Source organism: Chamaea fasciata, unplaced genomic scaffold (assembly GCF_029207755.1).
Source record: "Chamaea fasciata isolate MVZ Bird 193981 ecotype frontalis unplaced genomic scaffold, bChaFas1.0.hap1 SCAF_31, whole genome shotgun sequence".
Classification (NCBI taxonomy): Eukaryota; Metazoa; Chordata; class Aves; order Passeriformes; family Sylviidae; genus Chamaea; species Chamaea fasciata.
In genome coordinates, this window is record NW_027094116.1 from 1,605,609 (window position 1) to 1,727,504 (window position 121,896).

At 54.2% G+C, this 121,896-nt stretch overlaps 8 protein-coding genes across 8 annotated transcripts; 7 read left to right on the forward strand and 1 right to left on the reverse strand.

Annotated features, from left to right (window-relative positions):
* The first annotated feature begins 13,157 nt into the window (after nt 1-13,157).
* LMNA (lamin A/C) lies at nt 13,158-36,527 on the forward strand. Its single transcript, XM_066206768.1, has 13 exons — nt 13,158-13,360; nt 14,061-14,582; nt 30,156-30,312; nt 30,497-30,622; nt 30,731-30,901; nt 31,002-31,127; nt 31,232-31,452; nt 31,544-31,748; nt 31,881-31,988; nt 32,154-32,273; nt 32,358-32,453; nt 34,227-34,478; nt 35,141-36,527. The coding sequence occupies exons 2-13, from the start codon at nt 14,233-14,235 to the stop codon at nt 35,171-35,173; spliced, it is 1,965 nt and encodes a 654-aa protein (XP_066062865.1). The 5' UTR covers nt 13,158-13,360; nt 14,061-14,232; the 3' UTR covers nt 35,174-36,527.
* Nucleotides 36,528-41,407: 4,880 nt separating this feature from the next.
* Nucleotides 41,408-42,112, forward strand: LOC136302925 (uncharacterized). Its single transcript, XM_066206505.1, is given in 6 exon segments — nt 41,408-41,443; nt 41,446-41,619; nt 41,621-41,812; nt 41,815-41,862; nt 41,865-42,012; nt 42,099-42,112. Coding segments are annotated over 6 exon segments (612 nt in total).
* Nucleotides 42,113-42,498: 386 nt separating this feature from the next.
* On the forward strand, nt 42,499-48,331 carry SEMA4A (semaphorin 4A). Its single transcript, XM_066206765.1, has 14 exons — nt 42,499-42,680; nt 43,657-43,817; nt 43,935-43,997; nt 44,079-44,177; nt 44,677-44,785; nt 44,897-45,013; nt 45,112-45,242; nt 45,488-45,657; nt 45,734-45,884; nt 46,125-46,314; nt 46,403-46,518; nt 46,615-46,778; nt 46,851-46,963; nt 47,054-48,331. The coding sequence occupies exons 1-14, from the start codon at nt 42,545-42,547 to the stop codon at nt 47,674-47,676; spliced, it is 2,343 nt and encodes a 780-aa protein (XP_066062862.1). The 5' UTR covers nt 42,499-42,544; the 3' UTR covers nt 47,677-48,331.
* A 410-nt stretch (nt 48,332-48,741) lies between these two features.
* SLC25A44 (solute carrier family 25 member 44) lies at nt 48,742-58,466 on the forward strand. The gene is made up of 5 exons (XM_066206847.1): nt 48,742-48,873; nt 52,680-52,790; nt 53,121-53,848; nt 55,773-55,900; nt 56,289-58,466. The coding sequence occupies exons 3-5, from the start codon at nt 53,227-53,229 to the stop codon at nt 56,478-56,480; spliced, it is 942 nt and encodes a 313-aa protein (XP_066062944.1). The 5' UTR covers nt 48,742-48,873; nt 52,680-52,790; nt 53,121-53,226; the 3' UTR covers nt 56,481-58,466.
* A 588-nt stretch (nt 58,467-59,054) lies between these two features.
* PMF1 (polyamine modulated factor 1) lies at nt 59,055-63,682 on the forward strand. Its single transcript, XM_066206506.1, has 5 exons — nt 59,055-59,212; nt 60,425-60,530; nt 61,216-61,316; nt 62,000-62,195; nt 62,529-63,682. Exons 1-5 carry the CDS (start codon nt 59,055-59,057, stop codon nt 62,580-62,582), a joined length of 615 nt encoding a protein of 204 aa, XP_066062603.1. The 3' UTR covers nt 62,583-63,682.
* Nucleotides 63,683-64,365: 683 nt separating this feature from the next.
* Nucleotides 64,366-65,362, forward strand: BGLAP (bone gamma-carboxyglutamate protein). The gene is given in 5 exon segments (XM_066206868.1): nt 64,366-64,402; nt 64,405-64,545; nt 64,812-64,856; nt 64,939-65,005; nt 65,136-65,362. Coding segments are annotated over 5 exon segments (423 nt in total). The 3' UTR covers nt 65,269-65,362.
* A 4,939-nt stretch (nt 65,363-70,301) lies between these two features.
* Nucleotides 70,302-101,157, reverse strand: SMG5 (SMG5 nonsense mediated mRNA decay factor). Its single transcript, XM_066206748.1, has 22 exons — nt 100,980-101,157; nt 94,849-94,947; nt 94,112-94,235; nt 93,325-93,481; nt 90,416-90,505; nt 89,068-89,157; nt 88,097-88,175; nt 87,393-87,518; nt 86,873-86,941; nt 84,729-84,937; nt 84,456-84,593; nt 82,723-83,424; nt 79,611-79,780; nt 79,269-79,344; nt 78,250-78,425; nt 77,718-77,876; nt 77,433-77,492; nt 76,515-76,674; nt 76,052-76,142; nt 75,391-75,465; nt 74,961-75,099; nt 70,302-74,594 (listed from the first exon to the last, which is right to left on the reverse strand). The coding sequence occupies exons 1-22, from the start codon at nt 101,054-101,056 to the stop codon at nt 74,511-74,513; spliced, it is 3,150 nt and encodes a 1,049-aa protein (XP_066062845.1). The 5' UTR covers nt 101,057-101,157; the 3' UTR covers nt 70,302-74,510.
* A 1,747-nt stretch (nt 101,158-102,904) lies between these two features.
* Nucleotides 102,905-105,785, forward strand: TMEM79 (transmembrane protein 79). The gene is made up of 4 exons (XM_066206835.1): nt 102,905-102,994; nt 103,808-104,638; nt 104,841-105,054; nt 105,274-105,785. Exons 2-4 carry the CDS (start codon nt 103,918-103,920, stop codon nt 105,476-105,478), a joined length of 1,140 nt encoding a protein of 379 aa, XP_066062932.1. The 5' UTR covers nt 102,905-102,994; nt 103,808-103,917; the 3' UTR covers nt 105,479-105,785.
* The last annotated feature ends 16,111 nt before the right edge of the window (nt 105,786-121,896 follow it).

Here is a 121,896-nt window from a genome sequence, read left to right on the forward strand (position 1 = left end):
ACCAGGAGCAGACACACATCCCCACACGGGCTGGGTGCCCTGCCTCTGCCTCCTGCTGGCAGGTCATCACCAATTCATTTGCCCACTGCTTTCTGTATTGTCAGGGCAGTGGAAATCCTTTGTATTCATGAAGGTTCCAGCCAAAGCCTCCAGCAGCAGATCTCCAGATCCACCGGCTCCTCAACGGGGCTTTGGAAGCTGCAGCCTTAAGGAACACCAGCAGTGACACCCAGGCAAGCAGCAGTACTCAAGGCACTTGCTGTAAAGCTAAAAACACTTGCTCCACAGTGGCACATCCCACGTCATTCCAGTTCACTCTGCTCTCCTGGGGTGGTGGGTTCTGTGGGGCTGGGAGAGGGGATTACCCTGCTCAGCCCCGCAAGTCCTTGAGGAGACCAGCTCCTGGCAGCGTTCTGGCTGCTTGGGGTCAAAAATGGAGTTGGCAGGTGGCTGGGACAAAGCCTCATGTCACTGTCACCCCCCCCCACGCCAACTGTGGCATTCCCAGGGTTCGGGGGTTCTGACTGCCCTGATGTGGGTCGGTGGGGTGCAGGTATGTCCAGATGGAACCCACCGGGAGCACGGTGGCACCGCGGTCCTGCGGGGACACCCGTGCAGGAAGCTCCGCGATGCACAAAAGCTGCCGGACGCGCCCGCGCCTCCCCCTGATCCTCGAGAAGTAGAGAAACAAAAAGAGAGGCAGGAGGGCTGGGAGCGATGGGAGAGAGGGAGGGAGGGAGAATCCCCCATGCCCGGAGCTAAGCCCAGCTCCTCTAGGAGAGGGATCTCGAATAACAACCGTCCGTGGTGGAGGCCAGATGGATTTGATTTAATAACAAAGCAGGGGAGCTCGGGATCATTTCGGAGCCTGCCAAAGGGCCGGGTCCTCGGCAAGCAGCAATGGGCCATCCAAGCAGCGTAAATCCAAGCGTGAGCTGCAGACTGCTTGCATGCTTCCCAAAATGCCGGGATTGCCTTGGCTGTGGGAACATCTGCTTCTCGGGAGCTCCCCGAGTCCCGGCCACCCGTGGGACACAGGGCAGGCACAGCCCCATGGCGCCAAATGCACGGGGGCTCTGGGTTTCTCACGTGGTCACAGCCAGGAGGGAAAGGGGAAGGGGGCTGGGGGACAGTTCCTGAGCCTGCCACAGCCCCAGCTGTGGTGTCTCACCACTCAGCACTGCTGTGGGCTCAGACCCCTCTATTTGCTTTTGCAAATCCAGGAGACTCCCACTGCACCCCCACAGTGGCTGAAGCCTCCCACTCCTTAGTTTCAGCATCTTGGAGGCAGGGAGGTGGCTCGGGACAGGTTACCCTGTCCCTGTGCCATGCCAAAGGAGGAGGCTGTGCGTTAGGACAGGTGGTAGCATGCAGGGCAGCAACGTTGATCCCAGGTTTTACCCTGCTCCTGCCTCAAATTCCATCTTGGGTTTGCCTTGGAGAGGATGGGTAAGTGCAGAGAGGAGTTTCCTGCACGTGGCAAGAATTCAGCATTTGGGCAAAGACCACACCCCAGCTGTCTGAGGCCCCTCCCACTCTTCCAGGACACTTGGGGCCCTGTTCCTGACCCCGTTGTCGGGAGACGCAGTGGGCACCTTGGGCCATGCCTGGCCTGTTCCCTTCCTTGGAGCAGCCACAGAGCCAGTACCAGCAGGCAGATGCTGAGGACCAGCTGGCTCAAGCAACACCAAAATCCCCGTGTTCATTCCTGTCCCCCATGGCCCTTTGGGATGCTCAGAAGGCGACAGTCCTGTGGCAGGCAGGTCGCGGCGCAGCAGAGCAGCACCTTGCTGCCAGGCCCTCCCCACCAACCTGCTTGCCACGTCTGCCAGTTGGTGCTTGGGCCAGCAGCCTCCCTGGAGATCTTGTTTCTGGAAACTGGAGCAGCCTTGGCGCTGCCCCGCCAGCTCCCCAAGCAGTGGGAGGTGCTGCCGTCAGCCCAACACCTGCAGCTCAGCCTGCGACTGTTCCCATCCAGATCGCTTGGCGCTCTGCCTTGGGAGCAATGAGATCCTGGCGCCAGTGATGTGCCGGCAAGAGCAAGAGGGGTGTTTTCTGCTTGGGGGACGATGCCAGGGCCATGCAACTGGGCTGGAAGGGCACCGGGAGGCAGGAAGGACTGTGGGTCCATCCCAGAAGCAGAGAGCCAGGAGCCTGGCTGTGTGTCCGGCATGTTCTGTGCAGAGAGGCTGGGATGCAGGAATTATCGCTTGCATCCCACATCTCCCTCCAATGGGCTGTGTGTCCTGCTCCAGTGGTCTCCTGCTCAGGGAGCTTTGCTCATCTCCATCCCTGTCCCACCTGCTCTGGCACCACGTTCGCTTGCTCGTGCGGGAGCTGCTGCTGGTTTCTGATTCCTGCTTCCGCCCAGCAATGCCGTTGGCAGCATGTCCCGTCTCCTGGCTGGCTCACCGGGACTATCTGCTGACCGGGAACCTTTTCCCCTTCTCTCTGTTGGCGAAAAGCCTGGAGGGAGAACCGGGTCAGCGTGGGGTGGTTGGGGGAGGCATAGGCTGTGCTGCCACTGCTCTTCCACTGCTGGATTAGGACATGGTTGTTCCTCTCCACACCAGCGTCAAGGGGATGTTCCCGCTACGCTGGGTGTTCGGTGCCTCAGGGACAAGTACTTGGGGACAGTGTAGACCCCGCAACGGATGGCTTCTCTCCTCATCCCCTTGGGAAGACGCCAGCCTGGTACGGGAGCTCAGGACCATTTACTCCCAGCTCTGCTTCCCTAATGAGAAGGAGTCTCTCAGCCTTGGCCCCGTGCCTGTAAAAATGAATCTGTGCTTGTGCTTTCGGTGCCACGTGCTCTGCGGCCAGAGCAGGGGGTCTGTGGAGAGGGGTGGCACGGGACAGCGAGGGGGTGGCATCCCCTGGGCTGCTGGGAGCTTGAGGGCTCCGGATGGCAGCCGGACAACCCCCCCGCCGCTCCGAGTCTGCTGGCTGGGACGTCGCAGAGCTTAGCGACACCTCCGTCCCGAGTCGCAGCCTCCTTCAGGAGCCACAGGGTGAGGCTGGCCGTGGGTTAGGCAGCCCCCCGAGCCCACCCGCCGCGGCCCGGGACAAGGAGCCGCCGTGTCCAGCGCTGTCCTGGGCTGGGCTCCGCGCTCTGTACTGCGGGCGTCAGACACGAGATGGAGCTGCCGATCCCTCCTGTACCCTGCCAGGACTCGGGCTGTGCTCAGCTGAGCCTTGGCCCCCGGCCTGCCGGGCCACTCGGCTGCAGAGCACAGGCGGAATGACCTTGGTGTCACCTCCGGGGGCTGGAAGCTCCCCTTGGCCGCGCGTCTAGGGGTGCGGGCAGGCGGGGGCAGGGTCTTGGGGTGCGGTTCCGTGGTCAGAGAGGGTTTGGTGCTGTGTCTTTGCTGATGTAGTCCCCTGGGGACTGCCCCTGGGCTGGCCTCTCACTGCCCAGGGCAGGGGAACCAGGATGGGCTCAGCTGTGTGTCACAGCAAAACCACACGACTGGTCAGACCCTGGGGGTTACAGAATCACAGAATGGTTGGGGCTGGAAGAGACTTTAAAGCCCATCTTTCACCATGCTACCATGGGGAGGGACACCTTCCACTATCCCAGGTCACTCCAAGCCCTATCCAACCTGGCCTTGAACAATTCCAGGGATGGGCCGTCCACAGTTTCTCTCAGCAGCCTGTGCCAGGACCTCATCACCCTCCTCTTATATCTTTTGACAGAGCAGAGGATTGTGCAGAGCCTGCAGTGTGGATGATGCTGTATAAACATTAATAACACATGACTTTATTTGCATTATGGTAATTTCCAGCATCCTCATATGAGAGCAGGGCTTGGCTTTGCAAGGGGCCATGTATGGAAATCCTGCAGAGATGATATATCATGGGAGCCATTGATCACCAATACGAGTTCATCAGCGACATCAAGATTGGAGGCAGCCTGGATTGCAGTGACCACGCACCAGTGGAGTTCACAGCCCTGAGAGATGTGGGACAGGCAAAGATTCAGGTTAGGACTGGACTCTGAATTTTAGGAAAGCAAACTGCCCGCTGTTCAAGGAGTTGGTCAATGGGACCCCTGAGAAACTGTCCTTAAGGACAAGGGGACAGAACAGAGTTAGCAGGTCTTAAGGACTCTTTCCATAGAGTGCAAGAACTCTCAATCCACGAGTAAGAAATTAGGAAAGGAAGACAAGAGACTGGCATGGCTGAGTGGAGACCTGCTGGTGAACTGGAAGGGCAAGAAGGAAATGGACAGGCAGTGGGAGCGGGGATCATGGAAAGAGGACAAATGGCAACAACTTTAAACTTTAAAAGAGTAGGTTTAGATTAGATATTAGGAAGAAATTCTTTCCCAAGAGGGTGGTGAGGCACCAGGACAGGTTGCCCAGAGAAGCTGTGGCTGCCCCATCCCTGGAAGTGTTCAAGCTTGGACAGGGCTTGGAGCAACCTGGTCTAGTGGAAGGTGTCACTGGCCATGGCAGGGGGGTGGAAGGAGAAGGACTTTAAGGTTCCTGCTACCCCATTCAGTCTGTGATTCTGAGATTCTATATGCTGGAAGAGACAATCTCTATGCAGACAAACCCCCAGGTGTTGAGACAGTAATGGAAAAATAATGGAAAAATGGAAAAATGGAAGAATGTGCTGAGCCCAGCCTGGGAAATGGAGAAACCGAGGCATGGACCTCTGCATCCTTGACAGATGAGCTCTGAAGACCCCAAACCTCACAGGAGGATGGAGGGGATGTTTTAGCACTTGAGCTGAGCACTGCAGACCAGGCAGATCTGAGCATCCAGTGAGTAGGGCCAGGCTCTGCACAGAGAAGGGCAAAAGATAGAAGTGGAGGCAGTGGAAAGAACTCACCTCCAGCATGAAACAGGAGGGCAGTTTGGTGCTCTCTGTCGTTGTCGTTGAAGCCAAGGGTGTTTTCTGATTGTCCATGAGTCATTCCCAGTAGGATCTGTCCTCCAGCCCCCCTTGTGTAATTGTTCTTGGGGCTGGTGTGTCACAGCACCCTCTGCTTCTGCTGCCACCGGCCCCCACAGCCTCCATCCTACTGCTCTCTGCAGCAGTTGAGGTCTCCAGCCAGCACAGTCCCCTTTCCTGGTACCACAGCTCCATCCTGCCCAGTCCAACTCCACCCTATGGTCTCAGCTCTGCCCTCAGATCACAGCAGGGATCCCCCAGCTTCCCCATCCAAAACCCTCTTGTAAGAGTGGCTGAACCACAGGCCTCCCAGATCCCAACCAGCAGCCACAGGGCCCTTGGCAACAGGCAAACAAACAGCCTGTCGCTGGCTCCGTCACCGGTGTGATTCATGGTGAGGCTGGGAGCGCCTGTTTGGCCATGTGGCCTCTCTTGCCTGGGACAAGCTGGGATGAAGCACTTTTTTATCATATTTTTCCTTTGATGTTAATCTGCTTATCTCCAGCCTCTATGCCAAACCCCATTAAGAAAACTCGCACTTCTCCTCAGCCCATTTGCCTGGGGAAGCTGCTGAGCAGCTCCAGTGGGCAGCACAGGTGAACCTCGGCCATGGAGCTCCTCTGGCTTTGTCCTGTGCTGCCAGCCCTGGATTCCCCCTGCAAACCACAACTCATTGTCTTCCTGAGGACATTTTGGCCCTTCCCTGGAGTCAACATCCAGAGCTTTCCCCACAGGGTAGATTTGTTCACCCTGCTTTGGGAAAAGACTTCTACCTCTCAGCTTGGATGAGAGCAGCCTCAGGGCTGTTCTACCTGTGCAGGGGTGATAATGAGTCCCACACCCCGCTCTGCACCATGCTCTGACTCCGGCTCTAATTTCTACAACTGGACCCATTTTCGTTTTCTCCTTTAATCTGAGGGACTCTCCCAGTCCTTGGGTTTTGTAATATTTTGAGTGCAATTTTTTTTAAAATTCAGCTTTTTGGATCACTAGATATGGTAAAGCCAACCAGCTGCATCATGCTGCCCTCCATCCCTGTGGCAACACTGAGGGGACTAGGAGGGAGAAGTGTAGTGAATAGCAGGGAAACAGCCCTGTGGCAAAAAGCACTGTGGACGGAAATGAATGGAAGTGGCTGTGGACACACCTGTCAGGGCTGGCAGGGTTTGCCCTGTGCAGCTCTTCCTGCTGATGGAATACGGGCAGTGATGGTTCATCTCCAGGAAATACAGAGTGTGGAGAGGGGGAAGGGTGCTCAGCAACCTCCATGGCCCGTGCCCTGGGCTGGTGTCCATCAGTGCCTGGCAGTGCAGGTTCCCTCCCCAGAGGCTGCAGCCCCAGTGCTGAGATCTGGCTGCTCTGAGCAGCTCTTCTGCCGCGGAGGAGCCAGGGGGTCCTCAACATGCTGAGTGCATAGGGAGCATGAGCCTTGGGACAGGGAGAGAATTGCCTGAGGGAATGGCTGGAACTGTGCTAGGGAAGGGTCAGGCTGGACATCAGGAAAAGGCTCTTTCCCCAGAGGGTGGTCAGGCACTGCCCAGGCTCCCCAGGGAATGGTTGCAGCCCCAAGGCTGCCAGAGCTCCAGGAGCATTTGGACAATGCTATCAGGCACAGGGTGGGATTGTTGGGGTGTCTGTACAGGGCCGGGTGTTGGACTCATGATCCTTCTGGGTCCCTTCCAACTCAGGATATTCCATAATTCTATGGTTTTTCCCATGGAATCCTGTTCTCTGAGCTTGTTAATATTGCTCGGAGTTGCCTCTGCAGCAGCAAAGGAGGCAGATTTGGAAGGAAAGAATGGAAGAATGGAGACTTCCATGTCCCTGACATTCTGACCTGAAATAAACTAACACCGTATTTTATTTGAGAAAATGTCTGGGATGTTTCTGGCAGGATGTGCTGACACTGAGGTGTTCATTGCTGTTGGATCCAGGGTGGCCAAAGGACAAACAGGGATAAGATGCTGGGTTTGGAGGAGCAGTGAGTTTATAAAGCATCTCTGGCATAAGAAGACCTCAAGATGCTGATAGCTGGATTTGCTGGGGCTTGATTTTGCCAGTGTGGAATGGTCCATCCGCTCTGCTCCCAGCTGGTCACAGACAAGTGCAGACATGGCCCCTTCCCTGAGGAGCTGCCAAGGATGGAGGAGGTGGCACCACCTGAGGAACAGGAACAGCATGAAGACTGCTGGGGAGATGGGAGGCTGTTTGGAAACACGGAGTGTTGTCTGCTCTGTCTCCTCTGCACCAAGGATCCCAGGAGGAATATGCCAAGGCCTCTCCCCATTTCTACCTTTTAAAGGCAGTGAAAAGGGATGTGAATATCTGCATAGCCAGTGTGGGGATCCAGGTGTTTGTCCCAGCTCATGTGCCTTGTCCCTGTCCCCATCCCTTCCGCAGGGCAGCAAGAATGAGGGAGCCAGGCCTGGGGGCTACTCTCTACTACAGCCCCAAGTCAAAGGTGAGCTTTAATTCCTGCAGCTGGAGCAGAGAGGCAGAGCTGGACATTGTTCATATGGGCAAAGTGTAGCAGACGAAGATGTCACCGCAGTAGAGGTGGGAATAGTTCATCCTGAAGCTGTTCCTGGAGATTATTTCACTTGTGGGATCCTTAAAGCCCCAAGCAGTGGAGACCCTTGAGCACAAGGATGTTTTACTGCAGGAGCAGCAGCAGCCCCAGGCTGCAGTTTCTTATATCAGAAGACACCCATCCTGGGGCTTCCCCTGGGGTAGAGTGGAGGTGCTGGGAGCCCTGCCAACCCAGACACTTAGGCCCTCAGTCCAGATTTGGGGCTGGACTGGCATCCTGGAGGATGCTGGGCAAGTTCAGCAGGGCTGTGGTAAGCTCTGGAGGCAGGATGGCTTTTATCACCTTCAGTGTGGCAATGGGGAGGGTTAAGCCCTTTCAGTGGCCTGGATCCTCTCCAGCTCTATTTTACACAAACATCCCCTTGGCACCCCCACTGCCCCGTAAGGAAACTGGTGTGCAGCCACCCTGCTGACAGCCAGGGATTCCTCTGGCCTGGGATGAGGGCAGGCAGGTCCACATCCTGTCCATGGTGCTGGCTGCCAGACCTGCTGGGGCTCAGCGGCTCCGGTGTTCTGCATGCCAGGGTGAGCTGGCACAGACTGCAGGAGGAAAACCTCCACGCCCCTGCAAACCACGTCCCTTTCCCGGCATCCCTGGCTGTGCCAAAGGCTGGAGAGGCAATGCCAAGGGCCTGGCTGGGGGGCTCCAGAGGTGTTCCCAGCCCCTGCATTGACCAGCTCATGCCTACCTGGGAGTATCCCAAGGGACATCCCATTCCTTCCTGGCAATCTCCTAAGAGACATCCCTGCTTTACACCTTTTCTAGCACAAATGATGAGAGTGGGCAAGAATTACTGCAGGCAGCTCTGCGGGGTTATTTGTGAAGCCCCCCGGTCCCTGCTCTGACTCGAGGCACCATGTGCCCACAGAGAGCACCATCTGCTGCAGATCCCCTGCTCTCTCCATGGCTGAGTTGGCTCTGCTGCTGCAACGTGGGAAGCAAAGACTAATTTCCAGCTGTGCTGAGGTTCCCCTAATTTGTCCCAAGTGTCTGGATTTTTTAACTCCTTTGAGTCACCCCTCAGGATTGATGGGGGTGACCCAGGGTCCCACCAGTCACTGCGGGTTTGGGGGCTGTTCCATGGTGGCATTTAATGGGGCACATCCCGGGCTGGTGTCTGTGTGTGAGCCCCTATCCCTCTGCCCCACGCTGGCCTGGTCTTATGCCAGCCCATTGTCTTTTGGCTTTTCCTGCAGGCGCCAAGCTCACTGCTTTGGGAAAACTGGTCACGAGAATGTGAGCGTGACCCCCAACCCCACAACGGTGGGGGCTATGGGGAGCAGGAAACTGGCTTGTTTGAGATCTTATATTCAGAAACACTTCTTTCAGTGAAATGGGATATTTTGAGCAAATGTTTGTGTGGTCTACTGACTTTATGGAAAATAGGCTGATCCTGCTTGATAGAAGGATCAGCAAAGCTGGAAAAGGGGTAGGAGGTTACAGCATCTCACCCGTCATCCGCCATGTCCTTAACCCAAGAACTGAATAATGGAGCCACAAAGCAACACGGCACCAGAGCACCTTTTCCTTTAAAGCCCTCTGCTTGGGAGGGCTCATGGGAAGCCATGAGACACGTTTTCCATTGGGTCACCACTTGCCACTTGGCAGTCTGACCGCAGCACCCGTGCTTGAGGTTTGGGAGGGTCTGGGAGACCTTGGAGCAAGCTGCACACCCCAGAGTACACTCCCCTCTGCCTGGCAGTGTGGATGGGCTTCCATCTCTGCTACTGCAACCACAGGTCCCTGGACCCATGGGTCCCTGCTGTCTTCTAAAGAGGGATTCAGATGCTGGATTATGGGGATGGTTTTTCTCCTGAAAGTGAAGCAGGGGAATGGGGGGGGACACAGACATCTTCATAGCCGCTGCTGTGGGCAGACATCTGCCCCAGCACATGCAGACAGAGCTGTTCCCATCTCAGGATCTCCAGCAGAGCAGAGGTGACTTGTTCCAGTGTCCCCAAGGGACATGACAGGGACACCGTGAGCCTGAGCCTGCACCTACAGAGCCTCATATTCCCATTTTCCTGTCTGTCCATCTGCTCTGCTTGGCTGCTGGTCATGGGGCAGTCTGCTGGTGCTGATGGTTCTCAGATTGTCCTGGGTGAAGGGGCAGGATCCATGCCGGAGTGGCTTGGTGCTTGCTCTCCTTCCCACTATTGCATATCAGAGCAGAACCACCAGTGCTGCCCTGGCTGCTGCACACTGCCAGTCGCAGCTCCTCAATAAATACAACTGGTAAATCTATTAATTTTACAGCTCTAATTGATGTATTGCTGTAATTACCTTTTATAACAAGGCAATTAAACCCTATTAAGGATTATTAGCTAATTAAAACTCCACTGTGCACACACCCTAACCCCCTTATGTGTACAGATTGTTGGATGGGGGAACTGGAAGCCCATTGCAGCTGGGTCTTGAGGTCAACATGATGCATGGCATGATGTGATGGGTCAGGACGCTGGATGGGGAGGTCATGGAATCACAGGGTCCTTTGGATTGAAAGAAACCTTAAAACCCATCTCATTCCACCCCTTGGCATGGGCAGGGACACCTTCCACTTTCTCAGGTTGTTCCAAGCCCTGTCCAACCTGGTCTTGAACACTTCCAGGGATGGGGCAGCCACAGCTCCTCTGAGTAGCTTCTGCTGATGCCTCATCACACTCACAGGGAACAATTTCTTCCCATCTCCTCTAAACCATCTCTTTTCCAGTTTAAAGCCATTCACCCTTCTCCATGTTCCATTCCTGCATGTACCACCATCTGTCTCTTCATACTTGGGTGTGTCACTTAGCCAGGGCTATAAGGGATCTGGACTGCTGCATGCATCTAACCCAGCAATTTTCAGCTTTCTGGGAACAGATAGGAAGAAATTTTGAGGCTGGGATCTTCTCCCCTTGGTCGTGAGGTGGATGGAGGTGTAGGGCTATGGATAGGCCCTCGGCCAGAAGAATGGGTTTAAAGGGGGAAAGCCCCACCTAGAGATGGGGTGTGTATGCCCTGGAAAGGAGAAATGGCCCTGTACTCGAAGCAGGATTGAGGGGACTACATAGGCTGGGGAGAGAACTTGGAAGGTGTCTGGGAGACAGGGGTGGCTCAGCGCTCGGTTGCTCTGCAGCTGTGAAAGCAGGTGCCAAAAGCCGTGCAGTCTAGGAAGTGAACCCCAGGGTCCTTGTGAAGAGCCTGAAAGACCTGAAAAGCCATCAGAAAATGGTCCCCCCAGGGATGCTGCCTGACTCCATGGCTCATGCCCTTCCTACGCCCCTCCATGTGGAGCAGCCAGGGAGTGGGGGTCCCTGGAGCTGCAGTTCCTCCTGTTGCTCCCAAACCGAGCTTCATCACTGCCCACATGTCATTTGTATCACAAAGTTGTATCAATTACAGACCCCCGAACTGGGCTTTTTTTGGAGGCTAAAGAGCTGGAAGTGTGTTGAAATTCCAGGGATGTGGCTGCTTTCTGCCTTCTGAGTCATGTAAGATACAGCCTCTGCTGAGACCCTCTCCTCAAGCCCCAGACTCCTGTCCTTGCCTTGTCCCTCAACTGTCCATTACTCTGCTGCAGCGTTCTGCACCTCGAGTTCCCTCGGTGCCCACAGAACCTGGAAAAATCCATGTTAGTGGGTTGAAGCACAGTGCCATGCCTGTGCCAGAGCCGTGGAGCGCAGCCAGACCTCCTGGCTCATCTGGTTTGATGTCCTCCTGCCTTGCACAAGTGCCAAGCGTCTCTTTGCCAGACCCAGTGACCAGCTCAGGGCTGTGCCAGCGGTGGGCTCCCTGTCCCCGTTTTGGGTTGGGATGCTCCTGCCGCTGGGGGCTGGTGGGGAAGCAGAGCAGCATGGAGCTGTCCGTACCCAGGAGATCGGGTTTGCAGAGGAGCAGGGTGGGGTCAACACTGTCCACCCCGTTCCGGGGGAGCTGTATGTGGAGCAACTACTGCAAAGGAGCTGAAGTCTGACACTCTAGGATGCCAACAACTCCTGCAGACTCCAGAGCAAGCAGGGTCCCCCAGGTCCCCCGTCTTGTCCTGCTTGCCCAGCCCGAGGAAGTCCTCAGGTTTGATCCCGCGGGCAGTGAAGCGTGGGATACTGAGCCGCGGTCCCGTTCACAGCAGGAGCTTTGCGGGGAGCGTGAGGAGCCAGGAGGTGCCAGGAGTGCCAGATCCACGACAGGCTGTGCCAGTGACCCTTAGCTGTGATTTCCAGCTGTTGCCCAAGCCGGTCCCTCCCTGCCTTTACCCTGGATGCCGTTTCCCATATTAAGGCAAGGAAGCTTTAGCCCCGCCGTTCGTGACCCTGGAAACGCTCGAGCCTGTGCCCCCGCGGATGCCCTGGACCCTGGCAGGCACCTCCCGCTGAGGGAGCACCCTCGGGCGAAACGGCCGGCCGCTTTCCCTCCCCCCCGGGGGTTACTGTTTGAAACAAAACAAAGCAGAGGCGCGCAGGGGCGGGCGGCTCCGCGCGTCCCACAGTGCTGCGCGCCTTGGCAGCCGGCGAGCGCCGCCGCGCCCGCCCTGCGCGGCCGCGCTGTGCCTTCGGCGGCCTGTCGCCAGCATCCCGGACTGCTCCCTGCCTGCTCCCTGCCTCATGGCCCCGTCACAGGGGCCTGGCCTGCTCTGCCTGCCTTGGTGTGTGACACGCACGGGGGTTCCCAGGACTGCGGTGTCCCCCCTGCCAGGGAAGGGCTATGGGCATGGGAGGAGGAAGGAAAGGTGTGGGGGAGGGAACACGGTCCGGGACAGGCAAGGAGGCAGGAAAGGAGGAATTTGTGTGGAACTGAACAAAGGAGTGGGATGAAGAAGCGCAGACCCCCCGGAGACGCAGGCTGACCAGTGCTGGGTGGGTGGTGGCACAGTAACCCGCTGCCTACAGCACTCATGGGCGCTTCTCCGTGCGGACAGGGCTACCCTGCGAGCTGGGGTGGGGAAGGGGCTATAGCGAGGCCGGCGGGGTTGGGGGAGAAGGAGGGGGAATCCCAACCCCTCAGCTTGGCAGTGCCAGGAGGGCTGTGCCCAGCTGACACCCTCCTCACCCCTCCACTTTCCCCCCTCTCTCCCTTCCTGTCTTTGACGTGGCGCTGGGGCGTATTCCCGGCATCTAACTGTTGTTTTCTGAAAGTTCGACCCTAGATTGTTGCCGGGGTCCCTTCCCTACCCCGCTACCATGCACCGGCAGCCGGGCCTGAGCAGCTGCCAGCGGGTTAATCATTGTCGGAGAGGGCGCGCACACGTGTGTCCTGTGTGTGCTCTTCGTGTTTGCGTGCGTTGCTGTGTGAGTCATTCTCAGCCTGCCCGGGGCTCCGCTGCGCTCCCTGAGCTGAGAAGCAAACTGAGCTTGGATTGCAGCACGGACAGGGGGAGCCGGGCGGCGGTGGCTCGGGAGGCGGCTCGGGTTGGCTTTGCCCTTGACCTTGGACCCCTCTGTTCGCAGGGAATGGTTGGGGGAGGTTGTGCTCTAGGGTGCTCCGGCTCTCGCCAGTGTCCCCAGCTGCGAGGTGCAGCTGCCTTCCCAGCTTTCCTTGCCGCAGAGCCAAGCTGTCCAAGCAGGAGTTCACAAGGAGGAAGCTGGACCCCCCAGGACCCCGCACACCCCTCCTTTCTAGGGTGTAAAAGGGTTGCTTTTCAGTTCCCATTGTAATTTTATTCCCATTTCTCACACACAGGAGGATTTGGCTCCACAGCACAGCGCAGGGAGGGGGAAGAAGTCCAAGGAGGGGACACCCTCTCTGTGGTAGTACTGGGAGGGCCTGGAAGCATTTGGCACATCTGGAAATCACGAGCTGCCCGAGTCTCGGCAGCACTTCGAGGGAGACAGAGCACCCCGCACCCACTGGGAGGACTGGGAATCACCCCTGCTGGGAGCTGTCGATACTGGAAAGGTGGTTGAGTGGTACTGGAGAGGGCTGGGAGACAGGAGAACAGGAAACAGTGTAGGGAATTGGAGTGGGGGCTCAACTGGTGCTCAGAATTTGGGGAGTTACAAACTGGCACCGCTGGCACCGAGGAGAGCTGGGAAATGGGGACAACCAGTGCCGAGAGAACTGGGCAAAACTAGTGCAGGGAAGTGGGTAGGTGGGTGGGGGCATTCTTTGGTTCCCCAGAGCTCTTTGTGTGGGATGCCTCAGGATTCAGGGGAACCCCGACCTGGGACTATATTTGGGTCCCTGGACCCAGAGTTTCAGGTACCCCCGGGTCCTGTGCAGCCTGTGGTTCCTCCATTCAGGGTGTGCCAGGACCCCCCCCCCCCCCCCACACACACCCCCTGGTGTCAGCTGCTGAGATGCTGCCTGCCCTGTCCTGTGGGACAGCAATGTCCTGGAGCTGCTCAGTTCAAGGGTCCCGGGGGTGCCTGGCTGCGCCCCCTCATTGCAGCCCCTCTCGGGGTGCCCTTTTCCCTGGCCAAGCCCCCCAGTCTGCAATCCAGCCTCTGTCGGGGGAATCGCCCTAGAAAAGGGTGTGGAAGGGGAATACTCCGGACTGCGACCGCAGAGACACCCTCCCAAGGCCCCTTTACCCAGAGAGATTTTCCCAGCCTTTCCTAAGGAAGGGCTGGAACTGATGCGAGTTGTCTCCACCCAGGGTTTGGATAACTCCACCCGCCGCCGCCTCGCAGCTCCTCCTCCCAGTGAACAGCCCAGCTGGGATATAAGCAAGTCACTCAGACGCCAGGGGCTGCCGCGACAGCTGGGCGGGTGGCGTGGGACTTCACGCCGTGACCTGAGCCGTGCCCTTCGCCTCGACGCCGGACCCCATGGCGACGCCTTCGCAGAAACGGAGCACCCGCAGCGGGGCTTCGGGGACCCCCTTGTCGCCTACACGCATCACCCGCCTGCAGGAGAAGGAGGACCTGCAGGAGCTCAATGACCGCTTGGCCGTCTACATCGACAAGGTGCGCTCGCTGGAGCTGGAGAACGCCGGCCTGCGGCTCCGCATCACCGAGTCCGAGGAGGTGGTGAGCCGCGAGGTCTCGGGCATCAAGGCTGCCTACGAGTCGGAGCTGGCGGATGCCCGCAAGACCTTGGATTCGGTGGCCAAGGAGAGAGCTCGGCTGCAGCTGGAGCTCAGTAAAGTCCGGGAGGAGCACAAGGAGCTGAAAGCCCGGTGAGTGCCCTGGGGACGGGGGGGACTGCAGCGGGATGGGTGCTGTCGTCATGCTTGGCAGTGAGCCGGGAGGGAGGAAGGAGCGACCTGGAGGAGGCAGGGAGAGAGAGGAAAAATCCGTGGCCTGGCCGGGGCTGGAATGTCTGTGGTGAGGAGCGAAAGAAGAGAGAAGCTCTCTCGTCATTCCTACTCTCCTTCCAAGCGCCATCTTTGGCCGGGATGCCCTTGGAACGGGGATTTGGGAGCAGAGCTGGGGACGCTTGGGGCTGGGGCTGAGCAGACATGCCCTGGGCCCCCGGCAGGGTCTGTGCTATGCGGGCCGCAAGCGCCGGGCTGGCGGCCCCTCTACCTTCGTCATGCTGGAGCTATTCCTAAACACGCTCTGGCACAGCCCGGGGAGCCGTGCCAGCCAGCTGGCTCTGTCCTGCCTACAGATTTTCCCTGCTCGTCCTATTTTCCTTTGCTGTCTTTGGCACCGGTTAAAGAACCTGCTCGAGGTTTTGTGTGCCTTAACCCTCCCTGTGCCAAGCTGCTCCCACTGTGTGGGGTCCCTGGCTTTGGGGGAAGCAGTGTGCAGGCAGCACTCGTGTCCCCCTCCCACCAGCTGTCTCTGGGTGATGTGCTCCCAGTCCGCTCTGAGGCACGAATTCCTCTGGCCGCTTCCCATAGGATTCGTTTCTTTCCCCCTCTGCCTTCAGAAATGCCCCCCTCATGGACCCCTCCCTGCTGCCGCTGGGTACCTCTGCCCTCCTCAGGGCTGTCACCCGTTAGCAGCACAGATCCCCTGAGGACACGGGGCTCCCTGGCCGATGTCACTGCTGGCCAAGCAGGGGCTGGCACTGGGCTTCCCCCGGGCTCTGCCAGCCCGTGCAGCGTCGGGACGTGTCCCTGTAGCGCTCAGTTCCCCGAATCCTGCTCCACGGAAGAAGCCAGCGGATCCCTTTCCGTCATCAGCTTTGGCTCACAGCCGGATCCGGGCTGGGCAGTGGCGGGACAGCCCCCTCTTACTCCGTTTGATCTTTTGGCTCTTATTCTGGACGCCTCGTTTTGAGCCTGTACCAAATGCGGCTAAAATTAACTTCCTTAGTAGATGCCATAAATATTCTACCTGGGAGGGAGGGACTGTGCTGCCTGTTACAGCCATCTCCGAAAGCCATGTGGGGTTATATTTAGCTTTGTATTTCCCGTGCGCTGCTGCAGCTTCGTCCTCGGATAAGGCGGTTTGCTGCTCGCCAGATCCCTGCTCCCGGATCCGAAGGATCCAGATGCTGGTGAGAGGAGGAGCTGAGCTGTCTAAAGGCTTTTTCTGCCTTATGCAAACCCAGAACTATCTTGGCCACGATCTTTCGAGGGCCGGAAAAAATGCCCGGCCCGCAGCAGTGGCTGGAGGGGAGCTGGCTGCGCCGTGGAGCCGGCCGTGTGGAAAACGGATGTGGAATTTTTCCCTGCGATGGGCTGCGCTCCGGGAGCTTCTGTGCTTGTTCCCGGGCGCTAACCAATCTCCTGGAAAAGTGCCGTGTCTCCAAAGAACAGCTTGTGCTTCAGAGACGGGGTTCGGTGGGTTTTGGAGAGCAGTTGGTGCGCGGGGCTCTGGGGGAGATAGGGGTGTTTCCGTGTTGAGTCATCTCTGAGTCACGGTCGGTGAGATGGAAGAGCGGAGATGCGGGGGAAGTCGTTGCTGTTCATTCTTGCCTCTGGCTTGTCCCCTCTTCCTAGGGCGCGGTGTGAGGACTGCTCTCTAGCCCCCCAAACCCTTTCAAAGAGGCTGCAGCTCATCTTGTTTCCCTGGGGACCCGCTCGATGTGGCAGGGCTGCTCAGAGAGCAGCACCATCGGCTGCTGAGCTGCGATTCTGCTCCTTTGGCTCAGTTTGACTGAGGTGTCCCGAATCTTTGGGGCATGAGGGAATGGGGCAGCCACGAGTCCAACCCTGCGGATAGGTCAGAACTGTTGGCGGGATTAGGAGAGCCCTGTTCAGACACTGTTCTGCTCCCTGCCATCCAGTTGTGCAGGGATGTGCCTGCTCTGCCGGCTCTCCCCGCCCACCCTGAGCCCTTGGGTCAGCACCTGGTCTGGGGCCACTACATTGTCCTTGGCACAGTGAGACTTTGACTAATGAGTAACTGGCAGCCCTCTGCACCCCTCGCTGTGCCTGTCAGCCCTAGGGAAGTGCCGGGTATCTCCCGCAGGGCAGGCGCCCGGGGCCACGTTATCAGCACCCACAGCATCGCCACTGCCCCATGCAGGGGTTGTCTCGTCAGGACAGAGGAAGGGTGGGGGGCCGGGATGCCAGGGCATGATGTGTCTGGATGTGACACGGCCCCGGGTGCTGGGTGCTCTCTCTGGCATGGGGAAAGAGGTGCTGACTGGAGGGGGACATGGTGTGCAAACAGGAGACCAGTCTAACCAGTACCAGCTAATGAATGCAAGAGCTGCATGGGTGGAGGAGGGTCTGAGAAGGGCTGGGCTGCCTGCCCTCTGCCTCCTGCCACCCCTCTGTTCCTGGCCAGCTTCTCTTCTCTTGGGGAGGTTCCCAGTGGGATCTTCCCACTGCCTGTTTGGTTGCTTCCAGTGGTGATCCGGGAGGGGTTTCCCAAAGTGCCCACCTGGCTCCTTGCATGGGGACCCTCAGCCCTGTGCAGCCTGATATTGATTGTGCCCCAGGACAAGGGATCCCTCTGGGCAATCCGGCCTGTCCTGGTGCCACATGTGTCCCAAGCTCTGGATGGCCTCTGGCTATGCTGTAGCCATGCTTCAGGCAAGGCAGAGGGTGGGGTGAGAGTGGCTGGTGACTCAGAGGTGCTGGCAACACCAGCATCATCCCCTCCCAGGCCATGGGTAGAGACAGGACTAGTCTGAAATGCCCCTGTCCTTAGTGTCCTCAAGCTTCTGTCTCCCTCCTTGGAGGACACCTGGATTTCAGCATGGCACCAGAGGTTGGAGAGATGCTCTGTGCTTGGTCCTGCCCATTGTCCCCTTTCCTTAAGCTGGCTTCAGACTCACAGGGTGAACAGAGCCACAGCCCTTGCCTTGCTCCATGAGAGCTCATCCCATCCCACAAGTGGGAGACATTTGTTAGTGCAAGCCCCAGTCTGGGGATGCAGGGGTGTAGAATACAGCCCTTGAGCACCTTCAGTCCCAGGAGAGGCCCCCTGAGGAATTCAGTGCCCACTCCGTGGGCAAGGAGTGGCCATGTGGTGGCCATACAGTGACCAGCTCCCTTCTCCAAGGCAGGAACCAGTCCTTGTTAGTACCGTAGCTGATGAGTAATGCCTTCCTGAATTGCAGCCCCTAACCTGATTAAGCCAGTGCCTTGGCAGCGCCTCTTCCTCCTGGGGCCCAGATCTCATCCCTGGCCCTAATGAGGACAAATCTTCTATTTCCCAAATGTTGTGGAGGAAGGAAGCTCATCCAAGGGCAGAGCAAGGGAGGCAGCAGTGGGTTGCCAGGAGGTGAACTCCACAACCCTTCCCCAGCCCAAGGGGCTTTTGCCCTATGCTTTGTTCAGCAATGACCTTCCAGGCAGGAGCAGGTAAATGAAACCTGTTTAGTTGAAAAACAGGGAGAAAAAAGAATTAGGACTCAGTGCTGCCAGGGCAGGGGGGGGTGCATATTTCCTTCAGCAGTGATGAGCTTGTGCTGGAACATTTTGCGTGGGGCGAAACCTCAGACTCCTGGGTTTCTCCCCCGTCTGCCTCATGGAATCTCTGCCAGGGAGGGAATGCTTTGGCTGGGAGGAGGCTTTGCCCTTTCAGAGCAAACAAAGAGCAGCTTGTGCAGCTGGGGATACTTTGGGGGAGTCATGAACACAGAGCTGGGCTGATCCAGACCTCCGTGGCCCTCTGGGACCCTCTTAAACATGCCACCCTGAATCTCCAGCCCTGTGGACACATTGGTTGTCCCTGGACATCTGGAGCCAGCAGCTCGGGACGGCTGGGCATGCTGGCCCTCCTGGCACGCTGCAGGGCTGGAGGGGTCTGTGGCAAAACGTTTCTTCGATGTCAAGGTTTTCATTAGCTGTTCCCACTGGAGAGGAATTCTCGCCTGTGCAAACATCCAGCCCCTCTTTTTCCAAGAAAAATTGTGGCAGTGAAACATGCTCCAGCACTTTTGGTTTGTGGCCTTGCTCCCATTGCTGTGTTTGCAAGTGTCTTCCAGCCATGGTTCGTCCCCTCACTTTTCCCAGGGATGAGGGGAGTGAGAGGAAATCCTGTTGTCTTATATATATTTAGGATGATAGGATCCACTCTGGTAAATTAAGGACTTTATCCTTGGAGCTGGGGATTAAAGAGAAGCAATTGCAAAGAGAATCAGGGCTGCATTTGGTGTGGGAGGGGATCCATCCCTGACAGCCCGTCCCAGCCTGCCCCGATCCCACGTGCTGCCACAAGTGTTTCTCAGCCTTGCACGTGTCACTTCACTTGTCTGAATCCCATCAACACTCAAACTCCAGAGCCCAGAGGACAGGGGGTTGTTCCCAGTGTGCTGCTCAGGGATGCAGACAGAGAGGGTGGCACAGCCAGGGTGGGACATGTTGGGTGGCTGCCAGCTCCATATTCTGCTGAATTCATGCCCTTTGGGAGGTGTAGTTTCCTTTTGTGCTGCTGGCAAGCAGGAAAGGAGGAAGTCACCAGAGTTCTTCTCTGGTCCTGGACAAAATTAGGGCTGTCATGGAGGATTCCCCACAAAGCGTCAGCCCAGTGGGTTCAGGATGAGCTGGGAATCACCTTCCGCTGTCCCGCCACTGGCTGCATTACCTGTTTTGCCATCCTGCTCTTTGCGAGGTTGTTTGCTGAGCTTGTTCCTTTGTGACCAGCTCAGCATGTTCCCAAACAGCTGAGGCCAGTGCCATGTAAAACCTTTCTCTGCTGACAGCTGCCATCAGACAGCATGGTGTCAGGGCTGGGTGCCCACCTGCCTCTACTACCTTCCCCTCCCTGCCCAGGGTTGAATATCCCCAGTGTGAAGCTGAACAACTGTGGGGGCTGGCATAGTCCCCCAGCCCTGTTTGGTGCAGTGGCAGCTGCAGCCCTGACTGCAGAGACATCTGTGTGACAGCCAGGCTCTTGGCTACCCAGGAGAAGCCCTGTCCTTCCAGGGAAAGGGCAGCCACAGCTTCTCTGAGCAAGCTATGCCAGGGCCTCACCACTTTCACAGGGAAGAGTTTATTCCTAATAGCTTGTCTAAATCTGCCCTCTCACTTTAAAGCTATTCTGCTTTGCCCAGTCATTCCATGTCCTTGATAAGAGTATAATAAAATTTACGCATTTTTCCTTGTTCCTGTACCTGCAGGATGTCGCAGCATGTCCCTGAACCACGGTGTGATCCAGGGCTGTGGGTGTTGGGGAAAACCAAAGGGTGTGGAAGTTGGTTAATGAAGTGCATTGAACTCAGCCCACAGAAACACCACAAAACCCAGCTGGGGTTGGGACACCTCTGTTCCTTGCGAGGATGAGTCAACATCTCACGTTCTCTGTCATAAACCAATTACCTTTTCCCAGTGAAGGTGAAGGTGCCCTTGGCTTGGGCTGTCCTCCAAGCTGTAGCCAGTGCTGTATTTCTGCCTTCCATGGTTAGTAGAGGTAGGAATTGCAACAGCAGCAGGGCCAAAGTTCCCCAGCACACAGGGTGCAAGGTGGGTGCTGCCCTGCCTGTATTGTACCTTCCTTAATTATGGGGTTGCAACCCAACCATTGCAGGCACTGGCGCCATGTCCCTGCGGAGACGTGGTGGAGCCAGGGTAGAAACAAACATGGGCTCTCCTGAAGCTGTTGAATTTTTGTGTCGGGGCTGTGAGTGGCTCAGAAGCACCTCTGTAGGAGCAAGGTTCTGATAACAGAGGTCTCTCCTTCCCTCTTGCACAAAAGCCATCTCCAGGCACTTGCTCTGGCTGGTGCTTTCCACACACACGTCCTCCTGCCATCCAGTCCAGTGCCACTGTCCTGGTCAGGCAGAGCTTGGCGTCTCCACGCTGCAATGCTCAACTGGAGCTCAGAACTTTCAGTTTGTTGGTGCTTTTATTTATTAACAGCTTAAGGACAGTGTTTCTCCTTAAAACCCTATCTGAGTTACGTGAGCCCAAAGAAACATCCAAGCTCTTGGTGTGGATGTGTAATGTGGTCTTCGAAGGAGAGTTGGCCCCAGTTCCCATTGGCACTGAGGGGTGGCCAGCTGCCCCACTGCAGCTCCCAGTCCCCGCTGTGAAGAGCTGTGTGTCCCCCTCTCCTTGCAGTGCGGTGGGCTCGCCGTGGCTGTGGAAGGGCTCTGGATCATTCCTGGCGGAGCAGGGAGATGACTCATGCTCAGCCATGTGTCTCTGGGCTGGAGCAGGGTGCGGCACCACGGGGCCGCGCTTCGGGGGGGCCCCCCCCAGTCCAGCAGTCACGCTCTGTCCCTTCCTTCCTGGCATGATGGCAGATAACCTGGCAGCATTTGTGGGCTGTGAGGATGCTCCTCTGCAGGGCACCAGGCTACATTGGGAGAAACTGGGGGAGTTTTCCAAGTTGATCCTCCACGCCGTGGGCTTTAGCAGGGAAGGGGAGCGCTGAGGAGAGCAGCCTCACCCCTGGGCATCGTGCTTTGCTGTTTGGGTGGCTGCCAGGCCCCCCTGTCAGAGCAGAGACACTGCTTTGTGCAACCCAGCCGCAGTTCTGCAGTTCCAGTGCAAAAAGCCACCGGATTGGGGTTTGCCTGGGGGTGAATGTGTTGTGGGTGTGTGAGGTTGAGCAGGAGGGAGCTGGGGGGGAGGCTGGACCGTCTCCTGGTGGTCCTGTTCACAGGCAGTTCTGTGCAAGCAGCAACTGGGGCTAAATTGTGCTTTCTAGGGATGCCACATTTGCAGCTTTCGCTCTGGGGAAGTGCTTTATTTCCTTCCCACGTGCCAAGCAGGTCTGGGCTCCATCCCGGCACAGTGCAGGCTGGCAGGGAAAGTGGGCAGAGGTGTGCTGGCAGCTCTGCACATGGCACAGTGCAGCAAAACGTAGGTATTCACCTTGCTCATCCCTGTGCTGAGCTGCATTTTCCCGACGGCATTCTCTCCATGCCCATTCCCATAGCCACCCCAAGAGCAGCTGGAGCTCCTGGTGCCGGCAGTGACTCAACTTCGGTGGCCCCAGCACAAGCCGCACCAGCCTCGCTGCCACCGCCACGCGCAAACAGACCTTGTGGCAATGTAAACACCGTGTCTGCCTTTATCTGCGCTGCTGGAGCTGGGATAGCAAACCCTTTTGTTTCCAGGAATATGTGCGGCATCTGGATCTAACAATCCCCCGCTTTGTTTCTTAAGCAAATGTTGCTGGCCGGAAGCTTTGCATACCCAATTTATGAAAAATGGGATGAGCTACTGCTGGTTCTGAAGAGAAGAAGGAGGCCTTGATCTGTCTCATTTTGCCTCTTTTGGCTCCTTTCTGCCTTGTCCCACCTTGCACAGGGACCTGGTTTCCATTGTGGATCAGGATGCAGCAGGTACAGAGTGACCTCCTCATCCCTTCCCCTCACCCCTTTGTGCTCAGGAACTGCACGTGTGAGCAGAGGAAGGGGGAGTTACAGCCACATCTGCACAGTGGCAGCATATTTCCTTGTACAGCCACATCTGCACAGTGGCAGCATGCTTGCTTGCTCCTAGGGCTGGGATTGCATCCCTGCTCCACATCCTGGCTGTGCCACCAGTTCCTAGCCAAACATGAGCTTCCAGCCATTTCCCCCAGTGCTCCTGGTCCTGAAGACATGACAAATACAAGTGACTCAGCTCCCTGTTTTTAACTCCCTTTGTAAGTCTCCCGTCATACCCAATCTCCCAGGGAAACACCGGGAATCTCTGCTTTGTCTTCATCCTTTGAGATGGTGGTTTACGGGCTTAGTGTTTCTTGTTCATCCGGAGAAGGATGTATTGAAGTGGAATGTTCTGGGGTTTCCATGGAGGAGCAACACTCAGAGCTGTTCTGGGTGGAAAAAACAAAAAACAAAACAAAACAAAACAAAACAAAAAAAAACAAAAAAAAAAAAACCAAAAAAAAAAAAAAAAAAACCAAAAAAAAAAAAAAAACACAAAAAACCACAACTTTCCCATTAAGTTTTAGCCCAGTTATTCAAAAACTGGCTTTTGCTGTGTTGGAGTAAGATAGTCAAGGCTGGGCAAAACTCTTTAATTTTATCCAGTCCAAAGCTTAATTTTTAATTTGTCATTACTTTACATATAATTTAACTATATTAATGATACAAAACTAACTTGTGAAAATGGTGAGTGTTCAGAGTAGTGCCATGAAGACTTGGAATTTCCTTCTTCCTTCCTCTTCCCAAAGGCTTTGGCTTTAGTCAGCAATAGACAACACTGCAAACTGTTCGCAAATTCTGGATTGGGGAAACAAGCTGACAATGCCTTCAAACATGTGGTGGGATTTTTGGGGCTGTCCCGTGCAGGAGTTGAAATCAGTGATCCTTGTGGGTCCCTTCCAACTCAGGATATTCCATGATCTCAAAGCTCTTTGCTCGTGTCTCTCTTACTGAAATCTTGCCCTCAGAAGATGGAATTGAGCGAAGTGGAAGGTGGTGTATTGACGTATTTGAGTTTGTCTAAAAAAATTCTCTTTCCAGCTCAATTCCAAGCTTTTTTTAGCAAGTTTCTTTTTCTTGAAAAAGGTTATTATTGCTTTAATCTATAATTACTATCATTAACTGCTTTACGATAGTTCAATTTCCAGCCATCAAGTGTCTTCTAGATAACCTAATTCAAGATTTCATGGGAAGCCAGGAAGAGACAGGCTGGCATGTTCAGAATGGATGGGTTTGGGTTGTGCCGAGCCTGGGCTGCGCGTGGGGTTGACCAGTGTTTGATCATGGTGTTCTGAGCAATTGAGATGTTCAGGTTTATAAAGAGATAGAATCACATAATAGTTTGGGTTGGAAAAACCCTCCAAGATCATCAAGTTCCCCCAGCCCTGCCAAGGCCACCACTAAACCGTGTCCCCAGTTGCCACATCTTCCCCATCTGTTAAATCTCTCCAGGAAATGGGCAACTCCACCACTGCCCTGGGCAGCCTGTTCAAGTGTTTGGTGACTTTTTGCAATGGAAAATGCAGTTTTATCAAGCAAGAAACTGACCTCGCTCTGGAAATACCGGGCTCAGCCCATCCCCTCAGGACCTGCAGAGACGCTGGCCAGGTTTTCCCAGTGCCATGCAGACAATTCCTAAGCTCTTCAGGATCAGCTCTGGTAATAGAGCTGGGACTGGGCCAGGTTTGCTAAATCAAGTTTCAACTGGTAGCACTTTGCATGTCACCCCAGCCTGGGGGCTTGTTCCAGGTAACCCAGGGTTTGGTGATAGACATTCCCCATAGGGAAATCCTGCCCTTGTTTTGCTGGGCTCCCTGTGCTCCCAGCACTGGAGACTCCAGTGGCTGATCCTCCTTGGACTTTGCATCCTCTTTGCATCTGTCTCCTGGGGCTTGCTGCACCCTGGAAAAGCTTTTCCCAGGCAGCCGGTAAAAGGAATTCTGTCAGTAATAGGGGGTCCTACAGGCAAGAAATGGGGTCCCACGGGTGGCAGGGGGGTCTCCCAGGCAGCCAGGCGCTGGCAGACCTGCTGGAGTGTTACGATGCATACTCCAAGCTGGGACACTTGTCCATGGAGGATAAGCCTTGCCCTTTGTCTCTGCAGACACACAGATTTATGCCTGATACAAACCTCCCCCAAAAACACAATGTGGGCTGTGAAAAACCAAGTCCTTCCCATTCCGCGATGACTGCCAAATGACAAAAGGGCAAAACCCCCTCTTCCAGCTCTGAAACCCCTCTGGTAATGCCATCCACCCTCCAAAACCACAGACTCTCCTGTTACTATGGGGGACTCAGCCCAAACAGCAGCGTCAGTTGGTGACTTGGGATTTCCATTCCAAGCTGCTGGTGGAGGCTGGAATGAGTCACCAGCGGGCGTGACAGCCTGGACAGGGAGTGAGCAGCCCTGGGGCTCCCCCGGCAGCCCTGGGCTGCAACATGGCTAATTCTAAACAATTAATATGCTATCTATTCTCAGAAATGTGCTTTTTAAAATAAGCTCTTAATGCGTGGCTGTTGGTTGTGATGCTGCTGAAGCTCAAGTGCATCTCCCATTGTGAGAGGAGAGGCCAAATGGTAACAGGTCTTTGCTCTGGTGCATCCAGGAGAAGAAAAGCTTCAAACCTTCAGAGGGGAGGTGTGTGGCTGATTCCTGGCAGTGTCAGTATCAGTATGGTCAGGTTCCATCCCACTCGAGTTTGTGTGCACCCACAGCTCCCAGCAGTATTCCTGGTGATGGGAGCTGTGGAGGGATAGGAACATCTTGGATTTGGGGAATCCTAGACAGGCAGTCCATTTGCCTCCCCATGAAAGGCTTTTTCCTGGTTCCCAACAAAGCGGCAGTTTTGGTTCATTTTAAGGGTGCAAGGAGAGGCCAGATCCCAGTTCCAGAAGGGGAAGCCCAGCTCTTGGGAGATGCCAGTGAGCTGTTTTTGCTCCACTGGGGGGGGCCTCATGGAGCTGGACAAGCCCCTCAGCCCCATGGATGAGCACGTTGTGAGTGTATCAGGAGCGTGTGGCAGGGCCAGCGCTCACCCTGGCACCAGGAATGTCAGAGGTGGAAGCTGTTTCCATGCATCTGTGAACACAACTGGTGCTGGCATCCCCAGCTGCCTCTGGCAGGAGTCTGGTGCCCAACAGGATGCCGGCTCCCTGCAGACGTTGTCCTCGCTATACATCATGCTGGCTATTTCCAGCTCCCCTGCTAGGAGACCAGCCCGTGTTTATCCTGGTGATTTGGCAGAGGTGCTGCGGCACAGATGAGTCAGAAGCTGGGAGAAGCCGCTTTGCCACATTCCCATCACCCCACTGCAGAAGTTTTCCAGATCCGCCTCTTCTCATGCTGTCCCTGCTGCTTGTCCTGTGGGGCTCTGGTCCCTGGGATGGGGGAACCCTTGATGGAGAAACTGTCCCTGGGACTGGGAAATAATCCCTGCAATGGGGTGATGATCCCTGGGATAGAAGAGTGATCCCTGGGATATGTGTGGTGATCCTGGGACAGATCCCTGGCACTGGAGGCAGCGCCATGGAGAGCAGCCTGTCCAAGGTGGGGCAGAGCAGGTTTCCTGGGTCCTCCCAGGAATCAGAGACTTCCATGGGCACGCACTGACACTCCTGCCTCGGGTTCCCAAGCTGTAAACATGTCAAAGCCTTTTCTGGGATGGCATTCTCAGCCTACATGGCCAGGAGCAGGCAGCTGTGGCCCCTGGCAGCCAGGTGGGAACTGAGACCTGCAGTCTTGGGGGATTTGCAGATGTCCATAAAGATTTATGGATGGGGCAGGAGCCACAAGTTCCCTGAGCTGGCACCTTTTCCAGGGTGGGGCAACTGCAATTTAGAGGCAGGGAAGGAGGGGAATGCCTGCACCTCTACGAGCTCCATCCCACTCATTGGTCCTGTTCCAGTGTATGAAGCCCAGTGCTGCCCAAGCTTCAGGAACACTTGTGGGGATTAATAGTGGAGAGGGAAACCAAAGAGTGTTTCCTAAAAATGCACTGAGTGGGCTCTGGCATCTCAGAGAGGGTTGGCATCTTTCCACCAGCATGAGCTGGTGGGTGCATGCCTGGAGCTGTTCCAACAAGCTCTGATGACTTTGTCCTGTCTTGACTTTTCCAGAGGGAGCGCCCAGACCTGCCGGGTTTCCTGGCTGGGATTTTGGGGCAGAGTGGGGGGAGCAGTAGCAGATGCTGCTCTTCGGGACTGTCCCTGAGCCCTTTCTGAATCCATCATGTCGAGTTTGCAGCCTCGTGTCTGTCTGTGTTGAGCAGAGGCAGAGCAGATCCAACTTTCCATTAACATTTGGATTTTCTGGCAGCTCAGCTGCAATATTCAATCTTTTTTTTTTTTCCCTTCTTCCTGCTTTTAAAAGCTAAAAATAAAACGTCTTGAGGCCCCTTTTCCCTCCATCTTTTCTCCTGAGACATTTGTTTCTTGAGGATTTGATGCCTCTGTTGTTTTTTCTCCTCTTGGATTGTTTTTACCCATGGCTTTTGCAGCACAGGGGATCGGATCCTGTGGGATTTGGAGGCACCCAACCCTTCAGAATGAGTTTCTGTTTCCCTTTTCACTGGGGAGTTTGGGATCTTGGAGACTCTAGCAGGCAGGATGGAGAGGCCAGTGAAACCCTCTGGGGAGGAGGAGGAAGGTCTATCTCTGTCCTCCTCTCCAGAGAAGTGGGAGTGACACAGCTGCCATGGAAGTTTTTATTTTTAGCCCAGCGCCAGCTGAAGCCTGTGAGGCTTCCCGGGAATAAAAGCAGGACCTGAGGGCAGGAGAAGGGAAAACACAAACCTTGGCTGGGCTGGAGCGGGGTTCAACAGGGCTGGTGTCAAGCAGTGGGCTGGGGGTCCTCAAGGCCAGAGAGGACTCACCTGTGTGCTGATACCTTATCCAGCTGCTGCTGCCACGTTCAGGGTCAGGGTATGTTTGGAAGGAATATTAGGGGAGGTGCTCAGGTCCTAGGGAGCCGAATTCTGCCGACCACTTGGACCTCCCAAGAGTAGAGGACAGGAGAGGATTTGTCTCCCCCCTCTCCATCTGGCAGAACTACTCCTGACTCAGCCCCATGGCTGGTAAACTCCAAGCTTCTGTCTCTGCTCCTCACAGTGGAATCCAGAGTTGAGCACAGGAGGCTTCTAAGGAAAAAGGATTTGTCCTTGAGTCATCTGGGATTTACTATGGGGCTTTCCAGGCTTTGATGCCCAGAACCCTGGATACTTCTGGTCCCTGGAGAGGGCAAATCTGCTGTAGACACAAGTGTAACCATCAGCAGTTTTCCCTTGTTTGTCACTTATCAATGGAGCTGCTGTCCTTCGAAAGAGTCACAGGATCCAGGTCGTGCTGGAACCCCATCCTGAAGAGCCGGTGTCCTCCAGCTGTACCCAAACCTCCACAGCCAACCCAGCAAGCAATGAGCAGCAGCAGAACACCAGGGAGGAGCTCTTCCTGGAGTCACATGGCAGCTCACTCCATCAGGAACAACAGGACAGGGCCCCGCTGGCAGTGCTGGGGTGGCCACGCTGGCTGCGGGGTTGAGCGAGCCAGGGCCAGATGGGAAAACTCAGCCTCAAACACTGGTTGCAGCGAGCCTTGGAGCCTCGGATCCGCTCCCAGTTGGCATTCTTGTCCTATGAGTCACTGGCACAAAAGGAGTGGGTTGAACAGGAAGGACCCAGCACGGAGCTCCAGCAAGCGAGACTGTGGTTCCCTGGAAAAGGGGGGCCAGCAGCATTTCTTGGTCGGTTATTCCACTGTGGCATAATTCCAAATTCTCTAGACTGCTTAAATGCTATTTAGACATAAAAGAGGCTATTATGGAATTTATGGACTATGAAATCATACTCTGTGCATATCATTAAGACCCTCTTACCTGAGACCCCCAAACATTAAATTATGAAAATCCGACCACAGAAATATTATAGAATTCATTACAGATCCAACATGTTATACTGAGCCCTTTACACCTCAATAAAGAGTGTTCTGGGCTGGGAAAGGAGCTTTCAGAAATTGAAAGGAAGGCAGAAGATAGATCTTCACTCACTTCCAAGAAAAAGTCTGCAAGCTGCTCCTGGATTCCCAGAGGCTCTTGGGCTCTGCTTTTCCTGACAGCAGCACTTAAAGTGATTCTGAATTTCGTTACTGTACATGTAGGAATTGTTATTTTTTTAAACTGTCTTTAAGTGGAGTTCTTGCTCTTTAACACGGAGTATCCTGGGATTTGAAGTGAGGTTTGCACTTAAAAACAGTAGCCTGGGATTTCGAAATCTTTGCTTTAGTCTGCAAAATACCAGAATAACTTCTCCATGCTGGCTAGGGTCAGCAAACAGAAGAAATGCAGGAAAATCTGCTGCTGGCCAATCCAGGAGCTTCCGACATCCCGCATCTGCGAGTCTGGGACCGCGGTCCCTGCTGGCGCTGGGTCCCATTCCTGGTGGTCTAGATCCTCCTCTGGATGGGCTGAGCGCCGGCGCTGCCGCGGCCGCTCCCTGCTCTTTGTGACCCGCGGTGTCACGGCGCGGGTGCGCCCTCCTCGGCCCGGGAATGCCGCGCTGCTCGCCCACGGCCCGGGGGCTCCGCGGCCCCTCCGCCTTCCACCCACACCCCATTTTGAGGGAGGTGGGGTGACAATCCCACCCCGGGGCTGGCGGCTGCTGGGGGGGGCCGTTGGGTTTTTTCTTTTTATAGGACTTATCAAAATAGCTCCAGGCGGTATTTTGGTGGTGCAGTCTGATCGGATTCCCTGCTCACAACGGTGGGTCTGTAAAGGAGTAGCTTTGACCAGCTGTTAGAGGGCTGGAAAAGAGAGGGGGGCAGTGGGGGCCGGGATGGTGCAGGAGTGTGGATGGTGTTGCCAGAGGTCGGACTGGGGGGCTGAGGTGCCACAGCTCTGCATCCACTGAGAAACAGCTGAGCTCATGGTGAGGCACAGCTACAGGCAGCCCCTAGCCCCCGCTTACCACCTGGTGCTCCCTTGTCCACTCCAGGAGAGGCATCAAACTCTTGGCACTAGCAGGGTGCCACAGGCTCCTCTGCCTGGCCACCTCAGGTGGGCAACACTGGCTGCGGGGCAGTTTCAACTCCTCCCCCAGCTGCTGCTCCACCGTGTCCCACAATGCCACGCCATGCTGAGCCGTGCTACAGCACATCTGACTCTATCATGCCATGGTGGGCTGTGCCACACCTTGTAGTGCAGATCTGTGTCATGGTGTACCACCTTGTGCCACGCCACAGCATGCTCCAGGTGTCCCACCTTACTGCCCTGCATCCCACCATGCCACACGGTGCCACTTCGGCCCCAGACTCATCAGCACTGGTCTCTTGCGATGCAGCCATGGCATGGGTGTGCACATTGCACGCTGCACCCTGAGACTCCTCCTGCTCTGCCAGTCATTCCCGGCCCTTCCTGCTTTCCAGTATCCAAACTAGGGCTGGGTGTGTCAGGCGGCTGGGACCTGCTGATCCCCTTGGTGGGTGGTTGTTAGGGACAGTGGTGCAGCCCTTCTGGGAGTGATCAGAGGGGGGCAGGTGTGACATTCCTTGTGCTTAGGGTACAGTGCACAGGCTTTTCTGAGAAGTGCCCTGGGGAGAAGAACATGGAGGTTTTGGTGGATGAGAAGCTTGACAAGACCTTAGAGTCCCTTCCAGTACTTAGAGGGACTCCAAAATTTTGAGAGGGACTTTGGACAAGGGTCTGGAGTGACAGGACAAGGGGGAATGTCTTCCCCCTGCCAAAGGGCAGGGTTAAATGGGATATTGGGAAGAAATTCTTCCCTTTGAGGGGTGTGAGGCCCTGGCACAGGTTGCCCAGAGAAGCTCTGGCTGCCCCTTGATCCCTGGAAGTGTTCAAGACCAGGTTGGACAGGGCTTGGAGCAACCTGGTCTAGTGGAAGATGTCCCTGCCCATGGCAGGGGCTTGGAACTAGATGTGCTTTAAGGTCCCTTTGAACCAAACAATTCCATCATTTCCTGATGACTATAATTATTCTCGCTGTGCCACTCACCTGTGCCACCCTTTGTCCTGCAGGAACGCCAAGAAGGAAGGGGACCTGCTGACTGCCCAGGCACGCCTTAAGGATGTGGAAGCTTTGCTTAATTCCAAGGAGGCTGCTCTCTCCACAGCCCTGGGTGAGAAGAGGAATCTGGAAACTGAAGTGCGGGACCTGAGGGGACAGGTGGCCAAGGTGAGCAGTGGCAGCTCTGTCTCCAGCTGACCCAGGGATCCCTTTTTACCCCCCTACCTGGGGGCTGCCAGGTCCCCACTATGCCAGGGGCTGTGGGGCAGATGCAGTTGGGTTGTGGGTCCCCAGCCATGTCAGGTGCAGTGCCCAGAGCCTGCTGTGATGGTCCTTCTTAATTCACTGCCAGCTGGAAAGTGCCTTGGGCGAAGCCAAGAAGCAGCTGCAGGATGAGATGCTGCGCCGTGTGGATGCTGAGAACCGGCTGCAGACCCTGAAGGAGGAGCTTGAGTTCCAGAAGAACATTTACAGCGAGGTGAGCTGTGATGCACTGCAATGGGGCTGGGATCACTTGCGATAACCCCCACTACGTGTGTTGTGTCCCCTCCCTGAGGTGACACAGTGTCCTCTGACCTGTCCCCAGGAGCTGCGGGAGACCAAGAGGCGCCACGAAACCCGGCTGGTGGAGATCGACAACGGACGGCAGCGGGAGTTTGAGAGCAAGCTCTCGGAGGCCCTGCAGGAGCTGCGGAGCCAGCATGAAGCCCAGATCAGGCTTTACAAGGAGGAACTGGAGAAAACCTATGGGGCGAAGGTGAGCAGCCTCCCCACGCCACTCTCCTCTCCCTCCAGCCCCACAGAGCAAGGGTGGGCTGTGGGTGCTGAGATGCTGATCCCCCTATCCTGTCCCCCAGCTGGAGAATGCCAAGCAGTCAGCTGAGAGGAACAGCAACATGGTGGGTGCTGCCCATGAGGAGCTGCAGCAGACCCGTATCCGCATTGACAACCTCTCCTCAGAAGTCAGCCAGCTGCAGAAGCAGGTGAGTTGAGACCAAAGGGTTCCTTGGGGTGTCTACCCTGGGGATGGTCCCCTTCTGGGGATGGTCCCTTTCTGGACATGGTCCCTCATCTTCCCTCCCCACAGTTGGCTGCCAAGGAAGCGAAGCTGCATGATCTGGAGGATATTCTGGCCAGGGAACGCGAGACCAACCGGCGCCTGCTCTCCGACAAGGAGCGGGAGATGGCCGAGATGCGGGCACGCATGCAGCAGCAGCTGGATGAGTACCAGGAGCTGCTGGACATCAAGCTGGCTCTGGATATGGAGATCAACGCCTACCGCAAGCTGCTGGAGGGCGAGGAGGAGCGGTGAGCACAGGATGCTGTGCGCAGCTCTGGGCTACATGAGTCCCAGCCCTTGTGTCCTCACTGGCTTCATCTTCTCTTCTCCCCCTGCCAGGCTGAGGCTGTCCCCCAGCCCTTCATCCCACAAAGGTGCATCCCGAAGCCACCTGTCCACCCCAGGCTCCTCCAAGAAGCGGAAGCTGGAGGACAGTGAGAGCCGGACCAGCTTCTCCCATCATGCCCGGACCAGTGGCCGTGTTGGTGTGGAGGAGGTGGACTTGGAGGGCAAGTTCGTTCGTCTCAGGAACAAGTCCAACGAGGTGAGTTTGCCTTCGGGAAGATCCGTAGGGTCCCTGGGGTGAGGTTCAGCCCTGCTTCACCCTACGGGCAGGATGTGAATGGGACAAGTTAGAGAAGAACCAGGGTTCTGAGGTTTGTACTCTCTCTCACAGGACCAGGCGATGGGGAACTGGCAGATCAAGCGGCAAAATGGGGATGATCCCCCTATTACCTACCGTTTCCCCCCAAAGTTCACCCTGAAGGCTGGCCAGGTGGTCACGGTGAGTCACTGCCTGGTGGAGGATCCAGGCAAGATCCCAAACCCTGCCAAGCCATTGGTTACATGGAGTGGTTGGGGTGTGGCTTTTTGTGATAATAGACCCCCGTCCCCAGGCTGTGGAGTCTGCAGACCCGAGAAGTCACTTTTCTCCTGCTTTTCTCCCTAGATCTGGGCCTCAGGAGCTGGAGCAACCCACAGCCCCCCCAGTAATGTGGTATGGAAGGCCCAGAGCAGCTGGGGCTCCGGGGACAGCCTGCGCACTGCCCTCATCAACTCCAACGGGGAGGTGAGAGCCGATGGCAGCTCCAGCACGGGGCACGGGGCGTTCAGCTGGCACTGAACCTCCCAGCTCACCTCCTGTCCCCTGCAGGAGGTGGCCATGCGGAAGCTGGTCCGCACTGTGATCATCAATGATGATGAGGACGAGGACGATGATGAAATGAGCATCCACCACCGCCATCACCATGTGAGTAGGACGCTGGTTCCAAGGGGTCCGAGGGAGTGCAGCTTCAGTCAGGGTGGGAGGGAGCTCAGCATCACACAGGATCAGGCAAATAGGAGAAGGCAGTGGGGAAACTCCTGTGGAAACAACTGCATGAGAGAAGCCAACAGACCTCTGTCATCTGGAGGAGATTGCTGCTCACTATAAAAGCTCTGAAGACCTTGCTGTAAGTTGTCTCTAACCTTAAAGAACCCAGACATGCCATGAAAAGGGCCAGAAGAGTCAGAGGGAGGCTGAGCTGGTACCCAGTGTGGCTTGGAGGATAGGATGGTGGGAAGTAGATGGGCGACACTTCTTGTCAGCAGCTGCTCTGTCCTCTCTGCTTCATGAGGGTGCTGGAACACCAGAGGTGGCTTTGTTCTTCCTCTTAGCCCATCTTTTTCCATATGGAGCTGAAATATGCACTAGGAGGAACAGCAGGCAGAGAGCAGGGAGTGGGCAGAGAGGAGGCAACATGCCAGGAGCAGATCTGCAGCTGCTTTTCCCAAAGAAACATCCCTGGCTGCAGCCCATCCTGCAGCGTGTGTGTCCTGCACACGAGAGGCCCTCAGGAATCACATGCAGAGAGGCGCCATTGTGGCCAAGCCGTGCCTCAATGATGGTGAAAGATCTTCTGAATACCATTTCCAGAGCTCTGCAGGGGCAAAATGGGCCATCCATCATCCACTTCCCTTTGAGTTCTCTGTATCTGAAGACCTGTGCCAGGACTGATATCAGCACGTTGAGCTAGTGGATTGGCCTCCTCTACTCTGCCCTTGTGAGACCCACCTGCAGTGCAGGGTCCAGTTCTTGGGCCCCCAGCACAAGAAGGACACAGAATTACTGGAGCAAATCCAGAGGTAGCCATGAAGATGCTCTGAGGGCTGGAGTCCCTCTGCTCTGGAGGCAGGCTGGATGAGTTGGGGGCAACCTGGAGAAAAGAAGACTTCAAGGAGACCTTCCAGAGCTACTTCCAGGGCCTAAAGGGGCTCTAAGACAGCTAGAGAGGGACTTTGGACAAGGGCCTGGAGTGACAGGACAAGGGACAATGGCTTCCCACTGCCAGTTAGAGGGCAGAATTAGATGGGATACTGGAAGGAAATTGTTCCCTGTGAGGGAGGTGAGTCACTGGCACAAGTTACTTAGGAAAGCTGTGGCTGCCCCTGGATCCCTGGAAGTGTTCAAGGCCAGGTTGGACGGGGCTTAGAGCAGCCCTGGTGTAGTGGAAGATACCCTGGCCATGGCAGGAAGCTGGAATGAGATGAGCTTTCAAGTCTGTTCCAACCCAGACCATTTCATAATCCTGTGATTCTTTTCTATATTGACTATCCCTGGACAGAGGAGCCAAGCTCCTGCAGCCAGTGCTGCCCAGTCGTCTGGAGGCCGAATCCTTTCCAAGAGGAAATTTCCCATTGGAAGGCTGCCAGCTCATGAAGTGGTGAGGAAGAGGATGTTTTCAGGAGCACAGTTCAGGTGTCTCCCATGTGCCAAGAGCTTTGGGCGCAAGGTCAGGGCAGCAGGGCAGGTCACCCACTGGCACTGTGCTGGCCCCAGTCACTTGGGATTAGAAACACAATAATAAGAATTCTGTTTTATTATTTTTAAACCACGTGATGGAGAGGACAGGTGAGTCAGGCTGTCTTCAAGACCTAATGTGAAGAGCTCTCCTGGGTCACACCGGTGCTGCCACCATCCTCAGGGCAGAGGAGGCTCCGGCAGGGGCTTGAGGTCATTTTGTCTGTCCCCTCCAATATCTAGGGCTGCAGCAGCTCTGGGGACCCTGGTGAATACAACCTGCGCTCCCGCACAGTCGTCTGTGGCACGTGTGGTCAGCCGGCCGACAAGTCGGGCACCCAGAACGCCGGCATCAACACCATGTCCTCGGGCTCGTCCACCTCCAGCGTGACCGTCACCCGCAGCTACCGCAGCATGGGCGACTCTGGCATCGGCCTCGGGGACAGCCTGGTGTCCAGGAATTACCTCCTGGGGAACTCCAGCCCCCGTAGGCAGGTCAGTGCCATTCCCAGACCCTGGGTCAAGTCCCCGGCACTGGACCACCAGCCGTCCTGGTGCTGCTGGGTCTCCACCCTGTCCTGGTATCATCCTTTCCCAACAGGGCAATGCTGCGGGGGTTCTATTCCCTCCCACCTCTCCTCCCTGCCCTTCCTCTTCCTCCTTGGGCTTGCACAAGCCTCTTTATAAGGGATGGGAGATTCTGAGAGGGATTGGAATGGATGTGGCCATAGCAGCTTCCCACCACATTCCATCTTATGCTTGGCCCTCTTGGCACCCCAGAGCATTCCCCATCCTCCACATTAGTCATTCCACTGCTCTAAGTGTTCAAGCTGGTAATTGTGAATATTTCAGCACTTAAATATATATTTTATATATATATATATATATATATTAGATTGATGTATAATATGTTCTATATTGATACTCTCAGTCAATATTATAATCCTCATGTATCACCTACCACTAATTCTCATTTTGGAGCTATGAACATCCCAGCTTGGGAGGATTTATTTATCCCACCATAAGGGCCAGGATGGAGGAGAGCCTGGGGGCACTGTGGTTCTCCAAAAGATCCCACTGGACACTTTGCAGTCAGAGCAAATGGATGGTGACACTGGGATCTTCCTAACTCTCTTCTTTTTCTTTCTCCCTCCCAGGCTCAGGCTGTGCAGAGCTGCAGCATCATGTAGTTCCTGGCGGACTCCTGTGGTTCCTGCCCATCTCCAGCTAGGGTTTTTTTTTTTCCCAAAGCAATAGAATTTTTTTTTCCCTTAAAAAAACAAGATATCAAAAACCAATGGGTTTTTTTGTTGTTTTCTATAGCAGGAATTTTATATATATATATATATTAAAAGTGCTAAAAGATGCTTTGATTTTTTTTTTGTAAAGAAAAAATCTATTTCTATATTAAAAAAAACCAAACCAAAAAATAGCTTTTCAGCTTCAAATATTTTTTAGAACTTCAGCCAAAGACAGCAAAGAACTGTGTTTACAGAGCAGCCATGCAGGAGGAGTTTGTAGCTGAAATGCTCCTTGGATTGTACCTTTTTTGCCAAAGCTTTTTACATAGGACAGGGAGAAGTGCAGCCATACCCACTGGAGCTGCATGCCACAGGGGCTGCTGTCCTGTCTCAAGTGGAGCACAGTGCCTTTACAACCCTTTTTCTTGGGATCTGAAGCCAAAATTCCCTTTTTTTCTCTTTTTTTTGAATCGTGATTCCTGGCGGTGCTGGCGCGGGGGCTCCTGGCAGCTCGCGGGCGATGCCCATGTATCTCTGTGGCCATTGCCCCCTCCCCAGCCCCCTGCCCGCCTGCACTCCTGGCGCTCTATGTACTGTATTCCCCATATTCCCCATCCCAGGCACCTCTTGCTCTTTGGGATCCCTTTTTCTTAATCAGCCGAGTTGTGCCTTAGCTGAGGCGGGGCCCAGGCTGGGAACCCCACTGGACCCCACCTGGCATCAAGTGGAGATGGAGTAGGAGAAGTGAAGACGCCCCGGAGCTGCATTCTGGGACCAGATGGATTTGACAGCTGGGGTGATGGACCTCAGTCCCGCAAGCTCAGCCCCAGCGGGGCCCCCCAGGCCCCCTCTTCGGGAGCCACTGCATCCAGCAGGGTTCACCCCAGCTTTTCTCGGCTGCAGTTATTCGGGCTCGTCTCTGGTGGCCGGAGCTCAGGAGCTGTTTCAGGGATTAAGTGAAAGATGCTCAGTCCAGGTCAGAGCTGGTTTTCCAGGAAAGCACCTAGGAAGGCTTTTTGTTCTAGTGAGATGGATTATGGGATCTGGTAGGTGCAGTTTGCCCCTTGGCAAGAGTCCATCCAGCCATTGACAGATGTCTTGGCTTTTTGCCTTGATTGGGAAATGCCTACAGCCCCCCCAGCCTCAAGTGCAGCAGAGGGATGGGGCTGGAGAAGGTGCCAGGACAAGCCCCCCACTCCAGTGGGTTTTGGGGAGGTTGTGTATGTATCCATGCTTGCAAAGCTTCTGTATTACTGCCTATATTTTCTTCCAGAGTCAAAATACAGCTGAACCCTTCCCATGCTGTGTGCTGTCATCATTGCTGTCCAGGGGGATTTGGGGGTGCTGTGCTGCTCCTCAGCAGCAAAGGGACCCCCCAGGGGTCTCTTTCCACCCCACAGCCAGGGCTGGGGCTCAGCACCCACCATGGATGGGGGGAAGCGGGATGGCCCCTTACACCCTGGCTCACCCGAGGGTAGGTTGCTAAGAACTGGGCCAGCTGGGCAAGAAGCCCCCTTGAGAGGGACTAGGCAGGGGATGGAATTTGGGCTAAGAGGGACTCAGAGGTTCCTGTTGGACTTTTGGGGACCAGACATTCCCCAAGATGGGATGGACTGGGGGGGGATGCAGAACCTGAGTGAAGGTTTGCTCCTACCATAGGGAAGACCCCCACACTCTGCCAAGGGGACCCCCTGTGCCCCTGGGCCGTGCCAGGCACTGGAGCGAGGCAGGAGGGGATGCTGGGGAGAAGGAGAGCCGTAAAGCCGATGCATAATCGGCTTTACCAGGCACAGTGCTGCGGAGCCACGATGTGAGGGGACGCAGGCGAGCGCCCGGGGCGCAGGCACAGCCAGGTAGGTTCCCGGGATGTCTGGTCTGGGGGTACCCCCTGCCCCAGTGCTTGGATGTCTGGGTCCCCCCATGCTGTGTGGGGCCACGTCGGGTGCAGCAGGGCTGAGGTTCAGAAGGACAGGGGGTGCCAGGGGGTCTAGGGCATTGCCGCCACCTCCCAGCTTCAAGTGAGCCTGTGGAGACCAGCAAGGTGCCATCTCCCCTCCCAGGAGAGGGGTAGAGGGAGGTGCTCACAGCATGAGAGGGGACACACTGGCCCCCTCTCTGTGCCCTGTTTGCCTCCCATTTCTGCCAGCTCAGGGATACCCATGCCACAACGCTGGGGCAGCTACCCCCGCAATGCTTCAGCCTGTCCCCTTTCATGGGGATTTAACCCTACTCCAGGCCTGCCACTGCCAGCCCCCAAAAGTCATGAGGTTCTGCCCAAAATAGCAGGTTCTGGAATGATGGGGGGAAACCAACCATGCTTCTGGCACCTCATGCTGCTGCCTGGACATGTTCTTGGGAGGAGACAGATCAGGGGACATGGGAACTGCCATGGGGAAATGCAACAGGGAAATAATGCCCTGGATCCTCCCCACATCCCCCACAGGGCCCCAGGGTCCTGGCACTCCTGGGCTGGGTCACTCTGGGGAAAGGTTTAGCTGGAGACTCATGGGGTCTCTGCACAGCCCCCAGGGACATTGCAGAGCTCTGTAAGTACAATACAGACATTGTGGTTCCTTCCAGAGCCACATGGGGCCCATGCACTCCCCCACACGGACTCTGCACACCCCAGTGTGGACCTTGCATAACCCTGTTGGGACCTTTCACATCCCTATGGAGGCATGTGCAGCCCATGGGGACCTTGCACAGCCCATGGGGGAGCTACAGCCAACAGGTACCTCACACACCCCTATGGGGTCTTTGCAAAGGAGCCTGTGAAAGAGCTCCAGCTCCCACTCAAGCCAAAGCACTGACTCAAAATCAGGTTTCTCCCGCTCCTCCTGTTGTCCCATGGATGTGAGCCCTGCTTCAGATCCCCCAGAGCCTGGCAGGAGGGAAATGGGATCCCAGAGCAAGGGCCATGACCTGGCCTTGCTCACTTGTGCTCTGAATGTTGGGGTCTCTTCAGAGGCACCCTGGGTGGGCAGGAGCACCAGGGTTTGGGCACATGTGGAGGACCACAAGTTTTTTTGGGGGAAGGTCTAGCACAGGAAGCCTTGGAGCAATCACTGGGGTGTGCTAGAACTGGGACTGACTCGTGTCTGGCAAGCCACCAGGGTTTTCCAGCCAGGGCATGGCCGAGTGGGTGCTGGGGGCCCCGGCAGCCTCACACCAGCCCCTCCAGGCCCCTGCATGCCCGGGGAGATTAAGGTCAAGCCACCCTGCTAATCCCAAGGGGGGGTTGAGATGTGAGCTTGTGCCCACTGCTACCCCCCGAAGCTGCACCCCAAGGTGCTGCAGGTTGTAGGACCCCCACAGGGCACCCTGGGGGTGTCCCGGCAGGGCTGAGAGGCTGCGGCTCAGCCTTGGGGCGGGAGGAGTCTCCACAGCAGGCTCCAGCTAAGCTTCAAGTGCTGGTGGGCACTAGGCACAAGCTCCTTACAGATTCCTGCAAAAAGCTTCAACCTCCTGAACCCTGTGGGAACTGCAGGGGCACTTGGCTCTGCTCTCCAGCCCTGGCAGAGCAAGTACTGCAGGCAATGGGCCTGCTGCAGGCTTGGGGCTTTTGTGGGTGCTGATACTGCACCCCAGCTGGTCAGAGGCTGGCCTCTCCAGTGCCTCGGCTGCAGTTGTGCAAGACTGAGGTCATGCAGAGAAGGTGGTGGGGGAGGAAGTGGTGGCCGGGGATCCTGTTTTGGGGCTCATGGCACCAAGCTCTCACACACAACTGGGAAGGGGAAGGGGACAAGTTCCACAGGAGAAGTGAGGTCTGCAAGTACCAGCGAGGCTGGGCTTTCTGGCAAGGGAAATTCCAAGGGAGGAAATGCCATAAACCAAAATTTGTGAATTCTGGGTGGAAGGGACACGCATGCAGCCTGGGGACACGGCTGCACCCCAAGCCTCCTCCTGGGACCCCCCAAATCCACAGAGCATGGGAAGCCAGAGCCAGTAGCACTCATCTGGGATGGGTCAAGAGGGAGGGCTGAGACACGAATAGGCGCGCAGGGATGGAGTGTGCGTATGGGGGCGCAGGGATGGGGTGTGGGCATGGGATGCAGGGATAAGGGATCTAGAGATGTTGAGATGGGAGGGCAGGGACTTGTTGCCAAAAGCTGAGAGCAAAACTGGGTTGAAGGGCCCCAATGTAGTTACAGGGGCACAGGAACGTGTCGGAAGAGGGGTTGGATGTGGGGGGGCAGAGGAGTGTCCCTGCACCTCCTGGGGATGGGGGCGTCAGTGGTGTGTGCGGGTAGGGGGAGGGAGTGTCTGCCCTCCATACGCGGGGCCCTGTCCGTGTCCTGCTGTGGGGGGTCTCGGGGCCCGCAGCCCCGTGTCCGCCCGTCAGGGTCTGTCGGTGCGGGGGGGTCGCGGACTGCCGAGGTACAGCCGTAGCCATGGCGACGTGAGCCGGATGCGGGGCCGGGGGATGCTGCTCCCGCCCGCCCGCCGCAGGTCGGTACCGCCGCACCGCGACCGGGGCCGGGGGCGGCCGGGGGGCCCGAGGGGATCTGGGGAGGCTCCGCGTGGGCGGGAGGTCGAGAGGGAAGGGGGAAGTCGCCATAGCGGGGTTGGGCTTGGGGGACCCCCAGCGCAGATGCTACCAGCCAGCAACAAAGAGGCCGAGGTCCCGGCCCTGGGGAGACTCCCCGGCAGCCCCCGGGCAGCCCCCTGCCCTCCCTGCTTTCACATTCCTCTCAACCCCGCGCCCATTCCCCTATCTCCTGTGATCCCCTCCACACCTCCTCCACCCCGCAACTCCCTCTTGTGCATCCTCCTCTCTCTTACCTGCACCCCCCCAGCTCTCCCCACCCTTTGTGTGGAACACCCCCATCGATGCAATCGTCTCCCATTTCCTCTTGCATACACCCCCCAAATTCCTCCCCTTCATCTTCCCATGTTCTTAGTCCACACCCCCACTCCTCCCTAGCCTTCTGTCTCCCCCACACACACACACCCTGCTCCGGATCGGGGGAGGGGGGGGTTGAAAGAGCTTACCCCAGGCTGAGCTGCCCGCCCCTCTTGGGTGTTGGGAGCATTCCTGCATCCCCCACACCACAGGGATGCTCCTGGGATGCGACATGGGCAGGGGATTGAAGTCCATCTGCAGAGAAAGACCAGACTCTTCTCTGCTGTGGGAAATTGAGGCACAGGGAATATCTGAGCAGCTGAGAGGTCTGTGCCACCAACTTCACACCTGCGCTGCATCTGTCACAGTTTACCTTGCTGAGAGCAATGGCTGCACCTGCCTCCATCTCGTGGCAGGTGATGTGCTTTTTGCAGGGAGTGTGCATGCTCATTAACAGCACAATATTCCCTGGCTTAGAGGGAATCCTCCAGGAGGAAGAGATCCAAGCAGGCACAAGACCCATCAAGCCACAGCTGTGGTCAACCTGAAAGCACCAGGGGAAACAAAACCACCCAGTGTTGGGAGACCCTTGGTGGCACTCACTCCCATGTGCCAAATCCTATACAAGGAGACTGTAAATTACATCCCCCTACTATGTCCCCAGACCACTGTGACCAGGGGACCCAAAAAAGAGGAGACGGGGCTGAGAAGGGATTCCAGCTTCCCACACTGCTGGAGCAGCCTCGAGGCTGCTGTCACCTCACATCCTGTGTCAGCCCTGGCTCACACTGGGGAACACTCTGGCTGTTTTCCTCAGCCCCACCACAGCCCCAGTCAAGCCTTCAGCCTCGCCAAGGATCCTCTGCTCCCTTTCCCATCCCTCCTCCCCCTCCGCAGCCTTGGTGGCTCTGGCCCAGGGCAGAACAATGCAGCCGGTCCAAGGCTCCGTGCGGCCCCGTCCCTCAGCCAGCCCTTCGCCAAGTGGGAAATCCGGGGCAGAGTAACCTACTTTCTGTGCACACAAGGAGCTTCTGTCCCAGCCAAGCAAGGTGGTGAGGACAGCGCTGCCCTCCCAGGGCTCCATGTCCCGGTGGGCTGCTGTGGGGACGGGAGAGGCAGGTAAGGAGGCCCCAACAGGGCGGGATGCTCCTCAGCCCTGTCCAGAGGGATATTGGCGTACCTCAGGTATGGCAGTGATGTTGAGGAACTCCAGGGCTTTGGCTTTGGGAGGTTTCTTGCCTACAGCCATTCCAGAGCAGCCTGGGGTTAAGAATGGAATCTTCAGGGAGGCACATTCCTGGAACAGCTGCAGGACCTTTGTGAGGGCAATGCTCGGCCCCATGGGGCTGTTTGTGGGGAGCAATGCTCAGCCTTGGGGGGGCGGGTTTTCTGGGTGATGCTTGTCCCCGTGGGGCTGGTTTTGGGGGTGATGCTCAGGCCTACTCTTGGTCCACACAATCCACAGGAAAAACGCCTTTGTTTTCTTCACCCCAAAGATTTCCCCAGCAAGCAAACCCAGGCTTCTGAGCGCATCTCTCTCTCCCACGCATCATCCCCTGGGCAGCAGTTGGAGGAGCAGAGCTCCCTGGTTCCCATCCCAGCTGCCTCCACCAGGCTTCGCTGCTGCCCTTGCGGGGGTGCGAGGCGGAGAAGGCGGGCGCAGGCGCCCACTGCCCCAACCTGCTGAGGCTCGTCCTCTTCCAGCAGGACTTTCAGGTTCCCGCAGTCCCGGCGGAGCCACGCAGGGTTGGGTTGGGCTGGGCCGGGCTGCAGTGAGCCCAGCACGAGCCGGGCTGGGAGCGTGGCAGCACGGCCACCCTTCAGCTGGATACAGGGCATGGGCCCACGGGAGACTCGTGGCCACAGCCCTCAGGGCTCAGGTGCCTGCCTGGTGCCCATGCTCCAGGGGTGGAGGTGAGCAGCTCTGTCCTCGCTCGCCAGAGAGGTAATGCCGCTCGCTGGGGACACGGTGGCCATCAGCAGAGGGGTCCTGGGGACCATGAGGTTCTTGAGATGTGGCTCTTTCCCCAGTGCTTCTGGTATGAGCTGCAGAAAGAGCTGGAAGAAGGGGGTTCCCATGTATGCTCCCCCCCATTTTGTGGATGCTCTGATAACTGATAGAAGCAGTCAGAGGAATCCCTGATGGGGACAGGCTCTGAGGCTCTGGGGCAAAGGCAGGAGCATCTGGACACCTCTGTGCCGGGGTTCCCGGTGCAGGAGCCCCAGAGGATGAGGGGAGGTCTCTAACTGTGCCAGATTTTGGTGCAGGAGCCCCGCAGGGCGAGGGGACATCTCTGACTGCCGGTGTAGCAGGAGGAAGTTCGTGCCCAAACTGGGGGGGCCACGTGCAGCTCGAGGCGCTGAGGGGCCCCATCCCCCCCTCTCTGCCGGGTGCCGCTTCCCCTGTCTTGTTTCCGCCGGGTGAAGCGACACGCAGCGTAGCAGCGTGTGCCCTCACCCTCGCCCTCCCCGCAGGGATGGTGGTGGGACCCTCTTGGGGCGCATCCCTGCCGCCCCCCGCCATGCCCGCTGCCCTTCGCCTGCTCTGTGGGGTGATGGTGCCGGCTGCCATGCTCTGCACAGAGTCCCTGCCCCGCGTCACCTTCCCCAGTGGTGAGTATGGCACTGGGAGCAGGAGCACCGGGAAGGGCTGGGACAACTGGGGTGGGGGACACACAACATCTGCGTGGGAGAGTGTCCATCCCTAGGGTTGAGCATCCAGCATCAGGAACCTTGGGTTGCCCCCCATCATAGCCCCCCTGCCCCATCACTGACCCTCACAAGGGGCTGGAGACAGTGCCCATGGCCGCAGGTGATGCAGTGGGGGATGAGAGCAGATGAGGCTGCTTGGCACCCCAATACCCAATGGGCCAGATCCAGCAGTGATTTTGTCACCCACCTGACACCCAGGGTCTGCTAAGGGTCCCTCTGGGGGGAGGAAAAGCTGCCTCGGAAAAGGACAGGACACGGCACGTCCAGGTGAAAGGCAGGTGGCAAAGCAGGAGCTCGGGGAACTGTGATGTGGCAATGGGGCTGCAAGAGGGTTTGTGCCCCATGGCAGGGTCGTTCCATTCCAGCCCTGACTGCACTGTCACTTCCGTTTCCCCATGCAGCCATGCCCAGAATAGCAAAAATCCCCCAGCCTGGTGGGGATGAAAAAGAATCTGCAGTCCCTGGCTGTGCCCAAAGGCACCCTGGAGGCTGGTGACCCCCTAGTCTGGCACCTCGGGGGCTTGTAATCCCTCCAGGGTGGCACCCTGGGGCAGTGCATCCCCCAAACGGAGCACTGCCCTTGGCCACGGCGCCAAAGCATCACAGGCACAGCTTGGGGGAAAAATGCACCCCATTTCTGGGGGTCTGCAGCTTGGGGACGTTCAGCTCTTGCAGTAGGACCTGAAGGGGACAGGGGGAGGTGGGAACCTGGAGGGTGAAAGGGTGATGGTGATGTGGGAGCTGAAGGGGAAGAACTGCACCCTGTGTGAAATGTAATGTGAGCCGCAGTGGCAACTGCTGCCACATCCACAGCGAATGACGATGGTGTGTGTGTGTGTGACCCCTTGGCCCCCATCATCCCCTTTGCTCCTGCCAGGGGACCCCCGGCGGACCCTCACCCACTTCAGCCAGGACAACGTCTCCCATTACGACATCTTCCTCCTGGATGAGAGCAAGGAGGAGCTGTACGTGGGGGCACGTGACTGGGTGCTGGCCCTCAGTCTTGGCACCCCTGGCAGCATCCATGCCAAAGCCTCGGTGAGCAGCCACCACTTCTGGGGAGTTGGGGGGGGGTGGGGGGATGCCTCTGCTGTGTTTCAGTTTCCCCATGGAGCTGGGCTCAACAGCCCAGGAACATCTTCATTCCCTTTGCAGTTAATGTGGGGACCCACAGCCGAGAAAACCTCCGAATGTGCTTTTAAGAAGAAGAGCCAAGAGGTGAGATGGCCCTGTGGGGGCTCACGGGTCCCACAAAGCCACTGGGGTGCTCAGCACCCATCTCTGCTCTTTCCCTCTCAGACCGAGTGCTTCAACTTCATCCGAGTCCTGGTGGCCCTGAACCAGACCCATCTCTACGTCTGTGGGACCTACGCCTTCAGCCCCACATGCACCTACATTGTAAGTGTCCTCCCCAGGATAGGGTGCAGCAGGTCTCTGGGCAGGTTGTAGTGTTGCTGCGAGGACCCACAAAATACAGTCCCAGAAGTGAATTGCATCATGGGGTGTTCCCAGGATGGGGGTGCTGCCTGTCCTCCACAAGGGACATCTTTGTGTCCCATCTGCTAAAGGAGCCCTTGGTGATTCCCACTCAGCTGCCAGCAACTCTTCCTCTGGCAGGGAAACCCCAGTTTTGGGTCCCCTCAGGTGACTCAAGGGTCTGTCGCCACCTCAGTTTCCTCTGTTCTGGGCACATGGTAGGGACTGCCACTCCCCAAAATGAAAATGAGGGAAAGTGATAGGAGTTGGGTACCCCCAGCATCTTCTGTCATCACCCCCTGTCATCATCCCTGCACCCACCTTGAAGACACCTCATGTCTGCAAGGTATTCCACAGCCATTCCTTACACATTTGGGGGTGTTTTCACTTCTTTGGCTGATTTTTCTCCCCTTATCCACAGCACCTGGAAAACTTCACACTGGTGTCCAGTGGCAGAGGACAACTCTTTCTGGATGGGAAGGGCCAGTGCCCCTTTGACCCCCAGCACACCCACACGGCCCTGCTGGTGGGTGAGTATGGGGCCAGTGGCCTCACGGATGGGCACCCATCCCTGGGATAGAGTGGAGGGTGAGGGTGGGGGGTCCTCACTGCAGCTCACCCCCTACTCTGTTCCTGGGCAGACGGAGAGCTCTACGCCGGCACCATGAACAACTTCCAGGGCAATGAGCCCATCATCTCCCGCTCACTGGGCACTCGCACCCTGCTCAAGACAGACGCCTTCCTCCGCTGGCTCTCAGGTGAGCAGAGGGAAGGTCCTGGGGAGGATTCCTGGGGAGCTGCCTGCAGCCTGCCCTGGCTCCAGCTCCTCACCCACCTGCCCTGGCTGTGCCTGTAGCCGATGCCTCCTTCGTGGCCTCCTTCAGCATTCCTGGGGACAACAAGGTCTACTTCTTCTTCGAGGAGACAGCGGATGAGTTCGACTTCTTTGAGCGGCTCCTGGTGCCACGTGTGGCCCGTGTCTGCAAGGTGTGTGCAGGGGTGACAGCAGGGAGCGATGGTGGGCTACAACGGGGGTACAGTGATGGAGGATGATGACCATGTGGGACAGTGACAGGAGACCATAATGGGGACGACAGTTGTACTGTGATCGGCATCAATGATATGGGACAATGACTTGGGATGACGACACCATGATGTGGGACAATGACAGGGGACAAAGGGAGTAACCGGGTCTTGTCACCTTGGTAATGAGCACCCTCCGGCTCCTGCAGAGCGATGTAGGGGGGGACAAGGTGCTGCAGAAGAAGTGGACAACTTTCCTGAAGGCGCAGCTGGTGTGCTCCGAGGCTGGCCACTTCCCCTTCAATGTCATCCGCCACGCCTTTGCCCTGCTACGCCACGACGGCCGCACTCACTTCTATGCCATCTTCAGCTCGCAGTGGTGAGCGCCCAGGGGTGTGGAGGAAGTCCGGGGGCCTGTGCCCTGCCACTGCTCACCTGGCTTTCCCTCTCTGCAGGCAGGCAGGCAGGGCAGGCAGCACTGCCGTCTGTGCCTACAGCCAGGAGGATCTGGAGAAGGTCTTTGAGGGCAAGTACAAGGAGCTGAACAAGGAGAGCTCCCGCTGGACCGTCTACAGTGGCCCCGACATGAGTCCTCGGCCTGGCAGCGTGAGTGCTGCCCACTCAGGGGGACTGGACTTTCCAGGGGACGATGTTGGTCCCCAGGAGATGGGGTCTGTCTATCCCAGTTTGCCCTGTGTGCTTGCACTTGCAAGCAAGATGAGAAAGAAGAAGGGTCCCTCTGCATCCCACTGATGCTGGCACAGGGCAGGGCGGTGATGCAGCACATCCTGCCCTCCCCATGCCTCAGTTTCCCACACCAGCACAGACCCCTTTCTCCCCCCACAGTGCTCCATGGGGCCCTCCTCGGACAAAGCCCTCACCTTCATGAAGGACCATTTCCTGATGGACGGGAAGGTGTCACCCATCCAGGGGCAGCCTCTCCTGGTGAAGTCGGATGTGACCTACACACGCATCACAGTACATGAGACTCGCGGTGTCTTGGGGATCATGTATCGTGTCATGTTCCTGGCCACAGGTGGGTTAATATGGGGGTGCACACGGGGTCACCCCTCCAACCCTTCCCTTGGCTCCAAATCCTCAGTGATGCCCCCTGTGCCCCACAGCTGAGGGCCTCCTGCACAAGGCAGTGGAGCTGCCTGAGGGTCCCCACATTGTGGAGAGCATCCAGCTCTTTGCAGTGCCAGAGCCGGTGAAGAACCTGCTGCTGGCCCCAGGGAAGGTAGGGCAGATGTGATCGCCCACACCACCCAACAGCCATCCAACCCCGGCACCGGAGGCTGGGGGGAGGCTCAGCCCTGCGCCTCTCCCTCCCCAGGGCATTCTCTATGTGGGCTACTCCAGAGGCGTCCTGCAGATCCCTCTGGCCAACTGCAGCCTGTACCGGAGCTGTGCCGAGTGCGTGCTGGCACGGGACCCTTACTGCGCCTGGCACAGCCCCATGGGCTCCTGCCGACCTGCCCACTTCGCCACCGAGGATGCGTGAGCAGTGGGACAAGAATGGGAAGGGGGTGTGGAGGTCGTTGGGATGCTGACCCCGCTCTCTGGCTGCAGGAGTGCGTGGCTGCAGGACGTTGAGACAGGGAGCCCGGTCACCACATGCCACCGTGGGAGGAGTGCAGCCATGCCCCGGTCCTGGGGGCCACCAGAGGATCCCACCATACAGGGTTGAGTACGGGCGCACAACAGGGTGGGGCACATGGGGTTGGATGAGGCACATGGAGTGCACCACATCACCCTGTTCTTTGCACCCACAGGGCTCAGCCCCCAGCAGAACACCGTGGTCCAGCTGCCATGCCCCCGCCACTCTGCACTGGCCACCTATAGCTGGCAGCAGCCCAGGAGTGCCCAGAGGCACACGGTGCTGCTGCCTGACCACACGCTGGTGGTCATCATGCAGCAGGGAATGGCCGGCACCTACAAGTGCCAGGCCACAGAGAACGGCTACACCTGGACCGTGGCTCACTACCAGCTCAGGGACTCTGGCGGGGAGGCCTTGGGGGATGGGTTGGATGAGGAGGAGTTGGCCTGGGGGTCCTCAGGCCCTGGCACCCCTCGGTCATACTGGCCGCAGTTTGTCACGGTGACAGTGCTGCTGGCGGTGACGCTGACCGTGGCTGCCTGCCTGGCCCTCATGGCCTACCGTGACCAGCTCAAAGCTCGGAGCAAGGTGAGGGGCTGCAGCACACCCCACAGCCCCCCATCCCGCCACCGAGAGAAGGTGCCCCTCAATGGGGGCACCAGAGAGCCCCCAGCACCTGGAGCTGCCACCGAGGAGGAGGAGGAGGATGAAGGATCCCAGGCTTGCTGCCTCCAGCTTGATGGGGACATCGACGTTGACAACAACCGACTCCACGTGCCAGCAGGGGACACAGCGTGACACTGCCAGTGGGTCAGGGAGACCCTGGGGAGGGGGGATATGGGCAGGGGTGTGAATGTGAAAGAGTTTTTGTTTGGCTGTTTCGTTTTTGGGGTTTTTTTTGTTTGTTTGTTTGTTTTGTTTTTTTTTTTTTTAATTTAATACATCTGTTTTAACCTAAGGTTCACATTCTGGGGGAGGGGGTAAACTGGGCCCTGGGAGCAGCAGGGGTGGGATGGGGCAAGAGGGTGGGATGGGGCGAGAGTGGAGGGCAAAAGAAGGTCGTGGGGACAGGCAAAGGATGTGGCACAGAGGAGAAATGTGGCCGTGGGACAAGGACATGGGGGTGGGGCTGGCTGGAAATGGTGAATGCTGATACCGCTATTACCCCAGGAAAAAAACCCCAGGTCCCATAAAAACCTCAACATGGGCTAAGCTGTGTTCAATGGGCTCCGTAAAGTCAACCCCGTGGGCACTGACCCTGCACTGCCACCCGCCCCTCAACGCTGTATGATCCCAACCCTTGGGTCCCCAGGGTGGCCCAGCTCCCCACTTCTCCCTAGCTATCCCTCCCAGCCCCCACACCATTTCCAATGTCTTTGATCCGCCTTTTTAAAGTCAAACCAGCTGTAAGTTTTTTCTGCTCTTTTCTTTTTTATTAAAAAAGGAAAACTCAGTGCCTCACATTGCTGAGTCCATGGAGCAGCCCCGGGGGGCTTTTGGGCAACGTGCGTGGGGGTGTGCAAGGCCTGGGCCAGGGGAACACGTGGGCACACGCGTGGGCGTGTAGGGACACTCATTCCGGTGCAGCATGCACCAGGTGTGTGCACGCAGTGAGGGACGGGGAGAGTGGGGCTCAACTCTCTCACAGCTGCCCATCACTCCTTTTCTGTGGGCACATCCGTGCTGTTTTCCCCGCCGCGCCCCGGCCCGTCCAGCACGTGGCACACAGAACCCACCCGGCTCCGCTGGCGGCCGCTGGCCCTTTAAGAGCCGGAATCCAGCGCGGTCCCTTTAAGGCGCGCGGCCCCTTCCTGCCGCCCTCTTTACTGCGGGCCGGAAGCCCGCACCACTTCCGGTGCTGCCTCTGCCCTTTCCCAAGATGGCGGCGGCGTCCGGACGCTGACGCCGCCGGTCACTTCCGGTCGGAGCACGGCCATGGGGCGGCGGGGCCGGACCGGCCGGGAGGTCGTCGGGGGTCCCTCCCGGCGGCGTGAGGTGAGGGGCTGGCGGGGCCGGGGCCGGGCCTGCGGCGGGCCGGGCAGAGGCTTGGCCTGCGCCGGCAGCGGCGCGGCAGGGCCTAACGGGGATGGCCCGGCCCGACGCGGCGCCGGTGCAGGCGGCGGCGGCCGAGCGGAGGTGTGGGCAGGTGTGGAGGCTGTGCGGGAGGGCGGCAGGTGGGGGACAGGGGGCGGCTGACGAGGGGGGCACGTAAAGAGGCGTGGGCGAGGGGGTTAGCGCGAGACCCACTTGGCACTGCAAGACCCCGGGAGAAGCGGCTGGAAGGTCCCCGGGAAGGCAGAGAAGGGCCCGGAGCCCCCCTCGGCGAGGCCCCCCGGGGCAGGCGGGACAGGGTTTGAACGGCCGCGGGGAAATCAGGTGGATAGTCCGGGGACCCTCCCCAGGGCAGAGGCCGAAGTCCTCCCTGGGGGCGACGGGGAGGTGGCCGGAGCCCCCCGGGGCTGCAGGGGTAAAGCTGCCTTGGGGACACTGGGGACACCCTGGCGACACGGAGCCGCCGTGCTGGGGACGCGTCTGGCCCGGCAGTGACCTTGAGCGATTCCCGGACCGAACTCTGGCGCTGTTCGCGGCCTCGGAGCACGGCCGACCTTTTGTGGACCAGGATCGGAGTTGGTGGTTTCGCCTGGGGAGTGGGAGCGGGGGGGCTCCCGCCCGCGGGGCTGGGGGTGCTGCGGAGAGAAGTGCTGTCACCAGAGCGCCGCTGCCACATCGCTACAGAGCGACGGCTGCTCCGGAGAGCTGCGGGCTGTCAGCGGGGCTGGGGTTATAGCCGGGACTCCCTCGCGGGTTTGTATCCGCTCCACCGTGGGCTGAATTGAAGGAGCGAACGGTGGCTTAGCTTAGCTCGGCGAGTTGGATATGGTGCTAATAACACCGAGGTCGAGGTTCGATACCCGAATGGGCCATTCACTCAAGAGTTGGACTCGATGGCCCTTCTGGGTCCTGTCCAAGTGAGACTATTCTGTGATTGTTTGCCGAAGGAGATGCCAGGCAGCCTCAGCGCTGACTCCGGATATTTCCCAGGAGGGTGCTGGGACATTAGCATGCTGAGCAGGACACAGTCCTGGCCGGGGCACACAAAGGCCCTGTCTGTGTTTGCCAGAGAATCATCTTTAGCTCCAGCTGCAATAAAGAGCGGTTTGGGGACCAGACTGACGGGGTGGCATTAAAAGGATATAAACCGGGGGGCTTATACTAAGTTCAGTTCTATGTATAGGAGACTGAAGCTGTGCTCAGATGAGAGAGCAGGAGCAGGGACACCATGCTTAGTATCCCCTGCTTGGATTTCCAGGCAGAAGTTCAAGAAATGCTGCTTTGTGCATGGTGGGAAGGCGCCACCGAGGGATGGTTTTGGCACGGAAGCTGCTCCAGGGTTTAAGGATGTGTGAGCTGTGGTGTGCTTGTACCTTGTTTTGGAAGGCAGGTTGGTTCTTAGGAGATGTAGCTATTACTTTTATATCAGTCTCCCTAAAATTACTTGAAAGATCATCGAAGAGTTGCATAATGAGTGTGACGGGATCCCTGCCCTGAGCAGGGCCTTGCTCTAAACTTCTGGAAGATTAAATGCTCTGAGCAAAACTCTTTATGTTGGCAAAGCAAGAATTGCAGCCATGCTGGTCGTCCGTGGAGCTGCCCTTTCCTTCTTCCACACCAGAAGGACTTTGAGTGCCTCAGAGCCATGGGGTTAAAGTGACTTCGTCTAATTCAGATCCCGAATGAGAGGAGTTATTGGTGTGCATCCAGAGAAAATACAATTGTTTCCTCAAGAAGTTGTGGCTGAAATTCTAAACCCAAAGCACTAGAGCACATAAACGTAAATAAAGATCAAGGATACTTCATTACTAGGATGATGATTATTATTATCATTTTGTTTTCCATATTGCAATAATGAGAATGTTTTTTGCAGGCAGCCCTTTTCCTTTGTGGGGAGCTCAATTCCATCACTGGGTGGCGGAGGAATTTGGGATATGGACTAAACCCTCTGGCTTCACCAGGGAATCCTATTGGCTAGACTCTATGTCATTTTTAAAAACGAAATATTAAGCTAATGGGACTCCCAACAAGAACCAAGTAATGTTTTCATAGGTGCTGTGTGCAGATAATTCCTGTGCAGGAACCTTTGTGTGTCAAATCATGTTGATATTAGCGAACCCAGTAAGGCTGTAATTGTAACTAAAGCAATCCAGGCTTTGTTTAGCCAGGCTGTGGTGTTTGTTATGCCTTAACTGCCAAGGTAATTGCCTGGAAAGGTGAAGTGTAGCTCTCTTTACAATAGTAAAAATGTTGGACCCAGGTGCCCTTGGGTTTTTTTAACTCCCCTGTCCATCCGCAGGAGCTGTGGTAGCCTGTAATGCTGTTTGCTCCTGTTCAGCAAATATTTTGCTGGCCAATGGACAATGAAATGGTCACTTAACGGAACACCCACCCCTGATCTGCCACAATTTCATAACTGTAATTTCTTCTCTGTGCCAGAGGTAAACAACTTCCAGTTGTTTTGTTACTGTGTTTCTAACAGAATGTCTGTGGCCTGTGTGAGTTCTTCATGAACTCTGAAGTGTTGAGACGTTTCCCCAAGAATCACAGATTGGTTTGGGTTGGAAGGGGCCTTGAAGCCCACACCATCCCACCCCCTTCCACTCTCCCAGATTGCTCCAAGCCCTGTCCAACCTGGCCTTGGACACTTCCAGGGATGGGGCAGCCACAGCTTCTCTGGGCACCCTGTGCCAGGGCCTCAACACCCGTACAGGGAACAATTTCTTCCCAATATCTCATCTAACCCTGCTCTTGGTCAGTGGGAAGCCATTCCACCTGTCCTGTCACTCCAGGCACTTGTCCCAAGTCCCCCTCCCTTGGAGCTCTTTTAGGCACTGATGTTGTGGCTTGGTAATGTAAAGTGCCCTCAGATTGGTCTGTGGTGATGACTGCCTGTCCCTTTGAGTTCTCACTTGGTGTATCCGTTTTGAGATCTCAGGTTTTGGCTCCCTTCTTCCTGTTCCTGCTTCTTGCTCTAGCTCTGCTCTCCAGCAGTTCAGCTCGTGCCTGGGCACATGCCTCCAGTACCCATTTGCCAGCACCTGGAATACAAGTTATCATCCAGCTGCAAACCTTTCCCAAGAGTTCAGCCATCCAAACATCTCAGGGTTTTTGCTTTTTTTTTTTCCTTTCATGCGGAAAATAAGTCCTTACAGGCAGTGAAATGGTCCATGTTGCATTGGGTGATTCTCTGAGCTGCCCTTCTCTCCTTGCCTGGCCCTGTGTGTAGATTCCCTTAGCCCAAGCTTGGTTAATCGTGCAGCAAGTTAATTTACTAATTACAGCAGCTGAAAGTACCAGGAGCCTGGTTGTGGAGAAGCAGTTGGTGCCTGCTGGGACATGGTAATGAGCTGCAGCAACTGCTGCTGTAGGTGACTGAACCAGCCCCTCCCTCCTCATCCTCCCCATTCCTGATGCTCTGAGCACAGCCAGCAGTGCAAGGGAGGGTTATCAGACCAGGAGCAGCAATGGAGTGTTGGAAGGGAGGGTGAACTTTGCTCATGTAGCTGACAAGCAGCTCAACAGAGAGATCCTGGGCTGTGATTTAACCCTTTCTTTTCAGGGTCTTGGTAATCAATGCGGAGACTCTACATGGCTGTTTTGCCTTGTTTTCCTATTGTTCTTCTTTTCACCTTCACATCACCCTCCAGCTTTAGGAAGATAAGGATGGAAGTGCCCAAAGAAATGTGTCTAATTCATGCAGGGAATCTAGGAACACAAAAGGACTTGTCACTTTCTTCTTTGTACAGATCCTGGAACTGAAAAGTGATGTCCTGACACCTGGGAGCATCACAGACCTGGAATGACTGGGGAGAAGCTGCTTTGGTTGGCCATCCCTGATCTTGCGTGTCCATTAAAAGGTGTGTGTGCCGCTGGAGTGGTGGTCATTCTGCTGGCTCTCAGCCTGCTTCCCAAAGCATGGGAGCTTTGCTTTTCCAGAGAGCAGTCTGAGCTGTGGTGAGAGCTGCCACATGTGCCAGCTGCTGCTGGAGCTCAGAAAACAGCCATGGTGGCATCAGAAGGTGTCACCGTCAGCCACATGGGAGGGCCCTGCCTCTGGAGGTTACAGTCTCTCTGCTTGGCTGGCAGAAGCTGTGCAAGGGCTTGCTGTGTGCTAGAGGAGAGTCAGCAAAGTTTGAAGTGATGTGGGTGGCTGCATTGTCCTCTACCCAAGGGGTCTCTCATTTCAGGTGCCAGTACTTGCAGTCTGGTTGGTCAAGGCTGGAAGGCTGGGCCTGGATCTGCTCTGTACCTTTGAGGGAGATCTGGACCTCTCCTGCCTGACCCCAAGGAGCCATGGAGGACAAACGCAACATCCCCATCATTGAGTGGGAGCACCTGGACAAAAGGAAATTCTATGTGTTTGGGATTTGCATGACAATGATGATCCGGGTGAGCGTTTACCCCTTCACGCTCATCCGGACACGGTTGCAGGTTCAGAAGGGCAAGAGCCTGTACAACGGGACTTTCGATGCCTTTGTGAAAATCCTGCGGACAGAAGGGACGGCTGGGCTCTACCGTGGCTTTTTGGTCAACACCTTCACCCTGATCTCGGGACAGTGCTACGTGACAACGTATGAGCTCACTCGGAAGTACGTGTCACGGTACAACAACAACAATGCTGTCAAGTCTCTGGTGGCCGGCGGCTCAGCCTCCCTCGTGGCCCAGAGCATCACGGTGCCCATCGATGTCATCTCCCAGCATCTCATGATGCAGAGGAAGGGGGAAAGCATGGGCAGGTTCAAGGTGCAGAACCAAGATGGCAAGCGTCTGCTGGTCTTTGGCCAAACCAAGGACATCATTGTACAGATTTTCAAGGCTGACGGTTTTAGAGGCTTCTACAGGGGTTATGTGGCCTCGCTGCTCACTTATATTCCCAACAGTGCGGTCTGGTGGCCCTTCTACCACTTCTATGCTGGTAAGTGAAAGGAGGCTTGAGACTTATTTTATCCCAGGAGACCCAGAAGCCCCTCGGATCGTCTCTTGACACTGTGGATTCAGTGTGATTCATTTTCTGTCTGGGGGTGGGAGCAGAATCTGTCCTGAGCTAAGGAGCTGTATCTGGTTGTGTAGGAATTCTGCAGGTGTTGGGTGGAAGTGTAACAGAGCAGCACTGTTTGAATGCAGAACAAGGGGTCCAAGTGCTGAAGAACTTCAAACTGGATGGCTCTAGGGAAATGTGGCCTTTATGCATCTGCTTGAACTTTCTCTTCCACTAATCCCAAATAATGCCTTCTCCACGGGACTGAGGAAGGCTCTTGTGTTGGGCAGAGTTTTGGAGCTACCATGTAAGTATAGTTCATCTTTCAGTTCATGTGGACTCAGGAATCTCATATATGGCAAAGGGACTTTTAGAGCCATGAATTTCATGGCGAAACCAAACAGGCAGAGACAAGGGCCAAATCTCCCCTGGATTTCTGTCAGGTGTTGCTTCAGTTTTGGCAACTTTAAAATCGGCACCAAGTCTTGTGATGAAAAACTGTACTCAGCAGAATGTTCTTTCTCCCTAGCTCAGTTCTAGTACTCCTTAGGGTGTTTCCAAAGGCTAAAGGTATTGGGCAGCTAAGGTTTATTTCCACCTCTGATGATCCTTTAGATTTCTGCCCTGCAGCTTTGCACACGGTTTTTAGGTATCTAGTTACCTAATTTCTGCCAAAAGGTGGTGGTAATGAGCAGTTTGGATTTTTCTGTACTGGGCCTAAAGTACATCTTGGAGGTCACCTGTTCTTCAAAATCCAGATGTCTAAATCCAGATGTTTACAGAGTTCTGGTAGCTAGACAAAACATTGGTTCTCCATCTGGGCTACATTTTAAATGGCAGTGGCCGCTTGGCATGTTGGTCTGTACTTTGTGGGAGTGCTTCCATCAGTCTCCATGTCAACAGTTTATAAGACCAAAACCCACTGTATTAACTGTAAGATTTTCATTCCAAAAGGGCTCAAAGGAGGGCATGTAAGAACAAGGCAGTTGATATGGAGAGACCAGAGCTCTCAGCTTCCAGGTGTTTGCTCCTTCCCTGTCTTCTCAGTGGAAATTGAGATGTTGGGAAACATAAGCCCCAGCTGTCAATGAATCTCTGCTTTGGCTGCATTTCCCAGTCCTCTGTCCCTGGAGCGGCAGCAGGGGTCACTGAACCCTCCTCAGGTTCAAAGGACACTTCTGGCCCTAATTCCAATCAATCTTCGAGGTCTCAAACAGAGCTGCTTTCTTCCCTCCTGCCAGACAGGTTTCCTCATTGTCAAAAAATATGGGGCTTTTGAACAGTCTTCTGTCCAACTTTAACCAATACAAGTGTGGAAGATTCAAATCCTATTCGCCAGGCAGCAGGAACTGAGTGAGGAAATCTGGGATGAGCACTACATAGTGCTTTTCTCCTTAGGCATCCACAGTGGGATACCAGGGTATCTCCTGGACAGCGTGCCCAGTAGTGACAGCTTTCTGTGCAAATCTCTGCAGCCACCTTCCAATAGAGCCTTGTCTTAAGGCTTCCCTCACCTTCTAAAGAGGGTGGGTATTTTCATGCCCTGTTTTGGGGACACGGAAGCTCATTCTGTCCAGTTTGCCCCACAGGCCTGGGAGCCAGTGTGGCAGGTGATGGTAGGCTGTGGGACAAAGCACGGGGAGTGTCCTGGAGCCAGCAGCGTGATGAGTCCTGCTCCCTGTGCTGTGCCAGCTTTCTGGTTGGTGTAGGAAGCACCAATTCGAGATTCTGTGGGAGGAGCTGGCAGACTGTAAATCAGGGAATCTGCCCACTGCAAATCAGTTGGAGTTAGGGGGTTGAGTTAAGGAAATGATAAGGCACCACTGAAAGTCTGAAACTTTCCTCTCTCTCCTGTTCCCAGAACAGCTTTCGAGTTTGACTCCTAAAGACTGTCCCCACCTCCTTCTGCAAGCGATATCAGGGCCACTTGCGGCTGCAACAGCTTCTACACTCACCAACCCCATGGATGTGGTGAGGGCTCGGGTCCAGGTAAGAGCTCAGCATGCTTGGCACAGTGCGGGGTGGGGTTCAGCCTCGGCTCTCTGATCTCTGGGGTGTCAGGTGCGCTGCTTCCCTGGGCCTTTCATCCTGGGGAGTAGCTGCTTAATTAGCCCTCAACATTAGCAAGAGGAGCCCAGGGAGCAAGGCTGGCAGTGCCGGCCTGGCCTGCTCAGACAGTCTTTCCCTTCAGAAAGGGAGAGGTGCTTCCTGCTGCCTCCTTAGGACTTTTTTTGCTCCCCTCCTCAGGGAGTTCTGGAGACCAGATCAAGGCTGGTTGATCTGTTGTCTCCAGAGTGTTCAGGGCTCTGCAGCAGAGCCCCAGAGCGGCTCAGTATGGAGTCTGGCAGCTCTGTCAATGTTTGTTCTGGCATTGCAGGTGGAAGGCAAGAGCTCCATCATTCTCACCTTCAAACAGCTCATTGCAGAGGAAGGTCCCTGGGGGCTGACTAAAGGCCTCTCTGCGCGCATCATTTCAGCCACTCCTTCCACCATCGTCATCGTGGTGGGGTATGAAACGCTGAAGAAGCTGAGCCTGCGCCCAGAGCTGGTGGATTCAAGGCACTGGTAGAGGCAGCTGGTGGAGGAGAACCTTCCTGTGAACCCTCTGAATTTGTACTGTTGCAGGGGAGAGCCTGGGATGCGACACAGTTGCTGTGCCTTTGTCTCTGGCTGGTTTCACAGCACAAGGCAGATGCAAAAGCAACTGCACCTCTTTAGATCTGAGTTTCATACAATGGTCTGCTGCTGGTTTTGCTTAAACTGTGACCTTTGGCAGTGCTGTTTGCCTGGGACAGTCCATTCCAGGCATGTGAACGCATCCTGGCAAGTTATTAATTACTTTTTTCTTAAATTAAAGACTTACTGGCTCAAGCAAAAAGCCAGTTTATTCACTTTAAATTATTTTAATCTTTGCCAAACTTCCAAGGAGAGAAGTCTCACAGCCTGCAGCAGGACCCTCTGGTGGGATGTTTCTAGTGGCAGTTGTGCTGTAGGAAGCTGGAAGCAGAAAATAGACAAGTGACTTTCTCCAATTACCTGCATTTATTTATAGAAGATGTGAGACAAGAGTAACCTGGAACCACTTCAGACCTGATTTCCTGCGTTTTGAATAGATCTACATACTTGTTTTGTATATTCTTGGAAATGTTCCCTGTCTCTCATCCTCCAAACACCAAGCTGGCTGATAGCAAGTCAGGAGCTGAGCTGGCTGTTTGGAATTAGCTGATGGCGGTTTTGACACCTAACCTGTGTTTTTAATCTGTTGTAATTTAATTTTTTTTTTTATTTTTTTTTTTTTTTAATTTTAGGGAAGCTTATTCTGATTTCTGGGGAACTGAATGGTTGTCCTGTGGCCTTGTTCAGTGTGTCAATCCTGCATGTTCAGAGTGGCTGCGGCCACTTCCCACCTTAGTTAGTTTAAGCCCAGAAATGCAGTTTGGAAGTGTCCAATTGTGGTGCTGCCGGCAGCTGAATGAGAACTGAATGGGGTTTGAGCTACAATTAGATGGGAGGTGGGGAAGGAAAAACCTTGTCCTGGCTTTTGATCTGGTTCAAACCTGACGGGCATGTTCATATTGAATAAGAAGTGATGGTTCACTTCATGAGTTTAAATTCTGCTCATCCAGTTTGGGAAGGGCAAGGATAATGTTTTGCACAATTGCTGGATCAGAAGCCTGAGCTATGGTCTGTTTATTTTACCAGGTGAAAACTTCAGGGGGATGACACCCCTCTGAGGAGGCTGCTTTTTGGGGAGGGGGAGGGAAAGGATTGTTTGACTACTCTGCTGCTCTTGGTGGTTGAGATTTGCCTTTCATGCTGCCAGCCCACACGCGGTGCTCGTCCCGGTTAGCCACATCAGGGGGGTCTTCAGACAACAGAATGCACCATCTCCATTCCCCTTCTGCCATAACCAGGAATTTTGGTTGAGTTGTTGATCATGCCGACCTGTGGCTGTTGCTGGGCTCCTCTTGGCTGCCTCTTCCCAAGGGGACTCACCAAGTGTGGCTCTGCCATTCATCCCAATGTTGTCCCTGCTCAGCAGGCACTGGACATGCCCCCATATCTGCTGGAGATGGAGGGTGCTGAAGCTGCTGCTGAGGTGGGAGAGGCTTCTGTGCTAAGGGCAGAGCTTGATTCTAAGGTGCAGTGCTGTGATGGGGCTGCAGGTGTGTCATCAAAGCCCTCTTCATCCCATTTTTGTTTCTTGCAGTGCTCAGAAAGGCAGTGGATGCTGAAACCACTGGTGGAGTTGTTGGAGCAGCACCTTCTGCACCTGCTCTGGTCACTTGTTTAAAAGTTGACGCCAGTTGGCTCTTGCTCTAATAACAGATTCTGCTCTGAAAAGCAGAACAACAGCACCCCAAATTGCAAGGCAGCAGTAATGCTAATATTAACAGAAACAATAACCATCGACCTCTGCCAAGTGCAGCAGAGCCAGTCCCAGTGTGTGACATGGAGGGGTGGCAGCACCAGTGTGGGGGAGACACTGTCAAACTTAATGTTCCTCTCGTAACCAGCAACGTTCTTGACAACTAATAAACTTGAGAGACCTTCAGTTTATTGCCTGCGTTTAAAAGCACATGACTCTCCATGCCAGGGGAGGCTGTTGCTTTTTGTCGTGTCACAGAAAGGCTCTCACCCTTTGCCTTTGGATTAGGAGAGGGACGTGAGCTGCTTGAGATCGCAGTGACAAGTGGCTGCTCAGTGGCTGAACGAGCCAGGGAAAAACAGCTGGAGCACGTGGAGTGCCTGGAAGCAGCTGTGACCCAGAGCCGCCCTGAGGACGCAGGCTGGGTCTTGGTTGGCTGCGACGTGGGAAATGTCGCTTCTTTTATCCTCTAACCGAGCTGAACTTTGCTGCGTCTTTCCTCAATGAATTCTTTAGGCTTGATCATTTTATCCCACTAAACGCTCGAGAGCCCTAGTCACTGGGGGGCACGGCGGGTATTTCCACGGGGACTGGGGAGAGAAGGACGCTTTTTCACGCTGCGTCGCTCCAGTGCTGGGCGGTTCGGGGGGGAGCGGGGGCGGCCGCGCCGGGCGGGCCCGGGCCCGGGCCGCGCTCTCTTCCCGCGCTCGCGGCCGGCGGGGGCGGGGCCCGGCGCCGCGGCCAATGGGAACGGCGCCCGCGCGCAGCCGGGCCATGGCGGCAGCGGGCGGCGATGGCGGCGCGGCGGCGGCGGCGGAGCGCGACGGTGCTGAGGGCGGGGGCGACCCGGCCCTGGCGGCGGCCCCGAGTCGCGCCCAGGTGTTCACCACCGTGGTAGATACATTCCTGGAGAAGCTGGTGGCCGCCGGAAGGTGAGGCGGGAGCGGGGTCGCGCGGGGGCGGGGGAGGGACCCCTGACCCTGGTCCCAACCGTGCCATGACCCTGGGCCTACCCGGATCTCCGGGAACGGCCCTGCACCCTGCGCTGAGGCTGGCCCCGGCCCCGGCCCCATCGCTAACCCTGCACCCTGCGCTGAGGCTGGCCCCGGCCCCATCGCTAACCCTGCACCCTGCGCTGAGGCTGGCCCCGGCCCCATCGCTAACCCTGCACCCCGCGCTGAGGCTGGCCCTGGCCCGGCCCCATCGCTAACCCTGCACCCCGCGCTGAGGCTGGCCCCGGCCCCATCGCTAACCCTGCACCCCGCGCTGAGGCTGGCCCTGGCCCGGCCCCATCGCTAACCCTGCACCCCGCGCTGAGGCTGGCCCTGACCCGGCCCCATCGCTAACCCTGCACCCTGCGCTGAGGCTGGCCCTGGCCCCATCGCTAACCCTGCACCCTGCGCTGAGGCTGGCCCCGGCCCCGGCCCCATCGCTAACCCTGCACCCCGCGCTGAGGCTGGCCCTGGCCCGGCCCCATCGCTAACCCTGCACCCCGCGCTGAGGCTGGCCCGGCCCTGGCCCCATCACTAACCCTGCACCGTGCGCTGAGGCTGGCCCCGGCCCCATCGCTAACCCTGCACCGTGCGCTGAGGCTGGCCCGGCCCTGGCCCCATCGCTAACCCTGCACCGTGCGCTGAGGCTGGCCCGGCCCTGGCCCCATCGCTAACCCTGCACCCCGCGCTGAGGCTGGCCCTGGCCCCATCGCTAACCCTGCACCCCGCGCTGAGGCTGGCCCCGGCCCCGGCCCCATCGCTAACCCTGCACCCCGCGCTGAGGCTGGCCCTGGCCCGGCCCCATCGCTAACCCTGCACCCCGCGCTGAGGCTGGCCCGGCCCTGGCCCCATCACTAACCCTGCACCGTGCGCTGAGGCTGGCCCCGGCCCCATCGCTAACCCTGCACCGTGCGCTGAGGCTGGCCCGGCCCTGGCCCCATCGCTAACCCTGCACCGTGCGCTGAGGCTGGCCCGGCCCTGGCCCCATCGCTAACCCTGCACCGTGCGCTGAGGCTGGCCCTGACCCCATCGCTAACCCTGCACCCTGCGCTGAGGCTGGCCCTGACCCGGCCCCATCGCTAACCCTGACTCCGACTCCACAGTGACCCCAGTCCTGATCCTGCCCTCCTCCCCCCACAATCGCTCTTGCAGCTACCACAGGTTTGTCAACTGCTATCGCTGCTTCTACAAGCTGCAGCCCGAGCTGACCAGGAGCATTTACGATCAGTTCATCTCCCAGCTACAGACGTCCATAAAGGTGAATGGGGGATCAACCCAGGTGCCTGGGGGGCTGTGGTGGGGCTTGGAGCGTCCAAAAGGGGATTCAGATGAAAAAGTGATGAGCGGTTGATGTTAAGGGCAGCAAATACGCTTCCTAAATGGCAAAATCAGAAAGTTGAGGCTGCTCTCCAGAGTTCTGTCTTCCCCAGAAAAAGCTGTAGGATCCTTCAGGTTGGAAAACACCACTAGGACTGTCAAGTCCAAGCATCTCCCCAGCACTGCCAAGGCCACCACTAAACCATGTCCCTAAGTGCCACATCCATACATCCGTTAAATACCCCTGGGGATGGTGATTCCCAGAGTGTAGGCCCTTCATCCAGGACAAAGCTGGAAGGACTTTGGATAAGGGATGGAGGGACAGGACAAGGGGGAATGGCTTTGCACTACAAGGGGGCAGAGTGAGGTAGGATATTGGGAAGAAATTCTTCCCTGAGGGGGTGATGAGGCCCTGGCACAGGGTGCTCGGAGAAGCTGTGGCTGCCCCATCCCTGAATGAGTTTAAGGCCAGGTTGGACAGGTCTTGGAGCAACATGGTGTAGTGGAAGCTGGAATGAGATGTGCTTTAAGGTCCCTTTGAACCCCAGTCCCTGATTCCATGACCAGCAAAGACTCACAAGCAGAGTGGTGCCTGTGTTTGTTCACTTTGTGTCCTTCCTTCCCAGGAGGAGATCCAGGAGGTGAAAAATGAAGGGAACCTGGAGGGACTCTTTAGTTCACTGGATAAGATCGTGGAGGAGGCAAAGGACCGGGAAGAGCCAGCATGGTATGGATGTCCAGGGGTGGGGGTCATGTTCCTACAAGGGCAACAGGCAGTTCCTGGGCAATGTCTGGGTGTCCTGTTGGCCTCATGCTGCAAGGGAGGGTCTGAAAGCTGCTGTATCTTTACAGCAATGTCACTGGGCCTAAAACACACAAAAATCAGTTTAAGCTGTGCTTCTCTGGGTCCAGGATCCATTTCCATTCACTTCCTTAGGGCAGGGAGGTCAGTGCCACTGAGGTGGGGGAACAAGCCAATTATGACCAATCCAAAGGGCCGATGGGATGTTTTGGACACAGCATCTGTCCAACAGCAGAGTTCCCCTGGGTGCTTTTTGTATCACTCAGCAGACACTGCATGTGCCATTTGACTGCCTGGGAGACAGACTGGGGATTGTAACCAGAAACACAAGATTTTGTGGTTTTGTGCTGAGGGGGTGAATGACAATGTGCCTGCTCCAAGCATCCACTTAGGGCCAGGCTTGGGGAAGAGCTCCCTGTTCCCTCCAGTGGGGCTCCGCCCTGGGGTCCCCGCTCTGGCTGTCCTCAGTTCTCTGTGCCAGAGGAAACTGTGGGAGCCACAGAGCTGATCCCACCTGGCAGCAGTTCAGCATCCAGCTGGGCTGTACAGGACTCATGCCGGGCAGGATTGCTGCTCTCTGGCTGCCTCATGTGCTGCTGTGTGCCCAGGCGGCCCAGCGGGATTCCAGAGCAGGACATCCGCAGCACCATGGTGCCCTACCTCCTGAAGCACCGCTCCCACCTGCGCAGAGTTCTCAGGGAGAAGGAGGAAGAGAACAGGAAGGTGGCTGAGTCCGTGCTGATGGGGAGGGACAGGATTGCAGAGTTGCAGCGGCTGATCGAGGCTCACCAACAGGCCTGGCAGGTAAAAACAGACCAAACCAAACTCGTTCTTGCAGCACCCGCTGGAGTGGGGCTCAATGGGGCCTGGAATGACTTTGAAACCCTCCACTGCTCCAAGACCTCCCCAGCAGCCAAGTCCTGCTGAAACTTTAGTTGTGGACATTTTCTCGGAGGTCACAGGTGCTTTTCCCTGTGCAGTGGGTGGGATGTGGGATGGTCTCAAGGGAGATATGGGGGTTATGTTCTGTGCATGCAGGCGACAGCAGCGTGTGCCACACTCGGCCCACATTCCACCCTGAGTGTGGCAGGGTTGGAGAAGCATCATGCTGAGGTCTTTGGGTCATGTTCCTTCCAGGCAATCAGTAAGGAGCAACGAGAACTCATCATGACATTCCAGGAGCCCCAGTGAAGCTGCAGGGTGTCCCACAGGCTCTGCTGAGACAGTTCATCATCCCAAAGCACTAATGGGACAAGGCGTGCGTAGAACCCAAACTGAGAATCACCCCATCAGGCCACTGGAGACTGCAGAGGGACTGAAATGCCTGCTGGACTGGCACGGTTTGATCAGATTTGGTGCAGAAACAAAAAAACCCACTTCGGGATCTTTGGAAATGGATGTCAGTTCCCTATTTCCTACTCAGAGAGAAGTGTCACAAAGTGTGTCTGCGCTCTCATCTGCTCCACTCGGTGCTGTGACAGGCCTGGTTCCAGTTTCCAAAGCCACATTTAGGTTTTTGTAGCTGTTTTAGCTGTGTGTTAAGACAAAATTCAGTGCCTTAAGCCCCAAGCCAGGCTGTGCCCAGGCCTGAGGAGGCCACAAGCAGGAGCACACACATCTGAGAGTGGGTCACAGTCAACGCTCCTGCCTGTACTTGCAGGTTCATTCAGTTTTCATGTGTTCAAACCACTGCCCATTGCAGCTGTGGCAACAGCTGCTGCACCAAGTTCCTCGTTGCCATTCATTCTGTTCTTCCAAGTTATTTTCTAGCCCTGGTCCCCTCCCAGCAGCCTGAGGTATCCGGGGGTCTGTGCAGAGGTTGGAACGGCCCTGCCGCCACTTTGTGGGCTTGTGACACAGGGATTTAATGTTTTCCTGTGGAACCTTCTAGAACCAGACTGGTTTTCCGCACCCACAGTTATCTGTTACTGCCTCATCAGAAGCTTTTGGGCTGGGGAAGCAAAGGCTCGCAGGATCTCCCTGGCAGAGCCACACGAGTGATGGGTGCCTCCAGCACGAACAGGTTGTTCCTTGGGGCTGGGCAGGGAATGAGGAGAGTCCCCCCGCACCTGATGAGGACTGAGAGAGGTTCTGAGTCCAAAAGCCCCTGTGGGCAGCAGGTTCTGTGGTCCCTACTCCAAGGAGAGGCCATGCCATGACAAACGGGGGAGCAGCAGTGGCCGCTTGCACCACGCCCCAACCTCTGCTTACAATTAGAGCCCGCAGCAGAGCGGCTGCAACAGTTTCCCCTCTGCCTCCCCTTGCTATGCTGGAATCTCAATAAATTTGGGCTGTTGTTCCCAGCTTGGCTCCTGCTGCATACTTGGCCCACGTACTCTGTACTTTATGGGTTTGTCTGACAAAGGCTCTGGTTCAGCAGTTTTGTCCGCCCTCTGCTCCAAAGCCTCCAGTTCCGCTTTTCAAGACAGGATTGGGATTTATAGGATTCAGAAAGTGGTCAAGATCTGGAAGAGGAATGTTATTTGGGGGCTCCGACTGCCCTGGCCACGCAGCATCTCCCCATGGCATGTGGCAGGGAGGAGCTGTGCGGAGACCAAGGGCATAGGCACCTGCTCACCCTCCTCCAGGGACACATTGCGACAATGCCACAAAAGAAGCATGTGCTGGCCCCCCAAAAGTGGTCCAGCAAGTTCCTGCTGGCCCCTGCCAATGGAGGAAAACCCCACAGGTTTTGGCAGGAAAGTCTCCCCGTGTCACAGAAGACACTTCTGGGATCCAGCAGTGGGAACTGGGACAGGGCAATGAGTGACTGGGGAGTGCAGTAAGGAGCCCCGAGTGCCCCATCACCCGTTCCAGTGGGGACTGGGTGCTGCCAGGCTGGCAGGGCTGGGCCCACCAGCAAATCCCCTCTGGCCCAGGGCCACTTTTTCCTCCCTTTGTGGGCTCTGGCTGGGCATAGGGGGACCAAGTTCATCCCAAACCACAATTGCCACCTCTGCCGGCAGCTCCGGCCATGGCGGATGTGCTGGAAATAACTGTGGTGGGGCCATGCCCCCCCTTGCCAAGGCCACAGGACCCTATAAAGATAGCCAGGGAGCCAGGGCTGCACTCAGCCCAGCACAAGGAGGCACCATGAAGTCCCTCGTCCTGCTGACCCTCTTGGCCCTGCTCACTCTTGGCCTCTGCCGCAGAGGTACGGGGGGACCATGGCTGATGGGGGCAATGGGGGTGATTCTGTACTCTGGGAAGGACTCTGGAGGGAGCAAAGGGACTGGGAAAAAAATTGCTGAGCCTTGGGGTGGGGGGCATGGGGACACAACAGGGAGATAGAGAGCAGGATATCCTTCAGCAGGTTGGGGGGGTCTCAGTGAGGGATCTGAGCTCCAAAAGGAGTGGGGGTGAAAGCAGAGCCCACATGGGGCCTTCCTGAGCCCACCCACCCCTCCATGTCACTCGCAGCTGCCGACGGCTCTGCCAGCACCAACGACTCGCCCAGCTCCGAAGGTGAGTGACCGCAGCTGCTTGGCCCCGCTACCCTGGGGAGGGGGGGACGTGACCCCCCCAACCCACCACACTGTCCCTGCAGCCTTTGTCTCCAGACGCGCCAGCGCCGAGGTGGTGCAGAGACAGAAGCGGAATTATGGCTATGACAGGTAGTGCTTCGTTCTGCTGGGTGAGGGATCATGGCCCCCAGATAAGGGGAGGCTTGCTGGCTCAGCCCCTCCCCAGAAGCTCCGGCCGTGGGAACCCCCAACACCCCATGGGTCCCCCATTTGTCCCCAGCAGTGTCTATGGAGCCCCGCGGGACCCACTGGAGGCCAAGCGCGAGGTGTGTGAGCTCAGCCCTGACTGTGACGAGCTGGCCGACCAGATTGGGTTCCAGGAGGCCTATCGGCGCTACTACGGCCTCGTGTAGCCCCAGCCACCCCCTGCTGTGTTGTGGGGCAGGGCCTGACCTCCCATAAACCCGCGTCAGCGCCCCCCCTACACCTTCACCCTCTCACCCTTTCTGTTAGCCCCGGAAAGAAATAAATGCAAATGGTGGAGCCAGTTCCTTCCCAAGCTTGGGGCATGGGTGGGTGGGAGGCTGCAGTGGATGTGCCCCGTGTCACCCCACCCCACCCCACACAGTTGAGGACTCCTGATTTCCCTCTCTGTGCCCTGCCAGGCTCCAAGGAGGAGCAGTGCTATCATCCTCAGATCCCGTTCCCAGCAGTGAGGAGCCCAGAGCCGTCATTATTCCAGTTTAATTGAAAGCTGCTTCTCCCAAGCATGGGGTTATTGGGGGAACAGCAGACATGCTCTGTGCACCCCAGGGCCCTTTGGCCTGCCCAGGAATTCACCACAAACCACCTTAATTATTCATTAACCTTGACACACACGTGCACACTTACACTGCTGGGTCCCCACATAGGATGACATGTTGTCCCTGCCCCAAAGTCATGGAATCGCTTCTGGTTTGCATTGGAAGAACTAAGGCACAGGCTGAGTGTGGAGGGAGTCGGTAGAGGGACACGGCAAGACACCCAGTAGCAGGACCCACCACAAAGAGGCTGCCAGGGTGCTGGGTTCTCCCAGGTTCTGCAGCCCAGCCCCTCACACAGTGTCACGGGTCCCTCTGGTGTCCAGCCCCAGTGGGGACACCTGGAGAGCAGCCAGAGCCAGCGGGGGTCTGAGGCAAGGCCACAGTTAAGGCACTGATGATGGCAGTGCTGGCCACAGGGGCCAGCCCAGCAATGCCGAAGGTGCTTGGGATCCTGGTGGGGCTCAGGTGGCACCACAGCCAAGCCTGCAGACATCACAGAGGATGTCCTTCAGCTGCAAGGGGGTGCCCAGCACAGAACAGTTGTGGAAACACCAGTGGCTGTGTCCTGCCAGGCTGAGAGGGCATCAGCCATGGCTGCTGGGGCTCCTTGAACAGCTCCTGCTGCAAGGGGCTGCTCTGGGGGCAGGGGACAGGAGCCACGGCACCGAGGGGCACTGGGGGTTGCTGCTCACTGATGCAGTCAGTGCAGCACAAGGCACTCGGGCAGGTGGGATGTGAAGAGGAAGCCAGTGAGCAGTACAAAGAGAAGGCAGTGGCAGTACCTGACCTCAGCTTCACTCCAGACACAGTCACACCAGCAGCAGCAGAGGAGCTGTGGGGAGGAGGGTGAGAACCGCAGGGAGCCATCCGGAAGCACCCTGGGGCCCGTGTGGTGGGGGCACCTGACTCTTGCTCTGGGCCACCCTGACTCACGGGGTAGAAGAGCAGGATGCTGTCATAGAGGAAGGGGCACACAAAAGTCACAGCACCTTGCTCACCTGGGCATGCTCCAGCTTGGAGAAGTTGTGAAGGGGGAAAGGGTGGGGAGTACAAACCCCAGTCAGCTTCCACAGTGAGGACTGTTGCAAAGACTTTGGCTTCCGGCCTGAGCAGGGGAAATCACAAAGAGGACCAAAAAGCTGAGAAGGAGGAAATCTGCAGCACAAGTTTCCTTTTCCCAAACATACTGGGACTAGCAAGAGAGGTCAGTGCATATGAAGGAGCTCAAAACAGCCACAGGGACAGAGCAAAGGTGCCAGACATCACTGACCCAGGAGTCTGGCATCATGTAGGCACCATCCAGGCAAAGGCACAGCCTGTGACAGACACACGATGTCATGGGGCCTGCAGCTCCCTGTGCCAGCCCATCTCCACTCAGCCTCTCCTAGGCTGTAGCAGCTGAGGGGCAAAGGGATAGGGGCAGGCAAGCAGCAAGCAGATGAGCAGTGGCCAGTGGTGGGCCCAGCAGCTCTCCAGGGAGGATGAGAGCACCAGGCAGCACCACATGAAACACCTGATAGCACAGCATGTTTTGAGGTGAGCTCTGTCCCTGTCCCTATCCCCATCCTTGTCTCCATCCCCTCCTCATCCCTGTCGCTGTCCCTATATGTGTCCCTAACTCCATCTCTGTCCCAGGCCCTGTCCCTAATCCCATCTCTATCCCCATCTCCATCCTTCTCATCCCCATCCCCGTCCCCATCTCCACAACCATCCCTGCCCCCATTCCCATCCCATCATTTCATCACTCCCATCCTTGTCTGTGTTCCCATCAGATCTCCATTCCCATGCCCATCACCATTCCTATTCCCATTCTCATCTCCATTCCTGCTCCCATCCCCACCTGATCAGCAGGAAGTGCATCCAGGACTGTCTCATTCGTCATCCTGAAGGAGCTGAGGACAGTGAAGGGCTGAGCTCTGGGGGTGCCAATACCCCAACACGATCCCATCCTCCCAGATCTGTGGGGACAGTGGGGCTGGTCAGGGGACACCCCAGGGGGAGCAGGGCAGCCCAAAAGCTGCTTTGGGATTGTGGTGGGTAGGGAAACTGAGGCAGGGTGGGCAGGGAATATCTCCAGCTGAAACAAGGTTTCATGGGGAGTCCAGGTGATTTCCCACTTTGGATGAGGGAACTGGGGGAAGAAACCTGGGGACAGAGCCTTCCCCTACCCCAGCCAGACATCCCCGAGGCACCTGGTGGACCCTGAAGGTTTTACCGGCAGCATGGTGGGGCCAGAACTCAGGATGAAAAAGAGGTTGGATCTTCAGGACCAAGCCCAGTGGGGGATGGGGATTGTGGCTGCAGGAGCCAGGACAGACACACCCAGGAAGGCTCCCAGCTCTTTCCAAAGTTGTATGCAACAAAGCCTGCTTTCTGTTTGGCTCTTACAGAGAGCCACTGACTGGACAGGATCAGGACCCCAGGCCCAGAATGGCAGAGCACATTAGGGTCAGGGATGGGGGCTGCAGGAAAGAATGACATCTTGCTTCGTCCCCCACACCACCGTACATCCTCTCCCCAGAGAGGCTCCCAACCCTACGGATGTCCCTGGCAGATTCAGGCTTGGGACCACCATGGCAGGAACAAGTTCCCAGAGACACCCTGCAGCCCCCAAGCCCCAGCCCAGTGAAGTTGTTATGCAGGGCATGACGAAGGACACTGAACTGGGCAGCTGAGGAAATTGGGGCAACATGGAGAGCAGCTCAGCAGCACGAGGGGTGCTATAAGCATCCCACTCACCCCTCAGCCCAAAACTCACACAGTGGTTTAGAGGAAGGAAAACTCAAAATGATCCAAAAGTATCTGGACAAATTTCCTGCTGCTCTGCATTGAGCAGGAGCCCGAGCGGTGCTGGTGAGAAACACCGGTGGGCATCCCCTCCCACGTCTGCCTTGCAGACCCCCCTCCTCACCACTGCCCTTGGGCCGGCGGACCCAGTCCTGCCACTGCCACTGGCTGCCCTTCTCCTGGCTCTATTCTGGGTCCCTCCCTGGCAGAAGGGGAGGGTGGGGCCTCTTCAGGGGCTCAAAGGCAACTTTGTGCTGGACAGATTGTCAACCCTGCCACAGCCTTGCTTTGGCTGAGATGCCCTCAAATTCCTGCTGAAGACACGACCCCTTACTGTTGGGGGGGCACATGGGATCCTCCAACGCTGGAGGGACCACTGGAAGGCAGTTCTGGGCACCAGACTTTAAATGTCACCAAGCTGGGAGAGCCAGGGCAGGCGACAAAACCGAGTGCAGGTCCAAGCAGGGGGCCTCAATAACACCCACCATGTCACACTGCAGAGTCGCACCAGAGGAGATCTGGGAAGGAAGAGGTGGAGAAAGCAGAAATAAAACTGACCTGGCAGCAGGAGGATTGGCAGTGGCTCCCACTTAGTCCATGGGGGCAAATGCCAGCAGAAGGTCCATGCTGCAGCTGGCCGGAGCTCAGGGGACAGAAGACTGAGCTGGGAGCAGGATGGATGCTTTCCAAAGCCCCTATCTTTGGAGATTTATTGATCCCCAGAGGACTCGTGTTGAGTGCTGGGCATAGCATAAGCAGCTCAAAAACACCATATACGTGTCCCGAAGAGCCTGAGGTGCAGGCTGGTCCACACCACAGCTCTGCTGCTCTGGTGGCCCCAGCCAAGGGGAAGTCACTTGCCCCCAGGGGTGTTGGCAGGAGGCCAAAGGGAGGGTGTGGGGTCTCCACATTGGGATGCAGACTGTGGTGCTGAGCAGTCCCTCCAAAATAACCCATGAGGCACAGCAAACTCAGGCAGGGAGATGTTCAAGGCAGGGGAATGACACATCTGTAGCAGAAGTGGGAAACAGAGGCACAGAAAAGGAGGGGAACAGGCAATGGGTGGGGCTGGAGAGCAGCTCCTGGGGGTCCTTGAAGATTCACCTCCCCAGTGAGCAGGACCAGGCGTCCCATCCCCTGACCCGTGTTGTGGCCTATTCCTGCTTCAATCTCACCTTGGTCGGTTCCCATGCAAGGGCTCTGGGACACACCCCCCACCCATGGACCCCCCCCCAGCAACACCATCCTGCCTGGACTGATGATGGAGGCTCAGGGTTTGTTATGGGGTTGGCAGCCTCTTGGCATGGCCCTTCCCAGACCTATTCAAGGGGATGGAGCCAGCAGTGACAGTCCCTTTCTGCCAGCTTGGTGCTGGGACAGGGCAGGTCTAGCCCTGGCCCATTTCCCTACTGGAGACTGAAGCCGGATTCACCTTTTCACAACCCCCCTCTGACCTCACTGGTGGCAGCCTCCCAGGAACCCAAGAGGGAGAGAAAAATGACAGTTCCCAGCTCGGTGCTCCCCACCAGGGGAAGCAAATCAGGGAGCTTTGACAGCAATGAATTCAGGGCAGGAATACTGATTTATTTCCTCTCCCTACCCCCCAGCTACCCTTTGCACCAGGACATGGTGGGACCCTTGCACAGCCCAATCTCCAGCCTGCGGCCCTCAGCCCACCCTCTTGCAAAGGCAGCAAGGGAAATGCTATTCCCATCACAAGGAATCACTTGCATTTCCTGGAAAGTTTGGTCAGCAAAGCATATGCTCAGGGGTAGACTTACAGATGGAAAATGCACTCAACCCCAGGGCTGCACAGGAAAGGTGGGATGGGCTGGGAATGACCACAGGACACAAAGTACAAACATCTGGTATTTTATTAAGCCATTCGCTGTGTTCAGACCATGGTCAGACGTGCTGGAAGCCCCAGCCCCTCCTCACCCAGCTGGGCCCCATGTCCCCTTGTCCCTCAATGAGAGCGATTCTCCCTGGCTCTGCAAGCCTGTGTGCCACACGAGGGCTGAGGAGAGGTGCTTGTCCCTTGCCTCGAACCTAGTCCCCTCATTAAGAGCGGCAAGGCCAGCAACATGGCCCCTGCACCAGCCTGCCTTGTCCCCACCCAGGCCAGCCCGGCCAGTGCTGCTGCACACCAAGAAGGAAAAGAGCCCTAAACTGAAGATGCAAGACAAAACCCGAGGCATTGCAGGTGGCCTCAAGCCAAGCAAGGACGGGAGCAGAGGAGCCACTTGGAACAGCCCATGAAACCATGGAGCAGAAGCCCAACAAGCACCAGTGGCTGTGTCCACCCATGGTTTGGGGACAGCCTAGCCAGCCTCAGCCACCACAGACCTGTGTCCTCCCAGCATGGGGTCACCCCAAAAACCCCCAACAGCTCAACAGGGTGGTAATGAAGAGAAAAAACAAACCCAAGAAACATACCAGAACACATGAAAACTCTTGTCTTCAGCCCACAAGATGGTTTTTCCGTTTGCTCTCCCTTCCCAGCACGCCAGGCACTAGCAGCCTGGCTTTACAGCTGCTACGGGGCAAGTCTGGAGTTGGTGCAGGAGCAGCACTGCAGGGAAGAGCCATGGCCAGAGCCTGCAGTCTCCATCCTGTGTGATGCTCTCCTGATGAGGCAGCTCACGGTTCTGGCTCAGACCAGGATGGACAGGGTGGGGGGCTCTCAGGGAGCCCCTGCTGCAGCACCACAGCAGCCAGAGCCTCCCACAGACCACCCAGTTTGCTTCCACCCCAAGACCCACTTCGTATTAGCAACCACCATACCAGGGGAGAAATACAATGGCCCTTAGACAGAGCAGATCTGTTCAGGGCGGAAACTCCAGCTCATCCTGAGTGTTGGGATGAGGGCAGAGAAATGCCTTCCTTTACCTAAATCGTGGAGATGACATGTTGAGTCCCCTCAGAAGGCCACGCTTGCTGGAGAACACTACATGCCATCTCCCCAAGGCTGCTCTGCAGCCATACTGCTCCCACATTGTGGAGCCTTCCCAGTTTTTCTGTTCTGGGCATCTCTAACTGGGGATGCAAATCCAAAAACCATTCACCAGGTCCTCAAGCACAGCTGCATGCTCTGGAGAGGAAGAGGTTAGCATATGAACCCTTCAGGTGTCTTTTTTAAAGGTCACAATCCATCCCCATCCAGCCCAGAATGGAAGGTGCCATGGGGGCAGTCAGGATTCCCCATTGCATGGTGAGGGCTTCTTTCTCCCCTCCAGGTATGCAAAAACTTGGAATATTAAACCAACCCTCCAGGGGACCAGAGCAGTGACTAAAGGATAGCTGTGAGCAACCCCTGCTGTCGCCATGCAGCCCCACATGCGCTCACAGCAGCTCCACTGCCTCTGGTTACAGAAATTGAGTTTACTTTTATTCTTAAACTGCATCCTCTGCCCACACAAGGCCTCAGTGACTCAGAACTCAGCTCCTCCTCAGCCTGCCCAACTGTGCAGCACTTGGCTCCCAGCTGCCAACCTGCACAGCTGTGGGAGCTGCAAGAACTGAAAACACCTGCCATTAACTGAAACACTTGCCACCAGTGAGACAGGAATTCCCTCTGGGCTGCTGCTTTACCTGTACTGTTCTTCTCTACTCTCAAGATCCAGCCAGGACCTAAGGAATGCTTGACCCAGACTGAAGCTAAAGGTTACCCCCAGCTCCTCCCTGCTTTGACCAAAGCCCAGCAAGGCTTCTCTTCACCAACCCCAAGTGCAGCCGCAGGGGTGACACTGAGGCTCTCAGGACACACACACTGGGCTCAGCCTCAGTGACCTCCAGACTCCTCTGCTGTGCTCGGCAGCCAGGATCAGGGGGGGTTCTTCAGCAGCAGGAAAAAGCAGAGCACATCAACTCTCCATGTCCCCACCAGACAAGGAAGGTTTCACCTCAGTAACAGTCCCACAAGGCGATCCCCTTCTCTTTTTCCATCACATTGAAATAATGAGCTACACAAACAAATGGCTTCAAATAAAACCACTGGAGGAAAGAGTGACTGGGAGCTTTACAACACATCTCAGATCTTCAAGAATCCTCAAGGTATGCTGGAGTCTCTGACCTGCTGTCCTACATATGACCTTTTCTTGGCTTAGCCAAGCAAAGCATTGTGAGTTTTAGGAGAAGCTGTAAAAGGGAAGATCCTGCAGGAAAACCCGGCAGCCTCCAGGCATGGACCAGCTGTACCATGGAGGTTGGCATTTCCCTCTGCTGTGCTGTAAAGGAGCTGGACCGGAATAGAAATTAATCCTCTGGTACTTGTGCTGGTATTTTTAGTTTTTACCTGAAAACAAGGAACATCCTGCCCCTGCAGTACAACACACCATGCTCGGAGCCTGCACAGAGTGGAGTATGTGGCTCAGCTTCTCATGTTACGCTCTGGCTGTAGCAGCTTCTGGCTGGCCCATGTGAGAACACAGATAGAAGACTCCAGTGGTTTGTACTTGCATAGCTGCTGCTGGTTCACGTGGATGGAGATTTATGTTCCGTGGGCACAGAGAGGCAAGAGGAAGCATGAAGAGACTGCCCAGCCCCTCTGCTGCTGCCCTGTGCGCAACCTGCAACTTTCCTATCCGAGCACCAGCCAAGTGACAGCGTGTCAGATTCAGGTTGCGTGAGATGCTGTCAGGATGGTGATCTGCGGGATCCCTCACAGGTCACCTGGGGAACCAGCTCTTCCATCATCTGTCCAGGTAGCATCAGCCCTACTGTTTGGGATGGGAAAAGCACGGAACAGTCCGTGAGCTCGGTGCTCCTGGGCAGCAGCAGTCATGGCACTGCCTCTGCCAGCCCAGAAGGACGTGAGAAAGGGGGACACAAACACTCCAGCTCTGTCACCATCTCTAGCACAGCATTGCAGCAGTGGTGCATCGAACAACCAGCAGAAGATAATGGCTTTGAGATTCTCCTTCCTCCTCCACACCCTATTGAAAGATTTAGTGGGGAAAAAAAGGGGAAAAAAAAGAAAAGATGAAAAAGAGGCTTTGGGTCCTTTGGAGACATCTGCTCCATCCCAGTGCTGCACTGCTCAAGCGAAGCATTTGAGCCTTAATGGTGCATAAATCCCACCCGGCTCTTCTCTCTCTTTCAGCAGTTCTGCCAGATTACTCCTTTTCTCGAAGGTCTAATGCGAAGTGGGAGAAATTGGGGATGGAGGTACAGAGTCCTGCGGCCTCCCTGGAGCAGCACGGTTGAGCTCATGAAGTGTGCAGCTCCCAGGGAGAGTGAAGTGCAACATGGGGCTGCTCCCTCCTCACAGGCCAACATCCCTTTCTTTGCACTGAGCCTGGCCTGCTTCATGGGGGCCTGGGAAAGGAAATAAATATGCTTGTTCTAAGACAAAAAAAAACAATTATATTAAGAGCTTTCCCCCCCTTTTAAATAGAGTGTCTCCTTTTCTTTCTGACATTGGAAGAGCATCCGAAACCTCAAAGGAACTCCTCTTTTTTCTTTTTTAATATTATTCATATATATAAAAACTAAAAATTAAAAGGAAAAAACCCTTGAAAAATAATTAATTCAAAGGGGAAGGGGGGGAAATACTATCTGCTTTCCTGTCCCCAGATTGCTGAACAAAGAGCAAAAAACACTCTCTGGATCTTCTTTCCCAAGCCGGAGGGTTCCATTTCTGCTGCACTGGTTTGGCTTTGCTGAAGTTAAGTCCATGCTTTGAACCACCAGCCCGCTTCTGCTGGCCAAGCAAGCTTTGAGAGGAAGGAGGGGGATGAAGGATTGCCCGTCTCTCGCCCATCTCTGCTGACTGGAAGAAGGGCAGAGCTCTGCCTCGGCCATACCGAGGGGCCTCTCTCAGAGCAGTTGGCGCCATCAGAGCTGTACAGCCGTCTGGTCAGGATGCAGGTGGAGGGTGTCAGTGTGCGTGCCCACATTGGATTTTTTTTTTTTTCTAATTCGTTTGGGTAGGTATTTTTGTTGCTGTTGCTGCTGCTGCTTCTTCGTGTCTTAAGTGTCGCCCAGATTGTTGTATCCTTGGTTCAGACGCTGCACGTTGCGAGAGGGGGAGAGAAAGGTTCACCAACCCGATGCCTTTCTGACCATCAGCCCATCTCTTTCCACTGCTTGTAGAATTCCAGAACATTTTTTATCTCTATGCTGGCATTGGCGGCTGCCTGGATGGCAGACTGCAAGCAAACACAGACAAAACAGGTGGTTAATTTTTAACTTGCCTGGTCAAGACAGCTGCCATTCCCAACCTGGGGACTCTCTGGCAGCCTAGCACAGCTGGAAGACCAAATCTTCCCAATTCTCATTGCTCTGGTACAAGAGGCCTACACAGACATGAAATTAAATTGTCTCACCTGTCCCAGAATACTTTGTAGCACAAAATCAAGAAGCCTTGAGGGAATATAAAGTAACTTTGGGGAAACCAGGCCAGTTATTAGCCAAGGCAAAAAAAAAAATATTAAAAAAATCTCTTGCCAATCAATCATATTATATCCTTGCTAGGAAGCAGAATGGCTCAGCTCAGCCAGATAAGAGCAACTGACCTGCATGGCCACCGAGAACAAGCTCGGGTCCTCCAGCTGGAAGCCTGTGATGATGGTGACCATTCCTGTGGTGTCGTCCTCTCCGCTGCCCTGGGACACTGTCAACTGTTTGCAGCTGTCCAGTATTTTATAGAGATTCCTGACAGAAAAGAGAAACAGAGGGGAAGGTCAGCAGGAAGACCACATCTGCTTGGGACGATAAGTGGGAAGCAGGGCTGCTTTCCTGCTCCTGTTAAGGACTTTTCTGAGACCTTTTTGACCACAGAGTGCTTTGTGTAACATGCACAGGTGGCTGTCCTTATCTCCAAGGAATTTCATCACTACTCACACAGAACAAGCTCTGCAATGGGTCCCAGTGCTAACACCTCTCCCCAAAGCCACCTGCCTGCTGCGAACTGGGCTCAGACACCTTCAGATGCTGAAATCTTACCAGGCATCTAAATCTTGTCTCTTCAATTTATGCCTCTCAAAGCTCTTCCCAACATCTTTCTGGCAACGAATGTACCTAAGAAGAAAGCAGAGTCTCTGAGCTCATATGGAGACTGTCACACATGCTAAAGTCAGTGCTCCACAACAGTTACTCTGGGTGCTGTAGGGCTTCCACCAACCCAGCTTTAACACCCAAAGGTCCATGCAAGGAATCCCCTGTGAATCCCTTCATTCACCTCCCTGCCTCACCACCAATCCCACGTGCTGCTCACACTCACAGTACCGTGTCTCAAGCCCATCAGCCCTGAAAATGGCCACAGAGATGCTGTCTGTCCTCTCAACTGTGTTTCTGCAGAGCACCAAGGCACAATCCAGCTCTTCCAGCACTCCCAGTGCAGTGGCAAAGGTCACTGCTCCAGTTTATACAGCAACAGAGATGCAACTCACCATTGCTCAGGAGCAGCTGCACTTCACAGCTGAGCAGCAACTACCAGCACATCTGAAGAAGCAGCTGCTGAATTTGCTCCTTCACTGCCTTCCCATTCCTGAAGTCTGGCTTTTCCTTGGACCACTACTTATTCTGCTCCAAGGGATCCACAGCATGCTCCCACCCAAAGCCCATCCATTCCAAAAACAAGGGAAAATCCCTCTCCTGCTCTCACCTGTTTCCCTTTTTAAATTCTGCCTCCAGATAGCGAATGCTGTCCCTCGCACCGGCGTTCTCCTTTTTCAGGAAGTCTAGGCCATCGATAACTAACAGGAAAAAAAACAAAACAAAACAAAACAAATCAAAACCATCTTGTTTACAGTTCTACTTCTGCACACTAATCCAGAGGCATCAAGTACTTCCCATTCCACAGAACACTGTCCAATAAATAGCTGCCACAGGAAAGGGGGAACAGGACGCCTCTCAGCTCTTCTGACACACTCTCAAAATCCCAAGCATGGGCCACACATAGAACTGGCCCCAAAAGCAACACATCAAAAGGGTGTTGCAACTGCTCCAGATGAAGACAAGGATAAGAGTAGGAGGAGGGAAAGCCACCACCCAGGCCCCTGGGGCCTGCTCCCAGCACAGAAGGGAGAGGCAGCCACTGACAGTTACCTGCTGTGGAATACCCATACCTGTTCGAGGAATGATGATTATGAACCTCCCACTAGTGGCCAGCTGCTTGACAAGAGCCAGGTGCTGGCAGAGGGCCTGGGTGTCCGGAACAAGGTAAGGAGACATGGCTGACTGTGCCTTGGGCTGCTGGAGACTTCCCTCCAGCTGAGACACTTCCAGCTGAAAACACACATGCAAAGACACTCGTTTCACATTTATGCTGAAACAGACCATCAAACAGGGCAAGACTTGCCCTGCAAAGCTCCACCAGGCCCTTCCAACCTCTGAGCATACAGAACAGAGGGCCGGATGCAGCAGAGGGTCAGCAAAAGGAGATGGTCCCACTCTGCACAGCCCAGTGCAGCCCCACCTCAAGGACTGTGAACAGTTTGGGGCACCTTGATATAAGAGGGGCATTGAAATATTCGAGTGTCCAGAGTAGGATGACCAGGATGGTAAAAGGCCTCAAGTGGCTGAGGGTGACTGCCCCATCACAGCCCACACCTTCCTCGAGGGGGTCAGCAAGCAAGAGGTGCTGACTTCCTCTCCCCAATGACTAGCAATAGGACATGAGGAAATGGTATATTTAATTTCTAGCTTCACTGCTACATCAGGGCAAGTTCAAACTGAACATTAGGAAAAGATTCTTCCCCCAGAGGGTGGCTGGTTCCTGGAACAAGCTCCCCAGGAAAGTGGTTGTCACACCAAGCTGCCAGAGCTCAAGAAGGCATTCAGTTTAAAGTAGCCTTGCAAGCAGCAGGGACTTGGATTGCATGATCCTTACGGGATCCCTTCCAACTTGAGATATTCTACAGTTCGATCTATGTAGAATGGACTTACTGCCTCTGTGTGGGATGGGACCCCCTCCTTCCCTTCCCAGGTTCTGACATTCCAGCCACTACCCTGCCGGTTTTCAGGCTGGAACTAGCATCTCCTACCTGCAGTCGAAGCTGAGCCATGTCTCTCATGAGCCTGTTCCGACGAGCTTCCTCTGCAGCCTAGTTGCAAAACCAAACTTCCATATCAGTTAGCAGGAAACACACCAGCTGACACTAGCATACACTTCCAGAAACATTTCCAGAGTGAAAAGGGGACACTGGAATAGCTTTAAGGAACAGAACTTTCATTGCCTCCCAAAGATCTGTGATTACAGTTACAACCTAATAGCAACCTACAGAAAACTCTGCCAAGTACAGAGATTTCATTCACCTCTACCAACTCACCATGTGAAACTGGGCCTGGGCCTGGTGCAGCAAGTTGTCTTGCTCTGACTGTGCTATACTGATGAAGATCCCAAGCTCCGAGTTGAACTGCAGGATGCTGCCTTGCAAGTGGGTAATGAAGTGGCCAAAGCTCCGAATGCAGCAGATCCGCACGACAGACTGTAAGGAAGCAGGAGGTAGTCACCAGCCACCGCAACCATGGCACTGGTGGCCGTGGCCTGAGGCAGTGCCAACCTGCAGCTCATGCTTTTGAAAAAGGCAAGAACTGATATTAAATGCCCAATTCTGATGGATGTTTCTGATCTCTTCTGAAGTCAGAGACTGCAGGAGGGGGCTGCAGGAAAGACTACAGCTGGCCAGAAGGTTCAGGGGTGCCAGCAGTCTGGGCTTCCTCAACCCAAGAAAATCTTGGTCAGCAGCACCCTGCCACACCTGCTCCATAAACCTCTGATCAGGCCTTCAGTGCTAGGAAAAGGAACCACATAACACAACAATCCAGGTCTAATTTTTTTCAGGGTTTACCGCAACTCACCTCCTCAACTGCTGAGAAAATGGGCCGGTCCTGCTCAAAGTTAAACCTCTTGTGTGCATTTTTCAGAGGGGGAAGATTGCGCAGGGCCACATCTTCAGGGAGCAGCAGGTTGGCCTTCAGGTCTGGGAGCTCAGCATCACTCAGGATGTCTTTGACTTCATCACACAGGGCCAGCCCTGGAGAGGAGGGACAAGAAGGAGAGCAAAACAGCTGATGAGAGGGCTAAGAGGAGAACTGCTTTAAGGCACATGATCTGTAATGGTCACGGGCAGAGGTATTAATGACACATGTTCTGTGAGCACGTGCTTCAGGAGGAACCACCCACAATACAAAGAGCAACTCTCCCAAACAATCTACCAAGGGATTCTGGGAAATCATCTGTTTGGAGGGATAGCTTTCCCACCTATTCCAACTGATGAGCAACCCTGTTTAAACTCTGCTTCTCATAAACCACTGGGAATTTTAGGCTCAGCCCTGAAGAGGCACATGGCACATCATGAGCAGCTGCAGCTCTGAAACTATTTTTCAGGATTACCATGGCAAAATCACAGCCTTACCCCTGCCACTGGCAGTGAATTTCACTCCTGTTGGCCACACACGGATTCTCACATGCTGGTGTCAGTGTTTCAGTATGCTACCAGTCATATTAATGTATTAATACAGCATTTTCGTGTGTGATTTTTGTGGTTGTCCTGTCAGGGCCAGGAGCTGAACTCAATCTTGGAGCAAGGCAGGGGGGTCTCTTTCAACTCAGGATGTTCTGTGATTACATGATTCTAAAGATTATGGAACAGTATGGGAATATATACATATATTCCTATATATACTGTGTATATATAGGAATATACACACTGGAATGGTGTTTAAACAAAAAAAAACAGCACAGGCACATGTTACTTCCTATTGTGTCTATAAAAACCGCTACTAGGAAATCTCCCTCCCTGGGTTTTCACACACCCTGGGAATCACTGATGACTAGGCTTGGTGAAAAATTACATTGCCACTTCTTTCTCCAGTACCTGATTCCTGCAGGTCTGCAGCAGAAGGCAGAAGGTTCAGGAGCACAGACAGCCTGTTCCACAGGCTCTGAGAGCTCTGCAGGGACAGAAAACAAAAGGCCGCAGAAAATGTCACGACAGACATATACAACAGCTAGGCAGCCTAGGCCTTCCAGCATCTCACAACCCTCAGAATGCTTTATGAAGAGTGACCCTCACCATCCTTCTTAGGCCCAGATTAGCTTAACTCAGCTGGACGGGGACATAACTTCACCCTCCACCCAGGACTGGGGCAATGGATGCAACCAGCCCAGGTAGACTGACCAGACACAACCTTGCAGAAAGCCCCAACACCATCCCCACCTGAGCACACATAATGATGAGGTCTGTGTTTGTCCTCAGCCAGTCCAGGAACACCTTGACAGTAAGCAGCAGCCCTTCATTGGTCACAATCTCCAACTTCTCCTGAAGGGATCGCTCATTTCTGCAGGACTTGTTACTTGAAATGCTTTCTTCAGAGTCAGACACATCATCTGGAAAACAGAGGTAAGCACAAGATGGCAGCTGTTAAAACCCCCTGAGATGCCAAGCCCTGCTGGTGTCGGAACAGCACTGGGCTGGTAATAACTGAGTTGAGATACTCGGTGCCTCCACACATCCTCACAAAACTAGTTCCTGTCCCCTGTGCTGTTACTAGAGTGTATCACCCCTGCCTTTCCTTCCTCCTTGGGATAAGTGGGTTAAAATCTCCCTGTGAAGGTTTGACCAATGCCTAACCTCTGCAGCAGCAGCCTCCAAGAGGCTTCCTGACAGAGTGGGGTAGCACATGCCAGCACAAGGACCAGAGCAGTTCCTGCAGGGAACACAGCTGTGAGGCCAACATGGTCCCAGTTTTGAGCCAGGCAGAAGAAGGAAATGCAGGGGTCTGCCCTGTGAGTCATTCTCTGTCCTTTGAGTCAGAGAATCTTAAATATTGAACATATTCTTTGCACTCTTCTAACTTTCCAGACCTGAGATCTCAAAGCCATTGCCAGTGGAATCACATGTGACATGAGTGACCTGAGGTCAAGCTGGGAATCAACCACATGTTTTGCTACAGCCCCATATTTCAAGTGCTACCATTGCTTCCTATTAGCACAGCTATGAGTATTCCATAAACCCTGGGAATCACAAGAAAGGAGGTGATTTATTCAGAACCCACCACTGACAGTGTTACACCATGAAAGAGCGGTTTGGATACATCACAGATGAAGAGAGCTCGAAGCTGAAAAGCACACAGGGAATTCATTTCATCTCTCATTTTCTACACCTGTAAAGGTATTGTGGCCACACGTTCCTGGAGCTGCAACAGCAAGATAACCACTGAGGGGAAGGGTTTAACAGACCAAAGCCCATTTGTTACTTCCTTTACCCCCCCATCTGTTTCATGTGGCCATGGAGCAGTGCCAGGAGCCAGTCAACACTAACATGATCTAATACTGTGCCTTCAAATGCCGGCCCAGGCAGAGCCTGAATCTTGCCAGTGCTGTAGGCCAGCTGGATTTGGCAGCAGGATGCAGAATGTTTCCTTGCTCCAGGGAAGCTGGGAGGAATGAAAAACAAGACTGAACAGGCCCCATGTAGTTTTATGTGAAATATAAACAATTCCCTGTAGTTTATCACGTCTCCCTTTCCAGCTGTTTTTGCCCAGAACAGCACTCACTTGTGTAAGCTGAGTGGTAATGGGCACTGTGCATCTCCCAGGGGCTCAGCATGGACCAGTCAGTGAGGCACATTTGGTGGGTCACAGAGAGGCCCTCAAGACTCAACACCTCTCACGTGCACCTGGGTCACATCTTCCACACAAACTTCTACATGAGCATTGGACTGATAATCTCATGGAGAACCTCCCATCCTCCTTCTGCCCTGTCTGTCACCAGAAGCAACAGTGTCTGATTAGATATTTCACAAAGGGAAAAGGGAAGATGCAATCTTTAATATCTGCTGGAATTATCCACTGGAACCAAAATGGCTTCACTATAGTAAATCATGCCTGAAAAATTCATTTGCCTTCTACAATGGGGTTATAGCAATGGAGGATGAGGGAAGAGCAACTGACCTCATCTACCTGGGTTTGTGCAGAGCATTTGACACTGTCCTGCACAACATCCTTGTCTCTTAACTGGAGAGACATGGATTTGATTGACAGACCACTTAGTGGACAATGACTTGGCTGGACAGTCATAGTTAAAGAGCTGCAGCCAACAGCTCAATGTCCAAGTGGAGAGCAGTGAAGAGGGACATCCTCAGGGGTTGGGACCAGCATTTTTTAACATCTTTGTTGGTGTCACAGACAGATCAAGTGCACCTGCAGCCAGTTTGCTGACAACACTGACCTGTGTGGTGGGGTCATGCGTTGGAGGGAAGGGATGGCACCAGAGGAACCTGGACAGGCAGGAAAGGTGGGTCTGTGCCAATCCCAGAAGGAAGAGCAAGGGCAAGGAGAAATGTTGCATCTGTACTAGTGCAACTCAAGCACAAACACCGGCTGGGGAAGAATGGATGGAGAGCAGCCCTGAGAATTTTGGGGGGATGGGTTAACAAGAAGTTCAGCATGCCGTGGCAACGTGCACTGGGGGTCCAGAAACCGAACACTGTCCTGGGCTCATCCCTAACAGTGTGGGCAGCATGTGAAGTGGGGGTTTCTGCCCCTGTGCTCTGCTGAGACCCTCCCCTTGCAGAGCTGCCTCCAGCTCTGGGTTCCCCAGCACAGGAAGGACGTGGAGCTGCTGGAGTGAGTCCAGAGGCCATGGAGATTATCCAGGGGCTGGAGCCCCTCTGTTCTGGAAACAGGCTGGGAGAGCTGGGGGTGCTCTGCTTAGAGAAGTAAAGGTTCCAGGGAGACCTTATAGCTCCTTCCATTGCGTAAAGGGGTTCCAAGAGAGCTGGTGAGGGACTTTGACAAGGTCCTGGAGGGGGCAATGGGGGATGGCTTTAAACTGAAGAAAGGTAAATTTAGATGTGGTATTAGGAAGAAATTGCTCCCTGTGAGGGTGGTGAAGCTCTGGCACAGGTTGCCAAGAGAAGCTGTGGCTGCCCCATTCCTGAAGTGTTCAAGGCCAGGTTGGATGTAGTCTGGAACAACCTAATGCAAGTGGGATGAAATCACATGGGCTTCAAAGTCACTTCCAAACAAACCAGACTGTGAGCCTGTGATTATCACAGCGACTCGGCATTTAGTCTGCAGAACAGCAGTTGTACTGGTCACCCTGGTAGGCCACAGGTGTTTCCTTTGCTCAGTGCACATATTCCTGCATGCTGGGCAGTAAAAGTAAAGCTCCTCCGTCAGGAAATGTCCGACCCAAGGCGTGCCCACTACTTGGGCAACATGGTCCTTCAAACCTAGCCAAAAGAGAGCTTGCACCATGGGAATTTAGCAAACAGACTGCTGTAGTTTGCAGTTTTCTAAACACAATTGCAATAACAAGGCCCTTACCTTGGTCTGCCAAGCTGGGCTTCTCCAGATCTCCATTGACACAAGGCTTGCTCTCTATCCCGTCCTTCAAGGCAGGTGATTCACTGTTGGGTTTCAGGAGAATGTTGCTGAATGTGGGAGCCAAGCGAAAGCAGCGTTTGGTCTGGAACAGCTGGGTGGACATGGCCTGGAGATTACTGGCTATGCTTGCATCATTAGTGCTCAGGGAAGCTGGCCCATTGACTGCTGGATCCACAGCTTCAATTTTAGAGATGCTTGGGCTCTTTAAGTCCCCCAGCCCACTGCCATCCACACAGTTCTTTAAGGCCTCTTTGGGCCCACTTTTGCCTTGGCTGCTTCCCTCCTCACCCGGTTCATCCTCCATGTCCTCCAAGTCAGACCGAGATTCTTGGCTGTTCATATCAGAGTCTGTCTCCACATCAAAAGCAGCTTCTGCTTCCTCATCACTCTTCTCTGAACCACTCTCTGAGCCATCACTGCCCTTGATGGAGCTCTGGCTGGAGTCAGAGTCAAAGCCCTCACTCAGGTCGCTCTCATCCACTTTCTGGGGGTGGCGGCGGCGGCGCAGACAGGAGAGACGAGAGTATTTTTTGCTTTTCTTGCAGTCATTCTTCCGCTGCTTCTCACTGGGCTGATGATTGGCCAACTCAGCTTCAGCTTCCTTCTCAATTGAGTTCACAGGCTCCCGTGGCTCCTGGTCATCTGTTTACAGGGAGAATATAAGTTAAAGTCACAGTGCGTTCCACAGGCTGCTGCTTGCCAGCCCTGGGCCCAGAGCAGCAAACTTCAGCCATCACTTCCATCAATGTCTTCCACCGCAGAATAAGCAACCCCAGCAGAAAGACTCACTTCCTAAAAGCACCTGGGAAGCTGGGATTCCAATTGCCCAAGCCGGGCCACTCCGTTACCAGGCAGCCTCAGTGCTCAAGGTTGCTAAACCAGTATAGAACACAGCTGAATTCTAACTCTCCTCCCAAACTTTCTACAGTCAAAGAGCTGAGAGACCCACTGAGCAGGACAAGGACACGTGTTCTGTAACTACACTGCCCTGACCCAACCCCTTCCTTGACCAGTATGCATGGAGCCTTTCTAGCAGCCCTGGATCACCGTGACAGCTTCAAAACCTGAAGAGGAGGGGTTGTTCGTTGTTGCTTTTACCAGAAACTCCCTCACCCCGCATTCAGTGAGGTATTGCAAATGGACTGTTTACAGGGAAAAGGTTTAGAAGTTTAATTCACTGCTCAATAAAATCCCCCAGAAATTCAAGAGCCACCCTTGCCTGAGCAGAACTGAGGTATGCTGAGAGGGCCTGTCTCCTTCAGCCTCACTCAGTCCCTTTCCGCGCCCCTCAGCCCAGGTATTTTACCCGAGATCATCTCCTCAGTGGAATATGAAAGCAGCCAGTAAACAACAGTAAACAAAGACAGAGAATAAAGTCTCAGATTGGGATAAATAGATGATGAATGAGGTGTCAAGAGATACAGAAAGCAAATTCTTTGTAAGGAAAGCAACATGTCCATCCTGTGGTGATTCAGATACTCAGAAAGAGCATCCAAGTGGAGACAACTCAGCATACCAACCATCTTCAGGGATTCCAGACCAGAAGTAAAAAAGATCGATACACCTGTGCACTACAAAACCCATGGTCAGGGTACAAAGGAGAGAAAGGGGAAAGACAGCCCTATAAGCAGGCAACCTGGGAGATCCAGGTGCTGCTGTTTCTGTTCTCTTACCTGTGCCATCACTCTGAAAGGCTGGGACAGGATTTTCCCCTTCTTCTAGCTCAGCCTGGAGGCGAATATTGACGTGATTTATCAGGTGAGAGAAGAGGGCGAGCGTGAAGGCAATAGCTGCACTGTACTGCTTGGAACCTGCAACCAGACAGCACAGTGAGATGGAGGAGGTGAGCACTACACCATGACACGAACACGAGTTCAGACAGCATTTCCAACCTAACTGTGCTGCTGGATGTTCACCATGAAATTTCCAAGCAAAGCACTGGTTACCTGCCCTCTTGAGGCTGTGAACGCTCATAAGGCAGATGATCACCATGCGAAAGATCAGGAGATCAGGAAGGAAGGAGTAGCCACTCTCATACTCTTCTTCATCTTCACTAGTGGAGCTCAGGTTAGGAGGAGAGGGCAGGTAGAACAAGCACAGGTTGAAATCCTCCAGCACAGACTGGCAGAGAGATGTCAGTTCAGAATCCAAAGAGCTTAAAAAGAGTGAAAAATAAATAAAAATTATTAACTCAAGACTCACTCACGCTCCTGGCATGTCTGCTCAGAAACTGAACCAAAACTGGCAGTTAGGCTGTCTTTAGCACTAGGCAGGATGAAGCACCAGGGAATATACTGCAGGCAACAACAGCTATGGGAAGTAAGTCACATTAATCAGATTATGTTTTCCTCTTTAAAGCTGCTAAACTAAAGACAAACAATACCTAGAGGTGGATCACCAAAAACCAGATTAATTTCCCCTGGGAGCTCAGTAGTGGCCATTAAGATACTGAAGGCACTTCAATGCTAAAGGGAGCAAAAGTTCTAGATGCACTGCTCAGTGATAAGTATTACACTGCCACATACATAGGACTCAGTTTTTCCTTCTCCCATGTCTCTCCTGCAGCCCAGAACATTCCAAAATCCTCCACAGCTACTCAGTCCTTCAAAGGAAGTGTCCATGAGATCAATCCAATGGGCTGTGAAAGCCTCCTAGTTACAAAACAGAGCTGCCTGAGAAACACCCAGCAAGCCTTTTCAGGGGAAAGTGTGCTTGGGAAATTGAAGTAATTCCTAAATTTCTTAAGTGCTAAATCATGTTGAGTGGATATTAGAGGAGCCTTGTGGTTTCACCTCAGTATAAGGCAGTATTGGAAAGCCAATTCCATACTGAGCTGCATGAGCAAGGGCAGAGCCAGCAGGTTGAGGACATGTTCTGCCTCTCCTCTCTCTCTCATTTAGCACTCACAAGGTGGCATCTGGAGCACTGTATCTGGTCTTTGGGTCCCCAGGACCAAAAACAAAAACCCCAAACAAAAACACACTGACAAACTGGATTTAGTCCAGCAGTGGAACAGAGAACATGATGAACATGATGAGAACATGAGAAGAGGCAAAGAGAATTGAGTTTGTTCAGCCTGAAAGACAGAAGGCATGATGGGGGGGGGGGGGGGGGGGCGGGGGGGCGTCTTCTGTTTTCAGATGCGGAACAGGTGATTACAGAGGACCAGTTAAGACTCTCCTTAGTGGTGCACAGCAAAAAGAACAGAAATGAGGGGCACACACCACAGAAACGAAAAATGAAATTAGATGCAAGGAGAAAAAAATGCTATGGTGAAGGTGGTCAAACACTGGAAAGGGGACCAGAAAGGTGTGGGATTTCTGTCCTTGGATCTAGTGAAAACTCAGTGTGATGAGGCTCTGAGCAAGCTCATCCAACTTCACATCTGCATCTACTTTCATAGTGAAGACTACTTTGGGGAAATACTGGACCCCCAGAAGGTCCCTTCCAACCTAAACCATTCCACGATGAATTTAACTGCAGCTTGTATTAAGCCCTTTAAAACACCTGTTCTGTTTCAAGCAGTAAGAGGTATGTTTAAGATCACCTGAAAACCTCCAGCAGAGACAGAAAATCCAATAAAAAAATCTAAAAGCCCAAAATCACACAGCTATGTAAAGCTTCCCATTTATTCTAGCACAGCCAGGATTTGGTGTTTCCTTGAACAAGGTGTTTGGTTACAGACTTCCAAGTGCAATGAACAGCCCCACACATGTATGAACAGCAACTCTTTGCTGTCCCATCAGCCTGAATACAGGGCTTGACAGGAAAAAAGCATTTGATGACTCCATGGGGTAAGTAAACACCAAAGGCACAGTACAGCACAGAGACAGCTGCAAGGCTCAGGAGCTCAACACACACTCAGACTGCCTTGATTTAGACAAGACACAAAGGATTTCACCCTTTGGTATTTCAGCCTCCCCTGGAAACAAGATCTTCATGTTCCGTGCACAGATAGTCCAAAGCCTTGGGTGTTTAGGCAGAAAGCCTCAGCACAGGCACTGTTATCCTACTAGAAACCATCCCTTCCAATTTCAAGTGCCTACTACTGTGAGTTATCAATAGAAGATACAATCGACCATAACCTTACCTGCTCTTTGGCTGCAAAAGACTCTGCAGGTACATGAAGCTCACCAGCAACCTCTTAATGTCTTTTCCTCTAAAAAGATGGAGGAGAAAACACTGTAAAGCAGGTGCCCCATCACAGAGGTGAACTGGGCTGACAGAGCTCTATTAACAGGTAAATCAGGTTTCAACTGAAAAGTCCATTCTGATAAAACTGGAGAGAAAGACGTCGGTTTATACACTGCCAGCTTTCACCAATATGCCCCAACCCTGAGGAACAGTCCCTGACTCCAGGGATGAGTGAGAAAATGTCTCAATGCAAACTCTACACCTGGCCAGCATTCAGCTTTTCTCCTGAAATTATGAACCAAGAGAACAAGAATGGGATCTAGAGTGGGACTCTCAAAATTCTGGGAACAGTCACCAAGCTGAATGGCCCACCTACCAGCTCCACTTCCCACAAAGACACTACTCTCAACCCAGAGGATACACTAGTGGCACTGCAAACTCCCAGCCTGTGCCTCTCCTTTTCTTTCCCTTCTTACCGTTTTTTGCTCGGAGACAACTTCCTGGTTTCACATTTCTTCAGCTGATGGTACATCTTGGCTGCTTTGTCATATAGCCGCTTCAGGTTCCCATAGGCACCTTCGAAAGACACTTCAGACTGGATACTAAAGCACCAAAACAGGACACAGCTAAAGTTACTTCTCCACAAGCCGGCTCACATTTTATGGCTTTAACTCACTACCAAGTTATTCAGGCATCGAGGCATGAGGACAGGTACCCAGTGGTGCTGTCTGAACATGCTGGGCAACTAAACTCTCACCAACGGCTGCAAACTGCAATTCAGTTGCCTCACAGCTTCCACCGGCCCTGCTTACACGTATTCTCAAATCAGTGCCTTCAAGCCAGGAATTCCACCCAGTCCACACCACAGGGTGCCTCTCTCAGCACCTCCAACCCACTTCCAGCCTGGCTCCCCAGCTCACACAAGGAGCTTGGGCAAAGCCCGCCAGGTGCAGCCCTGCACAGGTGATTAGTAACCAGCACAATGGTTTGCTTTGACCGAGGCTTGCTCCCATTACCACCAGTCCTGCTCAAGGGCGCACCAAACTCATCTCTTTCTCTTCCCCTAAAATTCATTTGCCAAAACCAGTGCCAAGTTCAAAGTAAGGAGAATAGAATCTGGCACCCACAGTAGCAGTGCAGGGCGTCCCTGCCCAGGACATCCAGATCTGCAGGAACTCACCAGCGTAAGTAGCAGTAGGTTGCTTCCACATTGTAGTATTTGCTCCCTGCCAATGTCCCCAGTTGGTTGAAGGGCATTCCTGTCAGGAAGGAGAGGGGCAATGGAATTCACTTGGAATTCTCCAATGGCCCTGGCTGGAAAGTACATCCTTTCCCTTTCACCACATTTCCACACTGGAGGGAAGCCAGGAGACACAAAGAGTAGTAAAGCTGTAGTACAAAGGTCTGGACTACTCAATCCTTCCACCATCAAGGGTTTGTTTTCCATCTTACAGAGCTTTTAGATTCTCCCCACCTTGTGCCAGTTAGCTATATAAGAGAGAGGAGTAAACAACGCCTCCTCCTTTGTATTAACAGTGGTGTAGCCTTGACTCCATATTCCCTGACAGACATGTCATGTTATCAGCATCTGAGAGCTCTACTCCAGCTCCTGTGGTGCAGAAACTTTTGCCACTTTTATTTGGGAATGGCCCCTAAAACAGTTCAGTAAGAACTCTGCAAAGACAGCGTGTAGAGAACGTTTGGCTGGAATCACACACTTTAAGGTATGACAAGCCCTCTACTCCAGCACTGATGTGCTTCCAGAAGGAGGCACTTCTGAAGGAGGAAGCAGCACATAAGATGTTCTTTACACGGGTAAAAGGGGAAGATGACTGATACTGCTCTGCGGCTGGCAATGGAGAGCTGGATCTGTTCTTAGCCCACAGGTACAACATCACCACAGTCAGGGAAGTCTGAGCTTCTCAGAAGTTCTCAGTTGAGTACAATGAAGTCACTGGTAAAGAGCACTCTGGCTTTAACTCCTCTGTTTGGCTTGCCGGCAAGAGAAGTTGTCAAAAGAAACAACTTCAACCAGAAGATAAAACCAGTCCTCTCTCAGTTGCAGGATATAAACCTAACCAGTGTGGTACATTGTTTTTACGTTGCAGCAACATGATTTTAACAACTATAAATTCATGGTAAGTCACTCACCAATTTGTGGTGCAACAGAAAGGGCTTGATAGTAAAATCGCTCAGCAAGCAGCTCCGTGTCCACGCCTGCCAGCTCATTCTGATAGCGAGCTGAAAGGAAGCCACACACGATGCATCAGAAACCCCAAGGCAGTGTCTGCTGCAGAGCAGCACAGTTTCTCTATTAAAAACACCACAAAACTTGAAATACTAGCCAAGTCAACAACTCCACCAAAGAAATGCACTTGGCAAACACACAGGGTTTGCCAGGCCTGTCCGAAACACTTTTCTTTGACCTGCTCACACCACACACCACAACTCCTGCCCTTTCCAGAGGAGGGAAGAGCCTACCACATTTGCAGCATCACATGAACAAAAGGAAAATGCTCTTCTGCTCCATGTGTTAAGTGCTGATTCATCTATCCTTGAAGTAACTCAGAGCTACTTGTTCCATTTTCCTGTACCTCAGACGACATTCTAGTACAGCAGGGTGTGAAATCTAAATCAAGTAGGCTGACTTCATAAAATACCTGACTGTGGCTAGACTGAACTTTATTTTCTCTCTCTTTTTTTTTTTTTTTTTACAAATGTAGGCATTTTGAAAACCTTAGGTGACAACACTGTGAAAAGGTGAGCACATTTCTCTCCCACCACCCAGATAAGTCATTCCTACTACCCCCACAAGACATTTATTTGTAATGCCGTTCTTAGGCTGATTCATATGCAACACTAATGCCAAACAGCTTTCACCAGCTGGCAGGCTGCAGTGAGACACGTGTACCTGTGCCACACTTTCAAGAGCTGCTTTCCACACAGCTATGTTTTCTCCCAGTCTTTACTCCCACATGTTCACCATCAAGAAGCTGACACACTTCATGAGGTCGTGACTGTGGGACAGTCATGCTTGCTATAAAAAGGATGCTACACAGCCAATGACAAAGAAGCTGGGGCTTTGCAGTGGCAAAACTCTGGACTGATGCACAGTGTTGCCCAAACTTGATCTTCAGTCCCACTGGTGCTGATGGAAATGACTTTGTAAGTCACAGCTAAGCAGTCTGAAGTCTCTTTGATCCCTCATACTGTTGAAACAACATAAATAAAAGCAAAGACTTCCACTCTCACAGCCATGGCTACAGCTGGTTATCAGCAGCAAACTCTGCATCCACCTGATCAAATACAAAGCTCCTGCAGCTTGTAGCAGTTCAGCCAGGAGGATTTCAGTTTATTCCAGTCTGTGACAAAGGTGTCAGAGGGAAACAGACTCTGGAAGTAACCTTGGCTGGTGCCCAACAGCAAAGGCTTCACATGGTACAGGCAGCATCTTTTTTCCCATTTTAAAGGCTGCCCTGAGAGGCAATGCTGTCCTTACCTAGATCTCCCAGATAAACCAGACATCGGTGACAGGCCATCTGCGCCCACTCCATCTCCTTCTCTGACGCAGACACGGGTTTCTTGCAGCCTATAAGCAAACACAGAATCACTTAGAGCATCGGGTGGATGCTGCTGGGAAGATACCAAAGCTGCCCATGCCTCTGCCCAAGACACCCAAATGAAATCCCCCACAGTCAGACCTCACTGCTGGCTATGCCATCTTGTAGAGCAGCACCGGGTCACTCTCGTCAAAATGTGGAAAATAAATACAGAAAAATACTTCCAGACTCTGCTGTTCACCCACTCCCCCGGATTCCTTTGTGACAGGGGCAGTGCATGTCACCACACCACCAACAGTCACTGAAATAAATGACTGACACCATGTCTACAGGGTCTGCCAGAGAGACCTGGCCCCATCTGCCCTCACGTGAGAGGACAAAAGACAATTCCTGTCTATATGATTGTGTGATCACTTTAACACAGCACTGAACACAAGTAATAAGGCTGATTTCATTAGCATGGCTAATGAGGCCCTTATGGGAGCAGGCACACATCCCTGGAAGCCAGAACAAACTCTGAGGACTGGCACTGGGCAGGAACACATAATGGGGACAGAGCCTCTCCAACACTGAAGATGTAAACAAACTCACTGTCTTAGGACCAAGATGTAGACTTAGGAGTGACCAGCCAAAAAAGGGAAGAAGTTAAACAAGCAAAAACTAGGACAGAAATCTGTGCTGTAGGCAGGGCAACTGGAGTCAGTTAGTGAGAACTGCCTCTGGACCCCTTTGCAGTGGGTTCAGAAAGGCAACCATGCTGGTAACAGGGCTGGAAGGCACAGGCTGGGAAGAGAGGCCACAGACTTCAGGCTTGTCTACGTTTGAGAAGACTGGGGGATACTTCATTGCCCTCTGCAGCTTCCTGAGGAGGTGAAAGTCTCTTCTCCTTGGCATCCAGTGACAGGACACATGGAAATGGTTCAAAGATGCATCAAACGAGGTTTAGATTGGACATGAGGAAGCCTCTCTTTACCAGAGGGTGGTTACACCCTGGAATGGGTTTCCTAGAGAGCTGGCAAATGCCCCAGACCTGTCACTGTTAAAGAGGCATTTGAACAATGTCCTTGACAACACGTTTTAAATCCGGGTCAGCCGTGAGTTACTCAGGCAGTTGGACTGGACAATCGTACATCCCTTCCCACTGGGTCAGTCTTGTCTATTCTATACTAAACTTATAAAAAAAGAGCAATTCAGGCACTGGAAAGTGTCAAGAGCAACAGAGGAAAGCTGTAGCCAGCTGATCTGAACTAACTGAAGTCATCAAACACAACTCAGTTCCTGGAAGAGCACATCCCACCTCCCGCTCAGCCAGTGGGGCCACAGTTCAGACAGAGACCAGGAGGCAAAGGCTGCTGCGCCTGTACCTCCCCTCCAGAGTGTCCACTGCAGTTGGGCCACCAGCATCATGGACTCAGGCTGGCTTCAGTCCTTCTGCTGCCAAAGACGCACACCTTCTGGAGGAGAAAGTTCCCTCAAGCAGGAATCCCAAAGAATATTTTGAAGACCGATCCAGTCTGCACTCTGCTTCCCTCCTGGCTGAGGCTAAAAGGGTGGACATGAAATCTGGAGGCTACAGTGACCAGTGAGGAGCTGATCCCACTTACCAACAGGCATTGTTCAAGTCACACTGTACAAATACACAGCCTGAAATCCGTGTCCACATACACCATTGGACTCACCCTCCCTTTCTTTGCTCTGAATCCTCTTGCTCCTATTCATATAACCATCAAGCTGTGCCCACCCCCATCTGGTTTATATGAGACCCTTCCAGGTCCATCTTTTCTGGATAGGCAAAAGCTACATCTCTACTCTCCAGTTACGTGTTCACCTGCAGCATCCTTCTAAATGAAGAGCCCAAACATGCCAAAAAGCCTGAATAAGGGGAGACTTTCATATGCAATCACCCCTCAGGGTATAAACCTACCTGGAATGTGCATATTGAGGATTTATTAATTCTGCAGTACTGAGATACATTACTAAAAAAAACAGTTGCCAAGAACACCTGCCTTTTAAACCAACATTTTGAAGCCAATAGTGATACCATCATTTCACAGAACCAAGTAGGATCCCAGCAAGTAAAACCTTCTTTTGCTAAAGACACACTAACTTCCCTTAGCCAGGTGCTGCTGTCCTGTCCCCTGCCAACTTTAAGCATATCAGTGAAACCCCTGCTAATACAGCTCGCAAAACAAGCTCCATTTCTCACCTGGACACCCCCCACAACAGAAACATGTACCCTGAGGCCATTGAGTACAATCCTAGGCAAAGAACAGACCATTGCAAGGTGCAGGGAAATCTGAGGGGATCTAAGACCATGCAGAGGTCACACGGGCTAGCTAACATGAACTACAGGGCCTTCTTGTGTTCTCAGTCCAAGATTTAAAAGCCATTTCAAAGACACAGAGTGAAGAGAGCACAGACAGAAGAGGCACCAAAAAGACAAACAGTGTCTTACGTCTAGTTAATAGGCAGATCTGTTGATTTCAAGAACCTATTCCCATTTGTCTGCTTTAACTAAGCTTCTAAAAACATTGTATACACCCAACAGTGCTCCAGTTTTCCATAAAAATCAGCCATCACCAGACACTTTTACTAAAGAATTTCCTCACTGTTTTCTTCCTGTTAGAAACCCTTCTTTCTTCCCTAATTCAGTATTCTTAAAAATAAAAAAAAAGAAAGTGCCATGGAGAAGAAAGCAGGACAGTCTGTTCTAAACTGAGACCTTGCTAACCAAGAGAAAAAAAAATTCCCTTGAATGCTGAAACAAAGACAACAAAGACTTGTGCGAGGGGAAGTCACCTGTGAGGGATTCAGCCTTGCCCACGAACCAAACACCTTGAGCACAAACCTATGAGAGGGTCCGTCACGTGTGTCCAGTCGATGCAGCACTGCAACTCCAGCTGATAATGAGACTGGATGTAGAGCAGGAGGTGCTGGTAAAATCCTATGCCAGCCACCAGGTGAGTCCGGTACGCGCACTCCAGGGTGCTGCGGCTGTGGATGTGCTGGGAGAAGGAAAAGGAGCACGTCAATGCAGCCCAGGGCACAGTTTAAGCTGGGCACCCAAGCTGTACTGAATGTGAAGCAAGATCGTGGTAGCTCAGCTGTAACTGGTTTTGCACAGCTCTGCACCTTCTCCTGCTCAACAGTGTTTTCTCTTGTGGTATTTACTAAGGGTCAACATCAAGGAGAAATACTTGGAAAAACAAATAAATAAAGTATCTGGTTAGAGCAGCTTAAATGCACCTAGACCCCTGGTAAGCCAGGAAAGCTCATGGCATCAGAGACAACTGAGGTTCTTCCAGTGATCAACTCTTGTAAAAACAATCAGCATTGATAAAGCCTCATAAAACAATCACTCTACCTGGTGAGATCTGTCTCATGAAGAGGGGAAGACAAAAAATAAGCAAATTCTCTTGAAATGCCTTCTGCAATGGCAGGTCTCTCAACAGTATGTGAGTGCTTAACTGCCCACTGCCAGACAAAGGCACAGGGCAGCTCCATAGGAATTTGAGAGTGCCCAGCTTCCCACCCTGGGCTCAGACTACAGCTTCTCCAAGCAAATGAAGCTTTAAACTTCATGTCATCCACTGCACAGCCAGAGACCTTCTCATGCCAGAGCCACAGATACCTGCCTTTTTATTTGTTTTAATGAGCTGGATAACTTCATAGTAAACCTTTCTCCAGAGCAGTTCTTCTGCTTTTCTTCCATAATCCACTGGATGCAGGAACATCAGCTTCACGCACAGCTCCCGCAGCCTGGGACAGAGAGCAGAGCATTCTCAGTGAGCTGCTGCAGCCTCCAACACAGCTGCCACTACAGAAGCACAGAAGAGGAAAATCTGAATCCATTACACTGGCTGAGCCAGGCCATCTGGTGACAGTACAGCTTGGACCACTCCCACCCAAGAGCACCAGGGAAAGCCACATACTTAAACTAGTGCCCTCTGGGCTCAGCTGGCCATCAATGACTTCCTGAAGTGCAGTACTGACAAGAATTGGCTTGACAGCTTAAAAAATTAGTAAGAGTAATCCTCCCTGCTCAGCAACCCCTAAACCTGATAAAAGATTTTACACACGTGTAAGAAATTTCTGCCCCCCAGTTTTTTTACTACAAGGGAGGAATTGGCCAACACAAACACAATTCATTTGTATGAAGGACATCCAGGAAAGCCTCCAGCCATGGACTGCACTGCACAAATACAGGTCTGAAATCCAGTGTCTGCTTCCAAAACCTGGGAGGGTCTCAGATAAACAGGCACACTACAAACCAAATAAACGTCAAAACTGCAGATTCAACAGATATCCACGTGTTGCTTCACACGGATTTTCACCAGCCAAACACAAAACACAAGGACAGTGCTCAACTTACTTGTTCCTCAAGCTGATGTTCTCTGGCTTAAACACGTCCTGATAAGCTGCCTTATTGCCAAGGATGAGATCCAACCGGTGCACGGCCTCAACCACTGCCCTGCATGAGAACACAGAACCAAGAGTTTCAGGACAGCAGGTCACCAGGAATCCCTGAAGATCAGAGGTGTCTGCAAAGAACCACACTGGCCTATTTAATTCCACTGTCAGCACACTGCCCTGTACCACTACACCACAGCCACGGATCTCCTTTTTGCACTCTATTTGAAGAAGGTTATGGAACACAGAAAAAAGCAGAGTTACACATATTATAGGCATTTTTCTGCAGAACAGTGGTTTAATCACCACTTAGTACTGCCTGTCCAATCAAACATGTCAATTATTTCTACAGTTGCAAAATCAGAAATGTCTCTGGACACGTTGGCAACCCAGCAATTAAAGCTGCTATACCGGCACTCTGATTAATTTAAATGTCTTAAACTCTGTGATTAAAAAAATGGATTGAATTCTAGTAACTACTGCTTTGATAGGGTAAGTTTTAATGGTGTAAGAATGAAACCTCCACCAATTCCTGTTTCCTTACTAACCTGCCTACGAAAGAAGGCAATACAAGTCTCTCATTTGGCAAAACTTCCCCATCGTCACTACAGGGATTCACTAGTTAAACCCCTAAAGTTCCCTCAGTGACAGGGAACAGATAATCAAATCCAGCCTAAAAGAGGAAATTTGTTCCAAAGTTTTCTCCTCTGAAAGCCAGCCAAACGAGAGAGCAAGTGACCTCCAAAGCTCTGCGCCATGCAAAAAAAGTACTTTGGTGAAACACTGCCCAAGACCCTCCTCTAGAAGGAAGAATCTCACACTGTGTGTGAATCTAAAGCACTCAAAAGTTTGCAGCTGTGAACAAATCAAACCACAATTCTGAATGCTGCAGTGAAACAAACCCAGGGACTTTCAGCACCATTAGCGCTGAACCTCATCAATAGCTGAGGGACAGCTCAATAAAGCACAATAACCATCAACCCTTCCTACACAAGAGGTCACCTCCAGCACCACTCTGGCCTTTGCTCTGCCTGTACCCAAGGTCACCAAACCCACTCCTGAAGTTAACTTTCCCCAGCTCTTCTTTAGGCAGTCCATCTCCCAAGCCATCAGCTACCAAACCCCAGTGGTCCTTGTTCTCCCCTTGAGCTTCATATCTACCCCACCCACTGCCATTCCTCATTTGCACCAATATCTGTCCCACTGTGGCTGCTGAGCCTGCTGCACCCAAAAGCTGTTGGTGCAAGGAGCTGAAGACAATTGCAATGCACTGCAAACACAAAAGAGGACCAGAGCAAACTCCTGCCAAGCAGAGCAGTGAGGTGCTGCAGCCAGTCTGCTTCCCCTCCTGAAATCTCCACCGCCTGCAAGTCGGGAACTCCCCCATCACCCTCACAGCACCACGCAGTGACTCAGCCTGCTACTCCTGCACTGATGGGGGACAAATGGAGCACAGGGCACTCTCAAACCAAAGCCTGCAAGCCCATGTTCTGGGAGGCTGAAACCACCACCACTTCCTTGAAAACTGAAGATATTACTGCGAAGTAACCAACAGTTTCCTATGCCAGCATCTTCCCAGCAAGGCCAATCTCTCTTCACAAACTCACTATATGCAAAGGAACCTCCCTGAAAAATGCCTCAGCACATTCTAGAGCTCACAGAGAGAATGTCCCATCTCCTGCTATGCCACAGAAAGCCTTTCGCTCAAGGTAAAGAAATCCCACTTGTTTCCTGTAACCACAGAAACTGACAGGAAAAGGGAAGCGTGGGGAATAGAAGCATGTCATGCAACACCTTGGGAGAGCAGAACACCATAGACTTGAACTAACTTCTTCCTGAATAATCATTAAGAAAACCAAGGACATAGTAAGAATCACACAAAAAATCCTGTTACATCCTTGACATCCAACCCCTCCTGCTCACTCCCCTCTTTCTCATACGGCCTGAAGGGCATTTGCAAACTCTGAGAGCTGCATACCTTCGTAGCAAGAAAAGAACCAAGTAAAATACATTTTGATTTACAAGTGACAGGCACTGAGTGTGCAGCATCCAGCCAAGCTCATACTGGGGTTGGGACATTCCTAAAAGCCCCCTGGTTTAGCTTCCCCACAACAGAACCCCACAAAGCACCGTAAATGCACATCTCCTTACTGTAGCCTGGGACTCCTGTCCTAGCTGCGGCTCTCAAAAGTCCCAGCAAAGGGTGACCAGAGTAAAGGGGAACTGCTGGTTCATTTGATTCCCAGAGAGAACTATAGGAAAACTACAATCGTTTATTCCTGACATAGGCAATAAAGCAGCTGTAAAATAACATTCTGTGAGCACTGAATCTCAGCTGTGTGTGTCTGAAACAAGCGCACGTGTCCATGACATCCAATATGGGAAATGATCCCAGTGGCCTGCCAAATGAGAAGTACAGAAAAGTTTCCTTCTAGGGACAGGCTGAGCAAGAACACTGGAAGGTATTTCACCTTCCCTTCAAGGTGGCCTGGAGGGGGTCTGCCAAACAACCTAATTTTCTACAACAGCACATGCACACACTTGGTATTTCTGCTGTTCTTTCAGGGTTTGTAAAGAAACAGAGTTCATGATCGAAGAGCAGCAAGGCTTACACACTGGGATGTGGTTTGTCAGCCCGAAGGGAGACCTCAGCTGAAGCACTGCCTTGTCCACATAGGCCCTATGGTGCTGCTGGAAGAGAAGGAGGCAGGAATAAAGCAGAGTCTGTGACAGATGGCAATTCCCTATCAGGATCTCACATCTGTGGTGTTAAGGAGAGAGGACTTGGTGAGGACAAAAGGGACAGGAGCTAGCCACGCTCCAGAAACGCTGGGAAATGCCAACACAGGTGCTATGGACCATGCACTGCTGGAAATGCACTTCAACATCTGTGCCCTAACTGGCCTGAGACCACAGACTGAACTTTCCCTAGCAGTTAAGAGCACAAATCCTGTCCCAAGACCCATTTTTCTACCTGCTGTTTTTAAACATTGCTTTCAGACAGTGCATCGCCACAAAGGAGGCATATCAGATGCCAGTCTATTAAAAGAAACAAGTACAACACATGGTGCCAAGCAGGGTGGAAACAGCACAATGCCAAGTCCTCTCAAGCCATACAGACACTGACTGATCTGTCCCTTTTCCTCTTTGCCATTAACAGTCTGGGATGGAGCAGGACTGCAAGGAGAATTATTTGTCCCCTCTGTTTCTTTATTTAGTACATCACTAAGAGCCACAGTGTGAGGAGTAAGACATTCCTCAGAGAAAAGACCTGCGAGTCATTCATCTCTGCTCTGGCATGTGTCAGTCCACAAATCACACTGTCTGGAACAGGCTCCACACAGGAACAGCAACGCTGAGTCTATGAGCTAATGGTTACCCAGAAACCTGTAAAATAAACCTGGTCACCTTACACTACGACATGCATTGTAAAAGTGCACCCACGATAATGCACTTGCCACATTCCAAGGTGAAACCTGGGACCTATCGATATAGGAAGACTTGGAAAAGATCACAGAGTACCCTATGAGCAGCAATGGGCACCTTCATCTCTGAAAGGACACTCCAACAGCCAACATGCTGCCCAGGACCTTGGAGACCAGAGCTCAATCACCACAAGCTGACAACACGCTGATACCGTGGGATCACAGTTTAGAGCTGGGACTGTGAAATTCAGGCATCTGTGACTCAAAGGCGCCACTTAGTGTGATAGTCAAGAGTTCTCAGAGACCACAGTCACTATACAACAGGCTGCTTGGAAGGCAGGAAACTCCCACCTCACAAAACCCCACTTCAGGCTGAGACAGAGAACTGACAGGAGACTGTTAAGGTGGAAACTTGCTCAGAGAACTGTCAGCTACAGAGACCGAAATTTGTGGCCACTGCAGGTACTATAAATCCTATGCAAAAATCACAATGCTTCCTCCTAGCTAAAGAAGAGCTGTCCCTGCAGGAGGGGGGTGGTTCTTCTTCTGCTGTAAAAAAAACGCTCAAGAGCAACCACACGCCTTATTCTGCTATAAAAATTCAAACAGAAAACAGCCCCTCTCTTGCCAGGATGACAATCCCTCATCTGGCCACAGGCTGTTCTCTTGCCAGCTGCAGCAGAACGTGAGGTTCCACTTGACAGATGAGCTGAGCAGCACCAGGAAAACAAAGCAGAACAGCTCTTGAACCACGACAAGGATGGTTTCAACAAAACATGTTCTGCTTTGCAGGCAGAAGCACAGACATCCTGCACATCCTCTCCAGCCCTGTCCCGCACTCCTTGGGCAGGCACAGTGCTCTGTTGCTGCAGCTCAGCCTCCAGCTGACATGGTTGAGATCACTGCAAGTGTCTCAGCATGGCAGCAGACACAGAGCTCCACAGCCCGAGGTGCTCTGGGCAGGACATGCAGCCCATACCTCCAGCACATCGAGCCACTGGGCCCTACTTCTGACCTTGCATCAAGAAAAGAGACCCACTGAACCTCCTAAGTGCAGGAATGCGCTAGCACTGAGCACATTGTGGAAACGGAGAAATAACCACCACCCAAACCTGCAGTTGCTGGTGAGGATTCCTGGGCACAGATCCTGCCAGTGGCTCCAGCAGCAGGCAAAGCCCTGCCCTGCTGTAGAGGAGGGCAGTGAGGTCCCATGAGGTGAAAGGACACAGCCAATGTCACCAAGATGAAAAGAAATGAACCCCCATGTAAAATTCATCTCTTGTCTTCATCATTTCGCTCATCTTTGAGACCCAGAATTGCTGCTGGAACTCCTGTGGATCTGTTGTACTGACAGGGAACCTGAGCCAGAAGGGAACGATTTCTGGGCTGCCCTCACAAAACAAGTCATGAGCAGAGCAGAAGGGGCCTGAGCTCACCAAGGCCAGTGGGAGTGTCCTAATCCTGTTCTCTGATGCCATTTCCAATGCATGGTGTGGAAATGTGGGACCAGAGTCCCAGGGAGTGCTCAACTGGAAAGATCTGCAGCTGGAGCTGTCCTGCCCTCCACACAACAGCAAAGTGCCCTGGCTCACACTCCTGCTCATCACACCCTCTTCTCCAGCACTACCCATGTAATCCCTGCCTACTGCCAAAGCCTTTCCAACCCCCCTCTCCCTGGCTGACCCCACATCGCCCCCCTACCCCATTGTATCCCAACAATTCCTTCCCACTCAGCCCCCATCATATTCCCTGAATCACACAGAACTCTTTTTTCCATCTCCCATGTCCTTACTCAGTACCCTGGGTGTCCCCTTACCCCTGACCCCGTTCTAACTCTCCCACCTACCTCGTTGCCCCATCTCTCCATTCTTCCACCTTGCCTCTATCTCCCACAGCTCCTTCCCCCACCGTCCCTTGGTCTGACTCATCTGCACTGGAGCCAACAGACTCCAACAGACTCCTTCTCCCCAGTGCTATGCTTCCATGAGTTGCTTATTCCCTCTGGATCTCATACAACTCCCGTCACCACATTCCCTTTCCCCGGTCTTCCCTAAACCTCCTCTTTCTCCTCTCTCTCTGCACTACATCCTTTCCCTGGATTTCCCCACAGCTTCTTCACTTCAATCTTCCCTAAATTCCATCATCTCCTTTCTCCATCTTCTCTGAACATCGCTTCGCTCCCCTTCGCCCTCGTTCTCCCAGTCTCCCCTGGATTCAAGAGCCCCCCACCCCGGCTCCGCACCGTTAATCCCTGCTGTTACCTCCATGCCGCCATCTCCTTCCCCAGTCGCCCGAATCATTCCTGACGACTGCCCCATCTCCTTTCCTTCCATCTTCCCTATATCCTGCCAACCCCTTCACCCTGGGGCTCCCCAACCTCGGCCAATCTCTCCCGCCCCAATCCCCTTCCATCCCATCACCCCCAGTCCCCCCCGGACCTTGCCCAGCGCCGTTCTCTTTCTGCTCTCCTCGGGCACCCGCTGTTATCCTCCCTCTCCTCTCCAGATCCTTTCCCGTCCCCCTGAGTAACCCCCCGACTCCCTCCGCGATGGGCCTCCCCAGCCTCATCTGGAGCCGCCCCGGCCCCTTCGCGACACCGGCTTCCTCCAGTGTCCCCTCGTCCCTTCCCCTTCTCGGCCACTCCATCCTCTCTGGCCCCTCTCCTCACCGGTACAGCCGCTTGGTGTGCAGCACCTTGGCTTCCGGCTCGCCGCTCTCGCCGGCGGCCCCGCCACCCTGGCTCATCGCGCCCGCAGCGGGCCCGGCCCGGCCCCGCGGCCCCTCAGCACCGCCCGCGCCGCCGCCGCCGCCGCCCCCGGGCCCGCTCGGCCGCCATTGCTGCCCCCTGTCCCTCGCTGCTCTCGCGAGATTTCCCGCGGCTGCGCCGCGACGGGCGGGCAGGGCGGTGGCAGGGGCGACCTCGCCTCGCGAGAACCAACCCGCGCGACGGGCCAGCACTTAGTGCTGGCAACATGGCGGCGGCGGCGGCGTCACCTCGCCTGAGTTCACCTTAGCCACACACTTAGTGCTGGCAACATGGCGGCGGCGGCGGCGGCATCACCTCGCCTGAGTTCACCTTAGCCACACACTTAGTGCTGGCAACATGGCGGCGGCGGCGGCGTCACCTCGCCTGAGTTCACCTTAGCCACACACTTAGTGCTGGCAACATGGCGGCGGCGGCGGCGTCACCTCGCCTGAGTTCACCTTAGCCACACACTTAGTGCTGGCAACATGGCGGCGGCGGCGTCACCTCGCTTGAGCTCCCCTTAGCCGAAGGCGTCAAATCAGCCGGAACCGAGTCCCAGTGCAGGCCCGGCGGGAGCGGCACACCGGGCTGGCCGGGGTTCCCCCTGCCCGGATCGAGGGCTCGACCAGAGCCCCCCCGTGGCTGTGGGATCGGGGGATCAGCACAGGAATCCCTCCGCGCTCTGGGATCCCGCCGTGCCGGGGGTCCCCAGGGACCGGCCAGGCATCCGGGCGGGTCCTGTTGAGACATTAATTTTGAAAAATTAAGGACTTTAGTTAAACTAGATATGGCTGAGGTAAGACAGATAAACTTCCCTTTTGATAATAGAAGCCAGATTTAAGGAACTGATAAATCATGAGGTCTGTCAACTTATGTTTGTGTATTCTGACTAATCAATAGATTTCAGGAAAACAATGAAGTCATAACTCAAGACAGTCCTGGGAAAACAAGATTCAGTTGTCACCCAACGCTAAAAGGTTAAAAAGTCAAAGCGAAGAAGACTGACTCCATCATTTTGAGACCCCACCCCGTAAAAAGGACCACCGACCCATTTCAAAGAACAAACTGCACATGCTTAATAGCTTTTTGGCTAATTACCATATGAAGCGGGGAATGGGATGTACCAGAGTTGTGAATGTACATTTGTGTTCTGGGTATTCAACACTCCTGTACATTAAAAGGACCCTGAGATCATCCGTGAGCACACGTGTGTGCTTGGGAGCTATCCCGCACGCTGCCCGGCGTCGTAATAAACATACACTTTGTAACTTTAAACTGTTAGAGAGTCTTTGTCCGTCATAGATGGATATCGGCATTAGATCAATATCCATATTTTTTTAATAATTCACTGTGGTGCCGCGGCTCTCCCAGTGGTGTCTTCAAGCTGAATTATCTGTCTTCAGGCTGAATCTTCTCACCTTTTGTAAACATAACTATGCCGTCACATAGCTTCTGTAATACAAGTTGCTCAATAAAATAAAAAGACTTCGTCTTTCAAGCATTGTGTTATGTCACGGGACATAAATATTCATTAGGTGGGCGGGGAATGTGTATTAGACCGGTTTATGTACATTTTACTGTATAAAAGCTGTAACTTCGCGTTACCCTTAGTGCGCTTGATTTGTGGAAAACTCCACCTCGCAGAATAAACAAGGACTGACTTGTCTGTCTCCTTTCTAAATTCTGTGTATGTTTAGAGAGCTCTTAGCACGCCCAGAACGGCCCGGACAGGGATCCAGGTGGTCCCCTGGCTGGCACTGGAGATAGCGCCGGGGCTGGCCGTGTCCCACGGCCCGGCCTGCCACGGGCGGAGGGTCCGCCCCTCCGCCCGCCCCACCTGAGCTGGTTCGGCCGGTTTGGGCTGGAGAGGCGGCCGGGAGAGCGCTGGAATTCCGCAGAGCTGCCCGTGGCCCTCATGGCCCCTCGCCTCTGCCCGGGTGAGTGCTGCAGCGAGGGGCGGTGGTGCCGCGGGGGAAGCGGGGCTGGGGGCTGCGAGCGGGGCTGGGATCCGGGGTCTGGGCGCTGGAGGTGCGGGAGGCCCAGGAAGCTCTTTCGGCCCTACTTCCGTGTGTAGATCTTGGAGGAAGCCCCAAGTGGCTCCGTGCCTCAGTTTCCCCATACCTGTGGCCAGGCCAAGGCTCCTTCTGAGGGTGCAGGGATGAATGTACTGAGAGGAGCGAAGGAGCGACGTTCATTGCAGGAGGCGGGCAGAACACCCAGGACAGGCCAAGAGACAAGGTTCCCCTAAAGGGTAACAATGTGGGAGCTCTGCCTGTACCTCCTGCACCCCATGGAAGGGCACCCAGCAGCCCCTTTTGCCCACCCCACATCAGGCAGCAAACCTGAGCCATGCTGGCTGTAGCCAGGGTTCCGGGAAAGCAGCTAGATCGCCTCTCCCCAGGGCTTGGCTGGTCCTGGCCCAGGAGAGAGCTGGTTGTATCATCCAGGCTGTGCCCAGCCAGAACCCCAGGATGTTTTTTCAGTGGAGGAGGCAATTCCTAGGCTGCCCCGTTCTGCAGCCAGACCTGCACCTCCAGGGTTCACCTGCTCAGGACAGTACTTGACCCTGCTGCCAGGGGCTAAAGCATGAGGACACCAGGCACTGCTTTCACCTCCTAGTGCAAGGACAGGTGGGTGGTGGGAGCTCCAGGGGTGCCACTTTGCTCCCACTTTGTCACTGGGGCTGTGCACGTGACCCCAAACTTCTCATTTCTGATGCAAATTTATCTGTCTCCTTTCTCCTGGTCCAGGGTGAAAGCAGAAAGGACAGGAACTTTTTCCCCTCTGAACACCACAAGTGCAGGTGGAAGTGTAACCAGCCCCCAGCTGCGGTCCCAGCAGTGTGGAACTGGACCCCTTCATGGCTGCTGCAGACCCTGTCCTGCCCCCCGAGGAGGTGGCCCTGCTGGAACTGGAGAAGGTGGCCCTGGACAAGGTGCCACCAGCTCCAGATGAACACCTGGGGGACCCTGATGCCACCCTGCCATGGGACCAGTGTCAGCACAACACCCAGGATCAGGCAGAGCTTGTGGAGACAAAGAGGCGCTCAAGTCCTGAGGGGGGCCATGAAGACCCAGAGGAAGCTGTTCCCACATGCCCCACAGTTGAGGCCGAAGATGAGGAAGTCCCCCAGCTGCCCGTGATGGCAGCCCACGTCTTTGTGCCCATCGACCCCCAGTGCATTGAGCAGAACCCCTTAAAGCAGAAGCGGCACCCCACCCCATGGTCCCGGAAGGAAGGCAGGGGTGACAATGTTCCCCGCAGTGACAGACCCAGTAGCCTCCGCCACAAGCAGGTTGTCCTCCCTCTCGGCCCCTCACGCTACCAGGACCCACTGGGCTTTGAGGGGCGCATGACCAAGCCTGCAGCTGAGGGGTCGCAGTGCCCATGTGCCAGGGACTGTGGCATTGATAATCTCAAGGCAGTGGCATCAGTGGCAGGGGCCCTGCTCCTCTGCCCTTGCCTCATCTATGGGGCCTACGTCTTCTTGCCCTTCGACGCCCCGCTGCTGCCCACCATCAGCGCCCGCCTGGTGTACACATTGCGCTGTGCCACCTTTGCCACCTTCCCCATCGTGCTGGGTGAGCCATGGGCTTGGGGTATGAGCACTTTGCTCCTGCTTTTTTTGCCCCTGGGGCTGCAGGAACAGAGCTGGGGCCGAGTTCTTTGTGACTCTGTTGCTCCCACCAGGAGCAGCAGATGGAGTTTTTCTCGCCTCCATGCTCCCCAAACCCCACCATGGCTCCTCTGGACACCCACTCAGTTCCTCTCTCTGTCCCTCAGGAATGATTGTCAGCGCCATCTCCCGCCTCTGCTCCTCCGCCCTGGAGCCCTTTGGAGAGCTCCACCAGGAAGTGGAGATCCACCGCACTTACGTCTCCCAGTCCGTCCACCTCTTCATCCTCTACTTCTTCAACATGGCCGTGCTGGCCACCTACCTCCCACAGGAGCTCCTCAAGCTCATCCCACTGCTCACAGGGCTCTTTGCCATCTCCCGGTAAGTGGCTCCTTCACCCCAGGGTGCTGTTGGGCTCTGTCGGTGCCAGCAAACACCATCCGTGGAGCAAATTCCCACCCTGACAGCACCTCACCAGAGACAGGAAGGGTTCCTTTTCCTACAGCAGCCATGCCTGGGAAATCCTCAGTGGTCAGAACCACTGAGTGCCAGCCCCATAGCATCACCCTTGGCTGAGCCTGCACCCTCTGCCTTCTCCAGGTTGATTTTCTGGATGTCCTACGCCATTGGCCGCTCCTTCCGTGCCTTCGGCTTCAGCATGACCTTCCTGCCACTCCTGGCCATGCTGCTCTGGAACCTGTATGGCATGTTTGTCCTGGAGCCCGAGAACCTCCTGTCTGTGGCAGCGCCAACACCCGAGGGCCACCCCAAGGAGAGCCGAGCCAAACTCCGGCACTGGGGGTGAGGGAGGTCAGGAGATGGGGCACCTGGACCCTAAGAGCTTGAGTCCTGCTTAATGCCCTGCCTCAAGAGTTCTGCCAGCACAGGGGTGCTGGCAGATCCAGCTGGGCCCCTGCTCCCTGCCTAGACACATTCATGTTTTCCTGGGCCCACAGAACCAGGCTGCAAACCCTCTGCACCAGGAGACTCCTACTGGAAGGTGAACAAGGCCCAGAGCATGACACAGCAAGCCCTGTTCCCTGGGAATGGGGTGGGATTTGCTTCCCCTCCTGCTGGAGCCAGCTTTGCCCAATAAAGCCCTTACCCAAGCAGCTCTGTGGCTGGTTTGCAGAGGGTGAGTTAAATTCTCCACAGAATGACTCAGAGCTTCACCTACAGGATGCAATCATCCAGCCTCAAAATTACATTTCCAAGAGGAAAAAATTATTTCCCCAGGACTGTCCCTCTCTCAACCCTGTGTCCCACTCCTGGATCCCTGCATAGCCAGCCTCACCTTTTTTGTCCCTCCTCTTCCTCCTGGTGGAGGTTCAGCACCCAGTTCACAAACCAGTTGGTCAGACAGGAGGGAGGAAGCCCTCCCTAGGGAGGGATGCAGGGAGAAGCCAGGTTGGGTGACATGGCAACAGGTTTGCCACTGCTCAGGTCTAGGGATGGCTAATCCTCCCAGGATGGGTGCTGAGCCCCTCATTCTGCAGACATGAACAGACCCCTGGGAGTCGTATGTCTGATGGCCTCAGTTCTCAGTCATAACCCAAAGCAGTTAAAAATCCACCCAAATCCAGGAAAAGCCACTCCAGCTCCAGATCTGCCAAGTGTCTGTCTTATCACACCTCCCATCCTGCAGTGCTGTATCACAGGAACAGCCCACCCATACCAGAGAATGGGAATCAAGGACCTGAGGGACTGGAATGAGGCTGTGTCAGGGAAGGTGTCTTGATTTGAAAGACAGGTGTTTGCCCAGGAAGGCAGGAACTTCCCCTGGAATGGAAAATGTGATCTCCTTCCCTCTGAATTATAACTCTGAAATCAAAAGGCTTTCAGGCAAAGATAGGGGGAAAGGAGGAACACTTCTTTACTAGTGTGTGTGTGTGTGTGTGTACGTATAGCAAAGCCAACAAACAACAACAACGGCAGTAACAGCGAACAAAATCAGAAAACCCACTAACGTCTCTTCCCGCTCTTCAAGCAATTTCCCCTTGGGTGCAGTTCCGGTCACAGCCGGCAGGGGCGCTGGTGGCTCCCAGTGTGCGGGGCGGGTGCGCTGATTCCCCCGCGGCTGCAGGGGGCGCTGTGGCGCGGGCTCCGACACCGTGCAGTAACGGCGGTTTGGCTGAGGCGGGCGGTTACGGGCGGCGGCCGGTGGCGCTTGTCGTGGTCCCGCGCTGAGGTGGCCCGGGTGGGGACGCAGCAGACCGGGATCTCGGAGTCCAGCACACAGGAGTGGCCGCGGCAACACGCTGCGGGCAGAGCGTCCGGCGGGAGCCGGTCCCGCTGCTTCGGCGCCACACGTGCTGGTTCTGAGCTCCCAGCGGTCAGGCCTGTCAGGAAAATTAATCCACCAACACCAGAGGTTTATATCCAAAAAGGAGACAGAGAAGTCATGTAACTTTATTCGAATAAAAGGAGAGGCCATGGGCGTTTTCCGTAGGGTGTCTCAAATTTTTTGGTGGACGCAGCTTCCTTTTTATCTTAATTTCCTGGCTGCATTTCCCTCTCTCTTTCCCCTTTGGCTGAGGTACTTCAGAGGTACAGACTTCCTGAAATGCCTTATACCTAAGACCCCCTTCTAATGTATAACTCCCCCCGCCTTTGTCTTTTCCCTGGGTCAATCAGCGGAATTCCTATGGAATTTATAGTTCTTCCCACTGTTCCTTTCATCTCTCAGTATCCAATTTTATTTAGCAGCAGATGTAGGGTTTGTTTGTAAAGACAAATCTCACTTCGTCCCGTTCATCAATCAGCGGAATCCTTCCCATTGTTCTTTACCACTCAGCGCTAGTTTTATCTTCTAGCAGACCCACAGTTTGTAAAGACAAATCCCTCATTCCTTTCAGGCCGCCCGGAAACAGCAAACGGCTCCTTACGAGCCCGGGAACCCGACTCCGCAAAAACCCAGCCAAACCTCCGAGGTAGCCCCTTCACTTTTTTTCTGGCAGTATCATCGCCCGCAAGCCGCCCGCAGCCAGGGCCATTTCAATGGAATCTTGCGACACCTAGCTACATCTTTTGTTTCCTAATTGCCCCATTTGTCTTTCAGAGAACGCCGCCGCCGCCCCGCATTGTCCTTTTTCCAGGTAGCAGATGGGAAAAAAAATTCAGTGGAAAAAACCAAACCCAGAACAGGAGGTTTAGGCTGGATATCAGGAAAGGCTCTTCCCCCAGAGGGTGGTCAGGCACTGCCCAGGCTCCCCAGGAAATGGTTGCAGCCCCGAGGCTGCCAGAGCTCGAGGAGCGTTTGGACAGTGCTCCCAGGCACAGGGTGGGATTGCTGGGGTGTCTGTGCAGGGCCAGGAGTTGGTCTCTGTGAAGAACAGCGCTCGCTCTTTGAGATTTTTAAAAGTTTAATAAGGGATAAAAAGGGACAAATATCTAGCGCTGGGGTGGGCTAACACAATGTTCTCTATATACTGTTACATTACAGGGGGTATATGCATATTCATGAGAGTTTATACATCATTCAAACATTCCTGGGAGTTTAGATGTTCCAGGAATTCTTTTGCTTGGTTTTAACCTTTGACTTGTCTTCATGCCATCTTGTAGATTAAATCAATATATATATTTTTTTTTTTCATGATTCCATCCTGTTGTTTTTATACTCCCTGCTAACGAAGAGTCAATAAATTCTCCTCTGGGTGTTCTGGTTTTTGTCCCTGTTATCTTATCCTTCAGATAAGATAGCCCATGAAATGTGGGGAACCACCTAATTGTCTTATGCCATTCTCTTAGTTAGATGAAAAAGCATTTTAACATCACATAGTCTCTATTTTAATATTATGCCACAGTCTAAGATATAATATATCTATCACACTACTATTTATATAAGCTATACAGTGTATACATTAACGGACAGACTATACTATACCAAAAAGCAGTTAAAAGGAAATATAAATTGTACCATATTAAAATATTTGTGATTAATAATAATATGCAAAAGCTAATACATAAATGCGAAGGCAAATACTCTATTGTCATTTATAACAGTCTCCATGCTCCCTGTGGGTCCCTTCCAGCTCAGGAGATTCTGTGATTCTGTAAGTCTTCTAAATGCACCTGTCATGAGGGACTCAACCCAGGACACTGACCCAAGGGCTCACAGTCAAAGCTCCCCTGAAGACCACAGGCTGCTACAGGGCACAGGTCAGTCCAGGGACAGGGGCACCTTCGGCTTCTGCTGGGCTCCAGCACCATCCCATTCCTGCCAGGCCGGAGAGCTCCTTCAATTTGTGGCCCATCCAGTTCTTTAGTGTTCATTACACTAAACCAAGGGACCGAGGACAGAAAACCAGCCTTGTTTGCCCAGAAAAGCTTCCACCTCTACACGTTTTTCTCCCTCAAACTACTCTGCCCAACAACAAGGCTTTGTCTTCTCCTCTCACAGTTACCTGGTACCCTCCAGTTCCCAGGATACCAGGAGCTGGCAGACTGGAAGGAAAATATAGGGAAGGTGTAGGCTGGATGCATTAACCTCTGACAGCCAGCACGAGGAAGGTGCTTTGCAGAGAAAGTTGAGTCCCTTCTTTATAAAAAGCTCGGAGTTTTTCAGGCCCAGGAGAGGTGACTGTGTCACTGTTTGGAGACTGGGAACAGCCTGCCCTGGTTGCAGCAAATCCTGTGAAAGGGTGGGGTGGGAGAGGCAAGTCCAGCTTATGGTTCAGTGGCCTCAATGGTCAACAGGTAACGAACCTCTGGGTTGCTTTCCCAGCAACCAAGCAGCAACATGTCTGGGAAAGGAGCAGGGAAAAGATGAAAGTAAGGGAGAGAGTAAGAGAAAGTGTTAAGGGGGGTTGGGGCTTATTTGGGTTTTTAAAATTATTTTATCTTTTTAAATATAATTAAAAATGCTGAGTGCAGCATTGCTAAAAGAAGTATTGATGATGATATTGACGTCATATTGGACTCTTATGGCACTACAGAGATACTGTAATTTTATATATTGGTTTTGGTTATGTGGAGGAGCAGCTGATTCTACCCTGTTCCAGTCTTCTTATTCCTATCTCCTCACTTTTCTTCCTGTGATGAAATACAACCATTTTCCTTAACGTCTGGCTCCCAGAGCGAGTAACGTGTCCCACACTGTGGTTCTACGGCCTCTCAAAGCTGGCTGCTTCAACTTCACCTCTGCCACCATCACGTACCTGGCACAGGAGGGTGCACAGGTGGTGGTAAGTGGTTGATTTATGGGACCCCTGCAGACACACCTGACCGCGCTCCTGGAGCTGCGTGGTCAGGGATGATGCGCGTCCCCCGTGTGCTCTCACCCTGCCTGGTTCTGGAGCGAGGAGGAAAGGTGGCAAAGCCTGTCTTTTCCCTGCCTTTTCCAGGTTGGCTTCACTAGTGCTCCCGGGCAGGGAGGAATCCTGGCTCAGCGCGACTTTGACAGAAGATTCTCCCCTCACTTTGTAAGTACCTTTCAATTGATAACGGAAAAGTGCACCACGGCAGCTGCAGCTCAGTGCTATGGCTTCCTGCTCACCCAGGCCTGGCAGGCAGAGTGGGTGAGTGGCCTGGGGACAGGTGACATATTCACCTGCCACCCTCCCTGTCACAGCCCCCAGGAAAGGGGCAGAGCCCCTGGATGTGGGGGGTCTGCAGGACCAGCGCCTAGAGCCAGGGGATGTCCTGGAGCAGTGGCAGCAGAGCCAGAGCCATGGCCAAGGGCTTCCATAGCTGCCCCTGAGGGAAGCCTGTCTGGAACCCTGCATTGTCCCCTTTTAGGGCAAGATGCTTTGAGGGCCAAGAGCAGCCAAGAGGCCACAGACTGGGAATGGTCACAGCGGGAGCTGGAGCAGGGACAGACGAAGGTGGAGCAGAAGCAGCGGCTGAGATGGAACTGGCTGGAGCAGGTGGCCCAGAAGGAACAGTACCTGGCCATGCAGGTGGAGCAGCACCGCCAGGAATTCTGCAGGGTGCCCAGGGGAGGTACATGGAGCCAAAGGATGGCTGAGGCAGTGGCTGGGGGCCTCCCAGTTCCTGCTGGTGGCGCTGGGTGCTCCAAGTGCCAGCCCAAGTGCTGTACCAGGCATGAGGGGACTGTGACAGGGTCCCTAAACCAGCCCAGCTCTCCCACAGGGCCCATTAGGAGTAGCTGGAGTGGGAGAGGCTGGAGCAGGTGCAGAGCGCTGGCCTGCAGCATGCCCCTGCCAATGAGCTCCAGTAGCAGATCCAGGAGGTCCGGCAGCAGTGGGAGCAGGTGGCCCTCATAGAGGAGGGCCATTGGCGGGAGCAGGAGGCCCAGCAGCCCAGCCAGTGCCTAGCCCAGCTCAGGCAGCAGAACCTGCAGGAGTTCAGGTCAGGTGATATTTCTCTGGGCTCCATGGCATCCCATCCTGGGCCATTTCCCAGGTCCCCTTGCATCCTCAAGAAACCTGCTGAGGGGCCCTGGACACATATTCATTGGGATCCTGATGGATTCTTTCCTCTGTCAAGCCACAGGAATTCCCAAGTACTATGTCCAAGTGAAACACAGAGTGGAGGGCCTGGAGCCGAGCCAGCACAGCCCCCAACTAGGACTAGCCTCAAAAGGAACCAGCTCCAATTTCCCAGTGATTTGGGGGTCCAGTTTCATTGACTGATTTTTCCAATAACAGATGTTTCTGGGGCGGACAGTGTTTTTAATTCTTCCCTTGCCTCAAGGCTGTGAGGAAGGAGCCAGGAGGACAGGACAGAGTTGGAGAAGCACTGAGGCTCCTTGTCCCACCTGCCCCACTCTGGGGACAGAGGTTGTCCCTTGCGCTGTCCCCGGATCCACTGGGATAGACTTCTTGGGGGAGGCTGTGTCCTCACAGGGTGTCCCCAGCCCAGGTAGGGGTCCTGGCCGAGCTCTTCCCCACCCACAGCCCCACCAGTTCCACCTTGTTACTGCAGTGTCACCTCTGGCCCTGCATCTAGACCTTCCTTGGGGGAAAAGCAAAAGGACTAGAGCATGATGCAAACATGTCAAATCCACAGGATGAGTACTGGTGGCTTCAGAGGGCCTGAAGCCATGGGGTCCCACATGAGCAGCTCAGATTAATTTTTATCCATGCACCACAATGTCACCCATCGTATATACATTCATTTCTGCTTCTCCCTCTCTTCACCCCGCCTCTGCTACACATAAGCAGCACAGAAACACTTGGGTACACTTTTCCATCCATAGGGATTGCACATAGACCTCACACATTAACAAACAGCGTCTTTCACACCCATCTTGCCCAGTGACATTCTAAAACACAAGACTTCAGAGCTTAGATTTGTATTGCACACCAACCTACAGCATCCTATGCCACTTAACGAAGTGCCTCTGATCTTTTTCATTAGGCTCATTCCCCATTTAAGAATACCCTCGAGCAGGTCAAAGAAACACTTGAGAGAAATGCTGCCAGTACTATGCAGCCAGTAATGCATGTCCTTTCCTAAAGCATCTGCTTCACAAAACTGACTGTGAAGATTTTGGGGGGTTTTGTTTGGTTTTTTGTTGTTGTTAGGTTTGGTTTTTTTAAGCACAAAGTCCCCTGCAATTAACCACGAAGGTGGGGTTGTTTTTACAAATTGCTGATTTGAAACAGCTGCTATTTTTCAAAGGAAAGAGTTTGTTTAGAAGAATTCTTAACGTAAAGTGATGCTGCAGAAGTTTGACAAGTAATTAATCTTGTAAATGAAATTATTAGGGTGAGGAAATACAAAATATTTTTCATACTGACAGCTAAGTAAGAATAATAGTAGGCAAAAGTGAAAATTTCAATGCAAAGTTGTTCTAAATTATTGTCTTGGTTTGAAAAACAGGTGTCTGCTGAAGAAGGCAGGAACCTCCTTTGAAATGGGGAATATGACCCCCTTCCCTCCAAATTACTATAACTTTGAAATCAAAGGGCTTTCAGGCAAAGATATGGGAAAAGGAATAACAGTTCTTTACTAGTATGTATGTGAATAACACGGCAAACAACAACAACAGCAGCAACAACAAACAACAAGAAAGAATAAACCAGAAAATCCAATAAAGTCTCTTCCCGCTCTTTAAGCCATTTCCCCTTCGGTGTAGCTCCAGTCACAGCCGGCAGGGGCGCTGGTGGCTCCCGGTGGGTGCGCTGATTCCCCCGCGGCTGCAGGGGGCGCTGTGGCGGAGCGCAGGGAGCACGTGGTAACGGTGGCTCGGCCGAGACGGGAAGGGATTGTACAGAGGCTTTGCTTCGCAAACCCCTGAGGCAGCGGATCCCGGTGCATCAGCAGGACTCTCGGAAACAGCAAGCTAGGACGGCAGGAATGAGCAAAAATCCCGGGGTTGTAGACGAGATGTATCCAGCTCCGCAGCTGTGGCGGGAACCATGGCACAGGCAGGCAGGAAGCGCCGGCCACATTCCGCAGTGAGTGTAGCAAAAACCCGGAGCAACGGCAGGGGTGGGCAGAGAGAGACTTAGAGAGAGACTTAGAGAGAGACTTCCTGGGGAGAAAGGGGCTCCTGGATCCCAGGGTTTCCCCTGAGGCACCCAGGCAGATGGGGAAGGGTCCCCTGTTTGGTGAGGGAGGATGTTAATAAGGTCCCAGTGCAACAGCCGCTCTTACGAGCTCTTCGGTGAGCTCCACTCACGGTAGAAGGGAGCAGAAAACGGAACCCCGCAGTGGTGGTGAATTCTTCCCACAGCGACTAATCTCCTTCTCCTCTATGAGAAACAGACGCTCACTTTTAAAATGTCAAAGGTTTATTAAACCTTAATGTTATGAATAAATCACTCAACAAAATACAACAACAACAAAAAAAATGAATAAGGAGAAAGAGCAGCCCTAGAAGTCTCCGTGACCCGCAGCCATGTGCTCATCTACAAAATGGAGACTTTTCTGCTCCTAGCCCCTCCCAAGGTCTTGTCAGTCAACTCCTTCTTTGCCGTCCATTGGTGGGAGGTCACTTTCTTACATCTTGATTGGAGGTCAGGTGTTGCCGTAGTAACAAGCCCCCCCCATGCCCCGACTACCAAGGCCAACCGTGACAATTCAAAGGGGCTGGGGGGGGGGGAAGAGGTCTATGGGGACAACATACCACAATAAAATAACTATACATCTATAATACTTCTCTTGATATACACATAATATTCATCCCTTAATTGTGAGAGCCAACCATCGCATTGCTCATCTATAACACCTCCAAACGCCGAGAGAGCATGGGAGAGGTAGGAGTTGCACCCCACCCCTTTTCCCCAGCCCATTTCTCGAGGTGTCTCTGCCCTTCCCAGAGAAACCCCCAGGTAAAAAGAGAGAGTAGGCAGCTGTACCCCTCTCTTGAGCTGTGGCAACTCTTTTGTCTCTCTAAAGTACCCGTTCGTTATTGTCTCCTAGCAACACATAGGGGACAAAATTCCATGAGAGAAAAAAACAAATGGAAGAATCCTAAACTCCAACAATTATCCACATGCAATTTTTTATAGATCCCCGAACATCTGCTTCTCCTGCCCATCCTCATGCACCCAATTTTTGACTTGAGGAAGAGAAAAAGGGAAAGAAAAGGTATTGAAAAATTCGTGAAGGACAGTGCAGGCATTGGTGACAGCCAGCACAGCTTCAGGAGGGGAAAGCTCTGCTTGTCAAATCTGATTTCCTTTTACGACACAGTATCCTACTAGCTAATCAGGGGAAGCCACTTGATGTAATCTTTTTGGATTTAAGCAAAGCTTTTGATATCATCTCTCATCTGGACAATTCGTCCAGGAGACTGCTGGATAAACACATCATGTGGTGGGTCAGCAACTGCCTCATGCACCAGGCACAAAGTGTGGCAGTGAATGGTGTGACATCAGACTGGCAACCAGGCACTAGTGGGGTTCCAGGGCTCTGTCTTAGGCCCAGCACTCTTGAACATCTTCATTAACACTTGGATGCAGGACTGGAAGGGACACTCAAGTCAGTTTGCAGATGATACAAAACAGGGATGAGCTGTCCGCTCCGTGAAAAGCAGAGACATCTGGACAAATTAGAGGGCTGGGTAATCACCAACTGTATGAAATTTAACAAATTTCAAGTGCCAAATCCCACACCTGGAACGAGGCAACCCTACTTGTGTGTATAGACTTGGGAATGAGAGGCTGGAGAGCAGCTGCAGAAAGGGACCTGGGGGTCCCGGTCCCTGACAGGTTGGATCTGAGTCAGCAGTGCCCTGGCAGCCAGGAGAGCCAACCGTGTCCTGAGGGGCATCAGGCCCAGCATCACTGGCTGGGCAAGGGAGAGGACTGTCCTCTTTGCTCTGCTCTGCACTGGGGTGGCCTCACCTCCAGTCCTAGGGCAGTTTTGGGCATCCCAGTATAAAAAAGACATTGAGCTATTGGGCAGTGTCTGAAGGAGGGACATGAATATGGTGAAGAGCCTTGAGGGGAAGCCTTATGAGGACTGGCTGAGATCACTTGGTTTGTTCAGCCTGGAGAAAAGGAGACTGAGGGGACACTCATCCGTATCTCCAGCTTCTTCACAAGGGCAAGTGGAGGGGCAGGTACCGATCTCTTCACTCTTGTGACCAGTGGCAGGACTCAGGGCAACAGCTGGACCTCAGTCGGGAGGGGGTTAGGTTGGGTATCAGGAAAAGATTCTTTCCCCAGACAGTGATTGAGCACTGAACAGGCTCCCCAGGGTTTGGTCATGGCCCCAAAGCTGCCAGATCTCAAGGAACTTTTGGATAAGGCTCTCAGGCCAGGAGTTGGACTTAATGATCCTGATGGGGGCCTTCCAGCTATGTATATTCTTTGGTTCTCTATCTCTTGTTCCTAGTCACCACTTGATTTTGGCATGTGAAGTTCCAGACATATCTTGAGTGCCAAGTTTATTTGTGCCTGTGCTTTTTCAGACCATGCTCTGTTGGCATTTGTGGTGGGTTGACAATGGCTGGACATCAGATACCAAAGTCATTCTATCACTCCCCCTCCTCAACTGGAAAGGGTTAGAGAAGAAAATACAACAAAAGGCTCATGGGTCAGTGCAGGGGAGGATCACACAGCAATTACCAGTACAGGCAAAACAGACTGGACTTGGGGAAAATTAATTTCATTTGTAACCAATCAAATCAAAGCAGGATTTGAGAAGTAAACCCAAGTCTCAAAATACATCCCCCCCCCCCGCCCCCAGCATTCTCTTCCTGCTGGGCTTAAGTTCACTTCTAATTTTCTCTCCCTCCTCCCAGCAGTGGCACCGGGGGAGAAGGGAGATGGGAGTTACAGGCAGTTCGTCACACTCACTCCTTGTCTCTGCCACTTCTCAGAGGGCAGGACTCCACACATTCTTTTCCTGCTCCAGCTTGGGGTCCTTCCCAGAGACAACAGTCCTCAATCAATTTTCCCAACATGAATTCTTTCCACAAACTGTAGTTCTGCACAAACTGCTTCAGGGGAGCCTCTTCTGCAGAGTCAGTCATTCAGGAACAGGCTGCTCCTGCGTGGGTCCCTTACCTTCCTTTTATGGGGTTAGTCCTTCAGGAACTTCTCCTACGGATGTTCCTTCCATGGGGTCACTCCTTCAGGAACAGGCTGCTGATTCCAAAAATCTGCATGGAGCAAAGGTCTTGATCCTGCACAACAAAGCTGTCTGTGGAGGCAAGATTGATCAGCATGCCTGCTGGAAAAGGGGTGAAATCTTTCCCAAATGAAAGCTGTGAGAGTCAGATTGTGCTGAAATCTTCCAGCATTTGTAATGTGGGGCTGACAAGTTCTGGGGTGTTACAGGACACCCTGGCCACACCCTGGGCATCCTGACCCCTGCATCCCAGCCAGGTGCCACTTTCACCCCACTTTCCATTCCTGCCTCCCTCCAAACCAGGAGAGCCGCAGCTGCCTTAACGCTCCCTGCATTGCTCTGGGCTGACTTGGTGGCCAACTGGGCAGCTCAGGCAACACAGGGAGCTGTCAGACCCCCTGTGCCACTGATGTCTCTCCTGGTGCCCTCCAGCATTCCTGAGGAGAAGCCCCCAGCCTGTCTCGTCATTGGGAAAAAGAATTACAAATGGATCATTGAAGCACCTCCAGCCCTAACCTAGGAGGAGCGTAGGCACCGGATGCTGCTTTCATAGGTATCTCCTCTCCTGCGCCCTCTTTTCCCACTGCCCGTCAGGGCTCGGGGGGCTCCCAGTGGATCAGAGACATGCAGGCTGGGGCATTCCCAGATCTCTACTCAGGGACCACCAACATCTCCCCTCTCTGGGCCACACTTTGGGGTGCTGAGGAGGCTGTGAGACTCGAGGCTCCTGTGGTCCTTGCTTCAGGGATGGCTGGACAGAATCTCTGGGATTGCCGGGTTCTTGGGCAGGAAAGGAATTCCACCCTGGTTGTATCCCAGAATCCCTCTAGGACTGTACCTAGCAATACCACACTGGTTGGCTGCAGCACTCCCACCCTTCCAAGGGAATGGTGTGTCTGATCAGGGATGTGAGTAGGAGAGCCCATGTCCATGCCATGGCTGGAGGAGCCTGTCATGCCCCTGTCTGTGGCAGGGCATGGGGCTCTGGGGCATGACCTCAGTGAGTCCCAGGAGGGGATCCAGAATTTGGCCCCAGTGAGTCCCAGGAGGGGATCCAGAATTTGGCAATCTCGTCAGGAGTGTGGGCACAGAAAGCATGGTCCCGGCAAGCCCTCAAGAGGGTTCTCAGAATTCAGCAGCACTTCCTTCTGCAGAAGGCCCTGAGCCAGGCCCAGAGCATGAAGCAGTGCAAAGGCTGAGCTGCAGGAGAAGATGGGGCAGTGGAACAACTGGAAGAAGAGCAGCGGGGGCGGAAGCTGCTGCAGTGGGCGAGGAATATGAGGATGGAGCAGGTAAAAAGAGCTGAGAGAACTGAACATGGTAAGGCCAGCACTCCCTGCTGTCACCTGGCACCTGCCTGAGCCTCACAAATTCCTTGCTACTTCCAGGCTCTTTCTCTCCATTTCTCCTCCCTGCTCCCTGTGTCCCAGTCTGGCTTGGAGGCCAGAGACTCTTCTTGCTCCCACAGCTGCTCCTCAGTGCCAAAGGCTCCCTCTTCTCCATGGAGGCATCCAGACATTTCCCTTTCCCAGCTACCCCATCCCTGTGCGTGCCAGGAGCAGGATGGAGACAGAGGGAACCTTTTGGCTCTCATATTCCCAGAGCCAGGCAGGAGGTCATACATTAGGCAGAGCAGAAGACTGTGGAGCAGGCCCTCAGGGCTGAGGAGCAGTACCAGGAGGCCCAGAGGCAGCTGGAGCACCTGGAGCAGCTGAGGATGGAGTACAAGAAGGTGCAACAGTGAACAGGGTAGATGGAGGAAGGTTTGCATCTGGTTGGAAAGGTGTTGGAAGTGCAGGGTCAGCCACATTTGGGGTGTGGAGATAGCAGCCGGCAGGATCAGAGTTTTGCTGCCCTGGGTGGAAAATGCAGGGCAATCTGCTGTCTTGGGGGAAGAAAGCATGGGCCTCCCTGGTTCTGGCAGCTGTAGGTGGGGTTCTCTGCAGTCTTGGGACAATTGAAGTGCAGGTCTCTGCTGCTCTGGAGGATTGAGGCAGAGGTCTGCACTAAACTGAGGCAGAAAGTGTTGCATGGGATGATGCAGGTGGGGTTCCCTTCTGTCCTGTGTCGGGAAAATTAATACACAATGTCAGAGATTTATGTCCAAAAATGAGACAGAGGACTCCTGTAACTTTATTTGAACAAAGGGAGATGCTATGGGGCATTTCTCTCAAATTGCTGGAGGATATAGCCTCCTTATTATCCTAGTTTCCTGGCTGCATTTCCCTTTTTTTTCCCCCTTGGGTGAGGTACGCGAGAGTTACAGACTTCCTGAATCGCCTAATACAACCCCCTTTTTCTTTTTATCTCTGGTGGTTTTTTTTGTTTTTTTGGTTTTTTTTTTCTGTAAGTCCAGGAATTTAGCACAGCCTTGGGTGAGCAACAGCCTGTGTCAATTAGTGGAATTCCTCTGGAATTTATGGTTCCACCCATTGCTTCTTTCACCTATCTGTATCTGGCTTTATCTACCAGCAGGCTCACAGTTTGTATGTAAAGACACAATCACACTCATTTCTTTCACCTGGAAGCACAGGTCTGCCCAGTTCTGGACAAACAAGGCTGGGATCTATGCTGTTCTGGTGGATGGAGACAGGCGTCTCTGCTGCCCTGAGGAATAGAGGTGAAGGTCTCCCTTGTGCTGGCAGATGGAGGTAGGGGTCTCTAGAGTCTTGGACAATTGAGGCGAGAGTCTTTGCTGTCCTGTGAGATGAAGGCATCTTGGTGGATCAAGGCAAAGGTCACGGCTTTTCTGAGGGATGAGGCTGAGGCCTCCCACAACCTGGGAGATGAAGATGGCAGTCTCTGCTTCACTGGGGGAGACTCTCTATGCTGTTTTCAGGACTAGGAGCAGAAACAGGAATGGCAAAGGCAAATCCAAACAGATTAAACACAGCAACGATGAGCACCAGAGGCTCAAGGAGGGCGCAGTGGGACCCTGTCAGGATAGCAGGTCCCAGCCGGGCTGGGCTGAGAGGGAGTGAGTGCCCAGCCATGAAGGAAACACGCATATGGCGGTGTGGCAGGGGATGAGCTCTGCCCTTGCCCTGTGCCCAGGGACTCGTGGAGGCCGGACCAGCAGCACTCCCTGAGGTCTAGGACAGGGCATAGCGATGTCTTGAGCATGGTGAAACGACCTGAAAACCCATCAGCTGCCACCTCATGACACCGGCCTGCAGCCACTCACTCTGGTTTAATTGCCCACCCGCCCTGGTTAAACGCCCGCACAGGCTGTGGAGATGCCTGTCTTCATCTCCCAGGACATCAAAGACCCACTTCTTCATTCCCCAGGACAGCATAGACTCCTGTCTCCTTTTGCCAGGACAAGGGAGACCCTCATCTTCACCCCCACAGCAGCATTAGACCCCTGCCTTCATCCCTCAGAGCAGCAGAGACCCCCATCTTCATCTCCCAGTAGAGCAGAAAATCCATCATCGAGCACCCAGGGCAGAGGAGACCCCTTATCTTTATCCAGCAGGCAAATAGATGCCCTCACCTGCATCATCTCCTCACCGACAGTTCAGTGGAGGCTCCCACCTCCGTCCTCCAGGGTAGCAGAGGAGGATACAAGAGGTATCCACCTTCATGTTCCAGGAGAAGGGAGACCCCATTTTCATCCCTCAAGAGAGTGGTTCTCCGCATCTCCTGCATTTTCCACCCAGGGCAGCAGGGAACCGCCTCCTCCATTCCCCAGAGGAGTGAAGAACATTCACCATCCTGTCCTCCAGAGACCCCCATCTTCACTACTCTCTATCCTGGAGACACTGCAAGTCCAGCAGAGATCCCTCTCCCCCCACCTCCATTCTCCAATGCATCTGCTGCAGCAGAGACCCCTGCAGCAGCGGCTGATAATGATGCTTTCCTGGGGCCCCTGATGTCCCAGGTCCTTCCTGGCATCCCACCCTAGGCCACCTGGCAGGTTCCTCTGCAGCCTCATCAAACCCTAACCCTAACTTGCTCCCAGAGCCCTATGGATTCTTTCCTCTGCAGAAATTCCTGAGAAGTCCTGTGCCCAGGTGCAGCAGAGGGCCCAGAGCCAAGCCAGTGCAGTACACAGCTGAGCCAATCCCTAACAGGAGCTGAGCTGTAATTCCCCACAATTTTGGGTTTCTCTTTTCTTGTGACTTTTAACAGAGACATTTGTGGAGCAGACAGAGTCTTCCATCCTTCCCTCACCTCAGGGCTGTGAGACAGGAGCTGCCCCAGGGCTGGAGGAGCCCTGAGGCTCCTTGTCCCACCTGCCCCACTCTGGGGACAGAGGTTGTCCCTTGCCATGTCCTCAGATCTACTGGGACAGAGATGTTGGGGGGAACTGTGTCCTCATGGGCTGGTCAGGCTCTTCCCCACCAGGACCACCTTGCCACCGTGGTGTCACCTCTGACCCTGTGGCTGAACAGGGGCAAAGCAAAGGGATTCAGAGCATAAGGCATACAATGTCAAATCCATGGGGATGGGGACCAGCAGCTTCAGAGATCCTGAAGGCATGGGGTCCCATAGGAGTGGCTCTGTTTAATCCCAGCTGCTCTAGTAGAGCAGCTGAAAACCAAAGAGAGCTGGGAAAGGTGAGGCTGACCATGGCAGGGAACAGTGCAAGGGACACTGATGGAAACCCAAGCTGCTCCAGGCTGGAGAGAGGGAGGACAACATGCTGTGGTCCTCTCACCCCTCTTCCCCTCTAAATGCCTCCTACTCCCTCTCCATTTCCTATGTGACTCCGTGGTGTGAGAGAGCCAGGCACTGCAGGGCTGTGTGTCCCTCTTGGGTGTGGATCTGCCACCTCAGAGCCAGGAACTGGAGCAGCTTATGGCCCCTTGGCAGGGTTTGGCCTGGGGGAGAGCAGCAGAGTCATCAGGCACTCCTGGAACATTCTGGAAGTGCTGCACGGTGCTCTGGGGCAGAGCTGGGCAGAGCTGGGGCATGGACCTGGCCATGGCCATCACACCAGAGCAGTGACATAGCCTGGAGTGGGGGATGAGGGGGCATCACAGCCCATAGTGGGGGCTTAGCCCCTCAAGGGACACAGGTATGGACAATGTCCCTGGGTGAGGCTTCCCACAGGGCTGAGCACCATCCCCCCCCGAACCCTGGCTGCCACATGTCCCTGTTCCAACTCCTCCATCCACTGCCATGTCTTTGTCCCAACTCCTCCAAATGCTGCCGTGTCTCTGTCCCAGCTGCATCCCCTGCCATCGTCCCTGTACCCACTCTTCCATCTACTGACAAGTGTCCCTATCCTAACGCCTCCATTCATTCCTGTGTCCCTCCTCCAAGTCCTCCACCTTGCTGTGTCCCTGGCCCTTCTGAGCATGGCCCTGCTGCTGTCTCTGTTGCTGCCACATCACCATGTCCTCGTGCAGTGACCTGTCGGCTCAGTGGGTGCCACGGTCACACATAGCCTCTGCATCCCCATGCCTGCTGGCCAGAGGGGGCAGGTCTGGAGGAGGGATCTGCCTCATTTAAGCCCATAGTCCAACCACACCTTTAAGCAATTGCCCCAGTCCAGCTCCAAGCCCAGAAGCTTTTCAGGATCTGTGTGACCAAGCTGACACGTCCAGGCAGCCACCCTGCCCAGGCTATTCCCGCTCTGCTGGTCCCAGGTGGCTTTTACCCACCTGCCACACCCAGGTGCTCACACTGGATTAGCCGCCAATCCCTGCTCAGGGTGTCCTGAAGTGCCTGGTGCTCCCCTGTCCCACTGCCCACTGGGGTCCAGATGGATGGGTGCCCAAACCACAGTGG

Bases quoted from the DNA above. Each gene is read 5' to 3' on its own strand.
- LMNA (XM_066206768.1), top strand. From the start codon at position 14,233: ATGGCGACGCCTTCGCAGAAACGGAGCACCCGCAGCGGGGCTTCGGGG. The intron at 30,313-30,496 runs GTGAGCAGTGGC...ATTCACTGCCAG, and splicing joins TGAGGGGACAGGTGGCCAAG to CTGGAAAGTGCCTTGGGCGA. The intron at 31,989-32,153 runs GTGAGTCACTGC...TTTTCTCCCTAG, and splicing joins AGGCTGGCCAGGTGGTCACG to ATCTGGGCCTCAGGAGCTGG.
- SEMA4A (XM_066206765.1), top strand. From the start codon at position 42,545: ATGGTGGTGGGACCCTCTTGGGGCGCATCCCTGCCGCCCCCCGCCATG. The intron at 44,786-44,896 runs GTGAGTATGGGG...GTTCCTGGGCAG, and splicing joins CCACACGGCCCTGCTGGTGG to ACGGAGAGCTCTACGCCGGC. The intron at 45,243-45,487 runs GTGTGTGCAGGG...CGGCTCCTGCAG, and splicing joins GTGTGGCCCGTGTCTGCAAG to AGCGATGTAGGGGGGGACAA.
- SLC25A44 (XM_066206847.1), top strand. From the start codon at position 53,227: ATGGAGGACAAACGCAACATCCCCATCATTGAGTGGGAGCACCTGGAC. The intron at 53,849-55,772 runs GTAAGTGAAAGG...TCCTGTTCCCAG, and splicing joins CTTCTACCACTTCTATGCTG to AACAGCTTTCGAGTTTGACT. The intron at 55,901-56,288 runs GTAAGAGCTCAG...CTGGCATTGCAG, and splicing joins TGGTGAGGGCTCGGGTCCAG to GTGGAAGGCAAGAGCTCCAT.
- PMF1 (XM_066206506.1), top strand. From the start codon at position 59,055: ATGGCGGCAGCGGGCGGCGATGGCGGCGCGGCGGCGGCGGCGGAGCGC. The intron at 59,213-60,424 runs GTGAGGCGGGAG...TCGCTCTTGCAG, and splicing joins AAGCTGGTGGCCGCCGGAAG to CTACCACAGGTTTGTCAACT. The intron at 60,531-61,215 runs GTGAATGGGGGA...CTTCCTTCCCAG, and splicing joins AGCTACAGACGTCCATAAAG to GAGGAGATCCAGGAGGTGAA.
- SMG5 (XM_066206748.1), bottom strand. From the start codon at position 101,056: ATGAGCCAGGGTGGCGGGGCCGCCGGCGAGAGCGGCGAGCCGGAAGCC. The intron at 86,942-87,392 runs GTAAGAAGGGAA...CCATCTTTTTAG, and splicing joins TTGTCTCCGAGCAAAAAACG to AGGAAAAGACATTAAGAGGT. The intron at 79,345-79,610 runs GTGGGGATGGTG...CTGTCCCTGCAG, and splicing joins TCATCATTATGTGTGCTCAG to AGCTCTCAGAGCCTGTGGAA.
- TMEM79 (XM_066206835.1), top strand. From the start codon at position 103,918: ATGGCTGCTGCAGACCCTGTCCTGCCCCCCGAGGAGGTGGCCCTGCTG. The intron at 104,639-104,840 runs GTGAGCCATGGG...TCTGTCCCTCAG, and splicing joins CACCTTCCCCATCGTGCTGG to GAATGATTGTCAGCGCCATC. The intron at 105,055-105,273 runs GTAAGTGGCTCC...TGCCTTCTCCAG, and splicing joins GGGCTCTTTGCCATCTCCCG to GTTGATTTTCTGGATGTCCT.